We start from the raw sequence: 124844 nt of genomic DNA on the forward strand, positions 1-124844 counted from the left end.
TTCTCTAAATGTTTCAGGCAAGCGAGTGAGGAACTCACCAAATGCCTCTTTTGATTCTGCTAGTCGCTCCTCATCGGTGGAGTCTATAACATAGATCACACCGTGGGACTCGGCGTAGTACTGTGGATTCACAAAGCCATGTTTCAGTAGTCAACCTCAAATCATTGTACTTGAATGACAAAAACAGACATGACATCTAGCTAGATATGGTGTGTGTGTGTAATTTGATATCGGTGCTGCTCACTTTGTCCCATAGCGACTGAAGCTCCTCTTGACCACCAAGGTCCCAGAACATTAGACGAGCTTTGCCCACATCGATTGTGCCGACTGCGTGAAGGAAGGAGTCAGAAGAACATATTAGAATGGCATGGACTCTTGAAAAATGTGCTACAATTGAATGCAACACAACAAGCTCAGTCGTACTGGTTGGCTATACTTACTGTTAAGTCCAACTGTAGTGGTGATCTTGGACAAATTCATTCCCTTGTAGTTCTTACTGAACTTGGTCTTGGTCTGTTCCAAAAAGGTCTGTGTGTAGAACATACATGACTAAATAAAACAAGCAGCAGCAGTTCATCCAACAGAGACAAGGACAACGAGCAGTGCTCAGCGTGCTCTTCCAACGAGAAAAAAACTGCTATGAGACAGACTTACCGTTTTTCCTGCATTGTCAAGTCCTAGGATCAAGATGCAGTATTCGTCCTTCTGGAACACGTATTTGTACAGACCAGATAATAAGGTGTACATCTTCGAATTGTAGAAAAATACAAAAATAAAAACACTTGCTGTTGATGCGCAAGGCAATAGACAACTCACATTGTGGAAAGATTCAGCTGTGTGGCTAGCCACGTTAGCAAGTCAAGTTAGCTAGCTGTTGTTATGACTAGCTATTTGCCTGTGGTTTGAGGCAAGCAAGCTAACATTACTTGTCCGTAATCGATACTAGCTAACTGACTTACTGCCACCAAATACTAAAGTGAAATATAATGCGCCAATCAAGGCACAAATACCTGGCTAGCTACAGTGCAGTCGCTTGCTAATGCTAGCCAACGTTTGTTAACTGTCTAGCTCAAGTTAGTGCTGCTGCGTGTAAAACGAGATTTGCGAGCGGACAACCTTCAGCAACTTACAAACTGCATAAGGAAATAAAGCTAAAAGGATTAGCTATGTCGACAAAATGTCATCTAGCTACCTCGAAAGATGGATCTTATTTTATCTCAACTAATTTTGGTGTAAACACGGTGGCCATCCGTATTTAGGAAGTAGCTGGTAAAGCAATGCACTGTGGTACTTCTTCTTCGATGGGGTTTAACGGCGGTTGGCATCCAATGTTAATGGTCCATTACCGCCGGCAGCTGGACGGGGCATTGAACAAGAAACAAAAACCAAAAATTCCGGGAAAGGGTTATAAAACGACTTCATGCAAAATAAAACACGTTAACAAAAATGTATTTAAATAAATAAATAAAATAAAACATCATACCTCAATCACAGTCCACTCCAAAAGACATCCCTACACAGGCTCAGGGGCCTGTGATGGGGCTACATTCACCGACAGAATTTATGGCACCGCCTCGGCTGTGAAATCACGGAGACCACAAAAACGTTCAGCGGCATTCACAATGATTCCAATTTTCTTAGACTTGTTTTCAGCTTGTGTTGTACAGTTTTTGACCATTGAAATGAATAATACAAAGTCCACTTTTTCAACATGTAGCATTTCACTATCACTCGGTTGATGAGAAACCTTGTCGTCGTGGTGGCTCTACTACCATTTCTTCTTCCCCGCCACTTGTTCCTTCGAATTTTATCACCGCCTCCAGATAGGAGACATGCTGGACACATCTTACCCTTGCCACTTCATTCTCCTTCACCTTAACATTGCACTCCAAAAATTCAGGCGCATGTTCACCTCCATAGCTGCAGCATTTGATTCATTATTTGCTTCAAAATTTTATTTCCATTTCACACATTTCACATTTCTCTCTCTCACACACAGCCTCTCTCTCTCTCTGTGTGTGTGTGTGTGTGTGTATGAGAGATGTAATGCAAATTGCTGCTTGTAAGGACAGACTGTTGGTAAGGTCAGTCATTATCAACCTGACAATAACTGAGAAGGTTCAAAGCTCACATGCTCAATATTGTACTGTTGAGAACACAATCAGAACTCTATTTTACATTTGATCCAGCTGGATACAAATTTTATGATGTACTTAGCAGCACCAATGGCTGTCTTGCTAGTTTACTTCTTGGGCAACAATATTTCTGCCAGAAGAGGATGGTGGGGGGAGTTATAGGAGGACAAGCTCATTGTAATGGCTGGATAGGAATCAATGGAATGGTACCAAACACTCAGTTCAATTGAATCCATTCCAGCCATTACACTGAGCTCGTCCTACTATAGCTCCTCCCACCAGCTTCCTCTGATTTCTGCTACGTTTATTAGCTAGCTTACTAGTTAGCTATCATTCATATACGTGTCATCAAAAATAATGTTAGCTAGTTACCTAGCTAGTATTAGCTGTGTGAATGGCAGTCTAATCACATTGATTGGGAATTTATTGACTGGCTATAGCTAGCTAACTAACTAGATCATAAAGTGCATTAGGAAAGTATTTAGACCCATTCCCTTGTTCCACACTTTTTTATGTTACAGCTTTATTATTTTCTATTATTTTTCCTTTCTCCCCAGATATGAGTGTTTTGTCACATCCTGTCAGTATCATTTGTTTTCATTCATTTAGAGCGTTGGGCCAGTAACCGAAAGGTTGCTGGATCAAATCCCTGAGCTGACAAGGTAAAATCCTGTTGTTCTGCCCCTGAACAAGGCAGTTAACCCACTGTTCCTAGGCCGTCATTGTAAATAAGAATTTGTTCTCAACTGACTTGTCTAGTTAAATAAAGGTAAAAATAAAATAAAAAATGCTGTGGGGTTGTGTTTCAGCAGCAGGGACTGGGAGACTAGTCAGGATCGAGGGAAAGATGAACGGAGCAAAGTACAGCTCCTGAGCGCTCAGGACCTCAGACTGGGGCGAAGGTTTATCTTCTAACAGGACAACGACCCTAAGCACATAGCCAAGAAAACCTAGGAGTGCCTTCGGGACAAGTCATTGAATGTCTTGAGTGGCCCAGCCAGAGCTTTGACTTGAACCCGATCTAACATCTCTGGAGAGACCTGCAAATAGCTGTGCAGCGACGCTCCCCATCCAACCTGACAGAGCTTGAGAGGATTTGCAGAGAAGAATGGGAGAAACTTCCCAAATACAGGGGTGCCAAGCTTGTAGCGTCATACCCAAGAAGACACGAGGCTGTAACCGCTGCCAAAGCTGCTTCAACAAAGTACTGAGTAAAGGGTCTGAATACTTATGTAAATGTGATATTTTAGTTTTCTAAAAACCTGTTTTTGCTTTTTTGTTGTCTTTATGGGGTATTATGTGCAGATTGATGAGAAAAGAGTCAATTTAATCAATTTTAGAATAAGGCTGTAACGTAGCAAAATGTGGAAAAAGTGAAGGGATCTGAATACGTTCCAAATGTAAGATGGCACTTTTATAACATTGCTGTTGAGAAGTAAAATCTAAAATTTGTTTCTGTTTTTACTAAGCCAGCCATATGGTTTTCAACAATGAACTTAATTGCAATCCTCACTTTAAACACATTATTAGTGGCGATGACAGCTTGTCGATTTTGAGCTAAATCATCAGTGAATGATGAAAAGACAGTTACATTTTCAACTTGATCAAGGCTTGCAATAATTTACTTGTAAAAACCTGGGAAAAGGTAATGAGAGCCACTGAACCTTCTGAGTCTGTCTCACTAATAATCATAAGCAGTAGTATAATTTATTAAAGTGTTGATACAGTAAATCACCAGTATACTAAACACAAGACAAAGTGGAATCCATATTTATTCAAATGTAGTAACTTTCTACAATGTCTGTGTGCATCACAGTTATCATAAAGATATCAACAACACATTTGTTTAAAACTGACTTACCTTGAAGCGCAAGAAGAGACATTAAAATTCCTACATGATGATAACACTTTACCGAAGAAATTTTCTCGACTATGTGAACTTCTCTTTTTACCCAGATTTGCTTCCATCCACTCGTCTTCAAATATTTACATGTTCACCTTCTGTGCCATTTCTTTTCATGATACATTCACATTATTATTATTGATATATTTTCTCTTTCCACTCTTCATGAGTGTCATCTCCCTTTATATGTTGATTTTATTCTGACTACATTCCTTTGGAATTCAAACTCCTCTTTAGCACAAAATGCAGGTCGCACAAAAAACTGACTGACATCCACTGTCACTTTGTGTCACCACGCTGTCAGATCATCTCGCTCTCTCTCTCTCTCTCTGTACACTATAGAGGGGACCGCCTTTCACTAAAACACAAGACAAATGCTGCCAGTCCCTGTCCTCTTTCAACCCAGGACACTCAACCCTAAGGCACTTACACGATCACTTCAAATGGGTTGGTACATTGTACTGTATTGTATGCTTTCCATTATCTATTGAAAATGCATCAATTTGAATATTTTTTACATTTTTTCATACAATATAATACTTTTTTTAATTAGATGGAACATTTTATATACAATTTATAGAATTTGATCATGTGTTCAACAAATGTATTTCCCTGGTCAAAACTGTTCATTTGAATATACATTGCACAAATTATATTGTTCAGTCCATCTTTACTGTACATCAACAAGAAATTATGTCACTGTTAAGGCATGTTCTGTATTGTCCTGATAGGAGTCATTCATTTGCAGTAGTATAGTATACCAAGTCTTTCCATCAGCAAAAACAGTGGCATACTACAGTTTTGTTCACAGCTATAGGTGAAAACATCACAGAGTGCGCTTGAGAATAAGGAAAAACAGTTTTTGTTTTTCTCAGAGAAGAGGAGGAAGACTAACCCTCCATTTTGTGACACTACAGCTCGAGAGTGTGAAAATGTCCTCCCGTTGCCGTCAGGATTCTTCACCTTGATGACACAGTTTGGGTTTGGACTAGAAAACAACATGTAATATACTCACCTGTATGCTGCTCTGAAAGCTTGTGCATTTTGTTCAGAAAAAAATATTGTGAAGAATTGAATAAGGGTCGACACGTAAACTCAGCAAAAAAAAGAAACGTCCCTTTTTCAGGACCCTGTCTTCCAAAGATAATTAGTAGAAATCCAAATAACTTCACAGATCTTCATTGTAAAGGGTTTAAACACTGTTTCCCATGCTTGTTCAATGATCCATAAACAATTAATGAACATGCACCTGTGGAACGGTCGTTAAGACACTAACAGCTTACAGATGGTAGGCAACTATGGTCACAGTTATGAAAACGTAAGACACTAAAGAGGCCTTTCTACTACCTCTGAAAAACACCAAAAGAAAGATGCCCAGGGTCCCTGCTCATCTGCGTGAACGTGCCTTAGGCATGCTGCAAGGAGGCTTGAGGACTGCAGATGTGGCCAGGGAAATAAATTGCAATGTGCGTACTGTGAGACGCCTAAGACAGCGCTACAGGGAGACCAGACGGACAGCTGATCGTCCTCGCAGTGGCAGACCACGTGCACAGGATCGGTACATCCGAACATCACACCTGCGTGACAGGTACAGGATGGCAACAACAACTGCCCGAGTTACACCAAGAACGCACAATCCCTCCATCAGTGCTCAGACTGTCCGCAATAGGCTGGGAGAGGCTGGACTGAGGGCTTGTAGGCCTGTTGTAAGGCAGGTCCTCACCAGACATCACCGGCATTGATTTATTTCTGCTTAAAGTATAGTCATTCTAAGAATGATTGTTCATGTAACACAACACATAGTTGTAGTCTTCCCAGTCCTGACCATTCTACCTACACTGACCTCGAGCCTGCCTGCCGTTCTGTCCCTGATTGATGCTGCCTTAGATTACTGACCTCTGCCTGCCCTTGACCTGCCGTTTGCCTGCCCCGTTTTGTAATAAACATCTGAGATTCAAACTGTCTGCTTCCAATGTCTGCATCTGGGTCCTGAGTCATGTTAGTACGAACTGGCCATGACTGACCCAGCAGACTCGGACCAGCTCCGCAACGCCGTCTCTTCCCAGGGAGCCACCATTGGAAAACACGAGGAGTTACTTCAAAATCTTATGGAAGGATTCCAGACCTTGGCGGAACGCCATGACCGCGCTTTCAATACATAGCTGGAGCATTTCTGCGGATTGTCTATTAGGCAGCCAGACACAACAGTAACCTCCCAGCCTCTCAGTAACCCCGCTGTCAGCAGCGTGTCTCCCCAGCCCACCCCGGCTTCCCGAGAACCCCCTCCGCTCGAGATTCAGGAACCTGTCGGGCGTTTCTCTCCCAGTGCTCCTTCATCTTCGAGCTACAGCCCTCTTCTTTTCCCTCCGACCGCTCGAAGATAGTGTACATTATAACGCTGATGTTCAGGAGGGCTCTCGCATGGGCTACGGCAGTGAGGGAGCAACAATCCACCATGTGCTTCAGTCTGGATGAGTTCATGGCAGAGGTAAAAAAAGGTGTTAATTCTCCATTTTCAGGGAAAGAGGCTGTTCGGAAGCTACTCCTACTATGCAAAGACACCTGTAGTGTGGCAGACTATGCAGTCGATTTCCGCACGTTGGCCACTGAGAGTGCCTGGAAGCCAGAATCCCTGTTTGACACGTTTCTTCATGGATTATCGGAGGAGATTAAAGACGAACTCACAGCCCAGGAGCTGCCCATGGATCTCGACTCTCTCATCGCCTTGACCATACAGATCGATGGGCGGCTACGGGAACGTAGGAGGGAGAGGAGGTCTGTCCCCAGTCACACTCGCTCATCCAAGGATCCCACCTTGCCTCCGAGGAATCCTGGAAGTCCCCGGCGTCTACATTACCGAGAGAATCCGAGGTTACACGAGTTCCCCCTGGAATCACAGAGGTTTGCCGACTCGCTTTCTCCGGGGCCAATGCAACTTGGCAGAGCTAGATTGTCTCCTGCTGAACGTTTACGCAGACTGAACACCAATAGCTGTCTGTATTGTAGAACTACAGGTCATTACATTTCTACCTGTCCATTAAAAGACCAGGCTCATCAGTAGGTACGAGTACGCTGGTGGGCCATTACTAGTACCGCTCTCCATGCCATCCTGCTGTGGGGTGACCGGTCAAAATCTCAACGGGCACTCATTGACTTTGGGGCCGACTAAAGTTTTATTGACACTACCCTGGTGTCAGAGTTGGAAACCCCTGTTCAACCCTTCTTCAATACCATGGACGTCAGAGTGCTGGATGGGCGCTCTATTGGTAGAGTCACCCACAATACAGTTCTTATCAACCTGCGAGTGTCAGGTAATCACAGTGAGTCTATGTAATATCTGCGGTTTTGGGGTTTTCATGGCTCCAGAGGCACAATCCCTTTATCGACTGGACTGTTGGTTCTATCAAGGGTTGGAGCCCATTCTACCACGATCATTGTCTGAAGTTGGCGCAGCCTGCCTGGGACATCTTCCTGTGGGCTTGGGAAAAGCCTTGGACCTCTCCGCCGTTCCCGCAGAGTACCAAGACCTCCGGGAGGTTTTCAACAAAGCCCGTGCACATCACTTTATTTCCCTTCAGGTCCGGAGACCAAGGCAATGGAACGGTACATTGAGGACTCCCTGGCTGCAGGGTGTATCCGTCCATCTGCCTCACATCCATCTGCCTCCATGGGCACTACGAATACCTGGTGATGCCATTCGGACAGACCAACTCTCCTGCTGTGTTCCAGGCCCTGGTTAACAATGTTTTCTGTGACACGTTGAACCGGTTCAACGTGTTTGTCTACCTCGATGACATCCTCGTATTTTCCCACTCAGCTCAAGAACATGTCCTCCACATCCGACAGGTCCTCCAGCGTCTTCTGGAGAACCAGCTTTTTGTTAAAGATGAGAAATGCAAATTTCATGGCTCCAGCATCTTCCCAAGATACATCATTGCTGCAGGAAATATGCAGATGGATCCTGGCAAGGTGAGAGAGGTAGTGGATTGGCCTCAACCCACATCCAGAGTGCAGCTGCAACGCTTCCTGGGCTTTGCTAATTTATACTGCCGTTTCATCCAGGGTTACAGCATCCTGGCTTACCCCCTTTCAGCACTCACCTCTCCCAAGGTCCCGTTCACGTGGGCTCCAGCTGCTGACCGGGCGTTCTCGGAACTCAAGCATCGGTTCACTACAGCTCCCATCTTAATCCATCCCTTTCCATCCCTTCAGTTCGTGGTGGAAGTCAACGCCTCGGACGTCAGAGTGGGTTCTGTCCTGTCCCAGCGTTCTGCCCAGGACCAAAAGCTGCATCCCTGTGCTTTCCTTTCCACCACTGAGAGTGGTGGAACACCACTGAGAGGAATTATGACGTGAGAAAGAACAACTCACGGTGAAGATGGCGTTGGAGGAGTGGTTAGAGGGGGCGGAACATCCATTCTTAGTGTGGACTGATCATAAGAACCTGGAATATCTCCGCACTGCCAAGCGCCTCAACTCTAGGCAAGCTCGATGGGCCCTGCTATTCACTTGGTTCAACTTTACCATCTTTTACTGCCCGGGGTCCAAGAATGTGAAGCCTGACTCTCTCACACTTCCATAGCCCTGCTGCTATAGGCATAGCATTCCCAGCCGGATGTTTGTCCTGGACTCCGCCCATTCCCCGGTCCTGGAATGGGCTCATTCCTCCAGACCCTAGCCTTTGTACAACAACGTTTTTGGTGGCCCACCATGGTTCATGACGTCTCTGCGTTTGTCGCTGCCTGCACTGTGTGTGCTCAGAAGAAGACTCCGCGGCAAGCTCCGGCTGGCCTCCTTCAACCACTCCCTGTTCCTCACCGCCCCTGGTCCAATATATCCCTGGACTTCGTCACTGGTCTCCCTCCATCAGATGGCAACATCACTATCCTTACGGTGGTGGATAGGTTTTCCAAAGCCACCCATTTCATTCCCCTTCCCAAGTTACCCTCAGCCAAGGAGACAGCCCAGCTCATGGTGCAGCATGTCTTTCGGATCCATGGACTCCCGGTGGACATGGTCTCCAATCTCGGTCCTCAGTTCTCGTCCCGGTTCTGGAATGCGTTCTGCACCCTCCTTGGGTCGTCGGCCAGCCTGTCCTCCAGTTTTCACCCCCAGTCTAACAGCCAGTCAGAGTGAGCCAATCAGGACCTGGAGACGGCTCTTCGTTGCCTCGTCTCCGCCAACCCCAACACCTGGAGCCAGCAACTCATGTGGGTGGAATACGCCCGCAACACCCTTCCCTGCTCGGTCACTGGGCTCTCGCCCTTCAAGTGTTCCATGGGATATCAGCCCCCGCTCTTCCCTGAGCCATAGGAAGAGGTCAGCATACCCTCGGCCCAGATGTTTGTCCGCTACTGTCGCCGTACCTGGAAGAGAGCCCAGTCTGCTTTTCTCAAGACTACCTCCAGGTATTGGCGACAGGCGGACCGGCACCAGACCCTGCTCCCCGCTATTGTCTCATGCAGAGGGTATGTCTGTCCACTTAGGGATCAGCCCCTCTGGGTGGAGTTCCATAAACTTTACCCCCGTTTTATCGCCCTTTCCCCATCTCTAAGATTCTTAGCCCCTCTACTGTTCGTCTTCTGTTGCCCCGCACCCTCCGTATAGATCCCACTTTTCATGTGTCTAGGATTAAACCTCTGTCTCACAGCCCTTTGTCTCCTGTTTCCAGTCTTCCCGGTTCTGATCATTCTGCCTGCCCTGACACTGAGCCTGCTTGCCGTTCTGTCCCTGATTGATGCTGCCTTGGATTACTGACCTCTGCCTGCCCTTGACCTGCCGTTTGCCTACCCCTGTTTTGTAATACACATCTGAGATTCGAACTGTCTGCCTCCTGTGTCTGCATCTGGGTCTTATCCTGAGTCGTGTTAGTAATGTAACAAAATGTGGGAAAAGTCATGGGGTCTGAATACTTTCCGAAGGCTCTGTATATCAAATTGTGTGTGTGTGTGTGTGTCTAAACTTGCACATTTGTCTGTGTATGTGTGTGCATGTGTGTTACTTGGAGAAAGGGGAGTGTGTGTGTGTGTGTGTGTGTGTACCGTTTGTTTGTGTTTGTGCAGTGCCTACAGCATATGTGTGTGTCTGTGCAGTGAGGGGCACAGAGAACCAGCCAGCGAGGACCTGGGCCCAGATTCACAAAACCTCTTGCGTATATCCTACCACTGGGGGCGCCACAGCGCATTTTGGAAAAAATTCGTTCCCATTTTCAACGGCCTACTAATCAAACTCAGAAGCTAGGACATGCATATACTTATTTTATATGGATAGAAAACACCCTAAAGTTTCTAAAACTGTTTGAATGGTGTCTGTGAGTATAACAGAACTCGTATGGCAGTCAAAACCCCGAGACCGATTGAACCAGGAAGTGGGATTCTGAATTGTGGACTCGACTTCACAGCCTTCCCTGTAATTCACAACGTGAAAAAACGTTCATTGAGCACTTTCCAGTGCATCCACTAGATGTCCCCAGTCTTTACAAAGTGTTTTGAGGCTTCTACAGTCGAAACTCAGTGTAGGAGACGATGTGGCAATTGGTCACAGTAGGAGGGCCATCAGCATTGTGACGTCGGTGGCCGTGTCTGCCCCCACCTTTGGAAACGTTTTGAAACACAATGAAATCGTCCCACTCGAATCTTATTGGCTCTCTTGTTGAAACAGGCCCTGAAGATTAATGTTATACAACGTTTGACATGTTTGAACGAACCTAACGGAGGGAAAATAGTCATTTTTCGTTAGCCAAGTGCCGCGCACGGATCAACATTTGGTTACAGCCTTAGGACGCGCTAACAACAGCAAGCTAATGGAACATAAAGGATGGACTTTTTCGACCGAAAATACATTTGTCGTGGACCTGGGATTCCTGGAAGTGCTTTCTGATGAAGACAACTAAAGGTGAGGGATTATTGGCAATATTATACAAGATCAGATGTGATGTGCGATTGTTCCAAGATGGCGACGAGCTAGGCTTTCTAGCTCATTTTCTGAGTATCGCATCCCCTTTTATCTCAAAGTGTGATTACCCTGTAAAGTTAATTTAAAATCTGTTATGACGGGTGTTTTCAAGAGATATTCATCTACAAATCTTAGATTGACAATATAAAAAAAAAAAATCGTTTTCGAATAGTAATTTATAAAATTGTAGCACTGTTTCCCGGGACGCATTTTATGGGAAAATAGTTAGTCAACGTCAGGTGCCGATGTAAAATGCTGTTTTTATATAGAAATATGACCTTTATTGAACAAAAGATTGCATGCTGTGTGTAACATGATGTCCTAGGTGTGTCATCTGATGAAGTTTGTAAAAGGTTAGTGCTGCATTTAGCTGTTTTTTGGTTATATGTGATGCATGTGCTTGGTCGGAAAATTCATATGATGCTACTTTTACCATGTACTCCTCTAACATAATCTAATATTGTGCTTTTCCTGTAAAACCTTTTTGAAATCGGACAACGAGGGTCGATTCAAGAGAGGTGTATATATAAAACAATATGAGACAGTCCTATATTTGAAAAAAAAAAAATATTGAATTTCGTTATGCTAATGTCGCTAGGAGTTTTTCGCTGGAAAATGATCCCGCTAACGGGATGAGAGTCTCAAGAGGAAGAAGAAATGTCTTCTTAACTGCCATTTTTCCTTAACTATAGACTTATGAAGAAAGTTAAGAAAAGTTGCTATTCCTCAATAAATTTATTGGAAAATGTTCTTACGTTTTTTTTCCTGTTTCTTCCTTAGAAAAAAAGTGAGTCTTGAAAATAATGTTTTAGGATTTGTTCTTGGAAATTTACTTAACAATATATTACAATATTCTAAAGTGTTAAATAGCTAGCGTTAGCTCGTCAATTTGCAAAGAATAACTTAGCTAATGTTAACGTCGTTAGCTATGTTGGCTTATGTCGTTACGTGTTAGCTAGCTACCTAACTTACCAGTTGAGTAGTCCCTCAACCACCTTCTCCTCCAGCTGAATGGTCGATCCCCCCTGCTTCCGTCTCCTTCAACTCATTGCTTCTCTCATCCCCCTTCTTCTTAGCAGCTGACTTGATGTCAGACCACTTTTTTTACGGTGTCACTGTCCCTTGCCATACCTCAGATGGCAGAGACAGACTCTGCCACTCTTGCCCATCCTCTATTTTTGGTCTCTGCAGTGACCCCGCAGTTATCGAGTCTCCCCAACAGCAACCTTTTCCTGGCTGCTATTTCCTCCAACATCACTTCAAGCTCTTGTTGCTGAAATCTTTATTCCGCTTTCGTTGGTTATCCATTTTTTGTTTTTGATATAGCTAGTCTGATGGCTTTAATGTGTGAAAAATAACGTTTGTTTTTGTGTATAAAGGCTTTGCGACCCATCTAAAAAATATATCTTTGAGACAAAGCAGATAAATAAATGTAATAAAATGAAATATCAACACTTTATTATAGTGGGCCAAATCCTATCATCCCTGTCACATAGGCTTATTTATTGGTTTCAAGCACGTCATTAATGTCAGTGCCGCATAAGTAGATATTTACGAAGTTCCTAAGAATACTATGAATTCCTAAGAACATTTTGAGGAATTGCACTTATGAACTATCTTATGAACCTCTTATTTTTTTTCCTTAAGAAACTTCTTAGGTTTTTTCGTAAGTATTGTTTTGTGAATCCGGCCCCTAGTGTCTTTCAGATTCTCTTAGAAGGGCTGTTTGTGGAGAGAGGCCAGAGTGTGAGAACACAGGCTGTTAGATCAAACCCTTGAGGGCAGAGAACAAACTTAATGTAGCTCTCTCCTTTATGCTCTCCCACTCCTGATATCACACCACAACAGCCCCTCAAGCCCAACATTGCTGTTTTTACCTCCATAAAAGCACATAACTGTAGAGGCTGACAAAATGACATTCTGAGATGGAAGATCCTATATTGTATCAGAGCGCACCACACTGAACATTATTTTATGAAAGCACTATTTATTTTGTGATGCTAATGAAACAGTGCATACAAAATATGGTAGAGTAGGCTTTGACATTTTAAGGTTGAGACCTATTGGATTAAAATAAACCTAGGCTTGTGAAGAAAACATATCGAAATATGTCAACAGTGATTTCAATGAGTGTTCAGTGCCCTATTGTGATTCAGCTCTGAAATTACATGGGTTACATTCTATTACAGTCAGTCGGCAGCAGGGGTGTAGGAGTGACTCTGACATTGGATACAGACAAATCTTAATTTATAAATGAGCAAATCTACAAAGCTAAGGGGGGGTCTTACAGAGGAGCACTTACTATGGTACAGTCCAATCAGTCTTAGGGGCCATGGCAATTCATACTGTACTGGATATCATTCTGAATGTTAACCTTATCACATGTGAGTTCCAAATATCTCTAACGGTCACCGCAGTGTGAGATTTTCTTATGCATGTGATGTTAGAATGCACTCACTGTTCCAAAATGTGATTGTTATGCAACAGGACAGTTAACCCGTGCTGCCCTCAAGCCAAGGCACACTGTCTGCTAATTATCTACAGGCTATACTTGTCAATTTCTAATTATTTTCAAACAACAGTTTGAATTGAGGTGTGGCCACCTCCTCATTAATTCACATAAGAAGTAGCCCATTTCATTGTTGCGGACAATTTATGACTTGAGGCTTTACTGAGCTGCACAAACTTCTCTCTTTGACGAGAGCCCAAGCACTTCCCCAGCGTTTCCCCAGATCATGTATGCAGACATTTGCGCATCTCTAGTCTGAACAGGCCTTGCAAAAACTTTTTCTCTCTGGCACAATTTCTGGCTGGAGCCCACATTGCCTTCATTGTTGTTTTCCTTACAAATAATAACGTTGCATTCCTATCAAAGTAAGTGCCTTATTTTCTATATATCGTGTTGTCATTTCTACTGTAGCATACCATATGTAGGTACAGTGAATTCGGAAAGTATTCAAACCCCTTCCCTTTTCCCACATTTTGTTATGTTACAGCATTATTCTAAAATGGATTAAATAAAACATCTCATCAATCTACACACAACACCCCAAAATACCAAGGGGAGTGAATACTTTCGCAACCATTGTATCTATCCTGTTGACTAGTCACTTTATCCCTACCTATCTGCCCCAACTCGGTACTGGTACCCCATGTATATAGCCAAGTTATCGTTACTCATTGTGTATTTACTGCTCGTGTTATACAGTAATTGTTTAAAAAAATTCCCTCTCTGCACCTGTTGTTTACAAAGCATGTTACAAATACTTTATTTTATCCGGCACAGTGCTTTTTCTCTCACTCACACGCTGCCTCACTGCTGGTAACAACCAACCGAGAGTGAGAATGAAGCAGTCAGTGGAGGCGGGAGAAGTGACTCACGTTCTAGCAGCAGATGCCTTTTGAAAATAAATGTCCCTCAAGGAATACAGCGACTCGTTTTTCAAAATTATTCATTTATTTATTGGAGAGGACCATTTAACCTGCTTCTAACATTGGCGGGGGACATGTCCACCCCAGCTCCTATGCCATTGGTCAGAAGCATATCTTCAGGTTTTAATCATGTGTCTAATCTAATTCTGGGATGTGGTGAAACTCACCTTCATGAGATGAATTTGGAATAACTTGCACTCTGTGATTTTTTCGAGTCTTGTTTCTCTGTAACATAGACAGCCTATAGACAGAAACTAAAACAGGAAATGCCCGTGCTCAGGTCTGTTCAACGCTGGTCCAACCAATCTGATTCCACGCTTCAAGATTGCTTCGATCACGTGGACTGTGATATGTTCCGGACAGTGTCGAACAACAACATTGATGTATACGCTGATTCGGTGAGCGAGTTTATTAGCAAGTACATCGATGATGTACCAACAGAGACTATTAAAACCTTCCCCAACCAGAAACCGTGGATTGATGGCAGCATTCGTGCTAAACTGATAGCGCGAACCACTGCTTTTAATCAGGGCAAGGCGACAGGACACATGACCGAATGCAAACAGTGTAGCTATTCCCTCCGCAAGGCAATGAAACAAGCTAAGCGTCAGTATAGAGACAAAGTAGAGTCGCAATTCAACGGCTCAGACACGAGAGGAATGTGGCAGGGTCTACAGTCAGTCATGGACTACAAAAAGAAAACCAGCCCCGTCGCCGACCCAGATGTCTTGCTCACAGACAAACTGAACAACTTCTTCGCTCGCTTTGAGGACAATACAGTGCCACCGACACGGCCCACTAACAAAACCTGCGGACTCTCCTTCACCGCAGCCAACGTGACTAAAACATTTAAACGTGTTAACCCTCACGAGGCTGCTGGCCCAGATGGCATCCATAGCCGCATCCTCAGAGCATGCGCAGACCAGCTGGCTGGTGTGTTTACGGACATATTCAATCAATCCCTATCCCAGTCTGCTGTTCCCACATGCTTCAAGAGGGCCACCATTGTTCCTGTTCCAAAGAAAGCTAAGGTAACTGAGCTAAATGACTATCGCCCCATAGCACTCCCTTCCGTCATCATGAAGTGCTTTGAGAGACTAGTCAAGGATCATATCACCTCCACTCTACCTGACACCCTAGACCCACTCCAATTTGCTTACCGCTCCAATAGGTCCACAGATGACGCAATCACACTGCACACTGCCCTAACCCATCTGGACAAGAGGAATACCTATGTAAGAATGCTGTTCATCGACTACAGCTCAGCATTTAACACCATAGTACCCTCCAAACTCGTCATTAAGCTCGAGACCCTGGGTCTCGACCCCGCCCTGTGCAACTGGGACCTGGACTTTGATGGGGCGCCCCCAGGTGGTGAGGGTAGGAAACAACATCTCCACCCCGATGATACCAGCCCTCTCCTGTACTCCCTGTTCACCCATGACTGAGTGGCCATGCACGCCTCCAACTCAATCATCAAGTTTGCAGACGACACTACAGTGGTAGGCTTGATTACCAACAATGACGAGACGGCCTACAGGAAGGAGGTGAGGGCCCTCGGAGCATGGTGTCAGGAAAACAACCTCACACTCAACGTCAACAAAACAAAGGAGATGATCGTGGACTTCAGGAAACAGCAGAGGGAGCACCCCCCTATCCAAATCGACGGGACAGTAGTGGAGAAGGTGGAAAGTTTTATGTTCCTCGGCGTACACATCACGGACAAACTGAAATGGTCCACCAACACAGACAGCGTGGTGAAGAAGGCGCAACAGAGCCTCTTCAATCTCAGGAGGCTGAAGAAATTTGGCTTGTCACCAAAAACACACAAACCTTTACAGATGCATAATCAAGAGCATCCTGTCGGGCTGTATCACCGCCTGGTACGGCAACTGCTCCGCACAGAACCGCAAGGCTCTCCAGAGGGTAGTGAGGTCTGCACAACGCAGCACCGGGGGCAAACTAAATGCCCTCCAAGACAACTACACCACCCGATGTCACAGGAAGGCCAATAAGATCATCAAGGACAACAACCACCCAAGCCACTGCCTGTTCACCCCGCTATCATCCAGAAGGCGAGGTCAGTACAGGTGCATCAAAGCTGGGACCGAGAGACTGAAAAACAACTTCTATCTCAAGGCCATCAGACTGTTAAACAGCCATCACTAACATTGAGTGGCTGCTGCCAACATACTGACTCAAATCTCTAGCCACTTTAATCATAAAAAATTGGATGTAATAAATCTATCACTAGACACTTTAAACAATGCCACTTTATATAATGTTTACATACCCTACATTACTCATCTCATTTGTATATACTGTACTCTATACCATCTACTGCATCTTGCCTATGCCGCACGGCCATCATCATCCATATATTTATATGTACATATTCTTATTCATTCCTTTACACTTGTGTGTATAAGGTAGTTGTTGTGAAATTGTTAGATTACTTGTTAGATATTACTGCATGGTCGGAACTAGAAGTACAAGCATTTCGCTACACTCACATTAACATCTGCTAGCCATGTGTATGTGACCAATAACATTTGATTTGATTTATAAATTAAGTCTGGTTAGTTAAAGACTGAACCATTCACTGTACTCAAACCTTATTGATCGAATCAATGAAAACAATCTTATGATAAACAAAGTTTATTATACAGTTTCCATTAGGTTCATGGATTTGAGTGTAATAAGTAAAATATATATTCATGGTATACTTAAGCAATAAGGCACGAGGCGTGTGGTATATGCCCAATATACCACGGCTAAGGGCTGTTCTTAAGCAGGACGCAACGTGGAGTGCCTGGATACAGCCCTTAGCCGTGGTATATTGGCCATATACCACAAACCCCCGAGGCGCCTTATTGCTATTATAAACTGGTTATGTCCGTAACTAGAGCAGTAAAATCTGTTTTGTCATACCTGATATACCACGGCTGTCAGACAAACTGCATTCAGGGCTCGAACCACCCAGTTTATAATAAGGTTCAAAACATGCCGGCAAGCAGTGATTCCAAGATGGAGTATTTTAGTAAAAAAAACAAAAACAATAATGGCTGAAATCATAACATCATCATAACATCTTTGAAACAATTACAGCAGTGTTAGGCAACTAGATTCAGCCGTGGCCCAATTTTTGTCAGAGTGAATGGTCGGGGGGGAAGGAAAATAATAATAACTTGTACACTGCAAATTGACCACTACTAAGCCCAAAAAGACGTATTTCAAAATAACAATAATTTCATAGCTTGATTACATTGAGACACGATCACATGCCTCTTTTTTTATTTGTAGAAATACAGATTATATTTTTTTTTCTGAATTCTTTGTCTTTTTTTCCCCAAAAACTTTGGTGTGCCAAGAAAAACAAAAACAACATTTGGGGGCTGCTTGCTTGCTTACAGCATGTCACAAAATCCCTGTGACTGTGAAATTGATACTTTCAGTAAAATAAAATGAATATATCCTGTAAACACATATATGCTGTAAGTACGATAAGTGCTTAAGCTTGCAGGGGTTGCTAAATGCAAGTGCCATGAAGTATCGCTCTGTCTGTAGTCCTTTTAAGAACTTTGTCTTTCTAATACTTGTTTGTTTCTGGTTTGCTCCAAATAACTACGTTTAAGCATGCTGTGCGCTAACAGTGATGAGTAATACCTTGAGTGAGACAACATTCAAAAATACATTCAGAAGCGTATTTTGTGTTCAGAATAGCTCTTAACCTTTCAAATGTGGCCTGTAACAAAGGTTGGGAAAAAAAAACATAAAATACATCCAAGGCATTTGAGAAGTATACTCTGGAAAATAATTTAATGTAAACAAGCAAGCAAGGCAGCGTAGATGTGAAAATATGTAAGAAAGATTTTTGCGGAGATGATAGTTGTTGAAAATGTTGTTGATAGTTGTTGAAAATGTGTATTCTCCCTTGTAGTGAATTGTGTTGCCAGTTGAACCTAGGAAATATAATTGTTTTGGGTCTTCCGGGTCTTTTCATTTAGAATGACAGGAGTAAAGATATGTCACCAGGACAATTACAAGACAGTTGCTGAAAAGATAATTTTATCTCATGCAAGTCTGCATTTTAAAGGGTTTGAAGGTAGCTCTCTATTTGATGATTCATTTAATAATTTATGGAGTAATTTAACAATACTTTTTAATCTCTGGATGAACCTATTTAGATCCAGTTGCATAATGTATCAGTTCAATCATTGTGTATCCACAATACAAAGTGTGAATAAAAAATGTCTGCTGTCAGTAATTCATATCTTTGCCATCAATATTTGTCTAAATATTCTGATCGGCACTGGAGAAAATGGAGGGAAAACAGCAGCAAAAATATTGGCAGAGCGAACGGAAGTTTGACTAAAATAATCATAAAGTCAAAGTAAAACATTACACATACATTCTTAAATGTTTTTGCCTTGGAAAGGATAATAACGGAACATCACACAATTAATTTAAAAGAATTACATGTTGAAATATCAATGGATAAAGGGGCTTTTCAAAGGATAAACAGTTTGTTAAATGCCCCCATTTGGCTTAAATCAAATATCATTTCAAAGCCTGTGAGTAAGGCTTTTGCAAAAAAATATGAAATGTTAATTAAATAGCATGCCTGAATATTTTGTTAACATTTTTATCACCATGAAATGATATTATATACTTTCATAAAAATGTGATGCAATCAACAAAATATCAAAGCGTTCATCTAACTATAGCTGTTGTAATTTTATGTTAGTGAATTCTGATAATGTTTCCAGTTGTGTCATATTATGGATGTAGTTGGCAAATAGTGCATTTGAATACTATTTGGCAAACAGCTGCAAGGTGTTTGTGCTTGCACAAGCAGCTTGTTTTCCAAAAATGTCACATATTTATCTTACAGCAAATGAATAAACAAATAAATATAATTACAATTATGTGATCTAAAAAAAATCAATAAAATACATCTTTACAGATCATAAAGACAAAACAAAATGTCCCAATACTGGTTGTACTCCAACCTCTTGCCAAAGAAAGTATCTTTGTGGATATCACAAATATAATATCGTGGGCATCGAATAGAATATGTACAATCTCTATAGTGAGTAGTGTAATGTGAACATCATCAGTGCGTTTGTGCCTTGTGCACATTTATGCAATGAAGCCTTAAAGGGTTGTGTACAACAATTACTACTAAAATAGTGTACATAGAACTGGTTATCACATGTCCCTATATCCAATAGGGTTTATGGACACGAGCCATAATATTGACTATAATATTACATTCCTTTGAAATAAATATATTTAGCTGATCAACCTTAAAGCAAAACATGTCATCTGTTATCCACTGTAAATAACTAAGTCATTTGGGATGTAAATACAATACATGACATGTTAGATGAAATTGGGAATCTCTTATGCCACAAAAACAAATCAAATGCAACAAAAGAATATGGATGTCATAGTTTTGAACAAATTCAAGTGCGTTCTTTAAATCTGTAACAATCTCAATGATAATATAAGGTTGGCAATTAATATGCATTCCGTTCCCGAGTAAAAGATCAAAACAATCATTGACAAACTTAACCTTGAGTTAATGAGTGTGCGAATGCATGAGAACATGTGTGTACTTTAAGTGTGGTCCCGTGTGGCTCAGTTGGTAGAGCATGGTGTTTTCATCACCAGGGTTGTGGGTTCGATTCTCACAGGGGACCAGTACGGGAAAAAAATGTATGAAATGTATGCATTCACTACTGTAAGTCGCTCTGGATAAGAGCGTCTGCTAAATGACTAAAATGTAAGTCAAGTTGCCGCAAACATTCCCAACATGAAAAACTACAGGTGTTTTCTCAGCAAAAACTGTTGGAGCGTGGTCTGATAACCTTTTTTTCTCACTCTGCACTGCAGTGCTTCAAGAGGAGCCAGGTTATTCGGTTCTCACAAGTACCATTGGTGGTAACACCTAGCATATTGGGCATTCAACTCTGAACTCCAAGGCAGAGTAACCATTTATATGAGCAGTTCCAGTTTTGGCCTACTTGGATCCTGACCACCCTCTGCCCTCGTAAGCGCCTTCCCCGGTGGCAGAGTGGGGCGAGGGGGCACAGAGGTCTGAGTCAGTGTCGGATTCACCTTCTGCGATGTAGGGCCTTACTTTGGCGCAGCGGGCTACAACACTGAAGTAGCTGTTGTTCAGGAAGTCCAGATTTTCCTTGGACTGGGAGATGCTGAAGCCGCTGAACGAGCGCTCCAGTTCCTCGTGGTCCACCGAGGGGATAGAGATGGACGTGTCGCTGTCTGCCTTGCCCTCTCTATCCCCATCACCACTGCCACCACCGCTGTTGCGGTGGGACCCCCGATTGCTCCCACTGTGACCTCCAGATGAGCGCTCATGGGCCGGTGGAGGAGGGATGCGGACCAGGGAGGGATCCCCTACGGGGGAGGGGGAGTTCTCCTGGCTGCGCTGGTGTACCTCGCTGACGGGGTGCTGCTGCCAGGAGGTGGAGGGGGGGCAGTGGCCCCCTAGGCCAGAGCAGGCTGGTGGGGGGTCGAAGTTCTTCTGTCCTGCCGAGCTGTTGGAGCGGATGATTTTGGTGATGGAGCCACTCTTCTCCATGTGGTCCACGGGGCTGTGGTAGGGCGGTGCCGGGTCGGGCTCTTTGGACCCAAAGTAGGCGTCAGTCTCCGACTGGGGGATGCCCATGCGCTGGATGTAGATGTTCACCAAGAAGTCCAGCTTTCTTTCCATTGACATGACCTGCCCAGAAGGAAAGACACCATGACGTGGTGGAGAATTGGAAAGCCCAAGGGACAGACATGGACACAGTCAATACTGCCATTAATTTCTAAATGGTATACCTTACCTTTTTCTCCACTTTCCCCAAATGCCCCATCATGCTTGGGTCCTCCTCAACCCCCCCATCAGTGGTTCCTTTGGGACGGTCTTTATCTGTGATCGGAGTACCTCGACCAACAATCTGGTCAACTCTACCGATTCAAAACACAAAACGGGCAATGTCTAGAATAAAGCCAATAGAGTTTAATAAAACCTGTTTAAAATTGTTTAAAATTGTTTAAAATTGACACAGCTGGCACAGCAGGAAACATTTTTTAAATCAACCTTCAAAAGTTATGTCCACAATTGTAAAGAAAAAGGATGTATATAACCCCAGACTTTCTCTGATCCTATTGCAAGAGGTAGATGAGTGCAGGCTTAGAGAGGAGAGCACCACACACTCAGGTATAGCTCTCACCTGCCTAGCGCTGAGCACAGTGGGAGTGGGATGGGCACATGCATGGGATGGCATACGGAGAGATGGAGGAGGAAGACCGGGGGCCTTACAGGGTGCAGGGTTAGGGGCATCTTTTCTTTCAACTACTCATCATTGCCATTCATTGGCTCTCCCAGCAAGACAATACAGCAATACATGACTTTACGTTTGTATGCCTACTTAAAGCTGTTATAAGAATGACATAATACCTGTCTTAAGTGGGTATTACAGCTTCTAACAAAGGACGTAACACCCTATGAAGTTGCCAGGGATGGTAATATAGTCTGCTTTATAACATTGTTATGCCAGTTGTCAGAAGTGTAAAGCAAGTTGTCACAATCAGTCATGACAAGGGTTCTATGACTGCTATGACAAAGGTTCTGTACGCGTTCTGAAAGTAAAGTGTGAATCGAATGTTTACACTTCAAGGGAAGGTTGCTTCAAGTAAAGTGTCACTGAAAAATTGCTTGGACATATTGGATCAGCTATACTTATTGCCCCAAAGCACAGCCTGGTCTCAGACTAGAAGTAGCATAGCAAATGTAAATCCGGGATACTCAAATATGACTAGATTCAGGAAACTAGGCGAATGTCGCAAGTCATGACATAACAGGAGAGTCGTTTGAATGTAAAAACAATATATTTTTTTATCAAAATGTGTTTTTCTTGGCAGAAATGCGAACTTTCATGTGCCTTAATAACAAACTCGTATGCCATCTGTAAATATGAATAAAATTGTTAAATTACAAGCCTTGTTGGTTAAGCCACAGAAAAAGTTAGCAACCTTCCCACTAGCCATGATTGGCTGAGATAATGAGTGGGCTGGACATGTCAAGAGAGGAGTTCGGATTGGTCTCCCATAGAAGCTCGTCAGTCTGTGTTGGTAATTCTGTCGAACGCAGCTTTTTTTTAAAATGTATTGTGTGCAGCTGCATAAGTGTGGCTCTCCACTTTCTGGAGGATCACATTTTGAAATCAGTGGAATTCGAGTATGATAGCGAAAGAGATGGAGGAAAAACCTGTCTCCAGATTTCATCTTCAAACTAAGGGCAACCGTGGCATGGTATTCCTGACAGGGAGACGCATCCATGCACAATGATGTATACAGTTAAGATAGTCTAGCGTTTTCTAATTTTGACAGAAAGGGGTTTCATTTTAAGCTAACATTAGCTGGCTGGCTCCCTAGCTGATGTTATTATTCGTTTCCCAGAGCCGTTTGCTGTTCTAGTTAGAGCCTAATGTTAGCTAGCTAACATTGAATATGGTTGGTTAGCTCCCAGCACTGTGGCATTGTTGGCACTGTTCACTGTTGTTTGACTAGCTAACGTTAGCTGGCTGGCTCGTTAGCTAACATTATGTGTGTGAACTTACACTTTGTTTACCTAACTAGGTACAATGTTTACCTAGCTAGCAAGCTATATGTCTTAAGCTAAAGTGTACTGTTAGCTAGCTGGCTCCCTAGGTGACATTCTTTTCCCAGATCCGTGTGCTGTTCTAGTTAGAGCCTAATGTTAGCTAGCTAACATTGAACATGGTTGGTTAGCTCCCAGCACTGTTGCATTGTTGGCACTGTTTATTGTTTAACTAGCTAACGTTGGCTGGCTGGCTCGTTAGCTGACGTTACGTGACGTGTGTACAACACCCGCTGAATATGGCCGGTGTCAGTAAACGTCTGCAAAAAAGTTTAATTAAATTGTTGCCAGCAGAGCTAGTTAGGCTGTTTTCATGTTATCCAGAGGTTGTCACGGTTGTTGTAAGAGACGGACCAAGGCGCAGCATTTGTTGAGTTCAACATATTTATTTAAAGTGAAAACTTCTTTAACCAAAACAATAAACAAGCAACACAACGTGACTACGTGGTGACACAAGCACCAATACCAACAATATCCCACAAACACAGGTGGGAAAAATGGCTACCTAAATATGATCTCCAATTAGAGGCAACGATTACCAGCTGCCTCTAATTGGGAACCATACAAAACACCAACATAGAAATATTGAACTAGAACACCCCCTAGTCACGCCCTGACCTACTACACCATGAAACCAACTGGGGGGGGGGGGGGGGTGATTAGTGTCGGTGGCGGCTCCGGTGCAGGTCGTAGCCCCCGCCCAGACCCTGGATCCGGCCCTGGCACCGGGCTGAACGGCGTGCCTGGACTGGACACCGGCGCAGAGGAGGGCTCCAGCCATGGAGCTGGGTTGGACGTTGTGCCTGGACTGGGCACCGGTGCAGAGGAAGGCTCCGGCCATGGAGCTGGGTTGAGGGGTTGACTAGTGTCGGTGGCGGCTCCGGTGCAGGTCGTAGCCCCCGCCCAGACCCCGGATCCGGTCCTGGCGCCGAGCTGAACGCCGTGCCTGGACTGGGCATCGGCGCAGAGAAAGGCTCCGGCCTTGGAGCGGTACTGGATGCCATGCCTGGACCGGGCACCGACGCAGAGGAGGGCTCCCGCCATAGAGCTGGGTTGGACGCCGTGCCTGGACTGGGCACCGGCGCAGAGGAAGGCTCCGGCCATGGAGCTGGATTTGCCGCCATGCCTGGACTGCGCAACGGCGCAGAGGAAGGCTCCGGCCTTGAAGCAGTACTGGATGCCGTGCCTGGACCGGGCACCGGCGCATCTGAGGGCTCCAGCCATGGAGCTGGGTTGGACGTCGTGCCTGGACTGCGCACCGGCGCAGAGGAAGGCTCTGGCCTTGAAGCTGGGTTGGCTGCCGTGCCTGGACTCGGCACCGGCGCAGAGGAAGGCTCCGGCCTTGGAGCGGTATTGGACGCCGGCGCAGAGGAAGGCTCCTGCCATGGGAGCGGGACTGGACGCCGTGCCTGGACTGGGCACCGGCGCAGAGGAAGGCTCCGGCCATGGAGCGGAACTGGACGCTGTGCCTGGACTGGGCACCGGCGCAGAGGAAGGCTCCGGCCATGGAGCGGAACTGGACGCCGTGCCTGGACTGGGCACCGGCGCAGAGGAAGGCTCCGGCCTTGGAGCGGGACTGGACGCCGTGCCTGGACTGGGCAGCGGCGCAGAGGAAGGCTCCGGCCATGGAGCTGGGTTGGCTGCCGTGCCTGGACTGGGCACCGGCGCAGAGGAAGGCCCCGGCCTTGGAGAAGTACTGGACGCCGTGCCTGGACTGGGCACCGGCGCAGAGGAAGGCTCCGGCCATGGAGCGGAACTGGACGCCGTGCCTGGACTGGGCACCGGCGCAGAAGAAGGCTCCGGCCATGGCACCGGCGCAGGAAGCTCCGGGCCGTTGACCGTCACCGGAGGCTCCGGGCCGTTGACCGTCACCGGAGGCTCCGGGCCGTTGACCATCACCGGAAGCTCCGGGCCGTTGACCGTCACCGGAAGCTCCGGGCCGTTGACCGTCACCGGAAGCTCCGGGCCGTTGACCGTCACCGGAAGCTCCGGGCCGTTGACCGTCGCTGGAAGCTCTGGACTGTAAACCATCGCTGGAGGTTCCGGGCTGTAGAGGCACACTGGAGGCCTAGTGCGGGGAGCAGGCACAGGACGTACCGGGCTGGGGAAGCACACTGGAGGCCTGGTGCATGGAGCCGGCACAGGTGGCACCGGACTGTTGACACGCACTTCAGGAATGGTGCGGGGAGCTGGCACAGGACGTACCAGACTGGGGAGACGCACTGGAGGCCTGGTGCGTGGAGCCGGCACAGGTGGCACCGGACTGTTGGCACGCACTTCAGGAAGGGTGCAGGGAGCTGGCACAGGACTCACCAGACTGCTGACAGGCTCTTCAGGTCGAATGCCGTGCAGAACACCTACATAACATTTCTCTCCTCTCTCCCAACTTCTCCATTGCCTCCCTGACGGTCTCTGGCTCTTTAGGGTGAGTGCGGGGAGCTGGCACAGATGGCACCGGACTGGTGTCACGCTCTTCAGCACGCCTGCGCTGCAGCATACTCCTAGCCAAAACCTCTCTCCGGTATCCCTCATTGAACTCCTCCAGAGACTCCCATTCAGGCTCTGGCACTCTTTGCTGCTCAGCCGTTTGCCCCATGTGCCCCCCCCCAAAAAAAACAATCTTGTGGTTTCTGTGGCTCGCGGTCCCCGGCGTCGTCGCTGTCCTTCCTGCGTCCTCTGAAACTCCCGCCAAGGAAGGGTCTCGTGTCCTCCCATGATCTCCCATGTCCAAAACTCCTTTACCTCATGAACACGCTGCTTGGTCCTTGTGTGGTGGGATATTCTGTCACGGTTGTTGTAAGAGACGGACCAAGGCACAGCGTTTGTTGAGTTCCACATATTTATTTAAAGTGAAAACTTCTTTAACCAAAACAATAAACAAGCAACACAACGTGACTACGTGGTGACACAAGCACCAATACCAACAATATCCCACAAACACAAGTGGGAAAAATGGCTACCTAAACATGATCCCCAATTAGAGGCAACGATTACCAGCTGCCTCTAATTGGGAACCATACAAAACACCAACATAGAAATATTTAACTAGAACACCCCCTAGTCACGCCCTGACCTACTACACCATAGAAAACCAAGGGCTCTCTATGGTTAGGGCGTGACAGAGGTAAACAAATCATCGGCCAGAGCGTCAAGTCTGCGCTTCGAGAGCGAAACGAGATGGGTGGGTTCTAAAGCTTAGGGTGAGGGTGTGAACGATGCTTAATGGGTGTAGACAAAGAAGAGTTCTTCACTAGATAGCAAAACAGGCAATTTTCTCAAAAGTGAGTTTACAAGTTTCAAAGCAGAATTACTTTCCCGTTGTTCCTCAAATGCAGTGTTTGATATACCATTTTGTAGCTCTGAGTCTCTACTTTTATATAATGTCAAAAACATAATTTCAAATTTTGCTACATAAGACTGAATCCAGGTGGTATGGTATGGTTACATAAGACAGAAGGTTACTTAAGGCAAAAACGGGTTGGTCAGGTTGGAAAGGTGGGCGGATATCGCAATCGTCTTGCAACCCTAAGGTTGCGTGTTTTAATCTCACCACAGACAACTTTACCATTTACCATTTTAGCAACTTTTCAACTACTTAAAACTTCTTATGACTCAAATCCCGTTAACGGGATCGATTTGACAACATCCGGTGAAATGGCAGAGCGCCAAATTCAAAAAAAATGATTACAAATATTGAACTTTCATACATTCACAAGTGCAATACACCAAATTAAAGCTGAACTTCTTGCTTATCTAGCCACAGTGTCAGATTTCAAAAAGGCTTTACGGCAAAAGCAAACAATGCTATTATGTGAGGACAGCACCCCATCAAACAACACAGACAATCATATTTCATCCCGCCAGGTGTGACACAAAACTCAGAAATAACGATATAATTCATGCCTTACCTTTTGACGAGCTTCTTCTGTTTGCACTCCAATATGTCCCATAAACATCACAAATGGTCCTTTTGTTCGATTAATTCCGTCGTTATATATCCAAAATGTTCATTTATTTGGCGCGTTTTATCCAGAAAAAGACCGGTTACAACTCGCGCAACATGACTACAAAATATCTCAAGTTACCTGTAATCTTTGTCCAAACATTTGAAACAACTTTCCTAATACAACTTTAGGTATCTTTTAACGTAAATAATCGATCAAATTTAAGACGGGATAAACTGTGTTCAATACCGGAGGAAAACAAAGTGGAGAGTGCTTTTCAGGTCACGCGCCTCTATCAAAGAGTACACTTCTCTCAAGCGTCATTCTGAACAGGGCTACTTCTTCATTACACAAAGGAAAAACATCAACCAATTTCTAAAGACTGTTGACATCCAGTGGAAGCGATAGGAACTGCAGGCAACTGCCTTAGAATTATGGATTATCAATGAAAAAGCATTTAAAAATTTAAGAAAAAAAAACATTGAAAAAAAAAATCCTGGATGGTTTGTCCTCGGGGTTTCGCCTGCCAAATAAGTTCTGTTATACTCACAGACATCATTCAAACAGTTTTCGAAACCTTAGAGTGTTTTCTATCCAAATCTACCAATTATATGCATATTCTAGCTTCTGGGCCTGAATAGCAGGCAGTAAACTTTGGGCACACTTTTCATCCGGATGTGAAAATAGCGCCCTCAAGCCATAAGAAGTTAATACATTTTTAATACATCTGGAACCTCCTGGAATGTTTGCCATTTCCTTCTAACGAGATGGAAATTGTGAGAAAATTGGAAAACATATGAAAAACATGGCAGGATAATAAAAAGGAGGTGCGTGTATGATTAGCAAACTTTTTTGATGGCCTATTTACTCTGGTGGGCTGTTGGGTGTTTGCCAATGAGGGGTAGGCCTCAAGTTCTATTCTCTGCTATGATTTGTACTGTGCTGAGATTTGCTTGGCAACTCCTGACGCTGATGGTTTGTAAATGTGACCGACCGCCTTGATTCGGTCTTATGTAGCAAAATTTGAAATTGTGTTTTTTACATTCGATAAAAGCAGAGACACAGAGCTACAAAATGGTATATCATACACTGCATTATTTGTATTTATTTTTTACCCCTTTTTCTCCCCAATTTCATGGTATCTAATTGGAAGGTACAGTCTTGTCTCATCACTGCAACTTCCATATGGACTCGGGAGAGGCGAAGGTCGAGAGCCGTGCGTCCTCCGAAACACAACCCAACCAAGCCACACTGCTTCTTGACACAATACCCACTTAAGCCGGAAGCCAGCCGCACCAATGTGTCGGAGGAAACACCTGGCGACCATGTCAGCGTGCACTGCGCCCGGCCCGCCACAGGAGTTGCTAGTGCGCAATGGGACAAGGACATCCCTGCCGGCCAAACCCTCCCCTAATCCAGACGACGCTGGGCCAATTGTGCGCCGCCCCATGGATCTCCCGGTCGCGGCCAATGTAGCTACAACAAATTGGAATTGGTGACATGTAAGTTTGAAAATTCGTAACATAATGTACATTTAGCAAATTCGTAACACATAAAACAAATTGTAATTTGCAACATATCATACGAATTGGATGATGCACATCCACAGCTTAATACATACCATACAAACGTAACATATCATACTAAACGGAGTGTTACGGATTTACATACAGAATAATACTAAATGCTCTGAGACCAGGTTGTAAAGCACCATGAACCTTATAAAAACCATCCATAACATCTATGCAAGATTGAAAACTGACTGAGGCCTACTTATAAGAGGGTTGGCACTGAACTAGCCATTTTAAACATCTGAATAAGAGAGCAATATCCTAGAAAAAAAATATTCACAGAATGGCTCCTTGGTCAGGCAAAACATGCTTACCAAGATTAAGCGGCCAAGATTAGAAAACTATGCAACTTCTAAAATGTAGATTGTGCATCATGTGGCATGCTTCAATACACTTCATGCCAACATGCATCCAAAACCAAAGAATTTACTGTATTGTTCATAGGCGCCTCACAGGTCATAGGCTGTAAATGAATTTCGCTATCTTTACATATAAGCCCTTCACATTGTCAATGTGTTGCAGGCAATATCAATTAATCAAATGTATTTATAAAGACATTTTTACATCTGCAGCGCAAACCCTTTTTTGTTCGGCTACATGACTTGACTACTTACCCATGAGCTTCGCTTCTCCTATGTCCTACCGGAGCATTTAGCATATTCTTAACTATTGGATATACCATGTTAGTCTTCTTTTACTTTAATTCTACTTTCTATTAATAATCTAGTACGATTGTAGCAGTATAGTGCAAGGAAAATAAGAATTATACGTGTTGGATACACCGAGTGCACAAAACATTAGGAACATCTGCTCTTTCCATGACAGACTGACCAGGTGAATCCAGGTGAAAGCTATGACCCCTTATTGATGTCACTTGTTAAATCCACTTCAAATCAGTGTAGATGAAGGGGAGGATACAGGTTAAAAAATGATTGTTAAGTCTTGAGACAATTGAGACATGGATTGTGTATGTGTGCCATTCAGAGGGTAAATGGGCAAGACAAAAGATTTAAGTGCCTTTGAACATGGTATGCTAGTAGGTGCCAGGAGCACCGGTTTGAGTGTGTCAAGAACTGCAATGCTGCTGGGTTTTTCAAACTCAACAGTTTCCCGTGTGTATCAAGAATGGTCCACCACCCAAAGGACATCCAGCCAACTTAACACAACTGTGGGAAACATTGGAGTCAACATCAGCTTTCTACACCTTGTATAGTTCATGCCCCGACAAATTGGGCTGTTCTGGAGGTAAAAGCAGGTGCAACTCAATATTAGGAAAGTGTTCCTAATGTTTTGTACACTCAGTGTATGTGTATACACATGTGTATAAAGCTGATCAGCACTCAAAGGGCGTCAAAGAGACTTTGAATCACTGAGTTTGAGTAATTATTTGCTGAGAATAACTGAATAATTGCTGCAAGATGTTTGCTACTTTGATCAAGTCACTGCATCACATTGCGATATAGACACCGCTAGTCACACGTGTCACAGTAGGCCGAGTCAAAAAAAGGTTTCTCGCTGCTTGTCAAGAGAATAGATAATGAACTAAGGGATAAGCTCTTGATGAGAAAGATAGTCTGGTGAGGCCTAACCTAGGAGAGTTTTTTGGTGACTCTTTGGGTCCATCAGTTGAATACTTCTTATGGCGGGGAGTTGAGGGTCCAGGGGGACCAACAATCATATCTATCCTGGCAAAGTGAATAGAGAAGACACCAGCACAATGCAGGATGACGGCGCAACAAGGACCAGTCCGACAGGCACACATCAAATGAACGAAACCAAAACAACAGAACCAGGAGAAAAAAGACAAGGACAAATAAGTGAAAATATATTCCAAACATATTTGCCAATAGTAAAACAGCAAATCGCTGTTTTCATTTGGTAAATTAATCAGCCACTGTACTGTAGCTGTATGATATGACAGTGAAGCCATCATTTTAAGAAAGTGAGGAGATTTGAAAGTATTTTTTCTTCTTCTTCTAAGTAGGAATATATTTACATATATGTGGTACCATTTGTAAACTCACAACATATATTGTACTTATTTGACAACAACGCCCCTGAGATGAGACTGAATGCTCAAGATGTCGCCTTGTGTTATCCATGGTGGACAGACACTTACTATTGTTGTGTAATGCGTATAGACGTTGAATTCAGATTCAATGCGTTCTGACCTTTGGGGGAACAAAACTCACAACTCCATAATTGCAACAACAAAAAAATGGCTGGGTTCACTTGGTAAGAACAACCTCATGGAACATGAGCTTGGTCATAGGTGGGTTGTGTCTCTGGAAATTGGACCCTTTATGGTCTCTTAACATCATAAAATATGCATGGAGCAGGTCAGGCCAAATGCTAATTGGCTTGATAAGAGTTGTATTAACATGCATACAGGACAGTTAGAAAGAAACAGACTACATCAACGTTTCATTGAAATAACCACTTATCGTCACTGAATCCGTATAGTTGATCTTTTCTTGTAATTATTTGAGGTACAGTAGCCTATACAGTGATGTGGGTGGGACTCTGGAATATCATGAATTATCAATCATCCAATGAGTCCAGCCAACAGGGGCTGTTGTTTGCTCACGGCATTAGCAACATGCTATTTGGTTTAGGAATATTTGATTGACAGACTATCATAACATCGTCAACAATAGGTTTAAGGAATTGAATTTAGCTATGAATTGTGTGACAGCAAAGCATTTAGGTTGTTATTATAAAAGAGAATGTGTTCTCAGTATCTTACCTGGTTAAGTAAAAGTAACAATATTTTATTTGGCCACTGATTTTTTGTATTTATTGTTGGACATAAAAGACTGTAAAAACACCAGAAAATCAGCTCCAAGTGATTTCCTTTTGGAAATCTGTTTCAAAGTATTCCCACGCATCATAGAGAGATACAGTATATGTGATTGTCTACACATTTGTTGTAATTACACTACTGTTCAAAAGATTGGGGTCAATTAGAAATGTCCTTGTTTTTTAAAGAAAAGCACATTTTTTGTCCATTAAAATTACATCAAAATGATCAGAAATACAGTGTAGACATTGTTCATGTCCTAAAAGACTATTGTAGCTGGAAACGGCAGATTCTTTATGGAATATCTATATAGGCGTACAGAGGCCCATTTTCAGCAACCATCACTCCTGTGTTCCAATGGCATGCTGTGTTAGCTAATCCAAGTTTATCATTTTAAAAGGCTAACTGATCATTAGAAAACCCTTTTGCAATTATGTTAGCACAGCTGAAAACTGTGCTGGCCTTCTAGTTGAGTATCTGGAGCATCAGCATTTGTGGGTTCGATTACAGGCTCAAAATGGTCAGAAACAAAGAACTTTCTTCCAAAACTCATCAGTCTATTCTTGTTCTGAGAAATGAAGGCTATTCCATGCGATACATTGCCAAGAAACTGAAGATCTCGTACAACACTGTGTACTACTCCCTTCACAGAACAGCGCAAAACTGGCTCTAACCAGAATAGAAAGAGGAGTGGGAGGCCCTGGTGCACAACTGAGCAAGAGGACAAGTACATTAGAGTGTCTAGTTTGAGAAACAAACGCTGCACATGTCCTAAACTGGCAGCTTCCTTAAATAGTTCCCGCAAAACACCAGTCTCAACGTCAACAGTGAAGAGGCGACTCCGAGATGCTGGCCTTTGGGATGCTGATCATGGTCTCTGATTATTCTGACACTGTCTTTAAGGCCCTCGATTAGATCAATGCAATCAGTGATCGATATAGAGGGGGACTGGAGGGCCTTCATGGTAAAATCACTGATATCACACAACTTCGCAAATTCTTCAACATCCTTTCTCAAAAAAAATTTAACAGTGAGCTTTGTTTGGACATTTAGCTAACTAGCTAACGGTGAGTAGCCTACACAGTGTAGCCTAGCCTACACAGCGATAGCTACTGTTTACTGCATATTGTATCAGTGCGAAGTGAACCCACCCATTATTTTGAAATTGATAAGATTATAGTTTTTTTAACAACTTCCTTTTACTGTTTTTTCCAGGTAAATAATCAAGCATAATTCAAATTCAATACATAGCCCTAAATTAAATAGATTTTATGTACAGCACTAGATTTTATATAAGAAGTCCTTGAGTGTCCTGAAAGGCATCTGCCAAATACAATTTATTATTATTATTGTCAATACATATCCCTTTTGTTTTCCCACCCCTATCCCACTGCTATGCATGTTTAGGCCAGTGCTTGACTTGGACTGAAATAGGTGCCGGTACCGTTTATATTTAGGTGCAGAAACTCCTCAATACTTTTGAGCTAATATTCTATAGGAGGTGCAAGAAGTCAAGCAGAAGAAAAAGGTACTCAGTTCCGGTGAGCTTCTGCCCAAGTCAAGTACTGTGCTTAGGTTAAAATACAAATAATACTGACAAGTAGAGCATAATTATTATTATTTTTAATATATTTTTTGCTTAATCTGATTGGGTGGGCTTGGCTCCCCAGTGGGTGGGCCTTCGCCCACCCACGCCCACCCATACCTACGCCCCTGTGGAACACTCAGGAACACTCAAAACCTCTGGCAAAGCCATTCTGGTGTGTCTTTGGCATTTAAATCAAATGAAATTTTATTGGTCACATACACGTGTTTTAACAATGTTATTGCAGGTGTAGCCAAATGCTTGTGGAACGTACAGTGTTTTAACTATTTGAGGATATGAAATACACAGACAATCATAATAGCAGTCAAAATAGTACCGGCACCTATTTCAGTCCAATTGACTGGGAAGTTTGTCAGGATCAGAAGAAATATGAAAGTAGCAAAGCACAGGTAAAAAGTTAGAAGAAAACCCACCGTAGTCTTCTGAAAACCTAACCCTGGGATAGAGTTAACATTTTTAGCAGGACAATTACACATATTTTAATGCCACACCTTTGAATGGCTTTCCATGAGGTGTTGATTGTTCCTGAGTGGTTCAGTCTGAGTTCTGACTTAAATCTGCTTGAAAATCAGAGACAAGGTTTGAATATTGCTGTCCATCAATGATTCCCAACTAAATGTACTGAGCTTGAGCAATTTTGATGTATTGTGAAGGTTGGTAGAATATTTTCAAAATTATTCACAGTTGTAATGGTTTCCAAAGGTGCTTCCACCAAGTATTACCCCTGCGGTGTGAAGACATACGCAATCAATACAGGTCTCAGAGAGAGAGAATAGGAGGGAGGTTATCTTGCCTGGACTGGAGATTTTTGATGCGGGCCAGCATGTCCAAGTGGCCGGCTGAATACTGCTCTATGACATCCATCACGTCGTACGGCCGCAGGCTCTCTTTGAACTTCCTCTTGGAGACCATGAACCTCATAATGCTGAGGAGAGAGACGTTTGAGATATGAACACAACCTCAATAGGATATTTTAATGGGACATTTCATAGATCATTATATTGGGTTGGGGACAACTATGTGGGCCATGAGATATCTCAATTCAACTGTCTACATGTCTGTATAACAGTGTAAACCGATTTTCCCAGATTGAGATTGAAGAGCTGGAGGGTGATATGAATATCCCAAGCTTGAATATACCAGTGCTGGGTAAAATAAATCATACAGATAATGAGAGATAGAGATTGACCTGACCTAGACAAACTCTGAAAGACAAAACTTATCTTGGCTTACCAAATGGACCTGATAGTGACCTTGAGTCCGGGAGTTAGGTCCTGAGGGACAAACTCACAGTGGCAGCTCTTATTGTCGTCTGCTATGTCCTCTCCAGGGAGGCTGGCTTCTACGAAACACAACAAGCACACGGGAGCTCCGGTGTTAGCGTGTTCCTGTGGCATGGGCCGGATGGAAACACTGAACTGTCACCTGCACTCTCCCCTAACCTTGACTCATTCAGTCTTTAAGGATGTCAGTCTGCATGGAACCAAGCGAAGGCACGGCTATTAACTTGCACAGCCCAGGGTTATAGTGTGGGATTGGGCGTCGAATCGAGGGCAGGTTAATGGCAGTGTCGGTTCATCTCATTGGCTGATGCAGGATAAGGAAAAGGAAAGAGGTGGGGGGGGGGATTGGGAGGAAGGGGGGACATAGCGGTACCAGTTTCTGAGGTTAATGGCTTCACCTGACTACTGTGGCCCAAAAATATTAAATACGGAGGCGTGACGTGGCGTGCCGAAGCCAGTGTGCTCTTATCTTAAGCTATGCTAGCAGCTAGCATCGTTGTGCATGACACTGAGACAGTCAGCAGACAGGCCACTGCAGTGGACCACAGCCTCATCAATCTGCAGTTTGAGACACTTGAGTTCAAGGTGTAGGCCTATTCAGAGTGGGATACAGAGAAAGTCGTTAAAGTATTTCAAACTGCTGAATGCCTATTATGGCAGAAGGGGGACAATGTGCCTATATGAGGTTCAATGCAGAGACGTAACAGTACAAAACATGGATGTTCAATAAGCACCTATATATAAGCCATAGCAGGACAGCTAACTCTGCAATCAATATATCTAGCTATATCTTGAAGTAAACTTAATAGTGGAAACAGTGTAACACTGTAAATCGGTCCTACTGTATATAATTCATTATATTAGGCATTAAATATACTCCTTTCAATATCAAACTTTTTTATGTGTGGCTGAGTTACTGGATTTATTGTAAATTTGACTGGCAGGGGGGAGCCGAGAAGGAGTTTGGATATTGGCTTGTGTAGTCACACATTTAACTTTCAATTACTGTAATAGTTGCTTTTCTATTTTTGGGATCTAAAGGCCAGACTCAAGTTGGTAGCAATTTGCATCAGTGAAATAGGAGGTTCAGACTGGTGCCAAGGCTGGGTAAATCTTTCCCTATATATTTCAATGTCGGTGTTGTATTTGAGATGGTAATGATTTATCCCTTTTCAAGACCATAATGGTTTTATGGTGTGTAAGAGGCTTTGTTCATCTTTGGTTCTGTGTATCTAGTGTATGTAGTATGTGTATCTAGCATAATCAAGTATGTCTCTGAGCTCAAATATGTGAACTCTGAGCGTAAGAAATTTGACGTAGATATCTGTATTGACAAATAAAGAGCTTGAACTTGCCTGAAGGTGTCAATAATTTTGGGCCACAGCATTGACCTATCCCAGTTTCACTCCAACAGACAAAAACATTGTGCGCCTAATGCCAACCAAAATACAGAGCCGTGAAACTGCATCACGTCTTCCCCCAACATGGCTTCCATTTTAAGGGGAGGGGATCTAGTGTCACGGTTCTATAGTGCTGTGCTTCAAAGGCCCTTAGTGGGCACTGAAGGCCAACTGACAGAGATCAGACAGCTTCCTTCATGCAGGTTAGAATGCAACAGCGGCAGCCATTTTGAGTTGAGTGCATGGCTTTCGGGCTGCTTGCTTGTAGTTGGGCTATTATGAAAATGATGGGGCCCACCCATTACTGTGCTCATGGAATGGGTCTACAGTTGGGCATGCATTATATTGCTTCAATCATTTAAACACTTGTTTTTATTCATTTTGATCTGGTGGCCATCCCCCAAGCAGACATGGGATTTGTTTCTTACTGATTAACCCCTCAATTGCTGCAAAAGAGGTGGAGAGGAGAAGGAAAAGACAATAAAATAAACCTGGTTAAATTATGGGATAAAATCATAATACAATCACCAAAAAAACAGGCTTATTAGGAAACTGTATACAATATCATGATGTAAAGAACCCGAGGGCTGTGGTGATATCCAGTTGTCTCAGTGGGTATCTTGTCATGTATTACAGAACCTCTCTGAAGGTACAATGCAATAAGGACTGCAGGGGTATTGGCCAGATCTGCATCGTGAAAGGGAGGGGTGATAAGTAAAAATGATGGGCATCAAATGTAGTTTGGTACAGTAATTAGTGGAATGGACTGAAGAAGAAAGGACTGCAGCAACAGGTTTTAATAACCCCTTAAGAAATACGCAAAATCCATTACAATGCAAAACATAGGCGCTTACATTTCCTTATGATTAGGGTATTCACAGAATGTGTTACCAAGATTTTCATACTGGTTGCAGTCACTTATTCTAATGTCAAATTGTGAAAAGGAATGTTGTGACAATGGTCATTTGACAGTGAAAACCCTACACTGTCATGCAGCAACCAGTGACAATGCTGTGGAAATATGCATCGGATGTTAAATAAGTTAGCTAGCAAACTCAATCAAAATATCCCTCTGAAAACAAGGTTCCAAAGCCGTTTAAGCTATGGCTTCATATGAACATGACCCAACTGATACAGTATCAAAATGAGGCTAAAGCAGCAACTCTGTAACACTGCCAACATATTTAGAAGTATACACATTGGTATATTTGTCAGATTTGAATTAATTCCACTGCTCAGATATGACAAGATGTGATATATTGTACAATAGTCAAATAGTGCCAAATCAGTATATTCAAAAGTCTTTCCCCAAAGGATGGATCAATCTAATGTCACACACTTGAACATATTATGTGCATAGTGTTACAATTATGAAACATATTTGTAGGTTTTGTCATAAATGATCAGTAGGTTTCTCACAACTGCACTTTGTAATATGTAAGCATGTAGGATCTTTTGTTTTCCAAAGGTGTGCAGTTGAAGATTATTCCCAAGTCACAACTGGTTGCTGCATTAGAGTTATGGGCAGTGGAAATCAGTAAATGCATAATGCCTTCATAAGGCTGCCATAGAAATGGCATAAGGCCTGCTACAGTATACCATTACATGTAAGCCATGATGGCATTATGAAGTGGCAAAACATACAATCAGATTAAAATGTCTTACAGTTCTCGCTTTGTAAGTGTTATGTCACTTTGCAAAATGGTAATGACATATCATGACAGGTTTTATGTCATAATTTTGACACTATAATTGGTCATGATCATGTTATAGAGGCATCATGTCAGGCTAACTGAAATGTAACAGTTTACTTGAGTCCTATAAAGTATTTTTTTTGCTAGCCTGGGAATCCAAAATGAATTGCTCTGTTTTACCAAGCTAATAATTAGCATGACGTAACAGACATATCAACAGAGGTCAGTAACAGTCATTACTATAAACTGACGGATGGTTATGGCTTGTTACTGGGGTTGAGATGATATCATAACCATGCTACTAAATGATTGCTGTAATTTAGCCAAATAATTTTGCAACAGTTATCAGCTAATGGCATGAGACTGAAATCAATGAGACTGATATGTGCACAATACTGATTACATGCACACTTGGTTTTTGGCACTAATTTAACTCCATATAATGACTTTAGAAAATTGTTTTAAGCATCATTTAGCATTATTTTGATCTGGTTGATCACCAGAACTCATGTGAGAAATCAGACTTTGACTGATTTTTTTCTCATTTCATGTCCAAATTCTCCCAAAATGTCTAAAACTCCAGCAAACATTCAACCTCAAATGTTGTTTTTTGCCATCATTGTAAGCCTGCCACACACACACACTATACGATACCTTTATTAAACATAAGAATGAGTGTGAGTTTTTGTCACAACTCGGCTCGTGAGAAGTGACAAATAACTCTTATAGGACCAGGGCACAAATAAAGCAACTTTATTGAGCTACACCAGGTTTTCCCAAACCCCCCAGGGGTACGAGCAAAGCCGTCGGGGGCACGCCAAATAAAAATGTGATTCACATTCATTTTTTTTTTAAACAAAAAGCAAAACAATAATTTATTTTTATTCACATTTTCAAACAGTCCATTTCTATTTTCCAACGGGGTTATACATTTGGGGAAGGGTTTTTTTCTCGCCTGAGTAGCCTCGTTTCACTGCCAAAAATAAAGTGAAACAATCTAGTGTTCAGCAAAATAACAACACAATGTCAAATACAGGTAGCCTAGTCAAATAATGAACATCCGATCAAATTAACCGTTACTCTCTCGCGGGAATTCCACTAACGATCCGTATGTAGCCAAACGTAGCTGCTGCTCATTCCGTTTGCTGGGAAATTGATAAATGGTTAAAAAAAGTAAGGCCCGCGTCCATAGAGACACATACCAGCTCTACTGGTAGTACTGCTACTACCAGCAGTACTACACCTGCGCCTGTCGACGACACAAGTTGTTCTGCTTCCACGAGCACATCCAATGCTTGCATCAGTAATTATACATATGTTGTTTGCCCAGCTAGCATGGACACTGACAGTTGTGAATCTGGTGCAGCCGATGAGCTACTGCCCCCTTACCCGGGAAAGCACCAAACAACAGACAGGGATGTTGGTCCATCGAAGAGGCGCACATATGATGAGAACTAAATAGATTTGGGGTTCACTTATATTGGAAGTAGTGCCTTTCCTCAGCCACAGTGTGTTATATGTGCAAAAGTACTATCTCACAACTCGATGAAACCTTCACTCTTGCGCAGATATTTAGAAACAAAACATGCCAATTTGAAACTAAGCCACAGGAGTTTTTTGAGCGAGAATTAAGACAACTTTCGAGTAGTAAGTCATGTATAAAATTAACTGATACCATTAATAAGAAGGGACTAGAAGCGTCTTATATGGTAAGCTGCCAAGTAGCTAGGACAGGCAAGCCCCATGCTATTGTGGAGGACTTAATTCTTCATGCTGCCGCAGATATGGCTGGGACAATGCTGGGGGAAATGGCCAAAGAAACTATACAAACAATGTCTTCATCAAACAACACTGTTTCACGACGCATCAGTGACATGGCAGGAGATGTTTTGAAACAATTACTGCTTTGCATACAAGCCAGTGAATTATATGCGTTACAGCTGGATGAGTCAACAGACGTGGCGGGCCTGGCACAGCTCCTGGTATATGTCTGTTACGTTTATGGGGGGGGGTCAATTAAGGAAGGCATCCTCTTCTGCAAACCACTGGAAACCAGGACAACAGGAGAGGATATTGGACAGCTTTGTGACATCAAATGGCCTTTGGTGGTCAAGATGTGTTGGCATCTGTACTGATGGCGCAAAAGCCATGACAAGGAGACATAGTGGAGTGGTAACGTGCGTGCAAGCAGTTGCTCCCGATGCCACTTGGGTACACTGCAGCATCCACCGAGCGGCTCTTGCTGCCAAGGGAATGCCTGACAGCTTGAAATAAGTTTTGGACACTACAGTGAAATGGTCAAATTTGTTAAAGCAAGGCCCCTGAACTCTTGTGTATTTTCTGCACTATGCAATGATATGGGCAGCGACCATGTAACACTTTTACAACATACAGAAGTGCGCTGGTTATCAAGGGGCAAAGTACTGACACGTTTTCATTACTGACCATAATTTTTTTGCATGATGACAAGTTTCTCACACGACTGGCCTATCTGGGTGATGTTTTTTCTCGCCTGAATGATCTGAATCTAGGATTACAGGGAATCTCCGCAACTATATTCAACGTGTGGGACAAAATTCAGGCTATGATTAAGAAGTTGGAGCTCTTCTCTGTCTGCATTAACAAGGACAACACACAGGTCTTTCCATCATTGTATGATTTTGTTTTTTGTGTGCAAATGAACTCAATGTCAAATGTGATATAGCGAAGCACCTGAGTGAGATGGGTGCGCAATTACGCAGGTTATTTCCCGAAACGGAAGGGACAAACAACTCGATTCGTTATCCCTTTCATGCCCTGCCTCCAGTCCACTTACCGATATCTGAACAAGAGAGCCTCATCGAAATTGCAATTGAATTTAATCAGAAGTCACTGCCAGATTTCTGGATTGGGCTGCGCTCAGAGTATCCTGCCTTGGCAAATTGCGCTGTTAAGACACTGATGCCCTTTGCAAGCACATACCTATGTGAGAGTGGATTCTCGGCCCTCACTAGCATGAAAACTAAATACAGGCACAGACTGTGTGAAAAATGATCTAAGACTGAGACGCTCTCCAATACAACCCAACATTGCAGAGTTATGTGCATCCTTTCCAGCACACCCTTTTCATTAACCTGTGGTGAGTTATTCACAATTTTCAATGAACAAATAAGGTTTTATATGTAAGATGGTTAAACAAAGAGCAAAATTATTGATTATTATTATATAATTATTGTGCCTGGTCCTATAAAAGCTCTTTGTCACTTCCCACGAGCCGGGTTGTGACAAACTCACACTCATTCTTATGTTGAATAAAGGTATCGTATAGTGTGTGTTTGGCAGGCTTACAATGATGACAAAAAACAACATTTGAGAGTGCGCTGACCCTGGTGCTAGAGGAGGTACGCAGCTGGAGGTCAAATGTTGGAAGGGGTACGGGACTATAAAAAGTTTGGGAACCACTGAGCTACACAATACATTTTAGACACTTTGGGAGAATTTGCACATGAAATTAGAAAAATCTGTCTAAATCTGATTACTCACATGAGTTCTGGTGATTAGTAGTGACAGTACATGGTTTATGATGAGTAAAGTAAATCAAACAGACAACATGAAGATGATGCCATTGCCAGCAAATAAAAATAGACGTTATCCTGTATTATATTCTAACTTCTTTACAGCTGTTTGCCAAATGGAAAAAAAAATAATAATAATTCCAAACATGGGCCGGGTTCTCAGACACAGATTAAGCCTAATCCTGGACTGGAAAGCACTTTAAATGGAGATTCTCTATTGAGCACGCTTTTTAGTCAGGGACTGGGCTTCTGTATCTGGGAAATCAGTCCAAAAAGCATACCAAACCAAAAACAAAACATGAAAGCATATATGTACATGAGGTAATAAATCCCTTTATATATTGCTTATTGGTGTGTTGATCGTGGATGTTGAAACAAGCATCTCTCTTTGCCTGACCTGGTGAGCTCTTCTGTCTGAATTCTTCATCCTGCATCTCAATCAGCACTTTAGCCCACCGTCAAATAGAGAAACGAAAAAGGAATCGATGAGGATTGCGTTTTGCCTAGCGTGCATCAAATGATATGTTTTCTGTCAACGTACAGAGAAAACGCCATCAAGAGCAACAATTGCATGAATACAGACACATAAAACAGACCGGACATGTTTTAACAGAACTGCCTCATGTAGGGCAAACATATGCTGCCATGCTGTTTAATTCATGATTAATATCTATGCTTAATTAACAGTAACACTTAAACACTTTAAGACTTGAACATCTAAATACTTTAAGGGGTGGTGACAATGCTAATAATATACTACCACTAGAATTATAAGACATGTTATGAGAACTCATGAGTTTGACATGAAGCTATTTTATAGAGCTATATAGAGGACAGAGGTTATTACACTGTCATCATCAGTTCAAAGGTTTGTTATAACCGGCTATAGCCAGAGTAATGTAGCTAACCAAATCCTTATGATAGCATTAAGTGGCATTATGACCATTGTTATAACTTGTCATTGTCACCTAACTTTTAAACATCAACTACATCAGCAGAACATAATCACCACACTGTATGTCTTTCTCTAATTGTACTGCTCCAAGTTTGTTTCAAATTAACCAAACAGAAAGGTAACAAAGATACCACAGATAATAGGAAAAAAGTATGAAACCCGGGAAAGAACAGAGCAACAAAAGATACAGCACATAACACAACATGCAATTTGAACTCTTACAGCGCATCACACCAGACAACAAACTCATTTCCAAGATGGCCGCTTGGATGACATTGCAACACTAAAGCCACAAAGAATAACACATAATTCAAAAGCTAGACGGAACTCAACATATCAAGTACCACAGAAACACACTGCGTAAAGATACTCCTACCTTCCGAGTTTTGGCGCGAGGCGGCGCCCTTAATGCGGAAGGCTTGACGTGCCCGGCTGCGTTCTCCGAAACTCCAACTCTTGGGCACTTTGTTGGGGCTGTCTTCATTGCTGTTGTCAGCGCTGGGGGACCTGTGAATGGGTTGGCCCTGGCCTTGGCCCCCCTGGCCTTGACCCTGGCTGCCTTGTCCACTGGGGCCCTGGGGTGAACCTTTCCCTTTGGTCCCTGAACTCCGGGGACTGGAGAAAACACGCTCCTTCAGGCTGACCTTCTGACTGGAGGGGTCAGGGGATCAAGAGACGTTGAGAGGAGATATGTCATGTTGTCGCCACTCAATCAATACAAGTCAGTGTTGTTCTGTGTATTCATGCACGCCATGCACATCTTTATTTACCAACTTGCAGTTATGGTAATCAGATGCTATTGATGTTGCAATATTTAGTGGTTTACTAGCCGTACAATGTTTTGGTATTGCATTCATTCAGCCCCAACTGAATATTGTCAGAGTATCACAACAAACGCCTCACAAGTTACTCTAATTACTTGGCAGTAAGTAATCAGTTAAAATACGCTTTTCAATAAATATTCTCATTTTATAGGACTTGTCTAAAACACAAACACCTTACCCAGGCTTTTTCAGACTCATGAGCTCAACATATTGGTGACCGTTAAGACTGAATCACCTGAGTAAGTATTGTGCACTACTTATGAGCATGGCCATGAGTTCATGAGAGGACAAGGTCAGAGCACAACATTGTGCCACGCTCATAAATAACGTCATTGACGTCACGCCACCATGCAGCATTAGTCAGAAATTGGATGGGTAAAAAATAAATAAAGTGTCAGTAGGTAGCCCACAGGCTCTCTGTGTTGTTGTGTTCTTGTTTGTGTCCCAAATAGCACCCTATTGTCACGTCCTGACTAGTAATAGGGTTTATTTGTTATTGTAGTTTGGTCAGGACGTGGCAGGGGGTATTTGTTTTATGTGGTTCGGGGGTTATGTGTATGTAGAGGGGTGTTGTATTTATGTGTTCCGGGGTTTTTGGTGTATGTTCTTGCTTTGGTATTCTAGGATTCTAGGTTGTGTATTTCTTTGTTGGCCTGGTGTGGCTCTCAATCAGGAACAGCTGTACATCGTTGTTTCTGATTGAGAGTCATACTTAGGGAGCTTGTTTTCACCTGTCCCTTTGTGGGTAGTTGTATTCTGTTTTGTGTTCTTCACCTGACGGAACTGTCAGTGTCGTTTTCATATTGTATACGCGTTTTGTTTTGTTTCACCTTCTTCAATAACTAAAAAAGAAGATGAGTATACATTTTCCTGTTGCGTCTTGGTCCTCCACACACGACACCCGTTACACCTATTCCCTATGTTGTGAATTTCTAAGTAGTGCACTATATAGGGAATAGGGTGCATTTGGGATGCATTCCTTGAATACAAAGCAGTTTGTTTGTTTATTAGGATCCCCATTAGCTGTTGCTTATGCAGCAGGTAGTCTTCCTGGGGTCCACACAAAACACAAAAAACATAACATAATACAAATCATTGATAGACAAAAACAGCTCAAGGACAGAGCTACATACATTTGAAATAAGACTAATATGTCTGAAACCTGTTTTCACTTTGTCATTATGGGGTATTGTGTGTAGATTAATGAGGAAACAATTTAATCCATTTTAGAATAAGGCTGTAACGTAACAAAATGTGGAAAAAGTCAAGGGGTCTGAATACTTTCCGAATGCACTGTATGTGTATTAAAGTAGTCAAAAGTTTAGCATTTGGTCCCACATTCCTTGCACCCAATGATGACATCAAGCTTGTGACTCAACAAATATGTTGAATGCATTTGCTGTTTGTTTTGGCTGTGTTTCAGATTAGACTTCTACATTAATGTGTGTGCTACCATGATTACCCTGCTGATTTTGTGCGTTTGCCCACTTACAAAGAAAGGATCAGTCTATAATTTTAATGGTAGGTTTATTTGAACAGTGAGAGACAGAATAACAACAAAAAAATCCAGAAAAATGCATATACATTTTTTTATAAAATGATTTGCATTTTAATGAGGGAAATAAGTATTTGACCCCTCTGCAAAACATGACTTAGTACTTGGTGGCAAAACCCTTGTTGGCAATCACAGAGGTCAGACGTTTCTTGTAGTTGGCCACCAGGTTTGCACACATCTCAGGAGGGATTTTGTCCCACTCCTTTTGCAGATCTTCTCCAAGTCATTAAGGTTTCGAGGCTGACGTTTGGCAACTCGAACCTTCAGCTCCCTCCACAGATTTTCTATGGGATTAAGGTCGGGAGACTGGCTAGGCCACTCCAGGACCTTAATGTGCTTCTTCTTGAGCCACTCCTTTGTTGCCTTGGCCGTGTGTTTTGGGTCATTGTCATGCTGGAATACCCATCCACGACCCATTTTCAATGCCCTGGCTGAGGGAAGGAGGTTCTCACCCAAGATTTGACGGTACATGGCCCCGTCAAATGATGCGGTGAAATTGTCCTGTCCCCTTAGCAGAAAAACACCCCCAAAGCATAATGTTTCCACCTCCATGTTTGACGGTGGAGATGGTGTTCTTGGAGGCAGCATTCCTCCTCCTCCAAACACGGCGAGTTGAGTTGATGTCAAAGAGCTCCATTTTGGTCTCATCTGACCACAACACTTTCACCAGTTGTCTTCTGAATCATTCAGATGTTCATTGGCAAACTTTAGACGGGCATGTATATGTATTCTTGAGCAAGGGGACCTTGCGGGCGCTGCAGGATTTCAGTCCTTCACGGCGTAGTGTGTTACCAATTGTTTTCTTGGTGACTATGGTCCCAGCTGCCTTGAGATCATTGACAAGATCCTCCCGTGTAGTTCTGGGCTGATTCCTCACCGTTCTCATGATCATTGCAACTCTCATGATCATTGCATGGAGCCCCAGGCCGAGGGAGATTGACAGTTCTTTTGTGTTTCTTCCATTTGCAAATAATCGCACCAACTGTGTAAGAGTGTGCTCCTAATCTCAGCTCGTTACCTGTATAAAAGACACCTGGGAGCCAGAAATCTTTCTGATTGAGAGGGGGTCAAATACTTATTTCCCTCATTAAAATGCAAATCAATTCATAACATTTTTGACGAGCGTTTTTCTGGATTTTTTGGTTGTTATTCTGTCTCTCACTGTTGAAATAAACCTACCATTAAAATTATATACAGATTATTTCTTTGTCAGTGGGCAAACATACAAAATCAGCAGGGGATCAAATACTTTTTTCCCCCACTGTATCACATTTACATAAGTATTCAGTCCCTTTGTTGAAGCACCTTTGGCAGCGATTACAGCCTCAAGTCTTCATGAGTATGATGCTACAAGCTTGGCCCACCTGTATTTGGGGAGTTTCTCCCATTCTTCTCTGCAGATCCTCTCAAACTCTGTCAGGTTGGATGGGGAGTGTCGCTGCACAGCTATTTTCAGGTCTCTCCAGAGATGTAAGATCAGGTTCAAGTCCGGGCTCTGGCTGGGCCACTCAAGGACATTCAGAGACTTGTCCTAAAGCCACTCGTGCATTGTATTGGCTGTGTGCTTAGGGTCGTTGTCCTGTTGGAAGGTGAACCTTTGCCACAATCTGAGGTCCTGAGCACTCCGAAGCAGGTTTTCGTCAAGGATCTCTCTGTACTTTGACCCTGTTAATCATTTCCTCAATCCTGACTATTCTCCCAGTCCCTGCCACTGAAAAACATCCCCACAGCATGATGCTGCCACAACCATGCTTCACCGTAAAGACGGTGCCAGATTTCCTCCAGACGTGACGCTTGGTATTCAGGCCAAAGAGTTCAATCTTGGTTTCATCTGACCAGAGAATCTTGTTTCTCATGGTCTGAGAGTCCTTTAGGTGCTTTATGGCAAACTACAAGCAGGCTGCCATGTGCCTTTTACTGAGGAGTGGCTTCCGTCTGGCCACTCTACCATAAAGGCCTGATTGGTGAAGTGCTGCAAAGATGGTTGTCCTTCTGGGAGGTTCTCCCATCTCCACAGAGGAACTCTGTTAGTGACCATCGGGTTCTTGGTCACCTCCCTGACCAAGACCCTTCTCCCCCCGATTGCTCAGTTTGGCCAGGCGGCCAGCTCTAGGAAGGGTCTTGGTGGTTCCAAACTTCTTCTATTTATGAATGATGGAGGCCACTGTGTTTTTGGGGGCCTTCAATGCTGCAGAATGTTTTTGGTCCCTTCACCAAATCTGTGCCTTGACACAATCCTGTCTCGGAGCTCTTCCTTCGACCTCATGGCTTGGTTTTTGCTCTGACATTCAGTCAACTGTGGGACATTATACAGACAGGTGTGTGCAAGTTGTAGAAACATCAAGGATGCTCAATGGAAACAGGATGCACCTGAGCTCAATTTCAAGTCTCATAGCAAAGGGTCTGAAAACGTATGCAAATAAGCTATTTCTGTTTTTTCTTTGCAATACATTTGCAAAAATGTCTAAACCTGTTTTCGCTTTGTCATTATGGGGTATTGTGTGTAGATTGAGAAGGGCAATAAATTATTCAATCAATTTTAGAATAAGGCTGTAATGTAACAAAATGTGGTTAGAAGTTAAGGGCTGCACTGTATATACAAACAAGTTATATAGGTCAGAGAGGGGAGAAGTGTGGGTCGTGAGGTACTGTTTTATTTGGTTTTTAAAGCCCATTTAGCAGATTGTAAAATGAGATGGGAGTTCCATGTAACCATGTCTCTATATAAAATGACTTCAGAAAGTATTCAAACCCCTTGACTTATTCCACATTTTGTTGTGTTACAGCCTGAATTCCAAATGGATTAAATTGATTAAAAAACATTCTCCAATCTACAAAAACATTTTTGCACATTTATTGGAAATTAAATACAGAAATATCTCATTTACATAAGTATTCACACCTCTGAGTCTATACTTTGGAGAAGCACTTTTAGAAGTGATTACAGCTGTGAGTCTTTCTGGGTACATTTTAAGAGTTTTCCACACCTGGATTGTGCAACATTTGGCCAGTATTCTTTTCAAAATTCTTCAAGCTTTGTCAAAATGGTTGTTGATCATTGCTAGACAACCATTTTCAGGTCTTGCAATAGATTTTAAAGTAGATTTAAGTCAAAACTGTAACACGGCCAACATTCTTCTTGGTAAGTAACTCTAGTGTAGATTTGGCCTCATGTTTTAGGTCATTGTCCTGCTGAAAGGTGAATACATCTCCCATTGTCTTGTGGAAAGCAGACTTAACCAGGTTTTCCTTTAGGAATTTGCCTGTGCTTGGCTCTATTGCGTTTCTATTCATCCTGAAAAATGTGCATGTTCTTAACAATTACAAGCACATCGATAACATGATGCAGCAACCACTATGCTTGAAAATATGAGTGGTACTCAGTAATGTGTTGTATTGGATTTTCCCCAAACAAAACACTTTGTATTCATGATAAAAAGTTTCCTTCCTCTCCAGCAACTGAGTTAACCTGTTTAGGATAGGGGGCAGTATTTTCACGGCCGGATAAAAAACGTACCCGATTTAATCTGGTTATTACTCCTGCCCAGAAACTAGAATATGCATATAATTGTTTGATTTGGATAGAAAACACCCTAAAGTTTCTAAAACTGTTTGAATGGTGTCTGCGAGTATAACAGAACTCATATGGCAGGCCAAAACCTGAGAAGATTCCATACAGGAAGTGCCCTCTCTGACCATTTCTTGGCCTTCTATTGCCTCTTTATCGAAAATAGAGGATCTCTGCTGTAACGTGACATTTTCTAAGGCTCCCATAGGCTCTCAGAAGGCGCCAGAACGGGGAATGATGACTCTGCAGTCCCTGGGCAAAAACAGTAGGGCTTTTGGAAAGTGGTCGTTCTAAGAACAATGACACGGGTGCGCGCGTGCATGTGAAGACTCCATTTTCTATTTTCAGTGTTTGAACGAAAACAAGGTCTCCCGGTCGGAATATTATCGCTATTTTACAAGAAAAATTGCATAAAAATGGATTTTAAACAGCGTTTGACATGCTTCGAAGTACGGTGATTTTTTTTGTCACGATACGCGCCGGCGCATCACCCTTCGGATAGTGTCTTGAACGCAAGAACAAAACGCAGCTATTTGGATATAACTATGGATTATTTGGAACCAAAACAACATTGGGTGTTGAAGTAGAAGTCCTGGGAGTGCATTCTGACGAAGAACTGTAAAGGTAATCCAATTTTTCTTATAGTAAATGTGAGTTTGGTGAGTGCCAAACTTGGTGGGTGTCAAATTAGCTAGCCAAGATGGCCGGGCTATCTACTCAGAATATTCTAAAATGTGCTTTCATCGAAAAGCTATTTTAAAATCGGACACGCGATTGCATAAAGGAGTTCTGTATCTATAATTCTTAAAATAATTATGTTTTTTGTGAACGTTTATCGTGAGTAATTTAGTAAATTCACCGGAACTTTTCGGTGGGTATGCTAGTTCTGAACGTCACATGCTAATGTAAAAAGCTGGTTTTTGATATAAATATGAACTTGATTGAACAAAACATGCATGTATTGTATAACATAATGTCCTAGGAGAGTCATCTGATGAAGATCATCAAAGGTTAGTGCTGCATTTAGCTGTGGTTTTGGTTTTTGTGACATTATATGCTAGCTTGAAAAATGGGTGTGTGATTATTTCTGGCTGGGTACTCTCCTGACATAATCTAATGTTTTGCTTTCGTTGTAAAGCCTTTTTGAAATCGGACAATGTGGTTAGATAAAGGATAGTCTTGTCTTTAAAATGGTGTAAAATAGTTATATGTTTGAAAAATGGAAGTTTTGGGATTTTTGAGGAGTTTGTAATTCGCGCCACGCTCTATCATTGGATATTGGCGAGGCGTTCCGCCAGCGGCACATCTAGATGTAAGAGGTTTTAAGAAGGACTCTTGTATCTTTGTAGTGACTCTGTGTATTGATACACCATCCAAAGAGTAATTAATAACTTCACCATGCTCAAAGGGATATTCAATGTCTGCTTTTAAAATGTTTTACTACCAATAAGTGCCCTTCTTTGCGAGGCATTGGAAAACCTCTCTGGTCTTTGAGGTTGAACCTGTGTTTGAAATTCACTGCTCGACTGAGGGACCTTACAGATAATTGTTTGTGTGGGGTACAGAGATAAGGTAGTCATTCAAAAATCATGTTAAACACTATTATCGCACACAGCGTGAGTCAGTGCAACTTATTATGTGACTTGTTAAGCACATTTTTACTCCTGAACTTATTTAGGCTTGTCAAAACAAGGGGGTTGAATACTTATTGACTCAAGACATTTCAGCTTTACATTTTTATTCATTTGTTAATGTTTTGTTTTGAAAAACATAATTCCACTTTGACATTATGGGGTAATGTGTGTGACAAAAAAAAATCTAATTTTAATCCATTTTCAATTCAAGCTGTAACACAACAAAATGTGGAAAAAGTCAAGAGGTGTGAACGCACTGTAACATTGTGCGTTGCGTTAAATTTGTATATTGTTGATATGTACCTTCTAAGTTCAGTGAAGGGCAAGGCGTGCTGCTCTATTCTGGGCCAGCTGAAGCTTTCTTAGGTTATTCTTTGCTGCACCTGACCATATAACCGTGAAATAGTCAATATGTGATAAAACTAGAGACAGTAGGACATGTTTGATCGAGTGTTGGTCACCTTAGTGACATGGCTGGTACTCTCAACGTTGGTGACTGTTTTGAACAGTCTTCAGGTTCAGTGTCGACTTTAGAACTGACCAGAAATTTGGGATGGAGATGAGTGAAATAGATTATTTTGACCTCGTTGTAAGATAAGATTTTGATACTGACCTTGGGGAGGGCTCCGGTTGGGGTTCCTTCCTGTTTGGTCAGGAAACACAAAGACACACACAAAAGCAAACAAACAAACAAAGAAAACAAAACAAACAGACACATACAGTACATTCAATTGTCAATAATCTGTCAAATCTGACATAGTGGTATTGATGCTATATTTTTTTATAGAAATAGTAGCACACTATATTTTCCATAATGTTTCATAATGCTATAAAGATCTTAGTAGATGATGAATTCGGATTTTGTTTCTGACCTGAATGACAGTCCCGACTTGCTCTTCAGATTTCTTAGTAGATCCAGTTGATTTAGTGGCGGGATCAGTCTACTTATAAATAAAAGACAAAAGATGTGTTGGTGTTACAAGGAAGAAAAAAAACATACCCCAGCACAGCTTTACTGCATATAGAATGGCTTGGTGTTGTTTCAAATGTTCTATATGAATGTATATTATTCCCAATGCAATCCCTGCCATTTATGGGTAGTAGGCCATTTATGGGTAGTAGGTTGTAGATTTCAATTTTGCTTGATTTCATATGCCTCCTTACCAAGAGCTTGAATTCTGTGAGGATGTTTTCAATTGCCCTGTAACCAGAACTAAGATGGCATTTTCATAATTTTTTGGGAATGCAGATAAGAGAATGTGACACAGTAACAAACAACTGCAATTACTATCCCATTCATTAATCGTCCAAAGTTTTGTAAAAGATACTTGTTTTACGTAATATAATGTTCGATTAAACTTCACTGTAGTCATACAGCCCTTGAATTCAATTTGACACCCCAACTTTCAAAGTAGCCTGTTGTTCCTTATGAGACAGGCACACTTTAATTTATCTAAGACTTGTAGTACCTATCCAATGGAAACCTTTCCCTGCAGATGAGGTAAAAAGTACCCAGTCCTTCGGCCCTGGGCCCACTATGCGACAATCAGATATGGCCCAGTTGCCTTTTTCGCTTCAGCCATCAATCAATACTCAAGCTAAAGTTAGCCATCTATACACCTGGCATAGAACATTCACATTAACAAAGACTAATCACTACCAATATGTTTAGACAAGCCTGTGACATCACCAAGGGGACCAAATAGTCACAAACTAAGTGAAATTGTGAACCATAATTCATCAAAATTCAATTTGAAAACATCAGTCTTTTTCATTTGTCTTCATCTGGGTGTGTGTGTGTGAATAATGGTATGCCGTGCTGTGTTTTTGTGTGCTATTCCAAGAGAGCGAGAGCAAGATAGAGAGCGACAGCGAGTGCGAGTGTGCGCGCGCGCTACTGGGCATCTAATATGATGAGAAGATGGTGCTGCAGTGGATTTTGTGTGTTTTCTTTATGCTGATCTTAACTTTTTTTGCACATAATATTTCTACCATAATTTCCTATGACCAAAAACATCTTCTGGATATCAGAACAGTGATCATTAACCTCAATTCTTAACTATATTTTCTTAAAACTGCATTGTTGGTTAAGGGCTTGTAAGTAAGCATTTCACAGTAACAATACCTGTTGTATTGGGCGCAATTGACAAATAAAATTTGATTGACGATTTTTACTTCAATGAGTCAGCAGCTGTGGACTGCTCATTCAGGACCAGGCCCTAATCCACAGGACTCGAAAAAGGAAGAGATGGCGCAAGAGAGGCAAATGAGCAGGCTCCCTGATGAGACTATGCCGGCGAGTAAATAAACCGCCTCTACCGTCCATTCTATTGGCGAACGTGCAATCACTAGAGAACAAACTGGACAAGCTCCTTTCGAGACTATCCTATCAACAGGACCTGAAGCACTGTAATATCCTATGTTTATCTGAGTCGTGGCTGAGCAAGGACATGGATAATATACATCTAGCAGGTTTTTCTATGCATCGTCAAGACCGAATGGAAGCTTCTGGTAAGGTTAAGGGGAGGTGTCTGTCTCTGTTAACAACAGCTGGTGTGCAATCTCTAATGTTAAGGAAGTCTTTTGTCTACCCGATTTAGAATACCTCATGATAAGCTGCAGACCATACTATTTACATGTTTCATAGCTGTCTATTTACCACCACAAACTGACCACACTCAACGAGCTGTATATAGCCATAAGAAAACAAGAAAATGCACATCCAGAGGTGGCGCTCCTAGTGGCTTGTGATTTTAATGCAGGGAAACTGAAATCCGTCTTACTTAATTTTTACAAGTATGACACATTTACAACTAGAGGCGACAAAACTCCAGATCACCTTTACTCCACACACAGAAATGCATACAAGGCCCTCCCTGGCCCTCCATTTAGCAAATCTGACCATAAGTCTATCCTCCTGATTCCTGCTTACAAGCAAAAACTCAAACAGAAAGTACCAGTGACGCGCTCAATACAGTGGTCAAGTGGTCCGATGAAGCCAATGTTAGGCTACAGAACTATTTCGATAGCACAGACTGGAATATGTTCCGGGATTCATCTGATAACATTACCACATCGTGGTACGTACGTACAGACATATATACATATCAATACATGACTAAGATCGAATCCTACTACGCCGGCTCTGATGCTCGTCGGATGTGGCAGGGCTTGCAAACTATCACGGATTACAAAAGGAAACCCAGCTGTGAGCTGCCCAGTGATGCGAGCCTACCAGACAAGCTATATTTCTTCAATGCTCGCTTTGAGGCAAGCAACCAAGCATGAGAACACCAGCTGTTCTGGACGACTGTGTGATCTCGCTCTCCATAGCCGATGTGTCATAGTCCGTGTATGTAGTTGGCAGGGAAGTCAGGCGCAGGAGAAAACAGAGTGGTTAAAAATTGAGTATTTATTTCCAAAACCAACGTAGAAAAATAATCTGGGTAAAACAATAACCCGTCGCACACCGATACAGAAACAACACGTACATAACAAACAAACAATCACCGACAGAGAAATGAGAGGAAGCAGAGGGTCAAATACACAACATATAATTACTGGGATATGAAACAGGTGTGTAAAGAGACCAGACAAAACCAATGGAAAATGAAAAACTGATCAATGGTGGCTAGAAGGCCGGTGACGTCGATCGCCGAACACCACCCGAACAAGGAGGGGCATCAACTTCGGTAGAAGTCGTGACACGATGTGAGTAAGACCTTTAAACAGGTTAATATTCACAAGGCAGCAGGGTCAGACGGATTACCAGGATGAGTACTCAGAGCATGCATTGACCTGCTGGCAAGTGTCTTCACTGACATTTTAAACCTCTCCCATTCTGTAATATCAGCATTCAACACCATACTGCCCTCCAAGCAGCTCAGGACCCTGGGACTGAACACCTTCCAACTGCAACTGGATCCTGGACTTCCTGACGGGGCCCCCAGGTAGTGACGGTAGGCAACAACACATCCGCCACACTGACCCTCAACACGGGGGCCCTTTAGGATTGCGTGCTTAATCCACTCCTGTACTCCCTGTTCACCCACAACTGCATGGCCACATAAGACTCCAACACCATCATTAAGTTGGCTAACGACATGATGGTGGTTGGCCTGATCACTGACGATGAGACAGCCTATAGGGAGGAGGTCAGTGAGCTGGCAGTGTAGTGCCGGGACAACAACTTCTCCCTCAACGTCAGCAAGACAAAGGAGCTGATAGTGGACTACAGGAAACGGAGGGCCGAGCACACCCCCATCTACATTGAAGGCTGTAGTGGAGCGGGTCGCGAGCTTCAAGTTCCTCGGTGTCCACATCACTAAGGACTTATCATGGTCCACAAACACCAACACAGTCGTGAAGAAAGCACGACAATGCCTCTTCCCCCTCAGGAGGCTGAAAAGAGTTGGCATGGGCCCTCAGATTCTCAAAAGGTTCTACAGCTGCACCATTGAGAGCATCTTGACTGGCTGCATCTAAGGCTGTGGCGGTCTCACGGCAATAGCCTGTTAATTAACATAAACAAGTTTAGCATCTCCAGGCCTCCACCCATACAAGCTACATTCAAGCCGCTAATGTGCGCTTTAAGAACATCTACATTTAAAAAGTCTAATAAATCTATTTAATATACACCATCACAATAAATCCATTATTTATTTTAGTCAGGTCTAAAGAAACATTATGATAAGAATAACAATTTATTTTAGAAGAACAGAATATGAGTTGGTCTATGTTATCTGGCAATGCTCAATGCCATAGGCTTGTTCATTTAGCTGAAAAGATATGCTTATAAGTCCTGTGCCATTATTTTACGGACTCCTCTTTAAATCTGCGTATTTCTCCAAAGCTCAGTTGTCCTGAGTCTGCACAACACAGCCAGGACCTAGGATCAAGGGAGACACTCAAGTTTGTGAATCCCATATCGCTTGACACATTCATGAAAATAGTAATGGCCTCTAAACCTTCAAGATGCATACTGGACCCTATTCCAACTAAACTACTGAAAGAGCGGCCTCCTGTTCTTGGCCCTTCTATGTTGAACATAATAAATGGTTCCCTATCCACCGGATGTGTACCAAACTCACTAAAAGTGGCAGTAATAAAGCCTCTCTTGAAAAAGACAAACCTTCACCCAGAAAATAAAAAATGATCGGTTCTTCCTTTCCTCTTAAAAACTTTTGAAAAGCTGTTGCACAGCAACTCACTGCCTATCTGAAACAAACAATGTATACGAAACGCTTCAGTCTGGTTTTAGACCCCATCATAGCACTGAGACTGCACTCGTGAAGGTGGTAAATGACCTTTTAATGGTGTCAGACCAAGGCTCTGCATCTGTCCTCATGCTCCTAGACCTTAGTGCTGCTTTTGACACCACATTCTTTTGGAGAGATTGGAAACCCAAATTGGTCTACACGGACAAGTTCTGGCCAGGTTTAGATCTTATCTGTCGGAAAGATATCAGTTTGTCTCTGTGGATGGTTTATCCTCTGACAAATCAACTGTAAGTTTCAGTGTTCCTCAAGGCTCCGTTTTTAGGACCACTATTGTTTTCACTATATATTTTACCTCTTGGTGATGTCATTCGGAAACATAATGTTAACTTTCATTCCTATGCGGACGATACACAGCTGTACATTTCAATGAAACATGGTGAAGCCCCAAAATTGCCCTCCCTGGAAGCCTGTGTTTCATACATAAGGAAGGGAGTGGCGGCAAATGTTTTACTATTAAACTCGGACAAAGCGGAGATGTTAGTTCTAAGTCCCAAGAAAAAAGAGATCTTCTGTTGGATCTGACAATTAATCTCGATGGTTGTACAGTCGTCTCAAATAAAACTGTGAAGGACCTCAGCGTTACTCTGAACCTTGATCTCTCTTTTGACGAACATATCAAGACTATTTCAAGGACAGCTTTTTTCCATCTTCGTAACATTGCAAAAATCAAAAACGTTCTGTCCAAAAATGATGCAGATAAATTAATCCATGCTTTTGTCACTTCTAGACTAGACTACTGCAATTCTCTACTTTCTGGCTACCCGGATAAAGCAGTAAATCAACTTCAGTTAGTGCTAAACACAGCTGCTAGAATCTTGACAATAACCAAAAAATGTGATCATATTACTCCAGTGCTAGCCTCTACACTGGCATCCTGTTAAGGCTAGGGCTGATCTCAAGGTTTAACTGCTAACCTACAAAACATAACATGGGCTTGCTGCTACCTATCTCTGCGATTTGGTCCTGCAATACATACCTACACATACGCTACGGTCACAAGACGCAGGCCTCCTTATTGTCCCTAGAATTTCTAAGCAAACAGCTGGAGGCAGGGCTTGCTCCTATAGAGGTAAATTTTTATGGAATGGTCTGCCTATCCATGTGAGAGAAGCAGACTCGGTCTCGACCTTTAAGTCTTTATTGAAGACTCATCTCTTCAGTAGGTCCTATGATTGAGTGTAATCTGGCCCAGGGGTGTGAAGGTGAACAGAAAGGCACTGGAGCGACGAACCACTGTTGCTGTCTCCGCCTGACTGGTTCCCCTCTCTCCACTGGGATTATAACCCGATTATGGGGGCTGAGTCACTGGTGCTCTTCCATCCCATCCCGAGGAGGGGTGCGTCACTTGAGTGGGTTGAATCACTGACATGATCTTCCTGTCCGGGTTTGGCGCCCCCCTCGGGTTCGTGCTGTGGGGGATATCTTGGTGGGCTATACCCGGCCTTATCTCAGGGTAGTAAGCCTAGTGGTTAGAGCGTTGGACTAGTAACCGAAAGGTTACTAGTCCAGACCCCTCCTGTCTCACCCTCCAGTATTTATGCTGCAAAAGTTTGTGTCGGGGGGCTAGGGTTAGTCTTATATCGGAAGTATTTCTCCTGTCTTATCCGGTATCCTGTGTGAATTTAAGTATGCTCCCTATAATTCTCTCTCTCTCCCTCCCCTCCCGGAGGACCTGAGCCCTGTGACCATGCCTGGCCTGATGACTCCTTGCTGTCCCTAGTCCTCCTGCTCCAGTTTCAACTGTTCTGCCTGCGGCTATGGAACCCTGACCTGTTCACCGGATGTGCTACCTTGTCCCGGACCTGCTGTTTTCGACTCTCTCTCTCTCTCTCTCTACGTCACCTGCTGTTTCTAACTCTGAATGCTCAGCTATGAAAAGCCAACTGACATTTACTCTTGAGGTGCTGTTGCACCCTCTACAACCACTGTGATTATTATTATTATTATTATTATTATTATTATTAGACCCTGTGCTGGTCATCTATGAACGTTTGAACATCTTGGCCATGCACTGTTATAATCTCAACCCGGCACAGCCAGAAAAGGACTGGCCACCACTCAGACTCTTGTTCCTCTCTAGGTTTCTTCCTAGGTTCCTGCCTTTCTAGGGAGTTTTTCCTAGCCACCGTGCTTCTACATCTGAATTGCTTGTTGTTTGGGGTTTAAGGCTGGGTTTTTGTATAGCACTTTGTGACATCGACTGATGTAAAAAGGGCTTTATAAATACATTTGATTGATTGATTTGATTGATTTTATAGTAAAAACAATATAATTGAACTTAGCTGAATAAAATATAAAGGATATTATTCCCATTCTGGAGCATGTGCGCATATGAAGTGTTTATGTTAAGCATAAAAGTGATCATTTGAAACAGGTCCTATACGCTAGATTTAGAGTTACTTGGCAACTTTAGCTGTGAATGATACAACCCTTAGAATGTCTTAGAAATCAAAACATATATGGGCTGCATGATGCAACTATAGGCTATTGATGATTTGAGAAAGTCAGGGGAAAAAAGCTTGGGCTCCGTTTCTTGCTTCAGGCTGCACAGCTATTCAGTCATCAAGTGATCATATTGTCACCCATCGGACTATTCTCAAATGAATCTTTTCTTTACTAATATGTCAAATTCGTTTCGATTTAGAATGGCCCGTCAATGGGCAGGGGGGGCAAGGGGAAAACATACATGTCATCCATATGCACTCGAATAATGGAGGACGTGCGCATTCCACCGCTACGTTATTTCAAGGATGGCGAACAGGATACTTCGGGTTAATAACAGAAATGTGCTTAATATAAGCAGCTGAGAAAGAAACCTAAAAACACCGATTTCACTCCACACATCAACCACTGTTTGAGGAGCATGCTCTCGGCTGCATGACAAGTGATATTCCGCCCAAAATCTGTATGTCATGGGCTCTCCAGCCCTGTTCCTGCAGTTACCCAGTGCTTCGTGATCATCGATAGTAAAATGTTTTCACAACAAAACATATATCACTAAACTGTTGACAACCCCTCTACGTGCTTGAGAAAGGAATGAAGGAGATGGAAATGCATGGTGGTGATATTCTGTAGCTGAAAGGTAATGTGTCAGTATATTAATTATAAAATTAGAAAACATTCCCTATTACTAGGCTACTGAAAAGTTGACTGTAAGCCGCCATGTACAATCCATGAACCAAATGCATTTCCTAGGGTTATACGTTCTCTCAGACTCGTGGATAGACATTTTGGAGCGTGGCATAAAGCAACCCAGTCCATCCAGTATGCATAACAATACAGTCCACTATTTTATTGCGGTGTGGCGGTACCGCAACAGCCCTAGCTGCATCATCACTTGGTATGGCAACTGCTTGGCATCCGACTGCATGGCACTACAGATGCTAGTGCGTATGGCCCAGTACATAATTTTTTTCTCACCAATCTACACACAATACCCCATAATAGCAAAGCAAAAACAGGCTTTTTAGACATTTTTGCTAATTTATTTAAAATAAAAAACTGAAATATCACATACGTTTTCAGACCCTTTACTCAGTACTTTGTTGAAGCACCTTTGGCAGGGATTTACAGCATCGAGTCTTCTTGGCTATGACGCTACAAGCTTGGCACACCTGTATTTGGAGAGTTTCCTTCCATTCTTCTCTGCAGATCCTCTGAAGCTCTGTCAGGTTGGATGGGGAGCATTGCTGTACAGCTATTTGCAGGTCTCTCCAGAGATGCTAGATCAGGTTCAAGTCCGGGCTCAGGCTGGGCCACTCAAGGACATTAAGAGACTTGTCCTGAAGCCACTCCTGCATTGTCTTTGCTGTGTGCTTAGGGTCATTGTCCTGTTGGAAGGTGAACCTTCCCCCCAGTCTGAGCTCCTGAGCGCTCTGGAGCAGGTTTTCATCAAGGATCTCTCTGTACTTTCCTACATTCATCTTTGCCTCGATCCTGACTATTCTCCCAGTCCCTGCCGCTGAAACACATCCCCACAGCATGATACTGCCACCACCATGCTTCACCGTAGGGATGGTGCCAGGTTTCCTCCAGACGTGATTCTTGGCATTCAGGCCAAAGAGTTCAATCTTGGTTTCATCAGACCAGATATTCTTGTTTCTCATGGTCTGAGAGTCTTTAGGTGCCTTATGGAAAACTCCAAGCGGGCTGTCATGTGCCTTTTATTAATGAGAAGTGGCTTCCGTCTGGCCACTCTACCATAATGGCCTGATTGGTGGAGTGCTGCAGGGATGTTTGTCCTTCTGGAAGCTTCTCTCATCTCCACAGAGGAACTCTAGAGCTCTGTCAGTGACCATTGAGTGTTGGTCACCTCCCTCACAAAAGCCCTTCTCCCCCGATTGCTCAGTACCTTTCCAAATCATGTCCAATTTATTGAATTTACCACAGGTAAACTCCAATCACGCTGTAGAAACATCTGAAGGATGCTCAATGGAAACAGGATGCACCTGAGCTCAATTTCGAATCTCATAGCAAATGGTCTGAATACTCATGTAAATAAGGTATGGAGTCATTAAAACTCGTTTTTCAACCACTCAACAAGACATTTGTGAACAAACCATAGTTTTGGCAAGTCGGTTAGGACATCTACTTTGTGCATGACACAAGTAATTTTTCCAACAATTTTTTACAGACAGATTATTTCACTGTATCACCATTCCAGTTGGTCAGAAGTTAACATACACTAAGTTGACTGTGCCTTTAAACAGCTTGGAAAATTCCAGAAAATGATGTCATGGCTTTAGAAGCTTCTGATAGGCTAATTGACATCATTTAAGTCAATTGGAGGTGTACCTGTGGATGTATTTCAAGGCCTACCTTCAAACTCAGTGCCTCTTTGCTTGACATCATGGGAAAATCTAAAGAAATCAGCCAAGACCTCAGAAAAAAAATTGTAGACCTCCACAAGTCTGGTTCATCCTTGGGAGCAATTTCCAAATGCCTGAAGGTATCACGTTCATCTGTACAAACAATAGCACACAAGTATAAACACCATGGGACCATGCAGCCGTCATACTGCTCAGGAAGGAGACGCGTTCTGTCTCCTAGAGATGAACGTACTTTGGTGCCAAAAGTGCAAATCAATCCCAGAACAACAGCAAAGGACCTTGTGAAGATGCTGGAGGAAATAGGTACAAAAGTATCTATATCCACAGTAAAACGAGTCCTATATCGACATAACCTGAAAGGCCGCTCAGCAAGGAAGAAGCCACTGCTCCAAAACCGCCATAAAAAAGCCAGACCACTGCACATGGGGACAAAGATCGTACTTTTTGGAGAAATGTCCTCTGATCTGATGAAACAAAAATAGAACTGTTTGGCCATAATGACCATCGTTATGTTTGGAGGAAAAAGGGGGAAGCTTGCAAGCTGAAGAACACCATCCCAACCGTGAAGCAGTTGTGGGGGTGCTTTGCTGCAGGAGGGACTGGTGCACTTCACAAAATAGATGGCATCATGAGGGAGGAAAATTATGTGGATTTATTGAAGCAACATCTCAAGACATCAGTCAGGAAGTTAAAGCATGGTCGCAAATGGGTCTTCCAAATGGACAATGACCTCAAGCATACTTCCAAAGTTGTGGCAAAATGGCTTAAGGACAACAAAACCAATGGAAAATGTGTGGGCAGAACTGAAAAAGCGTGTGTGAGCAAGGAAACCTCCAAACCTGACTCAGTTACACCAGCTCTGTCAGGAGGAATGGGCCAAAATTCACCCAACTTATTGTGGTAAGCTTGTGGAAGCTACCCAAAACGTTTGACCCAAGTTAAACAATTTAATGGCAATGCTACCAAATACTAATTCAGTGTATGTAAACTTCTGACCCACTGGGAATGTGATGAAATTACTGAATGAATTAAATAGTTCTCTCTACTATTATTCTGACATTTCACATTATTAAAATAAAGTGGTGATCCTAACTGAACTAAGAGAGGGAATTTTTTACTAGGATTAAATGTCAGGAATTGTGAAAAACAGGGTTTAAATGTATTTGGCTAAGGTGTATGTAAACTTCTGACTTCAACTGTATTTACCTCAATTACCTCATGCCCCTGCACATCGACTCGGTACTGGTACCCCGTGCATATAACCAAGTTATCATTGTGTATTTATTTCTCTTATTTATTTATCTGAATTGTTTGGAAGGGCCCCTAAGTAAGCATTTCACTGATAGTCTACACCTGTTGTTTACGAAGCATGTGACAAATAAAATGTTATATGGATTTGCCCCAAACATAGCACTTTGTGTTCAGGACAAAACGTAATTTCTTTGCCTAATTCTTTGCAGTATTACTTTAGTGCCTTACTGCAAACAGGATGCATGTTTTCTCATATTTGTTATTCTCTACAGGCTTCCTTCTTTTCACTCTGGCATATATGTTAGTATTGTGGAGTAACTACAATTTTGTTTATATATTCTCAGTTATCTTCTATCACAAATTCAGGCTGCACCAACAAAATGTGGTAAAAGTCAAGGGGTTAAATACTTTCTGTAGGCACTGTATTTCTATAATAATAATAATAATAATAATAATAATGTCATGCTTTAGAAATGAATTCACATGGTCCTTTCTGGTTCAGCTGATAGAGCATGGTTGTTGTTAGTTACTTTGGATAAAAGCTGCTAAATGGTAATTTATTATTATAAATGAGGTAAATGTCTATTTGCTTGGACTAGGAATCCATCAGCCCTTAGCCTCTACGCAGATCCTGATTGGACGTCTTCATTAACCTTCAGATTGAGGGGAAAAAGCAATGGGCAAAGGTTAGAGCTGGGATCAAGGCTGATTTACTATATGATCAATACCTGTACATCGGCACGGACACGGTGCGCTCGTAATAATCCCACGTCGACTCCAGGTCTGGCCGGGTGAGATTGGTGGCGTAGAAGCGCCACGCGGCCTGGGGGGGGGGGGGGGGGGGGGAGAGAGATGAATAATACATGGGAATGGGAGTAAAAAATAGAAACCGAGCGAGAGAGAGAGAGCAGGTCATGGTTTTGAAAGGTAGGTAATGAATACAGGGTTTTCTTTATGTTCACTTTGCTGCTATCTATCTCGGTGCTCTGAGAGTGCTTTGAAATGAACGAGATCATACACATCTTTACGTGTACCGTATTACCTTTTTTTGGAAGGAAAACTATTTCACTAGATTTGTAATTAATTATAGGTCATACTTCATAGAAATCTGGAAACACTGGACAGTTACTTTAAGGTAGCTAGGTGTGACAACCACATATCACAGTCATAGTAAGAAAAACCTTTCAAGTAAAGCAGCTATCAGCAAAGTCAATGCTAGAAAAGACAAGCATCAGTGTTAGTGCAAGAAAGGAAAGGGTATTAGGTTTTTGTAAAAACCAAAAAGAATACTGCCCAAAATGTATTATAGAAGTTGACTAAGAGGTTGATCCAGGACTAGAGTACCAGGTATTGTGACAAGGTGTGTGCCACATGGAACTTTTTGCGACATATAAACAAGTGAGCATGGTAACATCATGTACAATGTGTCTTGAAAAGCATACCCTGAAACCTTTATTTTCAGTTCTTGTAGATCAAAGAGTATATTGTGAAATTCCCAGTAATGGTCTAAGGTACCCCACCAGGATACCAACACTCTAAATGTTGTTGTTTTTTAGAGTGGGTAAGCGCCCTGCTTTGTTCACCTGAATAAGCCCTGCAGCAGGATTCCGCCGCTTCTCAAAGTGTTTCTGTCGATGTTGCTCCTGGACCTTTAAGGCAAAGCCAGAGCCCAAGATACCCTTAAAGATACAGAGAAACCATTAGTCACAACAACAAGCCTCTGGAAAACATTATCGATTCACAATTAAATTGCAAAGTCCAGTGAATTACTTCAGAGTAACACTTGACTATCAAATTGCAGATGCTTCAGGCACTCATTCTGAGTTTCCTAGAAGCACTCCATTTCCTTGCATTCAGTGCACATTAATAAGTTAGCTCAGCCATTTCTTCACAAATCAATAGTCTTTAACTTACTGCTGGAAGTGCAAAGAAAGACACTCCAATCAAGGTGAAGGTTGCGGCCAGAAGACGCCCGTTCCACGTTATGGGAAACTTGTCTCCATACCCAATAGTAGTCAGGGTGATCTGAGAAGGCAAATTAGCAGACATCTTGAATTACATCTTTTATCAATATTCACAGTTGTTTCTTCATCTGGGCTCCCGAGTGGCACAGCGGTCTAAGACACTGCATCTCAGTGCAAGAGGCGTCACTACAGTCCCTGGTTTGAATCCAGGCTGTGATTGGAAGTCCCACAGGGCGGCACACAATTGGCCCAGCATTGTCCGGGTTTGGCCGGGGTAGGCCGTCATTGTAAATAAGAATTTGTTCTAAACTGACTTGCCTAGTTAAATAAAAAATAGCTATTAAATGTAATTCAACTTCATGGTAATTGTGGAAGTGTGACACAAGTGGGTTAAATATCACCGGCATGTTAAGTCCCAAAGTTGAATCACACTAATATCCTTTAGATTTCACACAAATACTGGGTGTTTTATGAGAACCTATAGAAATGATCCTATTAAGAAATGCTGGGTTGTGGGGACATGATGAAATTCTTCTGTCAAGCACTGGATATTTTTTATGGGAACATGCAGATATTTGGCTTTAAACAAGCATTGAATGTTTTGCGGAGACCTGGAGAAATTATCTTATAAAAATGAGTGTTGAGTGTTTTGTGGGACCTGCTGACAATCTGCTGTCCAGCCACTGAGTGTTTTTTTGGGACACGCCAACATTGTCCTATTAACAACTGCTGAGCGTGGTTTGTGAGGACCAATGAAACAAGGCTTAGAGTGATGACTTACCAGGCCCCACCACAGCGCGTCTGCGTAGGTCTCAAACTGGTCGTTGTCCTCTTTCTCTGCCAGATAAACCAGGAAGGACGCCAGGATGAGGCAGAGGAAGCCAATATACCACGCTGTGATCAGCTCCTGCAAAAAGTCAAGGTGTCAGGAAGGACTAAACAATATACTGTAGCTACTTCATTTATTTCAGGAACAGAGTATCGAAGCAATAATACTTATGAAGGAAAACCTTGCTTTATCAAATCAATAGATGCCAGGTATCGCGTATTTATGTTATGACCAGAGTATCAAAGCACTATTAACTTAACCTTTTACACTCGTGGAAATCGGCCTACCGTAATTTCCGTACTATTAAGCACACCTGAATATAAGCCGCACCCACTGAATTAAAAAAATATATATTATTTTGAACATAAATAAGCCACACATGTCTATAAGCCGCAGGTGCCTACCGGTACATTGAAACAAATTAACTTTACACAGGCTTTAACGAAACACGGCTTGTAACAAAAATAAATAGGCTTTAACGAAACACGGCTTGTAACAAAAATAAATAGGCTTTAACGAAACACGGCTTGTAACAAAAATAAATAGGCCTTAACGAAACACGGCTTGTAACAAAAAATAAAAAATTAGCAGTAAGCTTTAGTTGTCTTTTTGCACTGAGTCAATTCCTCACGCTGCTGTTTCCAACGTCTTATCATCGACTCATTAAGACCAAGCTCCCGTGCAGCAGCTCTATTTCCTTTTCCAACAGCCAGATCAATCGCCTTCAACTTGAAAGCTGCATCATATGCATTTCTCCGTGTCTTTGCCATGATGAGGGTGACAAAATGACTACCGTAATCAGAATGATGGGAAGTTTGAGAGCGCTCGATTTAATCTAAACAGTAAACAAAAAAGTTGTTTGACCTTAACCCGTTCGGCAATTTCATTGGTCTAATGAAAGCTTCATGCCGCCAAAAAACTGAGCACGTCACAGAATGTGTTTTTTGGAGAAAAAACATTTGAAAGCGTGAAAAATCCATATATTAGCCGCGTCATTGTTTAAGCCGCGAGGTTCAAAGCCTGGGAAAAAAAGTTGCGCCTTATAGTCCGGAATTTACGGTATATGGATAGGGCCGAATTTAAACGTTTCTTAAAGAAGAACTATAAAAAGCACATGCATTCTGCATGTCATCCTTGTAACTGTGGATCAAACATAGCGATCATAAATGTTGATACTGTAAATCACATTAGCTTTGAAATAAGGAAAAGTGAAGTGCACATTTGGACTAACGGGGTTGTGTGGTTTGATTGTATGGTATTTATTATAATCCTCATCGTGTCATCTTTCAGAACACATTGATTTACAGCATTTCCCTCACAACAACAAAACGTGTAAAAGTAGCCTAATCAGTGGGAGGAATGGAGGTACCGTACAGCCACTGCATTCCAATTTAGGCACTTATCAGTGACAAGATCTGCCATTTTCAACCCTTTATGGGATGACACTGGCTGTGAGTGGAAAGGGAGGGGAAAAAAAGTAAAGTAAAAAAAAATTGTTGTATGGAACAAGAGGACGGGAGTGTGGTTACATTGGATTTCTAATTGAATGAAATTGCCAGAGGAGCCATACACTAAGAAGTAGTTCCTAAAGTCTAAATGGACAGTTAAATATCTCCAAGTGTTCCCGACACCAGTCCCAAATGTGTATGAAAGTATTTATTGCACACCGTATCTTGTCCCAAAACAATTGATGTAACTAAGACATTTTATCACAGTTATATTCGCCTACATGTTCAAATATTGATAGAACAGAATGACACAGCTACATGAGGTTATACACTGAGTGCACAAAACATTAGGGACACCTGTTCTTTCCATGACACAGACTGACCAGGTGAAAGCTATGATCCCTTATTGATGTCACCTGTTAAATCCACTACAATCAGTGTAGATGAAGGGGAGGAGACAGGTTAAAGAAGGATTTTTAATCCTCGAGACAATTGAGACATGGATTGTATATGTGTGCCATTCAGAGGACAAAATATTTAAGTGCCTTTGAACGGAGTATGGTAGTAGGTGCCAGGAACACCGGTTTGAGTCAAGAACTGCAACACTGCTGGGTTTTTCACGCTCAACAGTTTCCCGTGTGTATCAAGAATGGTCAACCACCCAAAGGACATCCAGCCAACTTGACACATGTGTGGGAAGCATTGGAGTCAACATGGGCCAGCATCCCTGTGGAATGCTTTCTACACCTTCAGTCCATGCTCCGACAAATTGAGTCTGTTCTGAGGCCAAAAGGGGGTGCAACTCAATATTAGGAAGGTGTTCCTAATGTTTTGTGCACTCAGTGTGCACAGTATAGTAAACACTATTAGTCCACTGATTGATCAATATAAGAACAACCTGATGTAATAGGTTTGACCTACAACTCACATACACAGAGGGACCATGTCCTTCAATAAAACAGTCAACCCAAAAAATGAGGTTTAGGAGTAAATACCTAATTTAGGGAAATTCCTATATTAGGGAAATGAAGGCCAATATCAAAGTGCTGTAAAACTCGACGCTTTACTATTGATGAGAAACAACCCATTTATTGAGCATCACTGAGAAGCGACTAACATGATAAAAACCTGTCCGTAAACCCACAATACATCAACTAAAAGTCAGATTTTGTACCGCAGGAAATTCTTTGAAACCAAAAGTTTTTTTTCAACCCAGTAAATGTTGTAACCTAGAAATATGTCAGGTTATAATTTGGTAATAAAATATCCAGTGCTGGATAGAGTATCAGGTCCACTTTATTTGAGGGACTGACTGGTGCTGAAGTCAACACAAGGAAATACTGTGGTTGGCTACTCTGAGAAATGGGCACTCTGCCCCTCTTCAAAGAGAATGGGCATTCCCTGGCATTACCTATCATTCTGGCTGTTGATGCAGCTCCCCCGATGCCACTGTTGTCCATATTTAACCACGGGGAGGAGAGAGATAGAGAGACAGAATTGGGGATGAGATGGAGAGAGAGGGAGGAGGTAAGCGAAAGGGAGAGAGACAGAGGTAGAATAAGTGACAGAGAGACAGGGATGAGATGGAGATGGAGAAAGAGAGAAACAGAGAGAGAGAGGAAAGAGCGACTGATTGAAAGGTCAGCATGATGAAAGTGCACGGGGGCATCCCTGAACATAAAACATAAATTTGGCAAAATAGTCATGACCCTGACAGATGGCTGTGTGGAAATAGGCGCAGCTCAACATCACAGAGACAGACACGTTGGTTAATTATCCCTGATTCCCTGGCTTATCCCTTCAGTGTTGGCAGAGTTGGGATGTTTTTTACACCTAAAAGGGACACGTTTTTGTACTATTTGTGTTTGAAATATTGGTTGTCTTGAGGAAAGAAGCTGGCTCATAACTTTATGTATGCGGTTTCATATTAGAAGATATAATATTAATATCTGCTTGGAGAAATAAATAAGACTTGGTACTTTGAAATGAAGTGATAAAGATGATACTGTATATTGTAACAAAAAGCAAGTCAGAAAAAAGGAACTTATCACAGAAGAAACTCTTCGAAAGTGAGAAAAACTCACTTTAGACAGTGACTAACAACCAAAGTACAATTTTAACTCACTCTTAATCAAGTCCAAACTTCTGCATATTTAAACAATGTTTACAATGCAAAATACAACGCTACCCAAGATGATCATCAATTTGTTAAAGATAGAAATGTACTGGGTTTTCTCACTGACACAACAGCTTCCATATTCCCCATGTGGCAAGCGCTGGTTTAGAAAAGACGGGAAACTGCTGAGACGACGAAAACGAACAAGCAACAGAATTAGTTGGGCTAAAAATAGCCTCCACTTTCTGGGCTGGTTCACGTGGAATTCTGTACCAGGTTTATGAGGACACAAAGTGTAAGAAAGCCTGCATCAGTCATTGATAGATCATATAGTCTACAGTGCATTTAGAAAGAATTGAAACCTCTTTTGTTTTTCCACATTTTGTTATGTTACTACCTGAATTTTAAAATGATTAAATTGAGATTTAATTTGTCACTGATCTACACACAATACCCTATAATGGCCAAGTGGAATTTTAATTGTAGAAATGTTAGGAATTAATAAAAAATGTAAAGCTGAAATGATTGAGTCAATAAGTATTCAACCACTTTGTTATGGCAAGCCTAAATAAGTTCAGGAATAAAATTGTGCTTAACAAATCACATAATAAGTTGCATGGACTCATTCCATGTTCAATAATAGTGGTTAACATTATTTTTGAATAACTACCCTCTCTCTGTACCCCACACATACAATTATCTGTAAGGCAGAGAATTTTAAGCACAGATTCAACCAGGGAAGTTTTCCAATGCCTCACAGAGAAGGCCACCGATTGGTAAATGTGTAATACAAACAAAAAAAGCAGACAATGAAAATCCCTTTCAGCATGGTGATGTAATTAATTAGGCTTTGGATGGTGTATCAATACACCAAATCATTATAAAGATACAGGTATCCTTCCTAACTCAGTTGCTGGGTAGGAAAGAAACTGCTTAGGGATTTCACCATGAGGTCAATGGAGATTTTAAAACAGTTACAGAGTTTAATGGTTGTGATATGAGAAAACTGAGGATGGATCAAGAACATTGTAGTTAATCCACAATACTAACCTAAATGACAGAATGATAAAAAGAAAGCCTGTACAGAATAAATATATTCCAAAACAGGCATTCTGTCTGCAACAAGGCACTTTTTAGGATAAAACTAAATTGAATAAAGCTAAGCACAGGCTAAATCCAAGATGAAAACCTGGTTCAGTCTGCTTTTCAAAAGACACTGGGAGACAAATTCACCTTTTAGCTGGACAATAACTTAAAACACAAGGCCAAATTTACACTGGAGTTGCTTACCAAGAATACATTGAATATTCCTGAGTGGCCTAGTTACAGTTTTGACTTGAATTGGCTTGAAAATCTATGGAAAATGGCTGTCTAGTAATTAGGGATGTCACTGACTAAAACAAATATTGCTCGACTGAGAGTCGTCTGTTCTTTCGACCAATGGTCTAAACTTGAAAACATGTATTTTTCCATATATAGACCCACCCTATGTGTTTTAATCAAATATATGTACTGAGCTTGTCTGATGCTTTAAGCGCACTGTTTGATGAAATAATTAAAACACAGAAATGACTAGAGGGAGTCCGACCGCAATTGATTATTGTACCGGGTCGGGCTCAGACTTGCTGCATAATGTTAAAAAATGACAGCAAGTGACTGTGACTAGCACCCGTTGGCTCTCTCTCCTCCCTGCTGCAGCGACAAACCACAGAACATCAGTGTTTATCGTCTGTTGCTGAAGATGCAAAAAAATTACAGCCAATTCTGACTGAAAAGTTCTGTTACCGAAATCCCTAATTTCTTTAACATTCCCTAATCCCTCAACCCTTGCTCTATTTACGTGAAACAGGCATCCATCACATGCACGTGAGAAATAGGACCTGACCTATAGCAGATCATAATCACATCAATAAATTGGTTATAACAAACTCCGAACACACGTGACAGCAAAATGGATACAGAGGATGTGACAAATAAACTCGAAACAGGGGAATGTTTACTGGTTGCTCAGGAGGCAAAGGGGAAGTCAGATGTGTGTAATACATTTGAATAGTTGCGGAAAGATACTGGATATCAAGAAAAAGAAGGTAAGGAGCAAGCGTTGTGTGTATATTATGTGTGCCAAACAGGTGCTGTTAGATTACAATAGAATTTTTCGGACCGTTTGGAACAATGTAAATAACACTAAATAAATCATAAGTGTACCAGTGAGTCTGTTGTAAGCAAACTAAAAGTAGTTGCATTCATTCGTGAATGTAATTTCCGAAATGGAACTGTTTATTTATTGTTTACACTAATTATTCAAGGGTCGCTTTGTTATTTATTTTTAAAATTAAAATGCTTGATTGTATTTCAAATCATTAATGACTCGTATCCTGTATGATGACATGAACGAATGAATGATTGATTGATACAGTACTGTAGCCTATATAATAAGTATTGAAAAATACAGTGCATTCGGAAAGTATTCAGACCCCATGACCTTTTTCACTTGTATTAAATAAAATAAATCCTCAATCTACACACAATACCCCATAATGACAAAGGGAAAACAGTTTTTTTTAACAGGTGCATCCTGTTTCCATTGATCGTACTTGAGATGTTTTTACAACTTGATTGAGTCCACCTGTGGTAAATGTAATTGACTGGACATGATTTGGAAAGGTACACAACTGTCAATATAAGGTCCCACAGTTGACAGTGCATGTCAGAGCAAAAACCAAGCCATGAGGTCGAAGGAATTGTCTGCAGAGCTCCGAGACAGGATTGTGTCTGACAAGATTCTCCGGTCTGATCAAACCAAGATTGAACTCTTTGGCCTTTTGCCAAGCATCACGTCTGGAGAAAACCTGTCACCATCCCTACGGTGAAGCATGGTGGTGGCAGCATCATGCTGTGGGGATGTGTTTCAGTGGCAGGCACTGGGAGAATAGTCAGGATCGAGGCAAAGATGCAAAGTACAGAGAGATCCTTGATGAAAACCTGCTCTAGAGCGCTCAGGACCTCAGACTGGGGCGAAGGTTCACCGTCCAACAGGAAAATGACCCTAAGCACACAGCCAAGACAACGCAGGAGTGGCTTCAGGAATAGTCTCTGAATGTCCTTGAGTGGCCCAGCTAGAGCCTGGACTTGAACCCGATCGAACATCTCTGGAGAGACCAGAGAATATCTGTGCAGCGACGCTCCCCATCCAACCTGGCAGAGCTTCAGAGGATCTGCAGAGAAGAATGGGAGAATCTGCCCAAATACAGGTTTGCCAAGCTTGTAGCATCATACCCAAGAAGACTCAAGGCTGTAATTGCTGCCAAAGGTGCTTCAACAAAGTACTGAGTAAAGGGTCTGAATACTTATGTAAATGTTATTTCAGTTTTTAATATTTTATACATTTGCTAAACAGTCTGTTTTAAGACTAAACAGGATGCACTCTTAGGCCTACAGCTCGATGGTGGTTATGCAAGGCTGCTATTTTAAGCCTACTAATGACAATGACATTACTTATTATTATTATAATAATAAATGATAATCATAACAATAATAGCAATAATAACAATAAGTAGATCAATAAAAATAGGATTATTATTATTAATATATTTTTTTAAAACACTAAATAAATTATAAATAATACTAGAGAGGCACAGCAAAGATATCAGTAGGCTATTAAACAAACACTCAAACAGGCAACATGAGCAGGATTTGTCGCTATATAGATATATATGGATGATTTATAAAGCCAGGCACATTTAACAGTTAAGCTATTGATTATAGACCTAATTAAGTTTGGATTTCCTCTCCTCACTTTTCTTAGACAATTAAGGCAAGAGATGTTTTCTCGTCTCCTAACTCCGCTGCTGCCACCACATCATTATTCTCAACACCAATATGCTGGTGAACATTGCTATTATGCACATAGCAACATGGAAGGTTCTCCCGTCTCCACAGAGGAACTTTGGAGCTCTGTCAGAGTGACCATCGGGTTCTTGGTCACCTCCCTTACCAAGGTCCTTCTCCCCCGATTGTTCAGTTTGGCCGGGCGGCCAGCTCTAGGAAGAGTCTTGGTGGTTCCAAACTTCTTCCGTTTAAGAATGATGGAGGCCACTGTGTTCTTGGAGACCTTCAATGCTGTAGAAATGTTTTGGCACCCTTCCCCAGATCTGTGCCTCTACACAATCCTGTCTCAGAGCTCTATGGACAATTTCTTCGACCTCATGGCTTGGTTTTTGCTCTGGCATGCATTGTCAGCTGTGGGACCTTATATAGACAGGTGTGTGCCTTTCCAAATCATGTCCAATCAATTAAATTTACCACAGGTTTCACGTTGTAGAAACATCTGAAGGATGATCAATGGAAACAGGATGCACCTGAGCTCAATTTCGAGTCTCATAGCAAATGGTCTGAATACTTAAGTAAATAAGGTATTAATGTTTTTTATTTTTAATAGATTTGCAAAAATGTGTAAAAACCTGTTTTCCCTTTGTCATTATAGGGTATTGTGTGTAGATTAATGATGACTTTTTTTAATTCATTCATTTTAGAATAAGGATGTAATGTAACAAAATGTGGAAAAAAGGGAAGGGGCCTGAATACTTTCCGAATGCACTGTATATTATGAGGTAATCAATTAGCAACAATATGCATTACGCTTAGACAGAATACCAGTAAGAACACTCCCAACCACCTGCATTCTGCTCTTACTCAATCCCAAGGCTCTGTTAAAGATCAACTTACAGTAAAAACACACTGCCTTTATCATTGTTAATATATTAGATCACGACAAGGCTGCACAGTAATCTAGCTGTTCGATCTCACAGGCAGGCAGAAGAAAGAAACGGTGTGACGAACCAAATTCAATAAGAGGAAATAGTCCATGGCCGCTTCGGCTTCTGCCTGTGTCAGACTCCGGACCTGATCCCTTTTGCCCTGACACTCCTCTAACAGAAGATCCCTTTAGGTTCTCTGCACATCACCGCCCTCTGCTCTTTCTCTCTGGCTCTCTATGGGGATTCTGCTGCTATGCATCTCTGGGACTGGGAGAGGGAGACACTCTTAATTCCCAATTGAGAGTGCTCCATTTATCAGACCAAGTGTGTGTCCCGAATGGTACCCTATTCTCTATATGGTGTACTACTTTTTACCAAAGCCATATCGGTCCTGGACAAAAATAGTGCACTACATATGGAATAAGATGCAATTTGGAATACAAACCTAAGCTTCACGAGCTTTTGACAAATTGGAGGGTACATTTAGTCATAGTGGGTATGGGATTGGTCACAGCATGTCTCGTGGAGAGCTCGATGATGAGTGTGCTGTTTTCTGTGCTACGGGTGTAGTAGAACAATCTGAGAGCCGTAACGTTTCTAGAAGTTATTATTTGTTTGAGCAGCCTGTCAATCAATCTGGTTAGGGGAGGGGACAGTCATATGGCTGTGTGATCAATGAACTTGGATAAATACACTTGACATGTGGTATCAGTTGACTTGACTTGTCTGTGGAAGCTCAAGTCCAGATATTGGATTTATAGAAACATGCTGCAATGCGGGCAAAGAGCTAGATTGGAGTGGTGAGGTACATGCATCAGTTCAATGAATCAAATCTCACACACGTGCACACATAGATACACGTGTATGCGCACCCACCCAGTCATTTATTACCTTGCTGTGAGCGTAAACAACAGATCCCAGGAGTTTCCAGGTGCCTCCGCGGCGGTCCATCCGGATCATGCGCAAGATCTGTAGGAACCTCAAACTCCTGATGGCAGAAGTAGCAAAGACATTCCCCTGGGTTCCAGCCGCCAGCACAGAGATGGACGCAATCAGCACCATGACGTCTGGGAAAGAGACATTTAATTTTTATTTGTGTGCATATTCTGTATACATACATACATACATACATACATACATACATTACATACATACAATACATACAATACATACAAACCATACATACATACATACATACATACATACATACATACATACATACATACATACATACATACATACATACATACAGACACCCCTTCAAAAGTTTGGGGTCACTTAGAAGTGTCCATGTTTTTAAAGAAAAGCAAATATTTTGTCCATTAAAACAACATCAAATTGATTAGAAATACAATGTAGACATTAGTCATTTACAACATGAACATTGTAGCTGGAAACGGCAGATTCTTTATGGAATATCTACATAGGTATACAGAGGCCCATTTTCAGCAACGTTCACTCCTGTGTTCCAATGGCACTTTGTGTTAGCTAATCCAAGTTCATAATTTTAAAAGGCTAATTGATCATTAGAAAACCCATTTGCAATTATGTTAGCACAGCTGAAAACTGTTGTACTGATTAAAGAAGCAATAAAACTGGCCTTTAGACTAGTTGAGTATCAGCATTTGTGGGTTCGATGACAGGCTCAAAACGACCAGAAACAAAGCACTTTCTTCTGAAACTCATCAGTATATTCTTGTTCTGAGAAATGAAGGCTATTCCATGTGAGAAATTGCCAAGAAACTGAAGATCTCGTACAACACTGTGTACTACTCCCTTCACAGAACAGCACAAACTGGAGTGGGATGAGTGGGAGGCCCCGGTGCACAACTGAGCAAAAGGACAAATACATTTGAGTGTCTAGTTTGAGAAACAGACGCCTCACAAGTCCTCAACTGGCAGCTTCATTAAATAGTACCCGCAAAACACCAGTCTCAACGACAACAGTGAAGAGGCGACTATGGGACGCTGGCCTTCTAGGCAGAGGGCCTCTGTCCAGTGTCTGTGTTCTTTTCCCCCATCTTAATATTTTATTTTTATTGGCCAGTCTGAGATATGGCTTTTTCTTTGCAACTCTGCCTAGAAGGCCAGCATCCCGGAGTCGGTTGACGTCAGAGCTCAGACTGCGCTTCACAGCACTGTATGGGTTTTGACTGATAGCCGTTCTGAACATGAGCACCGCACGCGACAAAATGTTGCCCCAACCCTCCTGCTAATTGGTAAACTTTTGCAAATTTTTTGTTGTCGGAGTGAAGGAAAATGCTGTAAATTAAGAGGACCCAATGTATTTTGAAAGATGAGACGTTAAGGGATTATAATAAATACTGTTTTGATGTCATACAAGCAAGCCAAACACCTACGAGTCCAAATGTGCACTTCACATTTCCATATCATAAAGCTCATCTCATATACAGTGTCAACTTTTATGATCACTATGTTTGATGTACAGTTACAAGACGACATACCATTGGTTGTCAGGAAAAGAACGAGCCTGTTTGTCTATTGTGAAGAAAATTTGCCACGGCACACGCACCTGAATGCACTCAAAACAAAATTAATTACGATCTGTTTCTCTGAATTGCCTTCTGAAAACCTAACACTGTGAAATTGTATTTTATAACTTTGCTAGTCATGTTGGCAATAGAACAAGCTTTCAAAGGATGCCCACCTGACCAAGATTGCGATTGTTAATGGTAAAGTTTTGCATTATGTAAACAGTCATTCTGTGATGGCGGGGATTCAGGGTTGTGTTCCAAACAAAACAACTTAATGTGCTCGCTTCAATTCCTCAACGGCACAACTAGAAGATCTCAAAAAAGCACCATATACACTGAACAAAAATATAAACGCAACATGCAACAATTTCAAAGACTTACAGTTCATATAAGGAAATCAGTCAAATAAAATGATTTCATTAGGCCCTAACCTATGGATTTCACATGACTGTGAATACAGATATGCATCTGTTGGTCGGAAGTCGGAAGTTCACATACACCTTAGCCAAATACATTTAAACTCAGTTTTTCACAATTCCTGACATTTAATCTTAGTAAAAACTCCCTCTCTTAGGTCAGTTAGGATCACCACTTCATTTTAATAATGTGAAATGTCAGAATAATAGTAGAGAGAAGGATTTATTTCAGCTTTTATTTCTTTCATCACATTCCCAGTTGGTCAGAAGTTTACATACACTCAATTAGTATTTGGTAGCATTGGTTTTAAATTGTTTAACTTGGGTCAAACGTTTTGTTTTTTCTGAGGTCTTGGCTGATTTCTTTTGATTTTCCCATGATGTCAAGCAAAGAGGCACTGATGCATTTTATATTTCTCTGTAAGAAACATTCAAATTTAGCCCTAACCATATAGACCAATTCCCACGAGTGTGAAGGGTTAAGTGACCGCTAGCAGACAGTTTTATCTCACTGACGACACAGAACAGGCAGGGGTGGTTGCGGTCAAACTCACCGATCACACAGAAGGGCTTGCGGGCAAATTTCAGACGGCCACTCCATCCTCTGTATCTGCAGCAGCATCCGGCAGCCCATATCCTCACTATGTACTCCACACCAAACACTACGATGGTGACTATTTCCTGTTTAAAGACAAAGGCTTCCTGTTATCACAGAGTTGCTCATGCATATTAACTATTATGATAATGCTTTAATATATGCTGTTATTTTGAAGGTTGTCCAAGTTATTTTGCAAGTGGATCCATATAATATATTACATGTGCGCATATAGCCAACATTGAGGTAAACAATAAGCTACTCAGTATGAATAGGTGATCTAATGAACAGCTAATACATGCCATTCACCCCATGTATCTGTGTTACTGGTGTGTTTTTTTTTGTTGTTACAAGTGCATTCCACATTTTACATACATGTCACTTCTCTTTCTTTTCTTCGCAGTAGTTACATGGCAAGAATATAGTTACTTGACATGCATCACATTCGGATAGACAGTACCCAAACACATACTGTACAGCAGGGGTACTCAACTCTTACCCTACGAAGTCCGAAGCCTGCTGGTTTTCTGTTCTAGATGATAATTAATTGCACCCACCTGGTGTCCCAGGTCTAAATCAGTCCCTGATTACAGGGTAACAATGAAAAAATGCAGTGGAACCGGCATCAAGGTCCAGAGTTGAGTTTGAGGGCTGTACAGTATAAATGATCTATCATGTTTTTTTCATTACTATTATACAGTATGAGCTTTTAAACCCCACACATCAGCCACTCTCAGTCCATCCCACCCATCTCCATAAACCGCCTTCTTTTGATTTCCATGTGTCATATATTTTTCAACTTTGCTGTTTCACATAGATTCTTAACCTTTCCAATCACATAGTATCCACAGTTTTTAAAGTTAAAGATTAATATTTTTACTGAAAGTATTATATTGTTGATTGATTTGACTATGTCTTTCCAAATCTCCCAACAGTGCTATTTGTAGGGCTAATTTTAGGTAAATGTGATTTTTCAGCCATTCCTGAACCTGTGACCAGAAACAAGCCACATACTGGCAATACCAGAATCAGTGATCTAATCTAATCTGTCTCTGCAGAGCTGAGATGGTTGTATGCCCCATATACATCAGTGTTACTTATAAATTTCATGAACTGTACAGTAAGTGGGAGACAAAGTGCCTACCAGTATATACAAGGCATCTTCAGAGCTCTTCTCATACTCCTTAATGGTGGAAAACACAGAGAGGACCAGACAGGAGAAGACCAGCAGAAAACTGTGGATAACAAGATAAGAGAAAGCATATTAAGGTCAATCTGTACCATGTCCAATCCAATCAATATACACTTCAATTACAAATAGTCTTCTGTCTCCACCGGTAATAACTATAAGTACCACTTGCCTGAATATACCACAGGCAAGTCAATAAACCTGCAAGTAATACCAATTTCACACACTGAGAGATCTGATGGGGTTTCAGAGGCTTAACCAATTCAATTGATTAATATGGAATTGCTGAGCTTCACTGTATCCCTCTCCCAAGCCATTAAAAAAATATATTTCACCTTTATTTAACCAGGTAGGCTAGTTGAGAACAAGTTCTCATTTGCAACTGCGACCTGGCCAAGATAAAGCATAGCAATTCGACACATAGAACAACAGAGTTACACATGGAATAAACAAAACATACAGTCAATAATACAGTAGAACAAAAGAAAACAAAAAGTCTATATACAGTGAGTGCAAATGAGGTAAGTTAAGGCAATAAATAGGCCATGGTGGCAAAGTAATTACAATATAGCAATTAAACACTGGAATGGTAGATGTGCAGAAGATGAATGTGCAAGTAGAGATACTGGGGTGCAAAGGAGCAAGATAAATAAATAAATACAGTGGGGATGAGGTAGGTAGATAGATGGGCTGTTTACAGATGGGCTATGTACAGGTGCAGTGACCTGTGAGCTGCTCTGACAGCTGGTGCTTAAAGCTAGTGAGGGAGATATGAGTCTCCAGCTTCAGAGATTTTTGCAGTTCATTCCAGTCATTGGCAGCAGAGAACTGGAAGGAAAGACGACCAAAGGAGGAATTAGCTTTGGGGGTGACCAGTGAGATATACCTGCTGGAGCGTGTGCTACGAGTGGGTGCTACTATGGTGACCAGTGAGCTGAGATAAGGCGGGGCTTTACCTAGCAGAGACTTGTAGATAACCTGTAGCCAGTGGGTTTGGCGATGAGTATGAAGCGAGGGCCAACCAACGAGAGCGTACAGGTCGCAATGGTGGGTAGTGTATGGGGCTTTGGTGACAAAACAGATGGCACTGTGATAGACTGCATCCAGTTTGTTGAGTAGAGTGTTGGAGGCTATTTTATAGGTTACATTTACATTTTACATTTTAGTCATTTAGCAGACGCTCTTATCCAGAGTGACTTACAGTAGTGAATGCATACATTTCATACATTTCTTTCCCCGTACTGGTCCCCCGTGGGAATCGAACCCACAACCCTGGCGTTGCAAACACCATGCTCAACCAACTGAGCCACACGGAGGCTGAGCCACACGAGGATCGGTAGGATGGTCAGTTTTACGAGGGTATGTTTGGCAGCATGAGTGAAGGATGCTTTGTTGCGATATAGGAAGCCGATTCTAGATTTAATTTTGGATTGGAGATGCTAAATGTGAGTCTGGAAGGAGAGCTTACAGTCTAACCAGACACCCAGGTATTTGTAGTTGTCCACGTATTCTAAGGGGCCAGAAGTATACAGAATGGTGTCATCTGCGTAGAGGTGGATCAGAGAATCACCAGCAGCAAGAGCAACATCATTGATGTATACAGAGAAGAGAGTCGGCCCGAGAATTGAACCCTGTGGCACACCCATAGAGACTGCCAGAGGTCCGGACAACAGGCCCTCCAATTTGACACACTGAACTCTATCAGAGAAGTAGTTGGTAAACCAGGCAAGGCAATCATTTGAGAAACCAAGGCTGTCGAGTCTGCCAATAAGAATGTGGTGATTGACAGAGTCGAAAGCCTTGGCCAGGTCGATGACTATGGCTGCACAGTAATGTCTCTTATCAATGACGGTTATGATGTCGTTTAGGACCTTGAGCGTGGCTGAGGTGCACCCATGACCAGCTCTGAAACCAGATTGCATAGCGGAGAAGGTACGGTGGGATTCAAAATGGTCGGTAATCTGTTTGTTAACTTGGCTTTCGAAGACCTTAGAAAGACAGGGTAGGATAGATATAGGTCTGTAGCAGTTTGGGTCTAGAGTGTCACCCCCTTTGAAGAGGGGGATGACTGCGGCAGCTTTCCAATCTTTGGGAATCTCAGACGATGCGAAAGAGAGGTTGAACAGCCTAAGAATAGGGGTTGCAACAATTTCGGCAGAGAATTTTAGAAAGAGAGGGTCCAGATTGTCTAGCCCGGCTGATTTGTATGGGTCCAGATTTTGCAGCTCTTTCAGAACATCAGCTATCTAGATTTGGGTGAAGGAGAAATGGTGGGGGGCATTGGCGGGTTGCTGTGGAGGTTGTCGGGCAGTTGACCGGGGTAGGGGTAGCCAGGTGGAAAGCATGGCCAGCCGTAGAGAAATGGTTATTGAAATTCTCAATTATAGTGGATTTATCGGTGGTAACAGTGTTTCCTAGTCTCAGAGCAGTGGGCAGCTGGGAGGAGGTGCTCTTATTCAGACTTTACAGTGTCCCCAAACTTTTTTGAGTTAGTACTACAGGATGCAAATTTCTGTTTGAAAAAGCTAGCCTTAGCTTTTCTAACTGCCTGTGTATATTTGTTCCTAACTTCCCTGAAAAGTTGCATATCACGGGGGCTATTCGATGCTAATGCAGAACGCCACAGGATGTTTTTGTGCTGGTCAAGGGCAGACAGGTCTCGAGTGAACCAAGGACTATATCTATTCCTAGTTCTACATTTTTTTGAGTGGGGCATGCTTATTTAAGATGGTGAGGAAGGCACTTTTAAAAGAATAGCCAGGCATCATCTAGTGACGGGATGACAATGTCATTCCAGGATACCCCGACCAGGTTGATTAGAAAGGCCTGCTCGCAGAAGTGTTTTAGGGAGCGTTTGACAGTGATGAGGGGTGGTCGTTTGGTCGCACACCCCTTACAGATGCAGGCAATGAGGCAGTGATCGCTGAGAAAACAGCAGAGGTGTATTTGGAAGGCGAGTTAGTTAGGATGACATCTATGAGGGTGCCCATGTTGACGGATTTGGGGTTGTACCTGGTAGGTTCATTGATAATTTGTGTGAGATTGAGGGCATCAAGCTTAGATTGTAGGATGTCCGGGGTGTTAAGCATGTCCCAGTTTAGGTCACCTAGTAGCACGAGCTCAGAAGATAGATGGGGGGCAATCAATTCACATATGGTATCAAGGGCACAGCTGGGGGCAGAGGGAGGTCTATAGCAAGCGGCAACAGTGAGAGTCTTGTTTCTGGAAAGGTGAATTTTTAGAAGTAGATGCTCGAATTGTTTGGGTACAGACTTGGATAGTAATACAGAACTCTGCAGGCTATCTTTGCAGTAGATTGCAACACCGCCCCCTTTGGCAGTTCTATCATGGCGGAAAATGTTATAGTTAGCGATGGAGATTTCAGGGTTTTTGGTGGTTTTCCTAAGCCAGGATTCAGACACGGCTAACACATCTGGGTTGGCAGAGTGTGCTAAAGCAGTGAGTAAATCAAACCTAAGGAGTAGGCTTCTAATGTTAACACGCATGAAACCAAGGCTTTTACGGTTACAGAAGTCAACAAATGAGAGCACCTGGGGAGTGGGAGTGGAGCTAGGCACTGCAGGACCTGGATTAACCTCCACATCCCCAGAGGAACAGAGGAGAAGTAGGATAAGTGTATGGCTAAAGGCTATACTAACTGGCCATCTAGCACATTCGGAACAGAGAGTAAAAGGAGCAGGTTTCTGGGCACGATAGCATAGATTCAAGGCATAGTGTACAGACAAAGGTAAGGTAGGATGTGAGTACATTGGAGGTAAACCTAGGCATTGAGTAATGATGAGAGAGATATAGTCTCTAGAGATGTTTAAACCAGGTGATGTCATCGCATATGTAGGAGGTGGAACAACCTGGTTGGTTAAGGCATATTGAGCAGGGCTACAGTGAAATAAGACAGTAATCACTAACCAGGACAGTAATGGACGAGGCATGGACGAGCCATGAAGAGACATATGAGCTATTGTAGGAGATGCAAGAGATTAGTCTGACAGTAGATGGTTAGGAACCCAAGAGGGTTTGAGTCCTATAGATCAGAGCTGGGGAGGAGGGGAAAAGTCAATATATTGACAGATATGTCATTTTTGACTCTTTCGTGAAATAGATTTAAATGGTGAGTAGTGGGTGTTATAGTAGACAGTGATGCTAAGGTCGAGGTTGGGGCAAGGGGGAGACGAGGAAATTTGAGGAGAGGAAGCTAAACTGAAAAAGGCAAAGGAAATAAAATAAGAAAAATATTGAAGACAGTATTGGTATTTCCAGAGTACTACACCACAGGTGTAGAACTTTCTGGTAAAAATACATAAATAAAATTGAGTCAAAGTGATAGTTCACTCCAAAATCAAAGTTTGTCTGATGTTTTCAGACCTTAAAAGTGGTTAAATGTCAAGACGACACCGAGCCCACACCATCTGTTGTGTAGATCCAAGTAAATCCCAAATTAATGGCAAAGATATGCAGCTACTAATTTAAGTATTTTAAAATGGGCTATCCCATTCATGGTATGAAGCTGTGAACAGATGGTGTGGGATGTGGACTCATCTCAATATTAAACCACTTTGCTGTTTCTCATCTAAGAATGTCCAACATGTCTGATTTTGCAGTGAATGTCTAACAGTCATTTTTTTTAAGTGATAGGATCAACATCAATGTTTATCACTTTATAGCTGGAATCCTTAATCGTGAAATGTACACGTCTGTTTTGGGATATTACAACAAAGAACTTACTGCAAACAACGAACATAGTTTTTTTCCCCTCAGACGTCATTACACTTGCGATAGTACAGCAGAATATGTACTGCACATTTTTTACCACGCTGCGCTCCTCAGCTCCGTTTAGTCAACAAAACAAAAACAATAAATGCGCCTAGGGCGACCAGTGGTGCCTTCACCTTTTGCAGATCTAAGCTTTACATAAACCCCATATTAAACCAAAATGGATCCAAAATAGAGGCCCCCACCCCATAACACTTGCAATTGTCTTTCCCATTACTCGTTGACACTGCTTTGGCAGATATAGTGGCTTGCGAAAGTATTCACCCCTCTTGGCATTTCTCCTAATTTGTTGCCTTACAACCTGGAATTAAAATGGACCTTTGGGGGCTTTATATAATTTGATTTGCACAACATGCCTACCACTTTGAAGTTGCAATATATTTTTTATTGTGAAACAAACAAATAAGTAAGACTAAAAAACAGAAAACTTGAGTCAATACTTCGTAGAGCCACCTTTTGCAGCAATTACAGCTGCAAGTCTCTTGGGGTATGTCTCTATAAGCTTGGCACATCTAGCCGCTGGGATTTTTGCCCATTCTTCAAGGCAAAACTGCTCCAGCTCCTTCAAGTTGGATGGGTTCCGCTGATGTACAGCAATCTTTAAGTCATACCACAGATTCTCAATTGGATTGAGGTCTCGGCTTTGACTACGCCATTCCAAGACATTTAAATGTTTCCCCTTAAACCACTCGAGTGTTGCTTTAGCAGTATGCTTAGGGTCATTGTCCTGCTGGAGGGTGAACCTCTGTCCCAGACTCAAATCTCTGGAAGACTGAAACAGGTTTCCCACAAAAATGTTCCTGTATTTAGCGCCATCATTCCTTCAATTCTGACCAGTTTCCCAGTCCCTGGGAACAGATGGTGTTCTCGGTGTGATGAGAGGTGTTGGGTTTGCCCCAGACATAGCGTTTTTCTTGGTGGCCAAAAAGCTCAATTTTAGCCTCATCTGACCAGAGTACCTTCTTCCATATGTTAGGGGAGTCTCCCACATGCCTTTTGGCGAACGCCAAACATCTTTGCTTATTTTTTTCTGGACACTTCTGTAAAGCCCAGCTCTGTGGAGTGTATGGCTTAAAGTGGTCGTATGAACAGATACTCCAATCTCCACTGTGGAGCTTTGCAGCACCTTCAGGCCCTCTCTTGGCAGGTTTGTTGTGGTGCCATATTCTTTCCATTTTTTAATAATGGATTTAATGGTGCTCTGTGAGATGTTCAAAGATTCTGATATTTTAGTTATAACCCATCCCTGATCTGTACTTCTCCACAACTTTGTCCCTGACCTGTTTGGAGAGCTCCTTGGTCATCATGGTGCCACTTGCTTGGTGGTGCCTCTTGCTTAGTGGTGTTGCTGACTCTTGGGCCTTTTAGAACAGGTGCATATATACTGAGATCATGTGACACTTAAATAAAGTCCGCCTGTGTGCAATTTAACTAATTATGTGACTTCTGAAGGTAATTGGTTCCAGCAGATCTTATTTAGATGCTTCATAGCAAAGGGGTGAATACAAATGCACGCACCACTTTTCCGTTTTTTTTTAAATAATTTTTTGAAAAAAGTCAATTTTTTCATTTAACTTCATCAATTTGGACTATTTTGTGTATGTCTATTATATGAAATCCAAATAAAAATGACAGGTTGTAATGCAACAAAATACGAAAAAACGCCAAAGGGGGTGAATACTTTTGCAAGGCACTGTAGCTGCAGTGATATGTGGTTGTTATATCTTCTGGTCGGTATCAGTCAATGCACTTATTGTAAGTTGCTCTGAAGACTTTCTAAGAGCGTGACTTCATTGTAAAATGCCAAATGACTTCATTGCAAAATGTCATATCCTTCAAGGACATTGAGCAAGACATCTGCTAGGAAGTGTCTATTATGACTGACAATGCTTGCCTTGGCACATCGACGTGTGACGCAAAACATTACAAACCAGGGTAAATGGATACTTGCTCGTCACCATGACAGAGGGAGAGTCCCAAAAGGCATCCTATTCCCAGCTTTATACTGAACTATATAGGGAATAGCGTGCAAATTAGGATGTAACCATATAGTACAGCCAGTGCTCTAGCTAGCACATGGTCGCTGCAAGATGATTCATTAGGCCTCCCGATAGTTCACTCGACTACTCGGAAACAGTTGTCGGGTATGTCGATAAAAAAATCCCACGTCAGTGTGTTTACAGTGACACCATTTGAAAAATAAACTGATGAATTATTGGATGAGCAGTGCTGTGTCAAGGACGACTGGAGGAGAAAAAAAAAAGTTAGAACACTAGTTAAAACCGGTACATATAATCCTTTCAACTTTTTATAAGACTGTATGAACGTGTACAATGGCTTGTAATGCGTATTCGGTGTTATGTTTATATGTAGCAACATTTCAACTGAATCAAAATGCCTGCAGGCTAGGAGACCTGCGTTCAAGACCCACAAAGGGTGGTGCAATGTAACTGTTTGCTACAATACCTTTAAAAACCGAAGATAGTAATAACTTGATCTTTAGAAAGACACTTGTTTTGGGATTTCCATATTAGAACCATGTAGTGGATCAGTTTACAGTGAGCATTTTGGTGTGGGTCATTTCAGATAGAAGTGCAACTGAAAACAGACATGGTGAACAGTGTATTAAATGACACCAGATGAGAAGAGATATCTCCTCTAATTTCAGCCCATTGATTCTGAACAGATGACATCGGTTGACCTGAGGGCACTGGACACAGGAAACAGCAGATTGTATGTCCTCGACCCGGTTTTGATTGGAGTGCACTGAGTACACCAAGGTGGTCCCCTTTTCCTGGTCATATTCATTAGGGCACACCGTAACAAACCGTTTTGCACTGTAAAACGGAAACAAGCGTCTTATTGCGCAAGTTCAGGTAGTTTCGATTCCATGTTTCAGTCTGTTTTCTTCCGTTTGGTGCCTATTAAGAATCTTACATTTGTCTTTGAAATCACTGTCTACTGTATGGACCATAACCAAGAAGATAGAGGCTTGGATGTGAAACATCAAATAACTTGGAACAGATGCTGGATGCTAAGTGCAATTACGCTAACAAAATCTAAAGATAACGGATCGGTGCACTGCTGTCATTGATAAACAGATCCTTTTCCATTTTTTTCATGACCAGCCAGACCAATTCATGTCTCCCCTGAAAAAGAGATACTGTGGCTCTACCATTCTCCAGAAGTGCACACTCGTTCACTCCCCTTCAAGCATTTAAAAGCCTTAGCTTGTTGCAAGTTTAGCTGGAGGGAGATAATAGGAATATAGCCTAAAGCTCTATAGGCAATGCTCTGTTTCATGTCTGGGCATGCTCCTCTGTAAAGGATGACCAACAGGGTTTTAACTGATGGGGCTTTTTCTTTTGTATCGCTTATCTCTGCCTTAACGTATTAGTCAGGGTCCTAGAGAATGGTCTCCCTCTTTCTCTCTCTCTCTCTGTCTCTCTCTTTTTTCTCCCTCTTTCGGTCTTGTTTTCTCTCCCTCTCTATCTCCCCTCTCTGTTATCTTTCACCAGGCTCTGGTCATTGATAAACCATTTCCTCTGGCCGTTTCTGAAGTAGTAGAAGGCTGTTCTTTCTCCCTCACAGTGCCGGTGGGGCGAGCTAAAGTAAGCAGTCACGCCATCTCGCCTCGGGCTCAGACAGATGCTGCCAGACAGGCTGGAAGAAATACAGCCCACTCAGCAGCAGCAACAGAATCAGTACCGTAGCAGCAACAGCAGTAGCACAGAGTACAAGGATCAGGAGCCAGAGGAAAAGCCTGGCCTGTTTCAGACCTGCACCACTCCATCCCTGCCAGCCCCGAGAGAAGAGGGGGGGCAAGGGGAGAAAGAGAGAGAAAAAGAGAGTGAGTGTACTCCAAACAAGCCCCCACAGTGCTCCAGTTCCAGTCCTCCAGCTAGCAGCTCGGGGGACCAAAAACAATATTTCAACTCAACGCACCAAACAAATAACAGACAGCTGAAAATCCATCACTCCCTCAGCAGGGTAGCCCTGCAGTGATGTCTCACTTTGGTTTGTGTGTATGTGTGTGTGTCTTTGTGTCTTCCGTCCATGAATGCGTTTGTGTGTGTCTGTGCACAAATATGTCGGCACAAATACGCGTGTATTCGCATGTGTGCGTGTATCAAATGAAATTGTATTGGTCACATACACATATTTAGCAGATGTTATTACGGGTATAGTGAAACGCTTGTGTTCCAAGCTCCAACAGTGCAGTAGTATCTAAGAATTCACACAAATCTAAAAGTCAAGTAATGGAATAAAGAAATATATAAATAATAGATCGAGCATAGGTGTGTTTGTTTTTAGTCATCCCAGACATCAATTTCTCCCTGCGACACTGTCTGTAGTTAAGCAGGTGACTGGTGAAGCAGCAATCAATTACTGCAGCTATAGCCACAAGCTCCTGGCTGAGTCCCCTCAGTAAAGCCAAGCACTTCTCCGCCGCAATGTGCCATGCAAATGAGTTCATGGAAAAGCTCTCTCCATCAGGGAATACGAGCGTCGTGTCAGGTTGAAGGTTTGCGCTCCCATCTTAGCACAGCAACTCCGGGGAAGCCTTTGATTGGATTTGAGGACACCGAGCTAATTGGTGCCACCGCCAACATTTCTGTCTGAAGTCTTTTTGTACATGTCGAACACAGCCCGGTTTAAAATGGAGGCCCACTTTGAACTCCGAGGGAGCGTTGCTCGCTGGAGCGATCTATTGGCTAAGTTTGGTGCTGTGAGGTTGTTGTAGCATAAGCCGGAAGGTGGAAATGGAGAACGTGGTAGTGAACTGTGTAATCTGATGGTCAAAGACTAACATGGGGAGGATTCATGAAACAACAAAGCACTCTGTACATTGAATCGAAGGCTAGTTGTACGATAGATTTGTTTTGGAAAGGTTTGTGTTGGAAAGTGCTGTAGTATCAAGATGCATTAGGTGTACAGTATATATGCCAGGGTTCCTCAACTGGCGGCATGCGGGCCAAGGTGGTTTTATTTGGCCCATGTTTTCTGATCACCAAAAAATATTATTTTCTTCTTGAAATTTCATTGTTGGACCTAAAACACCAGGAAATCAGATCCAAGTGATTTTAATTTGGGAAATGTGTTCCCAATTACTGTATTTCCAGCCATAATAGAGACACATGATGATATACAAATGTGTGCAAGGTTCGAAATTATTACGTTTTAATCAAATATTATATCTGCTTGGGCTTCTTGCGGTCAATTGCAGTTTACTAATTATTTGTAATTATGTTCCAGACCCCCGACCATGCGCTCAAGAATTTTTTTTTCCCGCGGTTGAATCTAGTTGATGATCTCTGATGTATACTGAACAAAAATATTAACACAACATGTAAAGTGTTGGTCCCATGTTTCATGAGCTGAAATAAAAGTTCGCAGAAATGTTCCATGTGCACAAAATTGTTTACATCCCTGTTAGTGAGCATTTCTCCTTTGCCAAGATAATCCATCCACCTGACAGGTGTGGCATATAAAGAATCTGATTAAACAGCGTGATAATTACATAGGTGCACCTTGTGCTGGGGACAATAAAAGGGAGCTTCTCCATCAATAAAATGTGCAGTTTTGTTACACAACACAATGCCACAGAGGTCTCAATGTTTGAGGGAGCGTGCAATTGGCATGCTGACTGCAGGAATATCCACCAGAGCTGTTGCCCGAGAATTGAATGTTAATTTCTCTACCATAAGCTGCCTCCAACGTCGTTTTAGAGAATTTGCCAGTACATCCAACCGGCCTCACAACTGCAGACCACGTGTAATCACGCCAGCCCAGGACCTTCACATCTGTCTGCTTCACCTGCAGGATCAACTGAGGAGGGGGAGAGGGGGTGCTGAGGAGTTCTTTTCCTGTAATAAAGCCCTTTTGTTGGGAAAAACAAATTCTGATTGATTGGGCCTGGCTCCTAAGTGGGTGGGCTTCTGCCCAGTCATTTGAAATCCATAGATTAGGGCTTAATAAATGTATTTCAATTGACTGATTTCCTTCTATGAACTGTAACTCCATAAAATCTTTGAAATTGTTGCATGTTGCGTTTATATATTTTGTCAATAGCTGTTGTGACATGGATCAATGTTGTCTGGCATTCCCTAAGCTATAAGAGCAAAGACCTTGAGGTGATGTGCATTTGAGGTGTGTGTGTGCCCTCTCCTTGACACGGCCACCTCTGAGGACAGAGAGGCATTATTACATCCCATGACAAGGCTGTCATCAATATTCAGGCTTGACTTGACCTCTCTGACCATATGATGTTAATATCAACAACAATAAATATAGACTGAGGCTTCTGACTACACTTAAAGGAAAATTCCACCGTCTTCTGGTATTTGTTTCACTACTCCAAAAATGTTGAGCATTTTTTGGGGATAATATGAAAAATGGACTAATGGAACAAATACCAAAATATTTTGGAGTTTTCCTTTAAGGGAAAACAGTATGCCTTTGTCCCAAACCACACCCTATTTCCTACATAGTGCACTAGTTATGATTAGGGCCAATAGGGCTTGGGTCAAAAGAAGGGCACTTTGTAGGTAACAGGGTGTCATTTGGGATGCAAAGTATAACTAAGGCAATGGAGGTTAAAACCAAACAGGAAAAGTTCTGAAAATACCTCCATGAAAATGTAATCCTGCTGTTACAAATAACAGCCTTAGGAAAACCAAATGGCCAAGAAAATTGTAGAGAAATTAATAATTTTGTTAATCAAAATAATAAAACATTTAACTTTTAGTAATATCTCAAATTACTGGTGTAATCCCACCGAGTCATGACACTCCATTTCAGAACTCTGTTTCATTGACTAAGGATATTGCCTTCTACTCACTTTCTGAACATACAGCCTTCTATAACTGTGATATCAGTTATTCCAATGGGAAAAACACTATGTAAATAAATAATACCATCCATCCAGATACTTTAGTAACTCTACTCTGTGATAAACATATCATATTCAAAACTCATTAGTCAACAGTCCTCGAGCATTCACACCCCCTTCATCTGTAAACAGCTGGTCGGAGATTGAGGGATGGCTTAAAGATATGGTTTCTTCTAAAGGGAAGCAGACTGTTTTATATTCCGAGCATGCTGAAGTATTCTCGGGCTCGTGAATCCACAAAACACCTCAGATGTGGCTGGGGTGGTGGTTAATTTCTTTACTATCAAATAAGGAGAGACAAACTTATCACACAGTCAGAGTTATACTTAAACTAAATCTTTAATAATAAAGAGCTTTGCAATAGCAATGACTTTCAACCATTCACCATTTCTAATGATCCGTTAAGAGTGATAAAACAAAAGTACAAAGGTCTTTTATAACCAAGATACACCTCTTTCAACCTACATGACGAACAACAGATACATAGAATGTGTCACAAGGTTAACACTCCAAACTAGAACCATCTCTCCCTGGTACAGTATAGAGCAGAAACATTAACTCATGTTCTCCGGAATGCTCTTTAGGTTTTATCACCCAAAGACATCGTAAATCTCCTCTGTCAGTGTTATCTCATAGAGGCCCATCCTCAGTAGAACACACACACAATAGTTAACAGAATACTCTTTTCTGTCTAATAAAAAAACCATTATAATGCAATATAAGCATTACAACATAATCTTGCAATTTCCCTGACACTGGCCATGGAGTGCATTCTGTGTTTGAATAGACAATCAGCTAGGGGGTCAACGTTGAGGTGTGTGCATGGGTGGGTGTGTGTGTGTGTGTGTGTGTGTGTGTGTGTAGAGTAAATTACTTTCTAAATGTAAATCTGTTACAGTTACTAGTTACCTGTCCAAAATGTTAAATCAGTAACATAACATTTGGATTATCCAAACTCCATAACGTAATCTGATTACTTTCAGTTCATTTTGGATTACTCTTAAAGGCATTAAGAAGACAAAAATGATCCATCAAATGCATTTTTGTGTAGTCATAGTGGTCTCTGAGTTGTCATCAAACCGGATAACCTGCTATTTCCTGACAAACCTGGAAGTGTCACTCTAAAGCATACACATATGCCTGGATATGATTAGAGCTTTTATCAACATGAAAATTCAAGCCTGATTCAACCTGAGCCCTACATTAAAGACATTTTATGAGGCAAAGCACAAATAATTTTGCATAGGTTATAGGCACATTACGGACGATAGAAAAACATAAAAGCCCATAGATGTGGCTATGCTCTCTTGGGTAAGTACATGAAACAAGCTCCAGTAATATTTTGGAGTGTGGACTGTATTTCTGTATTGTATTATTTTATATGGACTGGAATTAAACACGCGATGCTGGTGCAGGACATGCGGCCTTCAAAGTTACAATTCTAGGCTAGCGATTTAGAGTTTAATTATGAAATATAATATGGTCTATTAAAAAAAGACAAAAAAAATAGTAGGCCGATGCACTATCCTAACTTTCATAATATTTAGCCGAATGTTGTGCGACGTGGGTATTACCTCTTTCTCTCTGTAGTTGCTTCATTCTTTCCTCGCTCTCAACAGCTATGCTCATCTTCATCACCGTAATGACATGCTTGAATACTATAGGTCTAGAAAATGATGCAAACGGGTTTCTCTTCAAAAAGAGTTATGGGTCAAAATAACTTCTATTCTATAGCCTATTGCTATTGTGTGTTTTCTCTTCTTTCAAACAGCGAGTCCTTTTGGCTGCTGTATTTAATAAGACATGTAATATGTATAGCGCTTTTCATTACTGAGGAAAAATAAATACAAATTACAATAAAAACGACGTACATGTAGATTTAAGGCAGGTAAAATAGCAATAGTAAGGTAGGTGCAAAATACATTTTAGATTGGGATTAGGACTATGAATAAGACTGTAAAGGTGGATTTTAAGACCTGTTTTAAAATGTCTGATTGATGGAGAGGCTCCCAGATGGTCAGGGAGAGCATTCCATGGCTGAGGGGCAAGGAAGCAGAAGGCTCAGTCCCCCATAGTTCAGAGATGTGTCTTGGGGACTTGAAGCAGTAGGGTGTGGCTAGAGCGGAGAGTGCACTGTGGCTCGCTGATTGAGTTGAGGTCGCTGACATAGGTGAAGCTCAATCCATTCAAGGCATTAAATACAAGCATGAGAATTTTGTAGTCGATCCTGTAGTTGACCGGTAGCCAGTGGAGTTGGCCCAGGATCGGTGTGATGTGGTCTGACTTTTTGGTCCTGGTCAGGACCCTAGCAGCACTGTTCTGGATTAGTTGGAGCCTCTGTGGTGATTTGGCAGGGAGGCCCCCAAACAGCGCATTTTCAATCTGAGAGCAGATGAAGGCATGTATGAGTTTCTCTGCATCTGGTTGGAAAAGAGTGATGGTATGTTTTTTAGATGGAAAAATGATGCTTTAAATATTTGTTTTATGTGGGCATCGAAGGAGAGAGAAAGATCAAACTTGACTCCTAGGTTGAAGATGACATATGGATGGCCTGGCCGTTGATTGTACAGTGGTTGCTCAACTAAAAGTTTTGAGATTATGCTGCGGGACTTAGAGGTAATTTGTGGTTTAGTACGGTACCCTGCGTCACCACTTCATTGCTCCAGACCAGCGCAAAGGGGAGTTAGAGCACTGATTATGCTTTTGGGTCCCAATGCGCTAATGTGTCTCTAACTGACAATGAATGGGTGACATAAACCAAATAGAAACTGATAATTCTGCACGACTTCAAAATTGAATTTCAATGAACTGAATGATGAGGATTAAGAAGGTGATTGAATTTAGAACAATAGTGTACGAAATGCTATTTCTCTGTCCTGCACACGCACACCATGAAAAATACACATTTTTTTTTTACTACTCGTCAGTCTTACTTACTAAAACTGTTGTTACACTAAGGTTTTTATTCTAAGAGAAACGAAAATTTTCAATTATATTCAATTATGTGTTGTCTGAATATAATTAAGTGATGTCTGCTAAATAATCAAGTTGATAGCGCAGTGATATAGCCTCGGCACCTACATAAAACTGAGTGATCAAAATAAATAAGTACCAACATTCTTTCTGATAGTCTTTAAAAAAGAAATGTTTTGGTTATCCTGACCTGGACACCATGTATTATAATAGCCCATTATGGGCTATTAGCAGGACAATATAATATTGCATAATGTATCAAAATACAGAGAGGTGTTGGCAAGGCAATTTATCAGCATTAAAAACTTTGTGGATGGGGCCTCCTGAGTGGCGCAGTGGTCCAAGACACTTTCGCTCACTTTAGGTTATTTGAAAACAAAATCATCTCCAAAATATCATAATTTTTTAAACAAGCCAACTTTTGGTTGCAATTTCAGTTTAATCCACCAGAAAAAAATAACAAATAATAAAACAAATATTGTGGTTAAACTCAAATATACTAATTGATGAAAAAAAAATGTATTGGCTGTACTAGATTTTCCATTCCTCCTGAAAACCCTAATCGACTCACTTAAATGAATAGAGATCCTGGTCATGGTGCTACAGTATGTTGTTACAGCATAATCAAAGTGAGGACAATAGGTGATCTGCTGTATACTTATGGCCTATTGTTAGCTGAAAGGCACACCTTTCCAGTACTCCTCACCCTGCCCCAAACTCCACCCTTAACACAGTTACCATTCAAAAACAAGCTTTTTATAAAAGAAAAATGACATTGTGACCAAAGAGAACAGACAAAATGGACATTGTTTTCATCAAGCCAGCTTCGTTCTATGCTGCTACCCAGGGTTAGGACAGTAACCACCAGAGGACTTGAAAATGAGCTGGAGCTGAGATGTTCACCAAAACTAAAAGGTATTTTGGTTTCAGTGCATTTTCTTAAACAAATATGTATATACCTTATCAATGTGTAGTTATACTGTGTAATAAAATTGATGATTAAATAAAAGGTTCAATTAAAAATAATTGTGTACTAAAAACGTGAATGTGTTTTTGCAGAGCATACAACCATGCCGACAACCATCCGTGGAGATCAGTGGACAAAGGGCTGGACAACGGGCTGCACCGAAAAAACGCATGGTTGCCAAGAAAGCGGTTAGTTTTGCTAGATTCTTAAAATGTGTATGCAGCATTTGTGTGTTGGAGTCACTTTTAATTCTTAATTGATCTACCGTTTCTATCATAGGCCACTGTAATTGATGGGGGCTCCAGGCAATACCATTCTGTTCATCTGATGAAGGTACACATGGATCAGATTCAAACTTTGAAGACCGAGATCGAGTCATTGAAGGCAGACCAGCAGAAAGAGAAACATTATCTGAGGGCAGAGATATGGGCAACAGTTGATGCATTGGTCCAGAGCCAGGCGGTATTGGCAGAGAGTCAGTCGTCATTGGCAGAGAGTCAGTCGTCATTGGCAGAGAGTCAGTCGTCATTGGCAGAGAGTCAGTCGTCATTGGCAGAGAGTCAGTCGTCATTGGCAGAGAGTCAGGCGGCATTGGCAGAGAGTCAGGCGGCATTGGCAGAGAGTCAGGCGGCATTGGCGGAGAGTCAGTCGTCATTGGCAGAGAGTCAGTCGTCATTGGCGGAGAGTCAGGCAGAGAATGATGCGTTGAAGAGGGCGAGGAACGAGATGGAGTCACAATCCATGCCAGGCACACCTGTGAGCTCTGGAACTCCACCTCCAACAGGAAGAATCAACATACCTGGTGGGTTCGTCAGGTCGTCGGTTCACCCTGACATGTCCATTCCTCTTCTGACAACAGAACTTGACAAACTGCTCACCAGGCACAGCAAGGTCTGTCTGGGCCGTTATGCTGTTCTGCTATTCCAAGGATGTGTAACCGAAGGGAGATACTACGAGTGGACACAGAATACCAACTGGGATGGATCCCGAGGCAAATGTGGCTTACTAGTGAACTTCCAGGTGTTCATCATTAATACTGTGTCTCAGAAGTTTCTGCCCATGACTGATGCAACCCGAAAAAGCATTAAAGACAGAGTTAATGAGTACTTGAGGTCACCGAGAAAGTCTGGACATGGCCTGCTCTCCCTTATGTAAGGAATTAGGCACTTTACCATGTTTACTACAGTATGTACTGTAGGCTGTTTACTTGTCAGACTGCACAGTCGCCTAATAACCAAATGGAGGCAGCTTCTATCTTCATTATGCTTGTTTAAAGTGTGTGTGGGTGACCTCATGCAACCGCAAAATGTCGGATAAAGCATATACTGTGCAGTACTGTATTTCTTCATCAGCATCTTTATTCGTTCGTTAATAAAATATTATAAAAATACTCTTTCAAAATGCAGATGTTTATTTCATTATGGATCCATAACTAATTACTATGGGAATAAATATCACTGAATGACAGAAATATTGGAACAAGGTAGGCTATTGAAGGTAAACAAACAGTAGATTACTGGAAAATACTCTTTCAAAATTAATGAAAGAGACAGCATTCAGAGGTCAAGACAGCGCTGCTCTCAGACAAGCATGGGGACTGGTCTTGATAAATCAAGATTTGTATTTTCACTGAATCTCTGTTTTGGTATTGGTTAGACTACAATTAGGGTGTGGAAATGTTAGGATTATTTTGCTCTTACTATAGTACTGTAGCCTATCCCGACCGGTCATGTTGTTCAGCGCCATAATGGGATATTAGCAGGACAATAGACTCTTGCAAGGAGGGTAGGGGGAGAATTGTAATGTCAAATGTATTTCTTAGGTAGGTTGGCTGTATCACAACCGGGCATGATTGGGAGTCCCTTAGGGTGGTGCACAATTGGCCCAGTGTCGTCCAGGTTTGGCCGGTGTAGGCCATCATTGTAAATAAGAATTTGTTCTTAACTGACTTTCCTAGTTAAATAAAGGTCATGTTGTACAGCGCCATATTTTCCTAACTGAACCCTGAGGGTTTTAGTTTTTTAAAATATTTTTTTATAGAAACACCATAATATGAATCATATTAATAAAGCTCGATTTCTTAAAATGAATCCCATATACAATGTTCTTACAAAAAAAAGGTTTTATGAGGCAACAGTGGGCTTTTGGTTTCTCTCCCTCTAAAAACATAAATAAATCATTCTAAATAACAAACTGGCTTTATTTACAAACTAGTAATAATGTCTGGAGGGTCACGTGACCTACAAACGCAATGGTCAGTAGACTCTGAAGCTCCTGCCGATAATTCCACATTCTATATTTTATTGAGGTTATCTACTTCAAGGTTTTATACTTTCTAGTTTAAATGTTGGTGGAAATGTCTGGGCCAAGAAACATACGGGTTCACCCACCAAAATGGCAAATAAACGCCAGAAAACTGAGGTTACTACTGATGCTAGCTTTAGCAATGCCATCTCGTTAGCTTTAGCTGAACAACAAGAGAGAATGGAGGCGGTGGTTACACGTGCTGCTGGTGCAGCAATTCAAGGAGTGAAGGAACAAGTTGCTACCTTGAAAGATAAACTGGACACCCACATGGGATCAGTTCGAGCACTAATAGAAAAAGTGGATCACATTCAAACTGAGGCAAGTGGCCTAAAAAGGGACGTGAACATCTGCACTTCGGAACTTGAGAAGATGCGTTTCAAAATGGCGTCGCTTGAGGATCAAGACAGACAAAATAACGTGAGGGTCACGGAGATTACTACAAACCGGGAGGGAGGTGATGCAATTGCTTTCCTGCAAGAAATGGATTGCGTCACTTGGTACTACTACGATTCAAATGGAAAGGTCCCACGGGATCTACAACCAAAATGCAAAGAAGTACAACCCCCAGACCATCGTCTTCAAGGTTCTCAGATACCAAGACCACAACGCTATTCTACAAGGAGTGCGGGAAGCAAGGAAGAATGCGCCCATCCACGATGCCGGGAGAACCATACGTTTTTATGCGGACTACAGTGCCTTTACAAATGAGTGAAGGAAAGCATTTGCAGATATCCAGAGGGTGTTGTACATGCAGGGCATACCCTCTTTTCTGATCTATCCCGTTACCCCGTGACTTACTTTCAACGGACAGCAGGATGATAATGAGGCGGAGAATGAAACGGGAGCAACTGGGCGCTAAAGATGCAGTTAACCGGCTAGCTAACGTTTAGTTGACTACTCAACTCTTATATATCTTTATTTTGGACAGGAACTTCACCTAGTACCGGCACCGAAAACGGAGGACGCGTTCCTTCACTGTTGGAGCTAAGGATTAACATTAGCTGGCTAGCGGAGCTGGAGGCTGGTTCAACCTGTTGACTTTATTTGGGACGCTTTATATGATTTCTTCATTATTATTTTTATTATTTAGTACCGGTGTCACGCCCTGACCTGAGAGAGACGTTTTTCTCTGTTTAGTTAGGCCAGGGTGTGATATGGGGTGGGCATTCTATGTATTTGTATTTCTATGTTTTGGCCAGGTATGGTTTCCAATCAGAGGCAGCTGCCTATCGTTGTCTCTGATTGGGAACCATGCTTAGGCAGCCTTTTTCCACCTGTGTTTTGTGGGTAGTTATTTTCTGTTTTGTATTTCATTACCTGACGGAACTGTTTGGCTTTTCAGTTTGTTTCTTTGTTCTAGTGTTTCGTTGTTTAATAAATAATAATGAACACTTACCACGCTGCGCTTTGGTCCCCTCTCTACATCAGCCGTAACAACCGGATTACAGAAAATATGGTAATGTTTTCACTGTTTGAACTCTTGGATTTACAGCAATCGTCAGACTACCTAACGTTTCAACGACATTTAAATAGAGGTATGTTGAAGTTGGAACGTGATTAGTAGGGGTTGATAGGTGATTAATGTTTATCACTTCATTGTGTCCCTATTTTCCTAAACCACTGTAGCCAGGTTTTGTTTTCATGTTTGGCTACACAGCTTCACAAGTGTCATTTCACTTGGTTATGACTCCCTGAATTTGTCTACTTTCAATTGTTTTTTTTGATAACCTGATTGGAATATATTTTATTTAGGAGGAATAGGCCCGAGTTCTAGAGAACTACAGAGTTGTGTGGATGTCACACTTCTCAGAAACGGGGGGGGGGGGGGGTACTTATCTCGGTTACATGTCACTACTTATCGAACGTAAATCTCTACCACTTTCAGTTCAACTCGTAATTACCAGGATTGTTTTTGACAATGGTTAAACTGTCTCTTATGCCTGAATGTCAGTGGGTTGAATGCAAAAATTAAGAACTCAAATGTTTAGACCAAAAATATTTATATTGCATTCATCCAGGAATCTCATTGGCTTACAGGATAAGGTGTATAAAGTTGCTGCTTTGACTAGTGGAGCCTCTAAGTCCAAAGGCGTGGTTATTTTGATAAAAAGGAATTTAACTTTAGTTATCGAAAAGACTAGCAAGGTTACTTCAGGCCGCTTAGCTAACATTTGCAAGTCTATATATGGCAAGAAAGTAGCATTTGTGTCTATCTATGCACCTGCTGTTTTTGAGGACAGCATTTTCCCTGGGCTTACATGAGAATTGTTATCACTTTCAGAGTACGAATTGGTCATAGAGGCAGATATGAATGCAGTTTTCAATCTCAAGCTTGATAGATCCACACAAACGTTTTCACATGCCCAACAATCAGTATCATTAGCGTTGAATGCAATGACGGAACATCTCAATAATCTCTGTGTGGCGAGTTCAGAATCTGGGCATCAAAGATTATGCCTGCTTTTCTGCATATCACAAATCATACTCTAGAATTGATTGTTTTCTATTCTCACGTACTCTAAGTATGTGCGTCGCGCCAATACAAATATTGCCTGTGACGCTTTCAGATCATAATCCCCTGGTTACTCAAGAGCTTTAAGGTAAATGAAAAAAAACGTTGCCGTTTTAATACGACCCTTCAAAACGAATTGTTCGTGGCTGAATTTCAAGCCAAAGTAGTTGAATTCTTAGCAAAAAACAAAAGGACTCTGTAGAGGACCCAAGGTTTACATGGATGGCTACTAAAGGGTTTATCAGAGACTTTACATCTTCTTTTGCATCTCACTTCAATAAAGCCAGGAATCACAGAATCAAGTTATTGAAGAAAAAATTGAAATCCCTTGAACAGAACCTGAAAAGGAATTACTCAAATAATGTCAATGATATGAGGGTGGTTAAAATGGAACTGAATGATTTATTAAGGAGGAGAGCTGAGTTCATCATGCATAGAGTGAGGCAGAACTATTATTTTAATGGGAGCAAACCAAGCAGGCGTCTAGCCTTAAAATTGAAACAAATTGAATCTTGTACTTCTATAGAATCTATTCAATCACCAGTTAAAGGCTTACTTTCTGATCCACAGGAAATGAATGCAACATTTCAGTCTTTTTACCAGGATTTATATAAATCTTCTATCCAGTTTGAACCAGACAAATGCAAGCAGTTTTTAGATAATCTTGATTGGCCCGTATTGGAGGAGAAGCAATCTGCGGATCGGGGCCGACCCATCTCATTAGAGGAACTAGAGTAAGCACTGAAAGGTGCTAAAAAGGGTAAATCACCTGGCCCGGATGAGCTGTTACAACATTTTTGGGGCATTTTAGGACCAGTATTATTGGAGTCAATTCATTCGGCCATCGACAAGGTTTAAAAAATATATATTAATCTCTCTACTGCCAAAGAAAGGGATAGATCACAGACTGTGCAAATTATTGTCCGATATCTTTAATTCGGACCAAAAATGTTATTCAAAAGTATTGGCGTTACGGATGGAAAAGTATTTGGATCGAAGTTGATTCACATGGACCAGTCAGGTTTTATGAAAGGTCGCCTTGCAGCTGACAATGTCAGACGATTATTGCATGTAGTACATGAACCACATGGACACACCGTGTGCTGGGCTGTCTCTAGATGCTGAGAAGGCTTTTGACAGGCTTGAATGGCAATACTTGTGGGCTGTTTTGGAAAAATTTGGTTTGGGAAATAATTGTATCGATATGGTTTGTGTTATATGCTAACCCTGTTGCTATGGTTTCTACTAATGGCATACACTCAAGTCCATCCCCTATTTTTCGGGGATGTAGACAAGGAGATCACCTATTCCCAACATTATTCATTTTGTCGTTAGAGCCTTTAGCACAACATTTAAGGCAGAATATAGTTGCTTCTCCTATACTGATTAAATACTCCTCTCATACCATATCACTATATGCAGACGATAAACGTATACGTAAATACCTTTGGAATGGCAAAGATTAGGTTTGAGGTGTTACAATGACAGAAGTGTAATGGTGGACTTGCATTACCAAATGTTTGTATTTACCACCAGTCTTTCCAGTTACGCCCACTTAGATCATGGTTTGATCAGTCTACATCAGTCTCTTGGAGAACTATTGAACTTGTTTCACCTACAAGATGTGTTATTATCTGGTATATATAAATAAGAAATGCATGTTGTATTTTGGTCCAATCATTTCTAATACAATAGAGAATTTTAGGAAGGTTAAGAAGTGCGTAGGTGGTAACTGGAAATGGCATCTCCATACCCCTCTATGGCATAACAAGGCTATTACATTTGTAGACTCCAAATTGACCACAAGAAGCACAAACTGATATAACATTTGACTTAAACATTGCATATAATGTAACAGTTCCATTTCACACGCTGTTCATAGAAAAATGTATTATAATTGACTGGTTTCTCACAGTTATTTGTCCCGGGAAACAGGAGTGGGTTTGGGCTTGAAATCTTAGTAACCCATTTCCCACTATTTAACCCTAATGTATTGGAGGCAGGCTGATACCTGTCAGCTACTACAGCGAGGTGCAAATTGTGTCTGTTAGTCTCCATGTACTGTGTGTAAGTACATGGCAACGTAGACACACACACATTTATGCAAACGCACACAGACACTGGTAAGCAGACGCGCACACACACTTAAAACCGGTGCTCGTCAAGCACTCTCAACCAAAGGCTGTCACCAACGTAATGACAGTCAACTCAAATGTCTCTCCGTAATGTCGTCGGTTTTGACACTCATAAAATACTTGAGCACACCGCTCTCCTTCCAAGTGGCTAACTGATTACGTCTAATGAATGAGTTGCAAGGCCGGACGTATTTCCTGAGGGAAAACAAGTCATGGCGACTGAGCACTCATCACTTTTCAGGGTGTTTTTTTTGCCTGTTTTACACCAAGCTGAGAGAACAACAAGTCTTGCCTGAATGCATAAAGCCTCTCAGCACAATCTGCTCTAGAATACAATCATAGAAGAGTTTTAAGGACACAGCACCATCTTGAGCAAATAAGGGACGATGAGGGTAGAAATAGAAGACTAAGGCACGTATTCATTAAGTGTTTCAGAGTAGGAGTACTGATCTGGGATCTGTTTTGCCTTTTAAATCAGAATGAATAAGAAGGGGGACATGCCCCTAGTGGTTAGCGCGTTGGGTCAGTAACTGAAAGGTTGCTAGATCCAATCCCTGAGCTGCCAAGGTAAAAATCTGTCATTCTGCCCTTGAACAAGGCAGTAAACACACTGTTCCTAGGATTCGTTGCAAATAAGAATTTGTTCTTAACTGACTTTCCTAATTAAATAAAACATTAGCACTCCAACTCTTTGTGAATATGGTTACAGAAGTAGGCCTATGTTTTTGCTGATAATTGGCATACTCAATTTTCTGTAAATTTCAAGGCTTTCCTTCAAGCCTTCGATTTTAACACTCCATGTAAATGCAGTCAGCCTTACCATAACATCAAACTACCACATTACCAACCAGTGTTGTACCACAAAACCCACAAGTCAGAATAAGCTTATTCCATCTCTAGAGAATCTAAACTCCCAAAATGGACTTACAAAACCGAATGGCAATATGTGAAACTACTCAGAAGCTGGGAGGAAATGACATGGCCAATCTTTTCTCCATTGACGTCTCGCCTCACCTTGCCTGATTGCGGCCAAGCTACAGTCTTTGGTTAGCGGTCTGTTCAACACAACACAGGCTAGGTTCCTCACTTGCACAATTGACGGAATATCTGCGCAGTGTGACAGACGCCTCTGAGGAGCAGACATGTTATTAGAGCCAGTCTGTGCGTCCTGGTTCTACACAGCGTAGCCATAGACCTTCGCTAAATTGCAGAGCCCAAGCCACCCAACGTGCCTATGCACATTGTTATGGATGACCAAGCAGGCAACGAGAGACAATGTAAGGGTTTTATTCTTCAAAATTGAAAAATAAGTGTTTTTAAACAGACAAGATGAATAAATTAAATGAAAAAAACTGACTGTCCTATAAAGTCTCAACTTAAAAAATAACTGAGGTCTAAAGTGCAGGAACAGAACGTTCATAAACCATAAATCAACACCCAGGAAGGGACGATACACCAGATAGGAAGCGGAAGAGAGAGGCCCAACTAGGTGGAAAATCTGTCTCCCTCCAGCAGATGACGTATTTTCGTTACGGAGGTCAATGAGTGTCGAATTTAGTCAACAACAAAAAATGTATGACTTATTTGCTACATGAGGTTTATTTGATTGAATAGAAGTTTCATAATGCTTAAGTTGTTACGAGTGTTCGGATATAATTATGACACGTGACATCCCTGGCAACTTTGAGAAAAAAGTTGTCTCGAGATGGCTATGCATATTCATGGCATTAGGCTAGTAGCGTAACATCTCTCTCCATTGAATACAGGCGGTTGACGTCAACAACCCTCATCAAATATTCAAAAAAGGATTACAATAATGAGATGCATCCACCAATCCAAAGAAAGGACAGGCGGGAGCTAGACAGTCCGCCATGCCGCTTGTGGACAACAACTCCCATTGTTAGGGTGCATCTTGTCAGTATATCCATAATCTATGGTTACACAGAGACTATAAGGGGAATGGCCAGTTCCGTTCTCTGTTCCAAGGGAGTCTGCAAAACACTAATTTTCAATACAGACAATAATGATATAAAGTTTCGATATACTTGTCAGGTTCTTAAGTACAAGCATTATTTTAGCTTTATCAGTGCACAATATCAAAGTATAACTGTACTTTGTTCCCTGCGGTGAACAGAGGCATTTTTCAAATGCTTTAACATCGGGATTCCGGTCGGACCTCCTTTACTAGACAGAACAACGCGGCATACATTCTGCAGGCATGGTGCCGGTAACTCTGCTGAGACAGAGGTAAACAAGACATTACATAGAACTCTGACTGTTTGTTTGAGAATAATAATGGTTAAATTATAGTTAGATGCGTTAAATTATACCAGTGACTGTTACCACGTAAACTACGAAGCGTGCACTCAACATAGAGAAACAATGATAACAAATGTCATGACTTGTAATTCTGCAATAAAGTTATGTATGGGAAAACGTTATAACAAACAAAAACGGGACCATACAGATAATTGCAATCATTCATATTAGAAGTCGACCGATTAATCGGAATGGCCGATTTCAAGTTTTCATAACAATCGGTGATCGGCATTTTTGGTCACCGATCATGGCCGATTACATTGCACTCCACGAGGAGACTGCATGGCAGGCTGACTACCTGTTATGCCAGTGCAGCAAGGAGCCAAGGTAAGGTGCTAGCTAGCATTAAACTTATCTTATAAAAAACAAGCAATCTTAACATAATCACTAGTTAACTACACATGGTTGATGATATTACTAATTTATCTAGCTTGTCCTGCGTTGCATATAATCGATGCGGTGCCTGTTAATTTATCATTGAATCATAGCCTACTTCACCAAACAGGTGATTTAACAAGCGCATTCATGAGAAAAGCGCCTTTCTTAAAATCAATACACAAGTATATATTTTTAAACCTGCATATTTAGTTAATATTGCCTGCTAACATGAATTTCTTTTAACTAGGGAAATTGTGTCACTTCTCTTGCGTTCTGTGGAACAGAGTCAGGGTATATGCAGCAGTTTGAGTCGCCTGGCTTGTTGCGAACTGTGAAGACTATTTCTTTCTAACAAAGACAGCCAACTTCGCCAAACGGGGGATGATTTAACAAAAGCGCATTTGCGAAAAAAGCACAATCGTTGCACGAATGTACCGAACCATAAACATCAATGCCTTTCTTAAAATCAATACACAGAAGTATATTTTTTTAAAACCTGCATATTTAGTTAAAAGAAATTCATGTTAGCAGGCAATATTAAACTAGGGAAATTGTGTCACTTCGCTTGCGTTCATTGCATGCAGAGTCAGGGTATATGCAACAGTTTGGGCCACCTGGCTCGTTGCGAACTAATTTGCCAGAATTTTACGTAATTATGACGTAACATTGAAGGTTGTGCAATGTAACTTATGGATGCCACCCGTTAGATAAAATACGGAACGGTTCCGTATTTTACTGAAAGAATAAACATTTTATTTTCGAAATGATAGTTTCCGGATTTGACCATATTAATGAGTTAAGGCTTGTATTTCTGTGCGTTATTATTTTATGATTAAGTCTATGATTTGATATAGCAGTCTGACTGAGCGATGGTAGGCAGCAGCAGGCTCGTAAGCATTCATTCAAACAGCACTTTCGTGCGTTTGCCAGCAGCTCTTCGTAATGCTTCAAGCATTGCCCTGTTTATGACTTCAAGCCTATCAACTCCCAAGATTAGGCTGGTGTAACCGATGTGAAATGGCTAGCTAGTTAGCGGGGTGCGCGCTAATAGCATTTCAAACGTCACTCGCTCTGAGACTTGGAGTAGTTGTTCCCCTTGCTCTGCAAGGGCCGCGGCTTTTGTGGAGTGATACTTCGAGGGTGGCTGTTTTCGATGTGTTCCTGGTTCGAGCCCAGGTGTGGGCGAGGAGAGGGACGGAAGCTATACTGTTACACTGGCAAGACTATAGTGCCTATAAGAACATCCAATAGTCAAAGGTATATGAAATACAAATGGTATAGAGAGAAATAGTCCTATAATTCCTATAATAACCTCAACCTAAAACTTCTTACCTGGGAATATTGACGATTCATGCTAAAAGGAACCACCAGCTTTCATATGTTCTGAGCAAGGAACTTAAACGTTAGCTTTTTTTTACATGGCACATATTGCACTTTTACTTTCTTCTCCAACACTTTGTTTTTGCATTATTTAAACCAAATTGAACATGTTTCATTATTTATTTGATTGATGTATTATATTAAGTTAAAATAAAAGTGTTCATTTAGTATTGTTGTAATTGTCATTATTACAAATAAATAAATAAATAAAATCGGCCGATTATTGAAAAATCATAATTGGTCGACCTCTAATTAATTTATTATGTGTTTTATATATTATGTGTATCACCATGTGTATAGTGCAAAGTGTGTGTTAACGTCCATGAAATTAAAATGGCCTGGGTTTTACTGTGCGGTCCAAATTGCGGCCATCACACACATTAACATTCGAATGCCAGTATGGTTGCACACTCAGAGGTATAGCCTCGCACATAGACTGTACATGCTCTCAAACATACGCATAAACACACAACTACGTACAGTAAAACTACCAGTAACACTTACTTAAAGCCTTCAGCTATCATAGTTTAGAACTTGTTATAATAAAGCTGATACTGTATGTTTTGTCTATGTATCAACATTTCAACTGATTCAAAATGGCCGCATTTAGTTATTATGAGAAGATACTAAGTCATCATAAAAGGGTCATGCATGTTAATGACAAGTCCACCAATGAAAGTGGTCCTTTGTAGCTCAGTTGGTAGAGCATGGTGCTTGTAACGCCAGGGTAGTGGGTTTGATTCCCGGGACCACCCATTCGTTAAATGTATGAACGCATGACTGTAAATCACTTTGGCTAAAATTGTCTGCTAAATGATTCAAAATGACTGGCATTTAGTTATTATGAAAAGTCATTATAAAAAAGGGTCATACATGCTAATGACAAGTCTTACAATACATAACGGCATTATAACCTACCTGTTGGCTTTAAGTAAAGTGTTGTCACACTATAAAACCTTGTCCCCAGGCTATTGGGCAAAGTATTTGGCGGAAGTGTCTGGGAACGAGATTGCCACACTACCACCTGCAACATACTGCACACATCTTCCTTGTTAGCAGTGACAGTGCCTGGAGTCTGGGCTCGGCAAGCACACCAGTCCAACTGGGAGACTGGAGCCCTTACCCAATGGCAGTCACTGTTTTTCAGCCTCATTAGGCACTTGGCCCACAGCCTTTTGCCAGACAGATGTTGCCTCTACATGCCGCTACAGCTGCTACTACGCCTTCTCAATGCTACCTCCTGGTTCCCATGAAGATTTTTGTTGTACATTTTGGTAATTTAGTTGAAATGAGTCACACTTTGGCTACATTAAAATGAGACTTCCCAATGGCACTAAATCAAAGTAGGACCAATGTGGGCCCGCCCAAGACTGTTCTTTGGCCCCAGCCTCAGTCATGGAAACACAAAAGGCTGAGTCTTTAGGCCAAGCACCGATGTAAATCCCAAAGGTGGAAAAAGAACATGAAACCTAAGTCGGGTTCATTTAATGTTCTTTTGAGCTCCCTTTTTTTTTAGCTTAAGGCAGAATGGGGCACAAGGTTCATTTTGGGTTGAGTGAGTCTGCATTAAAAAGTTGTAGAATCCTTATCAGTATTGGGTGATTAGAAAACAAAAACACATACATCTAATCTGATCAAGTGCCTGGACTAATTTGACAGGAGTGCCTGGACACGGAGATTTATATCACTCAAAACTTTTATTGTGGATGCATTCTCCCTCTAGATACAATCTGTTGCATGCTGGCAATAGTCTCCTGTATCGAGACTGCTGTGAAACTCTCCTCTCATCCCTCAACAATCTTGCCAGACAATTCCTTATCTCTGTCTTTCTCCTCTTGCTTTATCACTGCAAACGCCAATCAGGCTTTCAGGCACGGTTCTCATGTTGAAGGAGGAATCCATTTGTCCCGTCGTTATCTCCTAGGCGGTGTGTTAGTGTTCCAGGCAGCCAGATGTAATAGTCAGCCTGGCAAGCAGTGCCTTGGTCTTATCAGTTCTACTCAGGGGAGCTCACCGTCTACCTCCCGAATGACTCATTAATCAGTAGAGTGCCGAGACGCCACTAGCTCAGACCCAGCACAGCCCAGGATAGACCTCAAGGCCCCCTGGGACCATAACTGCGCCAGCACTGTAAAATAAACCATGCCTCGACATTGGGTTGGTCACAGCAAGCACCCAATACACACTCATGCATGTACAGTATGCACACACGCCTAGATATACATAGGTGTTTGTTTGGTCAATGCAAAGGGTCCGTGCTGCCGCTTGCACACGAGTGTAAGTGTCAACACAGAGTTCTATCAAAACAGCATTCACAGTTATGTTATTGTCAGCTTGGAATAGAGAGCAGTTTTATGCTAGATAAAGGCATGCTGTTTGTTTTTTATTTATTTAACTAGGCAAGTCAGTTAAGAACAAATTCTTATTTACAATGACGGCCTACACATGCCAAACCCAAATGACCCTGGGCCAATTGAGTGCCGCCCTATGGGACTCCCAAACACGGGCGGTTGTGATACAGCCTGTATTCTTGTCATTAGATTTTCTGTTTAATAAGCATTTCCACATTGACCATTTCACCCCTGGGCAGGTTAACCTGGGTTCAAACTCTAGCCATTGGACGAAAATGCCAATGAGTCTGAACCAATGACATATATAAACCATGGATTGCTGATGCCATGTATTGGACATTGAGAGGCCATATTGGCACTCCCAAGTAGAAGCAGTCCTCCGTAGGATTGAATGGAATTCTACCAGTGAAGGCTGCTGAGGGGAGGACGGCTCTTAAGTAATTGCTAGAAAAGAGCGAATGGAATGGCATCAAACACATGGAAACCATGTGTTTGAGGTTGTTGATACCTTTCCACTTATTCCACTCAAGCCATTACCACATGCCCGTCTTCCCCCAATTAAGGTGCCACCAACCTCCGGTGAATTCTATAGCATTTCAAAGACATTTTTCTATGACAAAATTACATGTTTTTAAGCATTTTCCTGTTGTAGTGGGGGCAATAACATTAGCAATCTCTGAAAATTATACTTTAAGGAAAATGTTTTTATATATGTTTAGCTGATATAATATAATTTCAAAGTATGAATTAAGCTGTCTGTAATATAATAAATGTGGCAAAAACATATGTAGACATTAATAAATGCATTTCTAGAGCTTCCAAAATATTTTTTACAGCGGTGGGAGAGTGCCAAGATGGAGGCACGGTGGCTTTAACACAGCGTCAATCATCTAGTGCAGTGGTTCTCAAAGCTCCTCTGGGACCCCCAGCCGTTCCATGTATTTGAACTATTCCAGAGGTAGCACACCTGATTCAACTTGTCAACAAATCATTAAGCCCTTGATTAGTGAATCAGGTGTGCTAGACTAGAACCACTGATAAATCATTGGTCTGAACCCACTAGCCTGCTCACCACAGGGTGAAAACGCCCATACCATTTGCAAGACATTTAATTTGTCTCTAATCAATGTTTTATTCATCCCCAGACTGACTCTAATGCATTGGCTGTACACTCCATTTGCTAGGACCAAGATTCCAAATGAGTAGACGTAGTGCTTTTGCAGGAAATAATGTGGATAAAAGCCTATTACTGTGATTGTCTATGGGAAGGAGAAAGAGAGAGACTAACTGCATATGACTTGATAAAAGTATACTGTTCGATCTATAGGAAGGAGGAAGAGCGATAAACAGCATAGGCGTATTATTGGATATCAGTACTTGACAAAAGCCTACTGTATTCATTGGTAAAGAGAAAGAGAAAAACTGCCTAAGGATGTGAATCTCATGTTTCTGACTTAGGCCACAACAGTATTTATAGAGAAAACAGGATGTGAGCGATGGGAAGACGGAGAGACAAAGCGTATAAATGCTCATTGATCAGAAGCTCTACTCTGTTACGAAAAAATATCCATACTGCATTGGTAAAAAAAATGAAAACAGACAGACAGAAAAAAGCCTTATATCATGATTCAATAATTTGGTTCCTATCATAGGAACCATTTGCCTCTAGGCGCAAATGCAATAGTGTTCGAGCCATGTGCTTTGCTTTACAGGAACACAAAGTAGGAGCTAGTGGAGCTGTCCAGTTGCTTTTGGTGCTGAATTAAGAAAAGCCCTGGAAGGGTTGCAGCAGTACACTCAATTAGCTCAGTCAGAATCACATTAAATCAACAGAATAGTAACTAAGGTTAGAGTGGAAATTCTGGCGTGACTGCCACTGGTAAAGCATTGACAATTCAACATGAGACATATCTGTGTAATTTAAGGAATTCACACTGACACAGCAGTAGCCTATGATCTGATGTAAAAATGCATAATCCACGTTCCTAAAAGCATAATCGCATGGATCGCCTAGGTAGCCTTTTGATAGTACTTTATCCATTTAAAAGGCAATGTCAACAACATTAACAAAAATGTAAAGGAATGACAGATTTCAAAGTGATGCCAAGTAGCCCAGATTAGATTGTTATCACAAACTTATAACAATGTAGCCCATACCACCATTCCCACCCATAAAGGATATGTATGGAATAGGCTACATACATGCCTAATTAAAGTATGATGATATTGAAATGATTTCTGCCCGTGCCAACCCACTGGGCACAAACTGGTTGAATGAATGTTGTTTCAATGTATTGTGACGTGGAATCTAAGTGGAAAATACATTAGATTTGAAAAAAGTCATCCAAAGTCAAAATCGTTGTTTTGAGTGTGACATTTTAACCACAGGATTATATCATCATTGTAACCAAATTTCAACAGAAACAAACCTTGTATAAAATGTTGAATTTGTACCTTTAAATCAACGTCAGATCTTCAACGTTATATCCAGTATATATTTTTTTTTAAACTATAAATTGGGCAGTACCTCCTACTGGAGAATTGATCTATAGCTACCCTTTGGTCTCCCGTCCAGGGTCATTGTCTCACGGCCATCTGCACTGATCTGTCTGATAACTCGCAAACACTCATGTGATAGCTCAAAAGGAGGTTGGCGACAATGTGCTGTTCTAACACTAGAAAATATTACCAAGGCAACATCATCCTCTGAAAGCCCTTTTATCATCAAAAAAAGTCAGAGTTAATCTTCCCAAAAACTTTTTTTTTTTTCATGAGCAAGTTCACTACTTAATCCTACATTTAGCTAAGGTGTTTTGTGGTTGTAGAATCAGTATTTATGTGCTACCTAGCTAACGTTAGCATATGTTGGGTAGGTTACTTTCTAAATGAAATCCGTTACAGATACTAGTTAGTTGCCTGTCCAAAATTGTAATCAGTAAGGTAATTTTTAGATTACCCAAATTCAGTACTGTAATCGGATTATTTTCTTACTTTTTGATTACTTTCCCCTTAAGATGTATTAGAAGAAGACAAAAAGGATTCGCTCAGGTGGAACAAACTTAAACTTTCACCTTTTTTCAAAGCTGAATTCAAAGTCATTGAGAAAACAGAAAGGTGTGATAATGTACTTGTTTTTTTTCACAAACATTTAAAAGTGATCCAAGAAGTAATCATCTAGTTTTTCAAAAGTATCTGTAATTTGATTTCAATATTTTTGCTGGTAACGTAACTGATTACAGTTCAAGTTTTTTTGTAATCAGATTACATGTAAACAGTTACTCCCAAACCCTGCGTCTGCTTACTGGCTGAACCAGTCTCATATCAATCCATAATGAAATGAAAGGGATGCTAAAAACGCCGGTTCACACACAATGCTGAATACTCCCTCTAGCTAGCTAGTGTAGTGACATTCTAGCACATGAGTTTTCATGATCAGGCAGTTTCTGTTCTGCTGTGATAAGTGTGCCGAGTGCTGCATCACACAACTAGCTACTGTACGTGCACTGGCTGTAACGCTATCGCGTTGGCCAAATGTTATAAAGAAGTGAGGCACAGTGCCAGCTGTCAGAATCAGATACATGCTGATTTTTGAGAACATTCCCATAACTTGGGTACCATACAACTTCATCAGCAAGCTGACAAATTAACTACCGTAAAGGCCATTAAAACAAGCTCACACTAGGCTGCTAGATGGTGAAAGTTTGCTCAGGTGATCGAGCATGATTTGCCATAGTAGCCATTAGCCAGTGTGGCATAGCTACGGAGAGCAGAGTGATTTTCAGAATAAGGAACTAGTGTTAGGCTGAGCTAAATCTAGATTTTTTGGGATGGGTTACACATTAATACTTGATATGTTGAATTCACGTTTCCATCTCAGAATTCAATATCACATTTCAAATACAATGAGTAGCCTATTAACTTGTCGACAAGTTAACAAATTATATGTTGGATTCATGTCTCCAACTCAACCAAAAATACAAGTATAAGAATTGGATTAAGTCAGATGGAACTATCCAAGCAGTAGATTCAGTGCATTCGGGAAAGTATTCAGACCCCTTGAATTTTTCCACATTGTGTTTGTGACGATCGTCAAAAGGAGTAGACCAAGGTGCAGCGTGGTAAGTGTTCATATTTATATTTATTGTAACTCAGAACACTCAAACAAAATAACAAACAAAGAAAAAACAAACGTCACGTTCTGCAGGCTTACTGAGCTGACAAAAACAAGATCCCACACTGAAGGAGGGAAAAAGGGCTGCCTAAGTATGATTCCTAATCAGTGACAATGATAGACAGCTGCCTCTGATTGGAAACCATACTAGGCCAATCAAAGAAAAAAAAACAACATAGAAATATGACACATAGAATGCCTACCCCATGTCACACCCTGACCTAACCAAACAGAGAAAAACGTCTCTCTCATGTCAGGGCGTGACAGTACCCCACCCCCAAAGGTGCGGACTCCCGGCAGCAAACCTGAACCTATAGGGGAGGGTCCGGGTTCCTTCGTCGACGAACCGTGGATCGTCGTCGAAGGAACTGGACCGAGGATCATTGCCGGAGGCTCCGGGCTGCAGGCCGCCGCTGGAGGTTCCGGGCTGCAGGCCGCCGCTGGAGGCTCCGGGCTGCAGGCCGCCGCTGGAGGCTCCGGGCTGCAGGCCGCCTCTGGAGGTTCCGGGCCGGGGACCGTCGCTGCAGGCTCCGCGCCATGGATTGTCGCTGCAGGCTCCGCACCATGGATTGTTGCTGCAGGCTCCGCGCCATGGATTGTTGCTGCAGGCTCCGCGCCATGGATTATGCCTGGAGGCTTCGTGCCATGGATCATCCCTACAGGCTCCGGGCCATGGATCATCCCTACAGGCTCCGGGCCATGGATCATCACTGGAGGCTTCATACGTGGAGCCGGAACAGGTCTCACCGGACTAGGGAACGTCGCTGGAGGCTGGGTACGCAGAGCAGGCACAGGGTATACTGGGCAATGGAGGCGCACTGGAGGTCTGGAGCTTATGACAGGCACAACCCATCCTGGCTGGACGCCCAGTCTAGCCCGGCAAGTGCGGGGCGCCGGCACAGGACGAACCGGGACGCGAAGGCATACTGGCGACACCATGCGTAGAGCTGGCGCAGGATATCCTGGGCCGAAGAGACGCACTGGAGACCAGGAACACTGAGGTGGCACAATCCTTCCTGGCTGAATGTCAACTCTAGCACGGCAACTGCGGGGAGCTTTCACAGAGCACACCGGGCTGTGGCTGCGCACTGGAGACACCGTGCGCATCACCGCATAACATGGTGCCTGACCAGTCTTACTCTCCCCATGGTAAGCACGGGGAGTTGGCTCAGGTCTGAAACCTGACTTAGCCAATCTCCCCGTGTGCCCCCCCAAAAAAGATTTGGGGGCTGCCTCTCGTGCTTGCCTCGTTGCCGTGCTATTTCCTCTTCTCGTCGCCGCTCTGCTCTCGCTGCCTCCACCTGTTCCCATGGGAGGCGATCCCATCCAGCCTGGAACTCCTCCCACGTCCAGGATCCCTTGCCGTCCAGGATGTCTTCCCAGGTCCAGTTGTCCTGACCACGCTGCTTGGTCCTTTTGTGGAGGGATCTTCTGTGACGATCGTCAAAAGGAGTAGACCAAGGTGCAGTGGGGTACGTGTTCATATTTATATTTATTGTAACTCAGAACACTCAAACAAAATAACAAACAAAGAAAAAACGAACGTCACGTTCTGCAGGCTTACTGAGCTGACAAAAACAAGATCCCACACTGAAGGAGGGAAAAAGGGCTGCCTAAGTATGATTCCCAATCAGAGACAACGATAGACAGCTGCCTCTGATTGGAAACCATACTAGGCCAATCAAAGAAAAAAAAACATAAAAATATGACACAGAATGCCCACCCCATGTCACACCCTGACCTAACCAAACAGAGAAAAACTGCTCTCAGGTCAGGGCGTGACAGTGTTACGTTACAGTTTTATTTTAAAATGGATGAAAAAAAAAAATTCCCCTCAATCTACACACAATACCTCATAATGACAAAGCAAAAACAGGTTTTTAGAAATGTTTGCAAATGTATAAAATAAAATAAAAATGAAATATCACATTTACATAAGTATTCAGACCCTTTACTCAGTACTTTGTTGAAGCACCTTTGGCAGTCTTCTTGGGTATGCCTATACATGCTTGGCACACCTGTATTTGGGGAGTTTATCCCATTCTTCTCTGCAGATCCTCTCAAGCTCTGTCAGGTTGGATGGGGAGCGTCGCTGCAAAGCTAGTTTTAGGTCTCTCCAGAGATGTAAGATCGGGTTCAAGAGACTTGTCCTAAAGCCACTCGTGCATTGTATTGGCTGTGTGCTTAGGGTCGTTGTCCTGTTGGAAGGTGAACATTTGCACCCAGTCCTGAGGTCCTGAGCGCTCTGCAGCAAATTTTCATCAAGGATCTCTCTGTACTTTGCTCCGTTCATATTTCCCTGGATCCTGACTAGTCTCCCAGTCCCTGCCGCTGAAAAACATCTCTACAGCATGATGCTGCTGCCACCACCATGCTTCATCGTAGGGATGATGCCAGGTTTCCTCCAGACATGGCACTTGGCATTCAGGACAGAGTTCAATCTTGGTTTCATCAGACCAGAGAATCTTGTTTCTCATGGTCTGAGAGTCCTTTAGGTGCCCACAAGCAGGCTTTTATGTGCCTTTTACTGAGGAGTGGCTTCCGTCTGGCCACTACCAGAAAGGCCTGATTGACGGAGTGCTACAGAGATGGGAGAACCTTCCAGAAGGACAACCATCTCCCCAGAGGAACTCTGGAGCTCTGTCAGAGTGACCATCGGGTTCTTGGTCACCACCCTGACCAAGGCCGTTCTCCCCTGATTGCTCAGTTCCACTCGGCAGCCAGCTCTAGGAAGAGTCTTGGTGGTTCCAAACATCTTTTATTTAACCTTTTCATAGGTGAGTTCCAAATATTTCTAACGGTCGCCCCAGCATGAGTTGTTTTAAGCACGTGATGTGAGAATGCACTCCCTATTCAAAAACGCGATTGTTACGCAACATGTTAGTTAACAAGCGCTGCATGCTCATTATCTATAGGCTGTTTCAACTTGTCAATTTCTAATTATTTTCTAACAAGTTGTATTTTCTAACAGTTTGAATTGAGGTGTGTTCCGCCTCCTCATTAATTCTCATAGAAGTAGCCCATTTCAGTGTTCACGGACAATTTATGTTTGAGGCTTTCTGAGCCGGACAAACTTCCCTCTTTGAGGAGAGCTCTTCCCCAATTTTTTCCTCACATCAAGTATGCAGACATTTGCGCAGTCTTGCATGAACTGTCACATTTTCTGACTGGTGCTCACATTGTTCCATTGTTGTTTTCCTTACAAATAATAACTTTGGACATGTGTGCGTTGCTATCAAAGTAAGTGCCTTATTTTCTGTATATCGTGTTGTTGTTTCTACTGTAGCATACAGTGTCTGTATGTATGTATGTATGTATGTATGTATGTATGTATGTATGTATGTATGTACAGTGAGGGGATTAAGTATTTGATCCCCTGCTGATTTTGTACGTTTGCCCACTGACAAAGAAATGATCAGTCTATAATTTTAATGGTAGGTTTATTTGAACAGTGAGAGACAGAATAACAACAAAAAAATCCAGAAAAACGCATGTCAGAAATGTTATAAATTTATTTGCATTTTAATGAGGGAAATAAGTATTTGACCCCCTCTCAATCAGAAAGATTTCTGTCTCCCAGGTGTCTTTTATACAGGTAACGAGCTGAGATTAGGAGCACACTCTTAAAGGGAGTGCTCCTAATCTCAGTTCGTTACCTGTATAAAAGACACCTGTCCACAGAAGCAATCAATCAATGAGATTCCAAACTCTCCACCATGGCCAAGACCAAAGAGCTCTCCAAGGATGTCAGGGACAAGATTGTAGACCTACACAAGGCTGGAATGGGCTACAAGACCATCGCCAAGCAGCTTGGTGAGAAGGTGACAACAGTTGGTGCGATTATTTGCAAATGGAAGAAACACAAAAGAACTGTCAATCTCCCTTGGCCTGGGGCTCCATGCAAGACCTCACCTCGTGGAGTTGCAATGATCATGAGAACGGTGAGGAATCAGCCCAGAACTACACGGGAGTATCTTGTCAATGATCTCAAGGCAGCTGGGACCATAGTCACCAAGAAAACAATTGGTAAACACTACGCCGTGAAGAACTGAAATCCTGCAGCGCCCGCAAGGTCCCCCTGCTCAAGAAAGCACATATACATGCCCGTCTGAGGTTTGCCAATGAACATCTGAATGATTCAGAGGACAACTGGGTGAAAGTGTTGTGGTCAGATGAGACCAAAATGGAGCTCTTTGGCATCAACTCAACTCACCGTGTTTGGAGGACGAGGAATGCTGCCTATGACCCCAAGAACACCATCCCCACCGTCAAACATGGAGGTGGAAACATTATGCTTTGGGGGTGTTTATCTGCTAAGGGGACAGGACAACTTCACCGCATCAAAGGGACGATGGACAGGGCCATGTACCGTCAAATCTTGGGTGAGAACCTCCTTCCCTCAGCCAGGGCATTGAAAATGGGTCGTGGATGGGTATTCCAGCATGACAATGACCCAAAACACACGGCCAAGGCAACAAAAGAGTGGCTCAAGAAAAAGCACATTAAGGTCCTGGAGTGGCCTAGCCAGTCTCCAGGCCTTAATCCCATAGAAAATCTGTGGAGGGAGCTGAAGGTTCGAGTTGCCAAACGTCAGCCTCGAAACGTTAATGACTTGGAGAAGATCTGCAAAGAGGAGTGGGACAAAATCCCTCCTGAGATGTGTGCAAACCTTGTGGCCAACTACAAGAAACGTCTGACCTCTGTGATTGCCAACAAGGGTTTTGCCACCAAGTACTAAGTCATGTTTTGCAGAGGGGTCAAATACTTATTTCCCTCATTAAAATTAGAGGTCGACCGATTATGATTTTTCAACGCCGATACCGATTATTGGAGGACCAAACAAAAAAAGCCGATACCGATTACTCGGCCGATTTTTTAACTTATTTATTTGTAATAATGACATTTACAACAATACTGAAGGAACACTTATTTTAACTTAACCTGTTTGGGATAGGGGGCAGTATTTGCACGGCCGGATTAAAAAACGTACCTGATTTAATCTGGTTACTACTCCTGCCCAGAAACTAGAATATGCATATAATAAGTAGATTTGGATAGAAAACACTCTGAAGTTTCTAAAACTGTTTGAATGGTGTCTGGGAGTATAACAGAACTCATATGGCAGGCCAAAACCTGAGAAGATTCCATACAGGAAGTGCCCTGTCTGACAATTTGTTCTCCTTCTGTGGCATCTCTATCGAAAATACATAATCTGTGCTGTAATGTGACATTTTCTAAGGCTTCCATTGGCTCTCAGAAGGCGCCAGAAAGTGTAATGGGGTGTCTGCAGTCTCTGGGCGAAGAACAGCAGGAGTATTTGTGAGTGGTCAGGCTGGGAACAGTGACACTGGAGATGCGCGTTCATGTGAATTCTCCATGTTTTTCTTTCTCTCTTTGAACGAATACAACGTCGCCCGGTTGGAATATTATCGCTATTTTACGAGAAAAATCGCATAAAAATTGAATTTAAACAGCGTTTGACATGCTTTGAAGTACGGTAATGGAATATTTTGAATGTTCTGGACACTACGCTGACAGACACAGCAAACCTTCTTGCCACAGCTCGCATTGATGTGCCATCCTGGATGAGCTGCACAACCTGAGCCACTTGTGTGGGTTGTAGACTCCGTCTTATGGTACCACTAGAGTGAAAGCACCGCCAGCATTCAAAAGTGACCAAAACATCAGCCAGGAAGCATAGGAACTGAGAAGTGATCTGTGGTCCCCACCTGCAGAACCACTCCTTTATTGGGGGTGTCTTGCTAATTGCCTATAATTTCCACCTGTTGTCTATTCCATTTGCACAACAGCATGTGAAATTTATTGTCAATCAGTGTTGCTTCCTAAGTGGACAGTTTGATTTCACAGAAGTGTGATTGACTTGGAGTTACATTGTGTTGTTTAAGTGTTCCCTTTATTTTTTTGAGCAGTGTATATACTTCTGTGTACTGATTTTAAGAAAGGCATTGATGTTTATGGTTAGGTACATTCGTGCAACGATTGTGCTTTTTTCGCAAATGTGCTTTTGTTAAATCATTCCCCGTTTGGCGAAGTCGGCTGTCTTTGTTAGGAAGAAATGGTCTTCACAGTTCGCAACGAGCCAGGCGGCCCAAACTGCTGCATATCCCCTGACTCTGTTTGCAAGAGAAGTGACACATTTTCCCTAGTTAAAAGAAATTCATGTTAGCAGGCAATATTAACTAAATATGCAGGTTTAAAAATATATACTTGTGTATTGATTTTAAGAAAGGCATTGATGTTTATGGTTGGAGCCACGTGTACCTAAGCGATTATATGCAACGCAGGACAGGCTAGATAAACTAGTAATATCATCAACCATATGTAGTTAACTAGTGATTATGATTGATTGATTGTTTTTTATAAGATACGTTTAATGCTAGCAAGCAACTTACCTTGGCTTCTTACTGCATTCACGTAACAGGCAGGCTCCTCATGGAGTGCAATGTAAAGCAGGTGGTTAGAGCGTTGGACTAGTTAACCGTAAGGTTGCAAGATTGAATCCCCGAGCTGACAAGGTAAAAATCTGTCGTTCTGCCCCTGAACAAGGCAGTTAACCCACTGTTCCTAGGCCGTCATTGAAAATAAGAATGTGTTCTTAACTGACTTGCCTAGTTAAATAAAGGTCTAAAAAAATATATTATTTTTAAAATTAAAATTAAATCGGCCAAATCGGCGTCCAAAAATACCGATTTCCGATTGTTATGAAAACTTGAAATCGGTCCTAATTAAATCGGCCATTCCGATTAATCAGTCGACCTCTAATTAAAATGCAAATCATTTTATAACATTTTTGACATGGGTTTTTCTGGATTTTTTTGTTGTTATTCTGTCTCTCACTGTTCAAATAAACCTACCATTAAAATTATAGATTGATCATTTCTTTGTCAGTGGGCAAATGTACAAAATCAGCAGGGGATCAAATACTTTTTCCCTCACTGAGGGAGCATAATGCACAGTACCAGTCAAAAGTTTGGACACACCTACTCATTCAAGGGCTTTTCTTTATTTAAAAAAATATTATCTAGACTGTAGAATAATAGTGAAGACATTAAAACTATGAAATAACACATTTGGAATCATGTAGTATCCAAGAAAGTGTTAAACAAATCAACATATATTTTCTATTTAAGATTCTTCAAAGTAGCCACTCTTTGCCTTGATGACAGTTTTGCACACTCTTGGCATTCTTTCAACCAGCTTCATGATTTCAATTAACAGGTGTGCTTTGTTAAAAGTTAATTGGTGGAATGTCTTTCTTTCCTTGAGCCAATCAATTGTGTTGTGACAAGGTAGGGGTGTTATACAGAAGATAGCCCTATTTGGTAAAATACCAAGTCCATATTATGGCAAGAACAGCTCAAATAAGCAAAGAGACACGACAGTTCATCATTACTTTAGGACATGAAGGTCAGTCAATCCGGTAAATTTCTAGAACTTTGAACGTTTCTTCAAGTGCAGTCGCAAAAACCATCAAGTGCTATGATGAAACTGGCTCTCATGAGGACCGCCACAGGAAAGGAAGACGCAGAGTTACCTCTGCTGCAGAGGATAAGTTCATTAGAATTACCAGCCTCAGAAATTGGAGCCAAAATAAATGCTTCAAACAGTTCAAGTAACAGACACATCAACATCAACTGTTCAGAGGAGAAAAACACATGACTGAAAAAACACATGACTGAAGTACACCAATAAGAAGAAGAGACTTGCTTGGGCCAAAAAACAAGAGTAATGGACATTAGACCGGTGGAAATCTGTCCTTTGGTTTGATGAGTTCAAATGTAAGATTTTTGGTTCCAACCGCCGTGTCTTTGTGAGACGCAGAGTAGGTGAACGGATGATCTGTGCATGTGTGGCTCCCACCGTGTAGCATGGAGGAGGTGTGATTATTGAATCAATTTTAGAATAAGGCTGTAACGTAACAAAATGTGGAAAAAGTCAAGGGGTCTGAATACTTTCCAAATGCACTGTACATCTCCTTTAAAATGTTGATATTTGGTTGTGTTGTCAACCAAACACAATTTCAATATTCAATTTTGTGATACAGTGAATTAGTCTTACAAACTAATGTAACATTCAACCTTAAAATGAGCAACACATTCGTGGCCACATTTAGGTTACTGTAACTACACATTTGTTCTGTAATCATAATCAAGATAAGTTCAAGATCGCATGCATAGGTTGTTGCAGGTCTGTGGGGACCTTCAAAATTGCTGTAATAATAATAATAATAATGTGCAGAATCTTAAACGGCATTGATCCCTTGCACCCAGGGAACGTCAACTGCAATACAGGTCATTGGTTCTGCTATTAGATGCAGCACTGTTATAACACATGAATCTGTTGTATCAATAAACAAAATATCTGACTTTGTATTCCCGTTTGAACTTTGTTGTGCTTTTAAATTGTTGAAAGTGCAGTGAGACTAAACCTAAAATCAGACATTGTTTTTCCATTGGAATTTGGTTGAGCGTCTAGATGGTTGAAAGCGTAGTGATAACTCATTGGCAATACAACTAACTTTTAGCTGTCTTTTTGATTGGGTGAATATACAGATAACTGCTAAAATAAAGGAAACACAAACAAAGTGTCTTAATAGGACATTAGGCCACTACGAGCTACCAGAACAGCTTCAATGCTCCTTGGCATAGATTCTACAAGTGTCTGGAACTCTACTGGAGGGATGCGACACCATTCTTCCACAAGACATTCTATAATTTGGTGTTTTGTTTATGGTGGTGGAAAACACCATCTCAGTTGCTGCTCCAGAAATCTCCCATAAGTGTTCAGTTGGGTTGAGATCTGGTGACACACACACCCTTTAAACCCCCTAAGTTCCCTTGAGACCCCCTTTCAATGTCACTGAGATCTCTTCTTCTAGCCATGGTAGCAAAAATAATGGGCAACTGGTCATTTTTATACATGACCCTATTCATGAAGGGATGTTAATTGCTCAATTAACTCAGGAAGCACCTGCTTTCAATCTACTTTGTATCCCTCATTAACTGGAATGTTTCCTTTATTTTGGCAGTTACCTGTAAATTGTAATCTCATTGCTCAACGTCTTAAACATATATTACCCAATATACACGTTGGTATGCCCAGTTGGGAAACTATCCATTAATGACTGCACGCCCAACAACCCTCACGCTACACTTCCCGGTGAGTCCGTCGTTTGAATGTCTTCACTGTCTATATAAAGAAGACATTAATAAACAATGTTTCAGACGCCTCCCGAGGCCGGTGGTATTTTTTAACACCCTGGTCTTGCTTTTAACCCATTTAAACAAATACTTACACGTATGCGTGGTAAATGAATGCCCATCCTCTTGGTCTCTCCAAAACATTGTAAAGAAAATTCTGCAGTCTTCTGTAGAAGACAGTTCTCTTTGGAGGCTTGGGTTTGCCGGAGAGGCTGGATCTCGGTTTGCTAAGGATGCTGCCCCGTGTTGTTGCCTTGGCGTCCGCACCTGCTATGAGCAGCGCCGCATCTCTGTTCGAGTCCGTAGCCCCAGGTTCTATCCCGACAAAGCCTACTTTGAGTTTTTTCTCCGCAGCTGGACCCGGGTAAACACCGCCGTTGCCGGATTTCTTGACCATTCTGTCGAAATACTGTCATGTGGCGCTTGGAGATTTTTTCCGCCCTTTACCAGGTAACAGCATCGCAGTGCTGGGCGTATATAATGATCCGTAGAGCGCCCGAAACCCAGACTGTGCACGTTGCTGAGGCTACCCTGCCTCTCTGAGAAGCCAATTGAAATGCAGAGAAGAATCTGCAATGAACACAATTCTCCTACCTCAGCGTCTTCCGGCCACCTGACAACAAAAAGGGAATTAGGTGAAAACAAATGTTTTTCTTATAGCCTATATGTAAACACTGACAGTCAATTGTTTGATTTGCAGTGTAGCCTAAAAGCTACAAACAAAAAGTGTACATATGATTTCCTCCACGTTTGGCTATCCATCTTTAAAAAATGATATTATCGAATGAAATCGCCTATGTTCAAGGTTAGAACTACTCATCACTAGTCTTTTTCAAGCAATAATAGCAAAGTACTTCATAAATTAGTGTTCATGTGGTAGGTTACTGTCCTAATTTGCCTAAAGCTCCAAACTAATGCCGTAAGCGAATACAGCAACTATGCCATAGTGCTTGAATTATAGTCCTTGCCCGTATTCATAAAGTGTCAGAGTAGTACTGATCTAGGATCCTCCTAGATAAGCACTTTTAGATAGATGCTTTATGAGATGCATTGGATTGCTACAGTATTCAGATTCTTCATGTGTTTGATCCAAAATGCCCCCCCCCCCCATCTTCCCCTTAGGGACACAGACCTAATTACATCTAATGACAGGCAGTGGTCGCACCACCCTTAAAGAGGCGTTTGGGAACTTTGGCGACTATGCAAGTATCATTTTGTTTTAAACACCAGAAGAAATCAACTTTTTTCGAGCTGAAAGACGATGGCCAGAGCTTACCCATGATGTTGCACAATGATTTGTCAATAAGTCATCGGTTTAGTCAAAGTGGGATATATTTGGGCTTGAAGTGACAGATTCGAACTGCCCACTTCGTGCAAATCCATGTCAATGATGTGTCTTTTCCTATGAGATGATGTGGAAATTATTTTTAGCCTACATTATCTTTCAGGGCTGGGTTTTATTTGAATGTTATCACCCACCAGCATGGCATTGTTTATTTATCAGAAACACCTGCAAAGTTGTTGATCTTCGCGTCGCAAATGAGCCTAAGGCGATGGTCAAGTCATGCATCGTCCGAAACATGACCTGCCAAACCGCGCTTCTTAACACCCGCCCGCATAACCCAGAAGCCAACTGCACCAATGTGTCAGAGGAAACACTGTTCAACTGACTACTGAGGTCAGCCTGCAGGCGCCCGGCCTGCCACAAAGAGTCGCTAGAGCGTGATGAGCCAAGTAAAGCCTCCTCCGGCCAAACCCTCCTCTAACCTGGACAACACTGGGCCAATTGTGCACCACCCTATGGGACTCCCGATCACGGCCAGTTGTGATACAGCCAGGAATCGAACCCGGGTTTATAGTGACGCCTCTAACACTGCGATGCAGTGCCTTAGACCGCTGCAACACTCGGGAGGCCCACACCTCCACTTTTTTATCTAAAAATGAACAATCCATTTTAAAATGTGTAAATGTTCACAAAATGACAATTTTACAAAAGGTATAATTGCATGATATTATTGTATTTTGCAACCCTGCTCCCCCCCGTCGCCCCAAGTGTCTATCATATAATGAATAGGCACCCACTAAAGAAAATTCAAGGAACAGGTTTATTTATTTTGTTGTACTGTTACATTTGTAGTGGTGTTTCGTGTGATGCTCTCAAGATGTTGTTACATATCATTTGCGACAGGCTACAATGACTTTGCTTATGATGCACATCATTTCACTTCCCCTGTGAGAACCATTAGCATGGGCTGACTTGGCTTTGCTGCACCGTAGCCGAAGCCTGCCAGCAGCTTACCTACCAAAGATGAAACCGTGTCCTTTACAATGTACAAAAACACATCTCTTATGGAAGATGCCACAACTTGAGATAACCATAGATGGCGAAGACAAAGATACTGGTTTCCATCTGTGGCAAAGTTTTCCTTATTATATTTATGACAGTTCCAGAACCAGTAGCCAGCTGGCTAATCTTTTGAATAGGGTGTACAGTCGTGGCCAAAAGTTTTGAGAATTACACAAATATAAATTTTCACAAAGTCTGCTGCCTCAGTTTGTATGATGGCAATTTGCATATAATCCAGAATGTTATGAAGAGTGATCAGATGAATTGCAATTAATTGCAAAGTCCCTCTTTGCCATGCAAATGAACTGAATCCCCAAAAAACATTTCCACTGCATTTCAGCCCTGCCACAAAAGGACCAGCTGACATCATGTCAGTGATTCTCTCGTTAAAACAGGTGTGAGTGTTGACGAGGACAAGGCTGGAGATCACTTTGTCATGCTGATTGAGTTCGAATAACAGACTGGAAGCTTCAAAAGGAGGGTGGTGCTTGGAATCGTTGTTGTTCCTCTGTCAAACATGGTTACCTGCAAGGCAACATGTGCCACCATCATTGCTTTGCACAAAAAGGGCTTCACAGGCAAGGATATTGCTGCCAGTAAGATTGCACCTACATCAACCATTTTATTGGATCATCAAGAACTTCAAGGAGAGCGATTAAATTTGTTGTGAAGAAGGCTTCAGGGCGCCCAAGAATGTCCAGCAAGCGCCAGAACCGTCTCCTAAAGTTGATTCAGCTGCGGGATCGGGGCACCACCAGTACAGAGCTTGCTCAGGAATGGCAGCAGGCAGGTGTGAGTGCATCTGCCCGCACAGTGAGGCGAAGACTTTTGGAGGATGGCCTGGTGTCAAGAAGGGCAGCAAAGAAGCCACTTCTCTCCAGGAAAAACATCAGGGACAGACTGATATTCTGCAAAAGGTATAGGGATTGGACTTCTGAGGACTGGGGTAAAGTCATTTTCTCTGATGAATCCCCTTTCCGATTGTTTGGGGCATCTGGAAAAAGGCTTGTCCGGAGAAGACAAAGTGAGCGCTACCATCAGTCCTGTGTCATGCCAAGGGAGTGGGCTCACTCACAATTTTGCCTAAGAACACAGACATGAATAAAGAATGGTACCAACACATCCTCCGAGAGCAACTTCTCCCAACCATCCAGGAACAGTTTGGTGACGAACAATGCCTTTTCCAGCATGATGGAGCACCTTGCCATAAGGCAAAAGTGATAACTAAGTGGCTCGGGGAACAAAACATCGATATTTTGGGTCCATGGCCAGGAAACTCCCCAGACCTTAATCCCATTGAGAACTTGTGGTCAATCCTGAAGAGGCGGGTGGACAAACAAAAACCCACAAATTCTGACAAACTCCAAGCATTGATTATGCAAGAATGGGCTGCCATCAGTCAGGATGTGGCCCAGAAGTTAATTGACAGCATGCCATGGCGGATTGCAGAGGTCTTGAAAAAGAAGGGTCAACACTGCAAATATTGACTGTAAAATTGACTCTTTGCATCAACTTCATATAATTGTCAATAAGAGCTTTTGACACTTATGAAATGCTTGTAATTATACTTCAGTATTTCAGTAACATTCAGTATTCCAGTATTCAGTAACATCTGACAAAAATATCTAAAGACACTGAAGCCGCAAACTTTGTGAAAATGAAAATTTGTGTCATTCTCAAAACTTTTGGCCACGACTGTACTTAAAAAAAACAGTAACAACAGACGATATTAGGGGGGGTTGATGGCTTTGAATTTAAGCACTAGGACAGCCAAAAACAGTGTTCCTCTAGGAATCTCCTCCACACACTCACAATTTGTAACCACTAATACACTGTAGAATGGAGGTTAAAGCTAAGAGTAAGCTAGTTGAGGCTTTTTATTCAATTTATTCCACCGAGTCTCCTACTATAGGCTGATACAGTGTCTCTCAGGGGTGTAATTCAAAGGTGTGTGTGTGTGTGTGTGTGTGTGTGTGTGTGTGTGTGTGTGTGCAGTACTAAACCATTTGTCAATCAATATAATTTACATCAACCTTTTACATTTAATCACTTTCTTCCAGAGGCTGAGTGGCTGTTCAGGCAAAGGCCAGATGAGCAGAATGATATTTATTTGGCTAATAATGGAGGCCTGGAGGAAAAAAATAAGACCAGTATATTAAAAATGCTTGTGCCAATTTCTGGTCCCAGTCCGTCCCTGACCTCTTCTCTAAAAGAAACCACAACCGAAGACCCAGGGCTTCAATCTATATTCATTATGTTTGTTTTGTGGTGGGCACATAAACCGAGGACTGAAAACCAACAATTGAACAACACTTTTACATGCATATATTCTGCATAAATATGGATTTATGGTCTCTGTGGTCAAACTTTACAACTTGAAATGGAATCAGTATAGTTATAGATATATTGGTATACTGTACTTCCAACCATGTTATATGGTAATAATACCACGATAAAAGGGGAAGTTAGTTATAAAAAATATTCGCTAGTAATATACATTTCTTTTACATTGAACCTTTAATTTAACTAGGCAAGTCAGTTAAGAACAAATTCTTATTTTCAATGACAGAGGTTTAACTGCCTTGTTCAGGGGCAGAATGACAGATTTTTACCTTGTCAGCTCAGGGATTTGATCCAGCAACCTTTCAGTTACTGGCTCAAATCTCTAACCAATAGGCTACCTGCCACCCCAACATAGTTGTTTAACTTTAAGGCATTAAAGAAGCAATCTGTGATTGGTACATCTATATGCATTTTTAATTAATGGTATAGTCCTTATTGTTTTGTTAAAGCAAATTAATCACAAATGATTTTTTTTGTCTTCAAAGGGTAAAGGACAGAATCAGCTCACATGCGGTATATACTGACTGATGATTTGGTAATCCTTCAGTAAAACTATATGGGGTATGATATATCGTAACATGCATAAAACCTGTCTTACATAAATATGAAAATTTATTACAAGCAAATGTAGATCATATTTGGAGTAAAGTCATTCAGAACTTTGAATATACACTACCGGTCAAAAGTTTTAGAACACCTATTCAGTCAAGGGTTTTTCTTTATTTTTTACTATTTTCTACATTGTAGAATAATAGTGAAGACATCAAAACTCTGAAATAACACATGGAATCACCAAAAAAATGTTAAACAAAATATACATTTGAAGTCGGAAGTTTACATACACCTTAGCCAAATACATTTAAACTCAGTTTTTCACAATTCCTGACATTTAATCCTAGTAAGAATTCCCTGTCTTAGGTCAGTTAGGATCACCACTTTATTTCAAGAATGTGAAATGTCAATAATAGTAGAGAGAATAATTTATTTCAGCTTTTATTTCTTTCATCACATTCCCAGTGGGTTAGAAGTTTACATACACTCAATTAGTATTTGGTAGCATTGCCTATAAATTGTTTAACTTGGGTGAAACGTTTCGGGTAGCC

At 41.9% G+C, this 124844-nt stretch overlaps 2 protein-coding genes across 6 annotated transcripts in view; both read right to left on the minus strand.

The window, feature by feature from the left end:
* Window positions 1-1295, minus strand: part of LOC115208351 (ADP-ribosylation factor-related protein 1) — a 4206-nt gene extending 2911 nt beyond the window's left edge. Inside the window, exons 1-4 of the mRNA XM_029776323.1 lie at window positions 655-1295; window positions 441-528; window positions 245-327; window positions 39-120 (exon numbers count right to left, since the gene is read on the minus strand). Of these exons, the coding sequence (XP_029632183.1) occupies window positions 39-120; window positions 245-327; window positions 441-528; window positions 655-747 (346 nt within the window). The 5' untranslated portion in view covers window positions 748-1295. The remainder of the gene's footprint in view (window positions 1-38; window positions 121-244; window positions 328-440; window positions 529-654) is intronic.
* Window positions 1296-20144: 18849 nt separating this feature from the next.
* LOC115208352 (potassium voltage-gated channel subfamily KQT member 2-like) lies at window positions 20145-119877 on the minus strand. Of its 5 annotated transcripts, none has more exons than XM_029776325.1 (17): window positions 119147-119877; window positions 76610-76700; window positions 75425-75551; window positions 72851-73026; window positions 63591-63716; window positions 62760-62870; window positions 62429-62524; window positions 61574-61668; window positions 50359-50427; window positions 50100-50129; window positions 42282-42556; window positions 41348-41395; window positions 36131-36148; window positions 34253-34361; window positions 33813-33944; window positions 21279-21402; window positions 20145-21172 (listed from the first exon to the last, which is right to left on the minus strand). In XM_029776325.1, exons 1-17 carry the CDS (start codon window positions 119446-119448, stop codon window positions 20450-20452), a joined length of 2652 nt encoding a protein of 883 aa, XP_029632185.1. In that variant the 5' UTR covers window positions 119449-119877; the 3' UTR covers window positions 20145-20449. The 5 variants fall into 5 exon arrangements, with proteins under 5 accessions (XP_029632185.1, XP_029632184.1, XP_029632186.1 ...); XM_029776324.1 differs by having other exon boundaries at window positions 50359-50430; XM_029776326.1 differs by lacking the exon at window positions 36131-36148 and having other exon boundaries at window positions 50359-50430.
* Between the last annotated feature and the right edge of the window lie 4967 nt (window positions 119878-124844).

This window comes from Salmo trutta, chromosome 14, assembly GCF_901001165.1.
Source record: "Salmo trutta chromosome 14, fSalTru1.1, whole genome shotgun sequence".
Classification (NCBI taxonomy): Eukaryota; Metazoa; Chordata; class Actinopteri; order Salmoniformes; family Salmonidae; genus Salmo; species Salmo trutta.

Bases quoted from the DNA above. Each gene is read 5' to 3' on its own strand.
- LOC115208352 (XM_029776324.1), bottom strand. From the start codon at position 119,448: ATGGTCAAGAAATCCGGCAACGGCGGTGTTTACCCGGGTCCAGCTGCG. The intron at 33,945-34,252 runs GTAAGCCAAGAT...CTCTCTCCTCAG, and splicing joins GTCACTATCAGGTCCATTTG to CATTATGAGGTTCATGGTCT. The intron at 21,403-33,812 runs GCAAGATAACCT...TTGAATCGGTAG, and splicing joins ATCAAAAATCTCCAGTCCAG to AGTTGACCAGATTGTTGGTC.